The sequence below is a fragment of the Natator depressus genome, chromosome 26 (assembly GCF_965152275.1).
Source record: "Natator depressus isolate rNatDep1 chromosome 26, rNatDep2.hap1, whole genome shotgun sequence".
In the NCBI taxonomy this organism is placed as follows: Eukaryota; Metazoa; Chordata; order Testudines; family Cheloniidae; genus Natator; species Natator depressus.
This window is the reverse complement of record NC_134259.1, coordinates 5,188,064-5,330,880: the sequence shown is the minus strand read 5'-3', so window position 1 is coordinate 5,330,880 and position 142,817 is coordinate 5,188,064. Positions and strand designations below refer to the sequence as shown.

At 46.9% G+C, this 142,817-nt stretch overlaps 5 protein-coding genes and 1 pseudogene across 7 annotated transcripts in view; 3 read left to right on the top strand and 3 right to left on the bottom strand.

The window, feature by feature from the left end:
* The window catches only part of FGF17 (fibroblast growth factor 17), a 15,670-nt gene extending 8,356 nt beyond the window's left edge, over positions 1-7,314 (bottom strand). For both annotated transcript variants that reach the window (XM_074939998.1, XM_074939999.1), the window contains exons 1-2: positions 7,222-7,314; positions 7,033-7,069 (exon numbers count right to left, since the gene is read on the bottom strand). In XM_074939998.1, the coding sequence (XP_074796099.1) occupies positions 7,033-7,069; positions 7,222-7,256 (72 nt within the window). In that variant the 5' untranslated portion in view covers positions 7,257-7,314. The remainder of the gene's footprint in view (positions 1-7,032; positions 7,070-7,221) is intronic.
* Positions 7,315-25,512: 18,198 nt separating this feature from the next.
* Positions 25,513-34,122, bottom strand: NPM2 (nucleophosmin/nucleoplasmin 2). The gene is made up of 9 exons (XM_074939997.1): positions 33,788-34,122; positions 31,985-32,068; positions 30,538-30,623; positions 29,423-29,542; positions 28,528-28,621; positions 27,770-27,903; positions 26,987-27,015; positions 26,451-26,487; positions 25,513-25,840 (listed from the first exon to the last, which is right to left on the bottom strand). The coding sequence occupies exons 1-9, from the start codon at positions 33,855-33,857 to the stop codon at positions 25,796-25,798; spliced, it is 699 nt and encodes a 232-aa protein (XP_074796098.1). The 5' UTR covers positions 33,858-34,122; the 3' UTR covers positions 25,513-25,795.
* A 1,780-nt stretch (positions 34,123-35,902) lies between these two features.
* On the top strand, positions 35,903-41,923 carry PBDC1 (polysaccharide biosynthesis domain containing 1). The gene is made up of 6 exons (XM_074939949.1): positions 35,903-36,003; positions 37,570-37,635; positions 38,920-38,979; positions 40,261-40,401; positions 41,193-41,304; positions 41,627-41,923. Exons 1-6 carry the CDS (start codon positions 35,938-35,940, stop codon positions 41,746-41,748), a joined length of 567 nt encoding a protein of 188 aa, XP_074796050.1. The 5' UTR covers positions 35,903-35,937; the 3' UTR covers positions 41,749-41,923.
* An 811-nt stretch (positions 41,924-42,734) lies between these two features.
* On the bottom strand, positions 42,735-121,625 carry XPO7 (exportin 7). 2 transcript variants are annotated; one of them, XM_074939924.1, is made up of 28 exons: positions 121,577-121,625; positions 89,772-89,918; positions 87,567-87,660; positions 84,429-84,595; positions 81,038-81,130; positions 75,073-75,177; positions 72,504-72,669; positions 71,389-71,462; positions 69,153-69,272; positions 67,833-67,979; positions 66,403-66,575; positions 65,578-65,771; positions 64,347-64,452; positions 62,895-63,030; positions 61,376-61,449; positions 60,208-60,288; positions 59,177-59,240; positions 57,753-57,861; positions 57,164-57,270; positions 56,585-56,673; positions 55,544-55,651; positions 52,596-52,678; positions 51,694-51,908; positions 49,744-49,882; positions 48,060-48,220; positions 45,792-45,890; positions 45,291-45,418; positions 42,735-44,309 (listed from the first exon to the last, which is right to left on the bottom strand). In XM_074939924.1, exons 1-28 carry the CDS (start codon positions 121,592-121,594, stop codon positions 44,216-44,218), a joined length of 3,291 nt encoding a protein of 1,096 aa, XP_074796025.1. In that variant the 5' UTR covers positions 121,595-121,625; the 3' UTR covers positions 42,735-44,215. The 2 variants fall into 2 exon arrangements, with proteins under 2 accessions (XP_074796025.1, XP_074796026.1); XM_074939925.1 differs by having other exon boundaries at positions 81,065-81,130.
* A 3,240-nt stretch (positions 121,626-124,865) lies between these two features.
* LOC141978055 (kazal-type serine protease inhibitor domain-containing protein 1-like) lies at positions 124,866-130,825 on the top strand (annotated as a pseudogene).
* Positions 130,826-140,925: 10,100 nt separating this feature from the next.
* DOK2 (docking protein 2) overlaps positions 140,926-142,817 on the top strand; it is a 13,560-nt gene continuing 11,668 nt past the window's right edge. Inside the window, exon 1 of the mRNA XM_074940028.1 lies at positions 140,926-141,020. Within this exon, the coding sequence (XP_074796129.1) occupies positions 140,958-141,020 (63 nt within the window). The 5' untranslated portion in view covers positions 140,926-140,957. The remainder of the gene's footprint in view (positions 141,021-142,817) is intronic.

Genomic DNA, 142,817 nt, shown 5'->3' with positions numbered 1-142,817 from the left:
GTTAGTGCAGCTTGGGAGAAAGTAGAACAGATGAAGTAGTAAAGGTGTCTCCCTCCCTCCCCCGCCTCTCATTGTCGTTAGTAACAACAGAACAAGAGCAAAATACAGACCATAGGAAAGAAGCCAAATTCTTCCCAAAGAATGAGTCCCCTGCGCCCCCATGACTGTGATCATAAAATAAAGGATTGGGTTGTCCTGTCCCTGTTGTGTTGCCAGGGGCCCTGACAGCAAAGACCCGGGAGTAATGTGTATTTGAGGGTCTTCCTGGAAGATTATGCCCACGCAAACTGCAGGTGTATGTCACAGAGAACGCCAGCTATTTCCGCAACCTCACTGTGCTATCAGCACACACAGCCTGCTGCTGCATGTCTCACACATTTCTCTGGGTGCCTCAGGACCCTTGCTGGGAGCCAGGCTCATCCTCAGCATTGACAAATCCTAGAAAACGGGGCTGCAAATCAGCGAATGGCAAGTCAGCGGTAGCACTCAAAGTCTATGGCCAGCACTTCTGATCCACGTTGGCCAAACCTGAATTAGAGGGGCCTGCTGATGCGCTGGCACCACCACTGTTGCTGACAGGTGCCAACACTCATGCCAGATGCGAAGGGCAAACCAGAACTTCACTGCTGGCCCTAGGCTCTGGATCCCCAGCGCCTCTCGGCCGCCCTCTGGATCCCCAGCGCCTCTCGGCCGCCCTCTGGATCCCCAGCGTCTCTCGGCCGCCCCCAGATCCCGAAGCAGATGTTATATCAGAGTCTCGGAGAGGGAAGCACCAGTAGTCTTACTGCCCATTGTTTGAGCCACTGATGACCTAGGGTCTTAGAGTTTAAGGCCAGAAGAGACCACAAGATTATCTAGTTTGACTTCCTGTATATCACAGGCCACCAGCACCTGCACACTAAACCCAACAACTGAAACACAGCCAAAGTATGACAGCCTACAGGAGACTAGACTGTGATGTGCCACAGGCAGAGAACAGGAGGGACTGAGATGCACCAGTGTCCGAGGCAAGGAAATGGTTAAGTGAGAGAGACCAGATAACCCTGACAAGGGACCCGCATCCACAAGCTGCGGAGGAAGGCAGACGCCCCTGCCCGAGGTCACTGCCAATCTTCCTTCCGGACCCCACATCTGGCCATCAGTGAGCACGTGAGTAAGAACCAGGCAGCCAAGCACCTGGGAGAGAGAATGCTCGGTGCCACCTCAGGGCCCTGGTCCTCCCTGTCCAGTGTCCCACCTCCAGCTGTGGCCATCCCTGATGCTACAGAGGAAGGAGATTAACAAAAAAAAAAAAAAACCCAAAAAGCATGGGGGGGGGAATCCCTTCCTGACCCCTGAGGCAGCTGGCTGAAACCCTGAAGCATGAGCTTTTAGGACATAAGACATAAACCGTAAGTGAGCCCCAGGTCGCTGAGTCCTGCCCCCACCATGGTAAGCAATCGTGTCATACAATCGTGCACAAGAACCACCGGCTGGGAGGGACAGAAATACTAAAGAACATCAAGGCTTCAAAACCCAGGCTAACAACAAAACATACACCACCTCGAGCAAACCAGGCTCTCCCTCATGTGTAGGGGGAGGGGGCTCTTTCTTAGCCAGCCCCTTCAAATCACAGTGTGGTAAAATAGCTAAACAGTAACCCCCTCCTCCCCCCCCCCCCCTTCAGCTTCCACCCTTTGCTGCCAGCCATGAAACAGGCTGAGCGGAACTGAGAACTGAATGTGGTTCCTAATACACAGTGGCTCACCAGTAGCAAATGGGAGGCTACTCTTGGGAAGGTCGTTCTGCTCTTTGACTCAGCTAACGATGGGCTGAATCCTGCTCTGGTCCGTGTAAATGAACTCAAGTGTTGAACCCGCAGTGGGGGCTCAGAGCTGGAAGCTCCATGTATGTGTGAGGAGCAACTAGACATTGTGTTACCGAATCAACAACACAATGCATCTTCTATAACCATAACACAGAGGGCATGACTACAACCACGTAGGGCTCTGAGACTTCATTTCACTGGGGTTTGGGAGAACATTTCCCTTTGCTTTCAATCTGGGTGAAGTTCCCTGCCCCAAATTTTGCTTTCAGCGTCAGGACCACAAAGCTCAACATGAAACTTGGGTCCAAACCATTGGTCTCCTGTTAAAATAACAGGAGGCTGGCTGCTTGTTTCAAACAGGATCAACTCAATGCCATACACCGGCCCAAGTTTGCTCCAAACCAGGCCTGAATTGCCTTGAAAGTTTCCTAAACTTTAGCAAACATGACAATAAACTAAATTTTTCTATCAATGCAGGAAACCAGAGAAGACTGATGTGTTTGTGGATCTACGTACAAACATTATGTGCTGCTCTGGCTACAATTCTCCTAACATGCATGTGTGTCAAAGCATATTGACCAAATTTCCCCCTCTCCTCCTCAAAGATACACTAAAAGGAGAGGGCCACATTCTGCTCCCCACTGGCCAGGAGCTACTATAGATTCTGATGTGAGAGCAGAATCTAGAGCTCAGCTTTTCAGACTGACACTGGCATAACTCCATTAACTTCAGTGGCATTACTCCTGATTTACACCAGTGTAACTGACAGCAGAATCAGCCTGGAGTGGTTCAGCGTACTGCGAAAGGCTGCTAAATAAAGTGTGTATTGTACCCAAGCAGGCTTTGTGACTTATGTTAATGCCCTAGCAGAAACACACGCTCCCCAACAGAAGAGTTATTGTATGGTAAATACCAGCTAATTACTACAGACATGCTGGTTGACTACAATGCTGATAATCCTCAATCCCTATGACGATACAGAGCTATCACGGAGCAGTTAAACTTCAATCAATGTCTTTAACTATGCATTTTATTGGTATGAGAGGGCTTCATTTAATCTCTATGCAAGTGGAGTAGGAAGCCCTGTTTTTAAGAGCTAAGACTGAGATTTTCAAAGCTCCTTAAGAGATTTGGACATGCAATTCGGGTGGTCAAATTTTTTAAATTTAAACTTTTATGGCCGGGGGGACAGATGGGGTGGGGGAGACAAGGAATAGCTTTTTGACCAAAATACAAATGTTTGTTAGTTTGGTCAAAATGACTGAGTTTTTCATTTTAAAACATGGAAACTGGAAAATATTCTTTTGTAAAAATATTCAGTTTTTGGTAAAAAATGTTTAGAATATCTTTTTTTTTTCTTTTGTTTTTGGTTGCAGCGTAAATAGAGTTTTCAAAACCTGAACTTCTTACCAACAGCAGAAAAAATTTACCAACGCTGGTCATCGAAAGCTGGAAAAAATTCTTTTGTTGTTGTTGGAAAACCCAAAATATTTCTGTGAGAAAATTAGGAAAAAAATGTTGAAAGACTTGGATTTTTGAAACAGCTGTCGTCCAAATCTCTTAGCCATCTTTAAAAATCTCAGCTAGAATGTAGATCTTTAGCTTGTGCATGACACATAGGTAAATCCATCCTCAGCTGTGTAAAGTTTCTCCATTGCCTTCAGGGGAACACCAGTGATTTACCCCAGTTGACTTCAGTGGGGCCAGGATTTCACCCAGCTATTACCATAGTAGAACTGAGATATTAAATGCCCATTGCTACCCTGTTCCCACTGAGCATTTTGCCATTGACTTCAGGTGAAGCAGGATCAGGCCCTGTCTATGGACCACTTTGATCTGCCCCATATTTCTCTGGGAATCTGAGTGCTGGTCAGAGATTATCTACAGCACCAACTTCAGCTCATCTGAACCTTCACGGAGCAGTAACATGGGCCACTGGATTGGCTCAGAACTTCTTGCTGTAAAAGGAAAGGCAGCAGTGGGGTTCTGGGTTGTGACCAGGTCTCCCACAGTACTACACATAATAAATAATAATAAAAACTGGTAACTTAAACACAGATTGGATCTCCCTGTATTAATAGCTTCTGCACAGTAGGGTGTTTCATATACCTACTGGTGACATTATTACCAGATTTTTCAGACAGGCTCAGAACGCACCATCAGGCCCAGGTTTTCCAAAAAGCTCAGCATCCCTTAAGGCACCTAAATAGGTGGTTAGATTTTCCAGAGGACTCAGCATGTCTCGTGCTTAGCAGTTTTGCAAATCTGGCCATAAGTGGGAGCTATCCTCTATTATTTTATATTATGGTCACACTTTCTAGCAAGGTTCTAGTTATAAATAGTTAATAAAGGGTTAATAGATGCTTTAATAAATGGTTTTTTCAGAGTCCAACAGGATGACGGCTTGCTTGTAAGCCATGGTTATAACCATCTACAACACCTTCTACTGGTGTGCTTATAAACCTGAGCAGCCTACAGCACTGATACCTGGCACCATGCTCGTAACAGCTATTAATCACGTATTAATCTTTTAAGGGTCAATTCAGAAATTGTTTATAAAGTGTGACACTTATATTTATGGTGAGGCGCTAAAGGCAGGACATTCACAATAGACTTGATTGTACAACGCTAACTCATACTTGTGCACCCTTAGACACGCAGCCCCCCGATGATCAAGAGTGCTTGTGCAAGTGCTCACCAGCATGAACGAGGGTGGCCCGACGAGCCCTATGTAGGATGAGACCAAGAGAGTCTAAGAAGTAACTAGTGATTTTGGATGCCTCCATTTTTCGGTGCGCAACGTGAGACACTTTAAAGGGCCCTGATTTTCAGACGCTGGGTGCTCAGCACTGTCTGGAAATCAGGAGCCTTTAAGGTTTCCCAAGCAGGGCACCTCGAGTCACTTCTGAAGAGTTTGGTGTTGCACGTCCGTGATCAGGTGAATGGTCTAGTCCTGCCCAGGCTCTGAGCACTCACAGATACTGTACACTTCTATGGGGGTCCCAGGCACTCAGCACCTCGCAGGACCAGACACTTTGGCAAAGAGGGCAATTTGACTCAGACTGGCTTCTGGAGCAGGGTTCTCTCCCCCCACCCCCTGCTCCCTGCCTCAATTCAGCTGGGTCTCAACTCAACTGAGCTCAATGGGAACCCTTCCTAGCCCTGCAGCTGTCTGTCCCCATCCATCAGGACTCATAGCATCATGCTGGACCTGTGAACCCTGACAATGGGGGACTTGTGCGTTCCTCTGGGGGAGGCATGAATGCAGGAGGAGCTGATAAGCCAGGTAGAAATCCCCTTTCCATGAGTTCCTGGAGCTGCTCCTTTTAGTTCATCCAAAAGCCTCTTGCCTTTTTTTTTTTTTTTGGCTCTGCTTCATTCTCCCCTTGAGTGATCTTTCCCACCTTTTACTTCAGCATTCAGCAGCCTCCGCTCATTTCAGATCACAGGGCAAAACCTCTCTCTCTCTCTTCTTCCCCCCCCCCCCCACCTCCCTCACAAAGGAGGACAGAGAGGGTCTAGCAAAGATCACAGCAAACATTATCTATGTGGAATCTTCACAGGTCTTTAGTGTGGCCGCTGGGGGGGATCGACCCCTTGCTGCTGCCAAAGGAACTGTTGATCAGCCGTCCCAGAGACAGCTGCTCATCACACAGGAGCTCAAGCATGGCTCTGGCCTTTGCCAGCTTGCCCCCCCGCCTGCCGTACACCCTCAGTGGGAGCAAGGCAAGCAGTTCAAGGGAAAGCTCCGCACCACCTTTCACAGCACCATCAAATGAGCCCCCCGCCTCCAAGGGGGCAATAAAACCAGGCCCAACACCAGTGTGCTAATTTCTGTTCCGTAACAGGCTGCATCTCTGAGCCTTTCTGTGTGTGCATGTGTTGGGGGGGTGGGGAAGGGTCTAGGGTCTCGCTTCTGGCAAGGCTTTGGGGTTGTTTCTGTCCCCATCAAAGGCACCTCCGTTCCTCTCTTGTTTTCAAAGGCATTTACCTTAAAAAGGTCCGGAGTGCATGTTATAAGGAATCCAAGGCTGGCCTGTTAAAATGGTTTTGAGTCTAGCTGAGAGGGTGCTGGTATGGAACAGTGCATTTTAATAGCCCTGGCTTTTATTGAGATCACAAAAAGGGACGCTGCATCTTTAAAAGGAATGGGGGTGGGGGGGTGTTAAACCCCAAGCCACAGCAAGCTGCTCTGACTTTGGATTTCAAACCAACGGGCCTGATTCTGCTCTCACTCATGCTGGTGTAAATCAGGAGTAACTCCACTGACGTGATTGGGACAGATCCCCAGCTGGTGTAAATTGGGATAGCTCCACTGAAGTCAGTGCTGATTTACACCAGCTTCAGATTTGGCCTGATGGAGTCACACTGGTATAAAACTGGTGTGAGAGGAGACTCAGGTCCCAAAATCTCAACTTGGTATATTTCTGGAATCGAGCATTTCCCCTCAATGAGCAGTAGTCTAACAAAATATACTGGGCTGCTATACAGCACAATGTTCCCGTTCTCTAGGGGCGAAGGCCCAATCCTGTGAGCAGTTACACACAGGAGCAATCCCGCTGACCTTAATTGTCTATTACACCTACTCCTAGAGAGAGACAATTTCATTTCTGAAACAATTAAAATAATTAGTGTTACCTCCATGATTATCCAGTCCTACAATTGGTCCTGAACCTTCAAACATGCACATAAGTAATTTTACTCACATGAGTAGTGCCATTGAGTAAGATACTGAGTTACTCCTGAGCGATGCTGGTCTGAGATTAAAATCTACCCCTAGGTTTACTCATATGAGTAAAGTTACCCATGTGCATAGGTATTTGCAGGAGAGAGCTCCTTAACTTTTAAAACTGTGCTATGTTTAATAACTTTAATAATAATAATCAGTATTGTCAGCATTAGCAAAACAGAACGCACAGGTAACATTTTGATTTCGGTTAAGAGTACAACATTAGCCAACTTATTTTCAAGCACCAAACGCAAACCAATACATGCCACCTTTAGGATTAAAGCAACGCACCACAGGGAAATAAAAGCAATTACTCTCGTTTCCAAAAGAGCTTTGGGCACTTTGGGTTTGAATGCTATTGCAGCCCTGTGTCTTTAAACACTTTGGTTTTGTTGCAAAGAAAGAACTCCACAAGTAAATCTAAAAACCGTACCCTGACTTTTTGCATTTTGAGGGGGGGTTGGTTAGTAAAACAGACAGTGTGTTGCATACATACCTGGGTTTGACAGGAGAGCATTAAGAGCTGGAAACATCTGTATTTGGAAACAAAAAAGAGAGAGAGAGAAAAAAATACACAGGGTTTTGTTTGGGGGTTATTCTGTCCACTACTAATACGCTATTGATTAAACCTTGTTGCAAATAATTGGAACAAAACTAGCTGGGAGGAAAGAAAAAAAGCGCTTACATGGAAAGGTTTTGGAGGCTGACGTACTGCTGCATGTCGCTTGCCAAAAGGGAAAAAAAGAGATAAATACATAAAATGAACTAAATCAGCTCTGAGCTGAGCGCTCTCAAAATCTCCCAAAGCTGCAAAGATCTCTTAAAGCTGGCACATTCCTGGGGGTGAAGCTAAGGAGCGGTGTCCCCTCCTTTTTAGTCTAAACCCCCCAGTAACAGCAGGAAAGGAGGTGTCAGAAAAAAACACCCCCACTTCTTGCACCTTTAAGACCACATGCGATCATAAAGTGCCCGGAACAAAAATTGATACAGTGCATGGAGATGGCTGGAGCAAAGCATCCGTCGTCTTCTTTCCTTTCTTTTTTAATCTTTACCAGGGTCCTGGCTGTGCTTGAAGAACCTTCACAGCATCCAAGTTTGTTTCATCCATTTCCCCTTTCCTCCCCACCCCACCCTTCCCCAAAATAGAAACTTGCTGCTTTCCTCAGTTTATTCAGTGGGTTGCATCCCTCCTGCAGCCTGGTAGCTGCTTCCTCCTACATGGGAAGGTGGCTCAGGGCAAGGCGCTCCCATCTGGGGAGGAGAAGACACTTGAGAGGCTCAGGCTCCAGTAAATTCCAAGCTTGGATCCAACAGAGAGATTACATGAGGGAGCAGGGACTTGCTTGCAGGCTATTGCTAGCCCCTTCACAAGTGTCAGCCCTGAAAGCTTGGAAGAGTCTCTGCAGACAGGGGCAGAACCTTCCCTTCTGGCTTCCCTGCAAGTCATTCAGCAGCTGGAGAAGGAAGGAGGAACCTTACCTAGCAGGAGCCTGTGAGGGAGGAGAAAGGGGGTGGGGGAGGCAGCTTGGCAGAGTGGCTTGTTGTGTCCCCCAGTTGGAGAAACCAACCTGAATTAACGGAAGTGGCGAGAGGGTGATTGACTCATCCAATCCCCCACTCCCAGCTGCACACACCTGGCAGAGGAGGGGTATGCACCTGTGGCAGGGGCTACCTGTGCTTTTAACTTACAGCGTGGGGGCATCTGCGCAGGAAAGCCACAAGCGCTGGAGTTCAGCACCTCAGCTGGGGCGCGGCACGTGAGAGCTGGGGGCAAGGGGGGCTTTTTGGCCAGCATCATACAATAGCATCAGGTGGCTGGTGACTTATGTCTTGGGGGGGAAGAACGCAGTTACTCCCCTCCCAGCCTGCATGTAATGATGCCCCAGGAGGTTTGTGCCTCCCCTTGCTCAGATGAATGGCTAGAAACCCACTGCAGAGGGGGTCGCAGCTTCCCTGGTTCCTTGCAGTGGGAGGTGATGGGCTACCTTGCAGCTCTAGCTAGTGGCCCAACATGCTCCCAACTACCGGTGACCTTGGGAACTCGCCCAAAGAAGAGCCCTGGTACCTCTCAGTAGAAGTCAGGCAAAAAACCTACACGGGGCGGAGGCTGACAGCAGACGGATGTGGGCCAATAGCCAATACTTTGTTTATCTGTGTCCGGAGCAGCGTTCTCCAGAGGCAATGGGGTTTGATACAGTGTGTCCATTTGGTATCACTGCCCCAGTCCAACTTGGTGGCCGCCTGCCATTTATTTTGAGAATCAAGCAACTGTGTTCGCCTGGCAAGGGAAAGGTGTACTCCCTTCTCTCCATACTCCCTCCCTGGGAGTCCTTGCTGCCCCCGCTCAGCCCCCGGCCACAGACACTCTCCGCTCCCCTGGAAAGTGGAAGTGGGGGGTGGAGGCACTGAGCTGTTATTGCATGGCTGGTGTAAGTGGCGCATTCTGGAAGCAGAGATCATAGCGGAAGGGGGGACAATCTGGGAAACCAAGCCAGCGCCTGCCCAGGCCCTCTGCCACTGGAATTCGGTTGTCTCCCTCTAAATGCTCTCTGCCCTCGCTACTGAGCCCAGGTGCTGGTCTGGGGTTTTGCACACTTGGGCAGTGCTGAAAGGGGCCCAGGAGGGAGCTCAGAGCTACAAAAGCTCCCATAAAAGGAGCTCAAATCCAGGACTGAGACTGGAACTGAAACACCCCTTTAGACTAGGCCACCTCCAGCTCTGAAAGTCTCAGGGAGGAGCACCTGCACCCCATTCAACTCAGAACTCGGTCTCTACAGTGAACCCCCAATCACACTCAGTGCCCCCAGTTCAGCTACACATCAACCACATGCACTGGCCTGCAAGGTTATTTCCAGTGGTTGGCACTCAGTTCTGGGAGTCATGGCTCCTTGGTTCTATGGCCATCTCCAGAAGGGAGTGTCTCTAACAGCAGATCACGAGACTGGGATCCAGGGCTCCTGGGTTCATAGCTAGCTCCAGGATGGAGTGTGTGTAGTGGTAAGAGCAGGGGGTTGCAAGTCAGAACTCTTCTGAGTGCCATGCCTAGCTGCTCTGCAATTGACTCACTGCAAGACCTCAGGCAAGGCCCTTCATCTCCCTGTGCTTTGGTACTCTTAAATGGGGATACGATACGGACCTACCACACAGGAGGACTATGAGACTTCATTGGGTAATATTTGGTGACTGCTTTTGTATCCTTGGTCAGAAGCCGCTGTATTCATTGTAGCCACTGTGTGAGAAATGTATCTCTAAAGCAAACCTGGGCCTTTCTAACCATGGGTTGCTTTAGAGCCAGATATCTCAGTCACCCTTTCTAATATTATTACAATTACAGGAGGGTTACACTGCAACTTAACCTTCCAGTTATGTGACTTCATGATAACTGCACACTGAAAGGCAATCTTCATGGCTGAGTTACTTATTATTACTCCTCTAATTCATATATACTATCAGAATCCATGTACATTAATTATGCACTGTTGTCATTCCCAGTCATGTAATGAACTTTCTAGCTACATGAATTAAGTACCAAAAAGCATAACCACCCTGTGACTGCACTATAATTATATTGCCGTTGGAGTGTCCTGATTATAAAGTGTGATTGGCTTCCCTAGCACCCTAACTTTTGTCCTTTATGACCAAATATACCCCTTCTGGAGCACTGGTAGCGATAGGCCACCCCGAACCGGAGCAATGGTCCACCTAGGCTTGGTAAGCACTCCACACAGAGTCAGCCTTGTCAGGAAAGAAACCGCAACACTTTTTAATCAATTGCATGAGCACTCAGCTCATTTGGAGTCTGCTTGGGCCTCTGGAAACATCAGATGCTTAACGCAATGCGTTAGCATAGTCACTTCCATGCTGGCATGACACCCGCTCATGGGCACAGTCAGTCCCATACTAACAGCTCCACACCTTCCCTTTCAGTTTCCCGCAGTGACCAATAACAGATACTTCAGAGGAAGGCATAAAATACCCCCCAGGATGCTGTGTGACCATGTGGCCTAATGGATCTGGTATCTGACTTCACATCAGAAGACTAAGGGCTTGCATCTCTTCATGGTCCATTTGCTTCAGCGCTTGGCTACGAAGGTGATAAGTGCCTTATAAATACCTTTGACGGTTATCTAGATAATGCCCCTTATTACGTCTCAAAGTGCTGCATAGTGTTACTGTGCACCGTTAAACGGCTGCTGCCTTTCGCCCCAGAGGTGGCTCCGTTTCACTGGTGGACCTGCCCTCAGTTTACTAAGCGCTTTGGCACGAAAGGTGCTACAGAAACGACTGTATTATTGTGTACTTCAAAGGTGACCTACCCTATCCCAGAAATAGGTGCTCATGCAAAGCAGTCAGCCGGTGATGCGGGGGGCTGGTGGCCAAAGAAGGAGATTGGGTTCTGTGCGACTTGGGTGACTCTCACTGTTCCCCATGCCCCCTTTCTGGCCTCCCGCAACTTGTCCGTTCTGCTGAATCAGATCACGTCTGAACAGGACTGGGAAGAGCTTGCTGAGCGCAGTCCAGGGCAAATCACGTTGTCTCATGTCACCTAACTCCATTCTTCCCAAGCACCAGGACATTTTGTATGCAGACAAGCCTCTATTGCTCATCACCTGTATTGCTTCTAATGGGGTCTCAGGTCTTTGGGCCAGGGACCTTTCCTTCCTGTATGCTGCTACAGCCCTGAGCACAATGGGCCCTGATCAGGGCTTTTTGGCATTGCTGTAATATAGGTAAAAAGAAAAGGAGTACTTGTGGCACCTTGGAGACTAACCAATTTATTTGTGCATGAGCTTTCGTGAGCTACAGCTCACGGCTTATGCTCAAATAAATTGGTTAGTCTTTAAGGTGCCACAAGTACTCCTTTTCTTTTTGCGAATACAGACTAACACGGCTGTTACTCTGAAACCTGTAATATAGGTAATAATTAGTCACTTTCACACTCTGTACCTTAGTTTCCCCATGTGCAAAATGGAGGTGATGATACTTCGCTCCTTATAGGAACCCCTAAAGAAGATACTAATGTAGGCCTTGTCGACAGTGGGGCTGTGCCGCACTTCCTAACCCCTAGTGTAGACAGGCAACGCTACCCTAAGCCCCGATCTGAACCCACGCAGCTTTTCCTGGTTTCAAGCAGGGATAAACAGTGCAGTTGCAAATAATAATTCCTAGCTCTTTTCATCAGTAGATCTCAAGCACTTTACAAAGAAGGTCAGTATCATTAGCCTCATTTTACAGGTGGGGAAACTGAGGCACGAAGAGGGGGAAAGTGACCTGCTCAAGGTCATTCACTAGTGACTGAGCTGGGTATAGAACCCAGGTCTCCCGAGTGCTAATGCAGTGTGCTATCCACTAGGTAACACTGCCTCCCCAGGTTTCCCTTACTCCCCTAGGGGTTTATATTAGGGCAGTCATGTGGGTACCTGAACATCAGTGTCTGAAACCTGCAGTGCAGAACAGGCCATATAATGGTTCCCTGGGTGGAAAGGGCTAGTGAGGGGCACAGGATTTTCTTGGGTTCTTTTTGCCCCCCTCCCCGCCCCCCATGATGGAGGAGCCCAGCGGAGCAGGGCTGGGAGCATGGAGACCCCCTCCCCCTTTTGAAGTTTTAGTATTGGGGGGAAGATGTGATTTGGTGCTAACGATGCAAATTAAGCTTTCTCACCTCCCCCATTCAGGAAGTTCCCCCAAACCACAAAATGCAGCTTCAAATAAACAAAAGTGTTGATCTTCCCTCTGGCTTGTGTGTGTAATGGGGGAGCGCCAGCTCCCATGGCTTCCTCTTTCCCTAGGCTTCTCCTATGGAAATGCTTTGTCTCATGCGATGATTACACTGGGAAGAGGTGCTAATATCACCTAGGGAACTGGCTGGCAGCAGCTTATCGGGGATCAACTTCTCCACGCCCCCGCCCCAACCCTCCCTGATGTGCACATCAGCTGCATGGGATGGACTAGGACAAGGAAGGGGAAAAAGTGGCCCATATAGGGACCCTGGGGAAAGGGCAAAGTGGTAGACATAGCTGTGTCTCTCCCTCGCTCCCAGGGGGAAAACGTCATCTGGAAATCCAGGGAAGGAGGAATGGATGCTGAGGTAAGAGCAGGGGACTGGGAGACAGAACGCCTGGACTCTGTTCATGTCTTTAGGAGGGAGTATTGTCTAGTGGTCACAGCAGGGGGACTGGTAGTCAGGCTTTCTGGCTCTGCCACTGACTCTCTGTGGACCCTTGGGCAAGTCCCTTCCATGCTCTGTGCCTCAGTTTCCCCATCTGTAAAATGGGGGTGCTGATCCTGACCTACCACTCGAGGGGTCATTTCAATAGTATTTGCAAAGTGCGTTGAGATGCTCAGATGGAGGGAGCCATAAAAGCACAAAGGATTTTATCATCACTTTTGTCACTGGAATGCGCTTCAGAGTTTCAGAACCTTTAACCTCCAGCTGGACAGTGCTGGGGCACAAGTAACAGCCACAAAGCAGTTGCCTCCCACCTACTGTTACCCAGAACCATGGCTTTCAGGATTCACATGAGCGGGTCAGGAACATCTCCCCCAGGACCTCCCACAACTGACACTTTGGATCCTGGTTTGAATGGCGGATGAGATCCATGATCTCCTGTTGAACGTACGTTTGCACACGTGACGGGATGTACGCAGTACAGTTGTACACACACCGGCGCCTTTCCCTGCAAGAGGATGGAATGCACTTGATTTCCTGCTGCCTCTTCCTTCAGAAGTCTGACCCTTTTTGGACAGTTTCCCTTCTAGTAACCCCAGAGCCAGTGTCCCTTCTGGGCGGAAGGGGCCAGTAACTCTAGACATCCCCACTGGCTGAGTCACACATGTGGGAGCATGGCAGAGCCTGGAGGCAAACTGAGGGGCCCATTTGACCCCCAACGTATTCCTCATGCAGCATTGATTTAAAGGGGCTGCTGGCAGGGTCCAGGGCTAAATGTCCCCACAGCTTCCCCCATCTCTGAGCTCCTGGCTTGAGCAGTTGCACTGCAGAGAGGGCAGTGGGTCTCTCTGGAGGAAAAGAAGCAGTGAGAGGCTGTAGTGGGATGATTGGAAGCCCAGGGAACCTGGCTCGGGTGCATTCGGGTGCCGAAGAGCCTTTAAGGTCAGGAGCTCCGGAGACTCTGAAGGTTAAGTTGGAAATGGCTCTTAGCCTGCCTCTGCCTCCATGCAGACACCCGCCACATGCCAAGCTCAGCACATAACCATAATTATATTGCTGAATACTGTCATGACAATACTAGTGGGCTCTTCCACCTGAGAATCGCAGCATCAATCAAGGAGGAAAGGGTGATACCCCTCCCCATTCTATGAACCCAAGACATCAAAAGCCCATGTAGATTCTTACACGAAGCCCATCCCCATGGTATCTGGGCACTTAAGGTCATTCAGCAGATAGCTGGCACCAGCTGAGGTCAGTAAGAAATGCCTGCCCAGGATGCCATGCATGGAGCACAGTTTGGCGTAGGATGGGGGTGTTACGCTCTCCTTTGTAGTATCCAGCGTTGGCCGCTGTCAGAGAAGGGATGGTGGAGTAGATGGACCCTTGGTCAGTGGAGATTCTGGGCTCGATGGGCCAGGAATCTGATTAGGCATGACAGGAAGGGGGCTACACTGGCCTAGATGGGCCCACTGCTCTGATCCCACATACACGTGTCCCTTGCATGCCCCTGCAGCGTTACCGTTCAGTCAGCAAGCCCATCTGGGTACTTGGGTCTTTCCAACACAGCACAAATAGCTGTCTGTAGGAGCTGGAGCCCCCTGCAAGGGCCAGGATGAAGCTGAGGCCCCTCGGACCATTATTGATGGCTGTGCCGAGACGACACCGGAGCCCCCGAGGGTTGGAAACCTGTCCTCACTCGCCTCCAGGGCTCTGTTTGCCTTCAATCAAGAACAGCCGGCATCAAAGCATCCCCAATGAAAACAGATGTCAACAGCTCCTGGCTGATGAGCAGGGAGGGGGAAGGGGCTCTCCCCAGTCCACTATCCCAAGCCCCCCCACACCTTAGCCTGGTAGCTTCTTGCACAGAAACAATGTGTTTGTATAGCTGATGATTGTAAACAAAGTCCCTGGCACCATCAAGTGGTCCTGTCATCATCACTACTGGCTTCCAGGGGTCCTCCAGGGAAGGCATGGGGCAGAGAGGGGAAAGCAGCCAGCTGGGGAACCAGCCCTCCAGCCAGGAGGGGAGCAGAGGTGACGGCAGGATTGTGGATGCTGATGAGAAGGGCCCTTGGCATGCCTGTGGATGGAGCTTTCAAGCCAAGGAGCAAGGATGGATCGCAGGAGGTCTCAGCCAGGGAGGGGTGTGGCAGGAGTCCCTGTTTATCCTCTCTCCCCCTCTCAGACAACAATTGCTGATGCATGAGATCCGGAGAGAGAGAGAGAGAGAGAGAAACCAAGGAAAAATAGGAAATGAGTGAGAAAGAGAGAAAGAGTCCCAGGGCAGGAGGGACAGATGGACACAGCAAAGGGATGGAGGAAGGGCCAACGTACGAGTACTATCAGCTTCTGTCCTCACCATTTGTCTCCACGTCCAGTGTTTGCTGATGTGTCCTTGAGGCTTGTGTGTCCATCTGTCTGGACGATACAGGATGCTCAGATGATGCTCAGGCATGCCGGCCTCCACAGGGACATTGTCCCCCAGCCATGTTGCTGCTGCCCTGAGCTCACGGCTTGCCCTGTCCCCACTCTCAGTGGGACTCCCCACCGTGCCAGGAAGAGATGCTGGGGATGGCCAAGCCCTTTAGCATGACAGCCAGACTCCTCACAGGCAGTGAAATGTACTCCCCTTTGCACTCCCTTCCAGTTCCCCTCCCCTGCCTGGCCCCTCATTCCTCCCCTTGTCTGTCTGCATCCATGGCGAATGGGCAGTGAATGGGACTTACCCATAGGAGGGGTAGAGGGCCTGCTCTGAGGTTGAGGTGGGCTGGGATGCTGGAATGCCAAGGTCAATAAGATAAGGAGGCAGCTCTGTTTACTGTGTCGGACATGGGAGGCAGTGGACCCCTGCTCTTCACTTGGGAGGCCCCTTTCCCAGAAGCAGTTGGCATTCTCTGCAGGGGCTGAGTGTGTCTCAACAGAGGCGGGGATGAATTTATCTGCACCCAGTCAGGAGCAGCCATCAAAGGGGCTGCTGTGTCCCTGCCCATTATAACCAGCGGCCACGTAACCCAGCACGACTGATGTGAACATGCTTGTGGGGGCCTCAGGTTGCCATGTAGCCACGGCTGGCAGGGGAGCACCAGCGCGGTCTGGAGGAGGGAACCCCCAGCTGGGGAAACTACCTGGAACGACTTCCTAAAGGAGAGGGGGTTTCAGAGAGGTCACATGTCCTCTTGGTGGGCAGAGTACACAGTGATCACATGATCTCCTATGTGTAATCACATGTCACGGGTCCGGTGTGTGACAGAGTGAGTGGTACGGTGCTGCATGATCACAAGGGCCCATATGCAGTCCCATGTCCAGTTGGTTGCACAGGTGAATGGTTCAGCGTGGCATGGTCCCATGATGTCCCGTGCTCGGTCCTTGGCTGAGAGGACACGTGGTCCTCTGGATTGGTAGCATGTGTGACACATCCCCAAGTGGTCACTCAGAGCCTGTGCAATCATATCTCATGTGGCTCAGTGGCTGACAGGGCATGCTGATCACGGTGGTATGTCTTCCGACACATCCTGCTACTTGATGCTCCATGGTCCCACGATGGTCTAGTGGTCCAGTCACGTGCTTGTTATGTGATCACACGATGCTCTATATGGGCGTGTGATGCCCTCTCGGTTCATAGGACACCTGACCCGGTATTCGATGACCACCTCATGGTCTGTGCCATCACCTCTGCTGTTAGGCCAGAAGTGACATGAAGCCCTGTGCTCCGTGGCATGTATGTAGAGGCATGTATGTTTCTGCCTCTGCTGTTTGTCTTCTAGCCTGCTCGCTGCACAGGGTCTCCATCTGGGCTGATGGTAGCTCAGAGAGGTCTCTCTGGGGTCCCCACAGCAGAGCCCCTCCAGAGTAGCTGGGGGCTCCTTGCCATGAAGCAGGGCTCAGGGGGCTGGATCTGGTGCTGCACATGCAGGCAGCATTATCCCTGTCAGTCTCTGGAGACACTGGCTCAGAGCCATCCTCCAGAGCTGTACAGCCAAGAAGCAAACTGGAGGTGGGCAATAAAGAGCTGGGTGAGATTGTGCCTGCAGGCTGACGCTCATCTTGCTGATGAAACCTCAGAGAGATAGGCAGGGCTGGGGGAGTTGCTGCTCAAGGCTGCCGTTCGTGTGGATCCTCTGGGCACGTGGGGGCTCTTATCGGCGGCTGACTTGCTTGCCGGGCAGCGCAGGGGGAGGCCAGCATGCACGAGTCAGCTGGGCTGATAACAACGGCCAGAGGGAGTTAAAGGGCAGAGCATGGACCCTCTCAACGCAACCAGAGGAGCGAGCCAAGGGCTGTTTAATGCAACCAATCAAAGGGGAGAGCCCAGGGCCAAAATTCTCAATGCGACCAATCAAAGGAGCGAACCAAGGACTGAATTGCTCAATATGACCCAAAGTGGAATCATAGACTTCAAGGCCAGAAGGGACCATCATGGTCATCTAGACTGACCTCCTGCACATCACAGGCCACAGAACCTCGCCCACCCATAATCTCTGGCTGCATTACTGAAGTCCTCAAATTTTGATTTAAAGATGTCAAGTTACAGAGAATCCACCATTTACACTAGTTTAAACCTGCAAGTGACTCATGCCCCATGCTGCAGAGGAAGGCAAAAAAACCCAGGGTCTCTGCCAACCTGATCTGGGGAAAAATTCCTTCCTCGCCATAAACAACAGTTAGACCCTGAGCTTGTGGGTGAGACCTACCAGCCAGACACCTGGGCAAGAATTCCCTGTAGTAACTCAGAGCCCTCCCCATCTAGTGTCCCATCTCCAGCTGTTGGAGATAGCTGTCATGGATGGGCCATGTGCCATTGTAGGACACCTCATTATAAACCCCGCCCCCCCAGAAACTTATCAAGTTCAATCTTGAAACAAGTTAGACTGTTTCCCCCCATTATTCCCCTGGGAAGGGTGCTCCAGAACTTCACTCTTATCTAATTTCAAGCCTAAACTTACTGATGGCCAGTTATGTCCATTTGTTCTTGTGCCAACATTGGCCTTTACCTCTCCCATCCTGGTGTTTATCCCTGTGCTGTATTTATAGAGAGCAGTCATATCTCCATTCAGCCTTCATTTTGTTAGGTTAAAGAAGCCAAGCTCCTTAAGTCTCCTCTCCTAAGGTAGGTTCTCCATCCCTCTGATCATCCTAGTATCCCTTCTCTGCACCTGTTCCAGTCTAAATTTATCTTTCTTAAACACAGAAGACCAGACTTGCACACAGTATTCCACAGGAGGGCTCTCACTAGTGCCTGTATAATGGTAATAACACTTCCCTGTCTCTACTGGAACTACTTCGCCTCATGCATCCCAGGACTGCATTAGGATTTTCCTCAGCCACATCCCCAAGTGGTCACTCCGAGCCTGTGCAATCATGTCTCATGTGGCTCAGTGGCTGACAGGGCATGCTGATCACGGTGGTATGTCTTCCGACACATCCTGCTACTTGATGCTCCATGGTCCCACGATGGTCTAGTGGTCCAGTCAGTGCTTGTTATGTGATCACACGATGCTCTATGTGGGCGTGTGATGCCCTCTCGGTTCATAGGACACCTGACCCGGTATTCGATGACCACCTCATGGTCTGTGCCATCACCTCTGCTGTTAGGCCAGAAGTGACATGAAGCCCTGTGCTCCGTGGCATGTATGTTTCTGCCTCTGCTGTTTGTCTTCTAGCCTGCTCGCTGGCATCTCATAGTCATCCTGTGATCGACCAATACACCCAGGTCTTTTTCCTCCTCTGTTGTTTCTAACTGTTAAGTTCTCATTTCATAGCAAAATTCTTGTTGTGAGTCCTGAAGTGCATGAGCTTGTACTTTGCACTATTAAATTTCATCCCATTTCTATTACTACAGTTTTCAAGGTCGTCCAAATCTTCCTGTATGATCTCCCGGTCCTCCTCCATATTGGCAATACCTCCTAATTTTGTGTCATCCACAAATTTTATTAGCACACTCCCACTTTTCGTGCCAAGGTCATTAATGAAAATGTTAAATAAGACTGATTTCAAGTCCAGTCCCTGAGGAACTCCACTAGTAACCTTCCTCCAGCCTGACAGTTCAACTTTCAGTATGACTTCTTATAGTCTCCCCTTTAACTAATTCCTTATCCACCTTTCAATTCTCATCTTAATCCCTATCTTCTCCAATGTAACTAATAATTTCCCATGTGGAACTCTATTACATACCTTACTGAAATCAAGGTAGATTGGATCTACTTCATTTCCTTTGGCTGTCTTCTCAAAGAAAGAGATCATGTTGGTCTGGCATGATCTACCTTTTGTAAAATCATGTTGTATTTTATCCCAATTACCATTTACCTCTATGTCCTTAACGGCGCTTTCTTTCAAAATTTTGTTCTCAGGCCTTGTGTACAATTGAGGTCAAACAGATCAAACAAGAGATCCCTCACCATCTCCTCCTGTGGTCTCCAGGCCAGCACTAAGCTCAATAGAGTGGGGCAGCCTTTCTAATAAAGGCTTTGTTCCCTACAGGCCAGTCTCTGGGATTACTCTTCAGCTCCAGCACCCCCAGTGCTGAGCCTTTGGGGAGCCCCGGGGCTCTCTGCACAGACCTTTGGCACTGGGCACAGCCTGCAGGGCTCCCTACACCCTGATGGACAGGTCCTGTGTCTCCCTTCTTCATCCTGTGGGCTTCTCTGTTCTCATCGCGCAGGGAGGGAGGGGCAGTCCCTCCCTGTGGTGGGGGCATGTCCAAGGTGCTGTGGGCTCAACACATGGCCAGCAGCCATCGACCTGCTGGAGAGCACAGCGAGGAGGGGCCTGTTTGTGGAAGCGGGCTGTGCGGGGAGATGAGAGCCTATGGGGGGCCGTGCCTCCTATCAAAACCTTCTGCAGTGATGGCCTGCGGAGAGCCAGCGTGCCCGGCTGCGAGAGGGAGGGGATCTCTCGGCACATCACAGCCCCACGTGGGCCTGTAGCTGCCACAAGGAACTGGATCACAGGCAGCCCTGCAGCAATGAGGGGCTCAGCTTCCTTCAGCTTCTCAGCCTGCCCGGAGAGGCTGCCTGCTACAGGAAGGGACCTGGAGGTTGTCAGGCAGAGTAAACTTCCCTACAGCCCTGCCCTGCCCAAGCCAACCATCCAGCAGCATCCCACAGTGACGCCTGGAGCAGGAACATTCCAGCCTGGTTACCGCTCCTGGGCTCCTCTTGTGACCTATTGGAGACGGAGCTGCTGCTGTAGCCCTCATTTCTCCAGCCGCCTCTCCTCTTGCAAAGTCTCCAGGCTCTGTGCTCTGAGGAGCGGTTTCAGGGAATAGCTCAGTCTCTGTGGGGTCCCCCATGAGGATTTTGCCTTCCTGAGTAACCAGGAGGCCCTCGCTGCAGTGAAGCCGGGCACTGGACCTGTGTGGGCAGCTGCTGTGATTCACCCTGCAACGCGGTCTGGCCGGCAGCTACCCGATGGTGGCTTCATGCTTCCAGTGTTTATGGCGTCCCCATTTGTCGGCTGCTGGATGTGTGACTCCAGCCCCCGACAGGTGGGCTCCATCTTCACAGGGGCCGAGCCCTTCACACAGCCCCTCCACTTCCAGACTTTGATTTCCCCTTGCATGCTGGGGCCAAAGTAGATCATTAACAGCAGGGCAATGCCAGCAGGGAACAGGGTCCCTAGAACATGCCACCCAGGGCTCATACCTGGATGGGCCATGCTGGGACATCTCCTGGTTTAACAGGGGCCTGCTGACACATCAGCTCCCCTGCTGAAAGGAGGTCGCAGTGCAGGGGAGGAGGTACCCATACTGGGTGCTGCCACTGTGTAGGCTTTATCCCCCAGGACCATGTGGTAACAGCCCTGCTGTGGCATCCCTATGCTGCACCAGTCCCCCAGATACTTTGGGGCTGCTGCCAGGGGCCAGCGGGGAGCAGGAGGGCCACATCAAGTTCATGATTGTCCCTGCAGTCCAGGGTGGAGGGCCATCCCAAGAGATGACCACCCTGCCCTGCCACTCTGTCTGGCTCCCCATCTTCTGGCTCATGGACCGTTGCCCAGAGCCTTCGCACTTCAGCAGAGGTGGGAAGAATATGCTTTAGTTCAAACTGTCCCCTCTCCCCGGTCCATGCTGGGACCTGGCTTCTATTGCCCAGTCTAAACAACACTGCCTCGGTTTCTCCCGTAAGGAACATCCTGAATAGGGGATGCAGGTGCCCTCTGTCTTAGTGATTTAAGTAGCCACCCACTTCAGGCCAGGGAGAGCGATGAGACCAGGGATGAGTATTAAACAGCAAGATCTGCCGGGATCAGACTATGGAGGGGGAAGAGCCCCATCTCGCCCCATCTCATCTCTTTCTCTCCCAGAAGCCAGGGCAGGCGCATCCTCTCCAGTGCATTCTCCACGCAGTATAGCTTTGTGGGTTCCCAGGGATGGGGATCCCAGCCTTTCCCAGGAGGCTGGCTCTGCAGCCTGGGAGATCTTGTTGCTGGCATGCTTTTCTCTGCTACTCCATCTTTCCTCAGTTTCATCTCCCCAGGGAGAATGATGGTCTGAGTCTCAGTGTTTTCCCTCATGGCAATGCCTGGGGCTAAAGGGGGGTACATTTTGTGTGTGTGTGTAGTACACAGCTGATCAGATGTTCCCTTCTGCACCCCTATCCCTCTCATTCATTTTCTCTCTTTCCCCCTCCCTCCACCACTCACCCCCCTCCACTCCCCAGGGATAGCAGCAATCCCTTTTGGCTCACCCCCCTCCCCCAGGTCCAGGCTCCCTGCCACACACCTGGAGGAGAATTAAAGCTGGCCTTTGTAGAAGGTTTTGCTCCCCTCTTGGAGCCAATCTCGCAGCACAGCAGTCTCCCACTATGCTCCGAGGGGTGGCAGACCTGCCACAAATACCTGCTAACTCCAGACCAAGGCCAGGCCAATGGGTTATAATTGTCTCTCCTGCTGCTTGGTAATCCTCTATTGTCTCCTATTCACAGCCACACTTGTTACTCTGTGGACAGACTGTGTGTGTTTTGGGGGGAGGAGAGGGTGATGGGGGTTCTCCTATAGGGATTTTTGAGCTGTCTGCTAGGGTATGAGCATTTAAGAGAGGGGCATCTACTGCTTCAGTGAGAAACTCCAGAGCATTATGGGGGTGATCTGTGTTGGCCCCACTGCTAATGGCAATGAAGATGAATGTTTTACAGTGTAAGGGGTGCCAGCTATTCCAAAGCACTTCACAAACTGCACCAATAAAAGGCTCCTTCACTGAAATGCAACTGCAGCTGGGGTGCAGCATCACAGCCAAGCCACACACAGGAAAGGGGCAGCAAGGGACATTTTGGCCAAGGACGGTAGGGTAAAAGTTTGGAAAAGCTTAGGAGGGGAGCTTAATATCTGGGTTGGATGGTCTTGTACCCAAAGCAGAAGGCAGGACTCCTGGGTTCTGGTTACCCTGCAGGAGACCCTCACTGTGTTACGCATCAGTTTCTGCCTCTGTAGCATACAAGTTTGTCCTGGCATGGCTTTGGAGTTGGTAGGAAGGGGCTGTCAGGTCTGTTTAGAATAGAAGGCAGATACTGCGGCCATTCTGGGTGACCAGCCCTGCATTCCTAGAGCCAGGAACCCATTTTACTGCATCCCTTAAATGGACCAGATGGATTTGCTTCTGTGGGTGACCTGGTAATTAGGGGAGCACATGATGCCCCAGCTGGCACAGGGGGCCTGGTGCTGCTGGAGGTACTAGCTGGGGTTATCAAAACAAGACCCTGGCCAATCTTGCTTATTAAAGATCCCATGGCACCTTGGCCAAGAGTTGGAGCGTTACCTAGCTGTTCCAGCCAAAGTCACAGGTGATTCTAGGCCGGGGCAGTGGATTCTTCACTGCCTATTTTCAATGGTCAGATAGCTCCACTCCCCTGCTGGGAGGGGCAGAGATGGAGCGGAGAGTGGGGGTCAGGCTTGGGGCAGCAGCAGCCAAAGAGCAGTGGTGGCTGTAAGTCAGGCCTGCGGGGACACTACGGGTCCGTCCGCACTATGCTAAGAGACAGCCCGCCTCAGTCTTGGGATGTGGTACTAGAACACGGGCGTGCAGACGTTTGGGCTTGGGTTGGAGGCCCTGTGAGGCGGTTGGGTGTCAGAGCCCAGACTCCAGGCCGTGCCCCACTCAGCTGACCCCGCCTCTGGAAGTGGGTGCCATGGGGTCTTAGTGGAGAGTAGCCATCCCCAACAAAGGCCACTGAAGGGAAGTGGAGAGCTCAGTGAGCCCTTGCCCCTTACTCTCACCCTGTGACACAGCAGCACCCCCAGGCCCCGGCTCCAAGCAGAGATGGGGTGGCCCAGCACTGCAAGCTGAAGACCACCCAGCATCCGTGGCCATCCGTCTCTGGGACTGCAGAGTTTTTATAGCCCTGGACAAATTGGGAGCCTGGCCAGCAGAGCAGCAGTTGGCTTCAGTATCCGAAGCCTCTGTTCCTGCTCCCCACCCCCCAGCACTAAACCTGTCACCACCTCCATCAGGCTCTCGGCAGTCAGACCCCAGCTCACATGTTAAGGGGCCCCTATTTAGCTCCCCTCCTGCAGATGCAGTGCAGGGGGGGAGGGGGGAGACCAACTACTGCGGGAGCAGCTAGGCAGAGACCACCTTTTAGACAGCCCCTTCCCCACAGCGCTTCTGCTGCACATTCCATGCAGGACAGCAAGGGGGCTCAGTCAGGCTGAGCGGCAAGGTTTGTGCACAGCCCCGTGGGATCAGAAGTAGGCCAGGGATGGCTGAGGGGCAGGCTGCCCTCTCGTGGGGGGTCCCCATCCCTGGTAGGAGAAGCCCTTGCATTAGGCAGATGGCACCCAGCCAGCATAGCCCCATGTGCACATTGCTCACTCTGCAGTCCCTTCCCTTTGTACCGCTCCCAGGTAGGTCATGTCTGCTGGCTGCCAGTGCAGCCCCACGGCCCTGGGCACAGACTGGCCTCTGGTGCCTGCCAAGCAGCAGAGGCTGCCCTGTCTCCTCACTGCCATGTTCCCTGTTCTAGGTGTCGTATTTCCTAGCTGCACAGACTGGCAGCCCATGTGAAAGGCTGGCATACCCCACACTGACCTCAGTCTATGGCTGTAGCAGATGCTGCCCCAGGTCTTGACAAAGATACAGGCGAGAAAAATCTAGGTTATTAATAGTCTGAGCTGGCTCCCGGGGGTAGAAGGAAGCTGGCAGACTAGGAGAGAGAGGGGAGTCTGCCCTAGCAGCCTCTAGTCACCACCTGAGCAGAGACCAGTGCCATCTCTGGGGCTCTAGCCTGGCAGGGTAGGGTGACATTTCTGAACAAGCATAGGTGCTGGAACGAGGGGTGCTGGGGGGTACTGCTGCCCCCCTGACTTGAAGTGGTTTCCATCATATGCAGGATTTGCAGTTTGATTCAAGGGCTCTCAGCACCCCTGTGAAAAAGGCTGGCTCCCTGCCATGAGCTGGTTCAGGATCAGAACTGGAGTGAGTTTGAGGCTATGCATTGTTACCAAAGCAGATGGGATCTCTCCACGGAAAATGAGAGAGATATACAGCCGCTCACTTAGCCAGCATCCCTGCACAGCCAGAGATGCCGTCCCAGTCTCACTGGGCTCGGAAAGAGCTGGCAGATGTTCATTCGCCCATGAAACTGCATTCCATGCTCCACAGAGAGCTGGGAGACCGCCCCCCCCCCCCCCAAACCTCTTTGCTGCTGAGCTCTTTCCTTTTGTGGTGCTGTCCTCTGCAGCACCAGAGCAGTACTACGCTGCGGGAGAGAGCGGCCTCTTGGGCTACTTGCCTTTTGCCACAGCTGATCAAGCTGCTTTGCAGGTCAGGACTCCAGCCCAGGAGGCTGGAAGCTATTTCTCATCCTGAAGAGGACGGGTCTAGAAGATTTAGCTTGGGCTTTTGGAGCATGCAGCAGGAGAGCTGTCAATGGCTAATCAGCAGTTTCTACGGGGTGTTCAAGGTGTCTTACACTGACCTGCTGTTGTTCACGCAGGTCATGCCCCTCCACTTGATTTGAAGGGGGAAGTCTTAGGTAGTCTCATCACGTGACCCAATACAAGCTGGGCAATTGTCCCGACAGCAGAACACCCACTGCTGTTGCTGGTTTGGTAGATGACCTGCAGCTGAAGCATTAAGGCCTCACCTTGCTGTCATTGTGTCTGAAAACCTCTTACCAACTATGCCTGCAAATCCCAGGCTATGGGGAGATAGTGGGACATGGACGGATCCAAGGTGTGCAGCCAAGACTAGACTATGGCTAGAATTTGAAGCTGCTGAAGGAGGAAAATCTGACACTAGTTGTGGGGCCTGAGTCCATCCTGAAATTCTGGCTTTGGCTCCTTGGAGGCTCTTGCTGTGTCCAGAGGTGCCCCACCTTCTTCCAGGCTTAAGAAAGTGAAACCCAGGGTGCAAAATAAAAGGCCCTTTATTTTTTTTCTAAAGACATTTACAGAAAACAGCAGCAAAAAAATCTCTCTGGTCTCTTCTGTACTAGGTCCTAGAAGGCAAGGGGAAACAGAAGTCAGATCATAGCATGGTATAAGGGCAAAGTCCTGGAGCACTTCTGTGCCAGATGAGTTCTCTGGAGACAAGTCACTAGTCTGTGCCTCCCACAAAGTTACCTTGGCCCACAGATCGATTCCAGTTGGTTCAGAGCCAGTGCACAGTAGGGACATTTGGGTAGCTTCAGAGCAGCGAACGACACAGTAAGTCAGAGCCTGGGAGTCCTACCTCTAAGCTCCATGCATAGGCTGCTAGACCATTTTGCTGGCAGCTAGATACTATGCCAGTAGCTTCCTGCCTGAAGGATTCTACCTTGTGTATTATCCCGGTGTGTTGTAATCCTTAGTCCTCTCCCTAAATACCCTTCCCCAATTAGGTGGCGTTTGATTCGCCCGTTTCCCACACAGCACCACGAGCTGTAGCATGGGGCCTCCAGCATTTGCTCCAAGAGGACAACGGCGTATCCAGACGCTTATGGTTCCTCTAGCCTCTGCATGCCTGGGGAACTTGGGACACGCTATTGGTCTCTCCGTGGCAGTACAGCCATCAGCTCTCACCTCCGTAGCAAAGCCTCATCTTGGTGGCTTGCTCGACTCAGCCAGCCTGGGGTTTGCAGAACAGCCTTACCTCGTAGACCCCTCGCTGCAGATCAGTCTATTTCTTCACTGCCGGCTTTCTCCCTCTGCCAGCTCCTCTTCCCTGCAAAGGGAACGAAGCGAGGCTATGGCTTTAGAGTAGCATGGGCCAGTGGCTAGGCACCCCCAGATTCCATGGCACCTACTCACTAGGCCAAGGTGTTAATGCAGAGCTACTCTGCATTGCTCCCACAACAGCACATGGCAAGTGATTAGACATTAGAACTAGACCACAAGAGCTAATTCGCGAGCGTGCAGATCTAAGCCCAGGTTTAGTTATCCATATGCCTGTCAGTTATTTTTCCTGCCAGGGTCATGTTTTCATGTTTGACTGTCTGCCCTATTTCAGGGTAGTGGCATGTGACAGGCACCCACCAGCTCCTACAATATTTGGTACTCATTTTTTAAGCACGTGATTTAGATAGACTGAGTCATTTGCGGAGTGACTTTTTAACCTTTGACTAATACTAGTCAACCAGCGAAGCAGAGATAAAGCAGCCACAGATGAAATGGAAACACGAGCCCCATGCAGAGCAGAGGGACAGCTTTAAAAGCCACCTTTGCTTCAGAAGAGACTTCCACAGAGAAACGTTTCTCAAGCCAGTATTAATGCTATTCATGTTTCTCCCTCCGTTTGTCCCAAGGGGCACAGAGATCACTGCTTGGCTTCTTACCTTGCTGGGAAGGACATCATCATCAGAAGGAACACTGCTGTTCAGAAGAGAAGGGAAGAGAAGCGTTGAGATTAGATTCACTCCTGGAAACTCATGCCAGAAGTTCACAGATCTACCTACAGGTACTGAGCTTCTGCCTCTCCCTGGGACAATCCAGCTGTTAGTGTTTAGGTTTTAGCATGAAGCTACTTAACCCTAACAGATGGCTTTGGGCACGTGTGACGGGGACAAGGGCATGCCAGCGTTCCTCTGGGATTTCCCATAGCAGTTCACAGGACAGTTATCCCTTTGCTATTTACCAGATTTCAGTACCAGTGCAGCACTGCCGGGACTAGCCAAAAGGCTGTTATCTCCCATAGACCTGGAGGTTAGTCAATGTCACTGTGTTTCCTGGCCTATGGAATTCTAGTCCCCTCTTGCCATGAGATCCTTAGCTTCTACCTGTGCCAGAGATCGGTCAGGCGGTATCCCCACCATCTCGTCTAGAGGGTGCTATCCAGAATCTGACTGTCTCCCGCACCATTGATTATACTCACTTCTCTTCCTCTTTCTCCATCTTCTTCTTCTGGGAAGAAGAAAGATTGAGTTAAATTTGACGAGGCTAGCACAAGGTCTAAATGACAGGTGGAGAGAGGATGTTCTTTTGAACTGCCAGAGCATAATTCTCTAGAGTAGGAAGAATTGTGTAGCTTGTCCCTACCACAGGAAAATGGGTTATTGCACAGGCATAGATTAGCTGTAGCAGCAAGAAAACTGTCCATCTATGTGGGACTTTCCCAGGTGAAGGGAGGGGTCCAAGCACCATATAATACATTCCAGAGATAGCAGGGACTTGGAAGCTATATGCCCACCACTGAAATGCAGCCACCTCTGGGCTACAGCAGAGCTATTAAACCCTCAGCAATACTATGCAACAGGTTAGGGCAGCAGCATCGAAGGATGGGGTATTCATTTGACAGTGGGGGTGCAGGAAGGAGAGGTTAGGGAGCAGAACATTACATATAGTTAGCTACACTAATACCCCCAGGACTCTTGGGGACAGGAATACAGTCTTCAGTGGCCACAAGCACTCAGGAGTCTCATGCTGGAGAGATCACCTCCAGCAGAACATCAGCCACTTCTCAGGGTTCACTGGGTGAGCCAGCAAGATTCCGCTAGGCCCAGGAGACGAGTTCACTCTACTCTCTCCCTGGTCACCTCCACACCCAGGGACAGATTCAGAACCAACAGGTTCACCAGGGAATTAGTGGTGCCGCCAGGGAGGAATTGGGCTATGTGACCGACAGTGGTTGCTCCTAGCTTGACGGTTTCTGCAGTACCTTGGCAATGCTACCCTGCTTGTTGGAAGCTGGATGCTTGATGGCTTTGGGGGGAGAATCCTCCCGAGATTCTTCTTCCTCTGCCACTTCCTCCTCTTCCTCCTCCTCCTCATCCCAGGAGAGATCTGGTACCACTGCAAAGCAGAGCAGCCTTGGCTCAGAGCTGTTCACACACCCTTAGAGCAGCTATACATGCTGCTGCCTGTATTGGGGGACTCACACACTTGGTTTTATTCGGGGCCCTGTTAGAGCGAGCCCGAGAAGCTGCAGTCAGTTGTGGCAGAAGTGCTCCCCATTCCAAGGGGAGGGAGTCCTGACGCTAACTTGAACCAATTTTGGCCCCGTTGCGAACTTAGGTTGCCACACAACTCAAGTGACCTAGATGTGTCGCTGAGGGTTAGTGGCTTCTTGGTAGGAGTGGGAGTCTTTAGAAGTAGCCACTATCCCCAGAGCACACCTGCCAGCCATCCTGCCTAAAGGAAAGGGTAGGGCAGAGGGAAGAGAACCTGTGGTTAAGAGGCATGCAGTGCCCCTGCTCCGACAGTGGGACGTTGTGCCCTTCCCGTGTCTGGAGATGGGGGAAAGTCACTGAATTCCCAAGGGGGCCAAAATAGGCACTGGCCCTGGGGTAGGCCTTGGACATCCTCTAGGGGGCAGAGTAGATCCCTCAAGTGCAGCTCCCATTGGAGCCAATGGGCATTGCATTACGTTTACACCAGGCTCAGATCCCCTCTTCCCACCTCGCACCGTTCGCTTACATGTAACATGTTGTCCGGTGATGTAGACGGGGCCAGAGCCAGCTCTCAGCCTGAAGGTGACAGGAGGAGTCAGCTCAACCCCCACCATGGTGGCCTGGAAGAGATTAAGGTCACAGGTTATATGGGCCTTCAGCTTTCCCCCTCATCCTCCTGCACTGCCCACAGACACAAGTGCCCTAGCCTGCCGGTAGGTTCCCCTATGCTTTTCCCCTCCTAGGAGAGACTAGGGCTAGTTAATTTAGAGACAACACAGGACTTGGTTTATGCACGGCTGAGCATTATCAGTGCTGGATTTTCAGTGTCCTGGCCTGTTGGGAAAGCTACCATCTCCCCAGTGGTGGTCTTTGTAAGCTCTTCAGGGCAAGGATTGAACTGCCTAGAAGGGCTGTTAGCTGGGAAAGTCATCATGTATTGCTGACTCACTGGCCAGCAGGGAAGCAGCAGTGTCTGGCTGATAACAGGTTATGCTGCACTCAATTAGAAGCTATACCTGGAAAGCAGGTGTGCTTTGAGGCCCGACAGGATCTGAGAGCAGGTCTTCAGGAGGAAGGGGACGTGAAGGCACGCTTATTTTGCCAGGGGCCGAAGGCTGAGAGGGTGCACTCAGCCTTCAGCTCATGCATTTTTCCCCTCTCGAAATGGCTGTTGCCACATCAAGCTTCCCTTTGCTATTTCAACCTGTCCACTGCCCAGGGCAACATCTGGGTTTGCTCCAAGTCTGGCCTTTTCTAGTGAGCTGAGCCAAGCTGCAGGGTTCTGTCCACAAGCCATTCAGATCTTGTGTTTTTGTTCAGGCCCATCTCTGGTTGGGCTTTATGCTTGATCAGAGCTAACCCCAGTTCAGTGTCGTCCCCCCCACCAGAGTCCTTGAAGAGACTGATGAGTGGGCACTCACCATTGGCAGTACTGAAGGTTTCAGAGTAGCTAGGGGCACAGGCGTGGTGTCCTGGCTGTCCTCGGCAGGTACAATCTCCACAACATTGAACTCATCTTTAGCTTTTTCTCCTAGGCAGATCTTTGGGTGAAAGCATGAGTCATCAGCACCCCTTTAGTGGCAGAACTCCAGCAACATCCCTGAAAGCACCAACTCTAGACTTCTCCCCCCGCCAAACTCCAGACCTGGGAAGGAGGGTTCCAGACAAGCCTATAGGGCTCTAGCCTAGGGTTGGCCCCATCCAGGTTCTCAGGACCATCCCTCTGGGGTTGCTGTCCCAGGAAATCTGGGAGGGTGCTCCTTACACCCTGCCAGCTGTCCAGTTTTATGAGCTCAGGTGGTGTCTTGGTATTTTGGGTCTCAGAGGTGGCAACCTTACTAAAGCCTATAAGCCAACAAGGAAGACGCTGCTGCTGCTCATTAGAGCTCCAGCACACTTTCTGCCAGGCCCAAGGGCGAGTGGGCTTCCTCGACTGATCAGGGCGGCCATTTACCCTGGCAGAGATCAGGGGTGGGAGAATTAGGGCCTATCTTCAACCCAGGGAGGAGTCACCCAGCACAGGCTGCTCTTCCACGGCAGCCCTTGTGGACATGAACACAGGAGCAGACAGTGGGACACAGAGCATAGATACGCCTCTGCAAAACATGCCCCTCCTTTCTATGGCTGGAGCAGGCCAGCCTTGTAGGAACTGGTTGCACTGAATGGACTTGGGCAGGCTGGCCTGGTGGCAGTGCCCTTTGAATTGCCAGGCAGAGACCCATGGTACAGGTGCTATCGGACTAGTAGCGTCCACAAGCATGAATGAGTGCACTGCCCCAGGCAAGGGAATAATGAGGCCGTTCTCTTCTGTCCCTGCAAGGTTTGCATGCCAGATGGCTCCAGGAGTGGGACTGGTCATATCTGAACATCATGGTACCTAGATTAGGGGTCTTCTGTTCTGCTCCATGTCCTTATATTAGCTTCCAAGGCCAGCTTCTTGCTCTTGCTGAGCCTGTGCTCAGCTACCCACTTCAAACACCAGCACCCACACCCTGCCCGATAACCCTCTACGGGCAAGGGCAGGCCAGGTACTCACGGTCCGCAGGGCCAGCTGCTGCTCATACTTCCATTCGTCTGGGATCTTGAACGTATAGGTTTGCGTCTCATGGTTTAGTTCACATCCTGTGAAGGCAGAGGCCCCATCAGGTCCGCTCTGCCCACTGCCCGCCCTGTTCTCAGCGGAGATAGGGCTGAGTCACGTCTAGGTGGAAGTGTCAAAGACGGTGCTTCCACCACACCTCCTTTTTGGTAAGGGGTAGGAGAAGAGACAGGAGAGAAGCCGCTAATACATAAGTGCCCCAAACTAGAGGCAGGAGTTTGGCTCCCCAAAGCATCCCTCTGCTTCTTGCTCCTGTCAGGCAGGTTGATATTAGAGCCAGAACACTGTCCCATGGAGCGGCCACAGGTATTGACCAACTGGAGCCAAGAGATGCGTAAGACGCAGGGGAAGAGTTCACTTCCTAAGAGATTATGGTGGGAGAAGGAGAATCGGATGGCCGTTTAAGGCGGTACGAAGTAATTTGACTGCTCAACTCAGAGACTAAAGAGGAGACGGTACGGAGATGATTTTCAGGCAGATGGCTGTCCTGATGCTAAGCACAACAAGCTAAGCACATCCTCATCTCCAGAGGAGCACACTCTCCAGATAACTACCACTGGAGCGTGCCTCCAGAGGGGCAGGTTCTCAAGGGTTCCAGTTACTTGGTTGGTCACCGAGAGGCAGACACTCACCGCCCCTTGGAAGTGTGGTTTCATTTCAGCCAAGGGCTGTGGTTGTCAGGGGAGCCATGCAAGACACTCCCCGAAATAGCCCAAAGCCACCTAGTTATTACAGCTTATATTGCAGTAGCACAGAGGCTGTAGTCAGGCCCTGTTGTGCTAGGCACTGTACAGGAAGACAGAGGGTCCTCCCTGCCCTCCTGCATTTGTAGTCTAGACCAGTGGTTCTCAACCTTTCCAGACTACTGTACCCCTTTCAGGCCTTTGCTTTGTTTTGCCTACCCTAAGTTTCACCTCACTTAAAAACTACTTGCTTACAAAATCAAATGTAACAATACAAAAGTGTCCCAGCACACTAGTACTGAGAAATTGCTGACTTTCTCATTTTTACCATATAATTAAACATAAATTGATTGGAATTAAATATTGTACTTACATTGCAGTGTATAGTATACAGAACAGTATAAAGTCATTGTCTGTATGATATTTTAGTTTGTATGGACTTTGCTAGTGCTTTCTACGAAGCCTGTTGTAAAACCAGCCAAATATCTAGATGAGTTGATGTACCACCTGGAAGACCTCCGCCTATACCCCTGGTTGAGAACCACTGGTCTAGGCAACAAGATGCAACAGGTGGACACAAACAAGCAGATGGGAGGCAGGACAAGTCAATGGAAACGTATTTCAGCTGCATTCATGGCTCTTAGTCACAGTATACACAGCAATTATATCCTCAGAAACAGTCATGAGAGACAGGTTCTTACCCCAGATTAGAGACACTGGCTTCTCAGATTTACTGTTGCTGTTGGCACTACTGTTAAGAGCCATGGTTCCTAGGATTTGCTTTGCTGGGAAGGAAGAAGACATTACTCAGAGTGTAGTCTTTACTAAGCTAGAAAACTTTGCAACAGCCCCACTGATATAGGATTTAAGTTTTCCACAGAGTTTAGGCCAGAAAGAAACATTAGATCTTTTAGTCTGACCCCCTGTATCATACAGGCCATTCAGTTTTTACCCAGTTACCCCAGTATTGAACTCAATAATTTAGGTTTGACTAAATTCTGTCTGGATCTGAAGAATATACCATTCCCATCACAGTTTTTCCCAATGGTTAATACCCTCACTGTTCATTTGTGCCTTGTTTCCAACTGGAATTTTTCTGGCTTCAGCTTCCAGTCATTGGGTCTTGTTATGCCTTTCTCCACAGGATTATAGGCTCTGAGGACCTCGTATTTTCTCCCCATGACATTACTTAAACACTAATCAAGTTACCGCTCAATCTTCATTTTGATAAACTAAAAGAGATTGAGAGACTCAAAGAGCACAAGAGACATTTTCCAGCCCTCAAATCAGTATGGCTCTTTTCTGCACCATTTCTAGTTTTTTCCAACAACCCCTCCCCCCATTTATTTTGGAAGTTTTAAAAAGTTTACAAATCCTTGCCAGGTAACTATCAGAAACAAAAACAATCATTGTAAAAGTGAACTTTTGTTTAGAGAGACATAATCCAAGGATAGAATCACCAGATCTCTGTTTAACAGGGTGTTACCATATTACAGAGTGAGCATCATTACACCCATGTCATTTCTAGTGATTTTATTAAATTGAGCAAAATCTCTGTATGCACCTTTTTAACACTAGAACTGGACACTTAAACACATTGGCGTTTAGCCAGGGCACCAGCAATTCTTTGCGGCAGGATCATGACAAACTGTAGTAGCCATTGTTTATTAACAGAGTAAAACAAGAGCAACAAAGGGTCCAATCCCAAACACACAGGGTCCGATTGTAAGTGGTGCCAAGCAACTATAGAGCAGATGGCTTTCAAGCAGAGTTGAGGGTGCTCCTCAGCAGCCCAAGAAGTCAGATCCTTAACCTCAAGAGCATTGCTATTGACTTCAACAAGACTGCTCACCCTGGCCCGCATTTATCACAGCCACTGAGATACAGCAAGAGACTCATCTCTTTCATTGCTTGCTAAGAGGGAGTTACTCTGCTGGTCTAATGAAATCAGAGCCCTGCTTTCCCCCAGCACTGGCAAGATACAGTTTCATAGCATCACTGTTGTGTCCCCAGTTATTGCTAGGGGATACCCTCTCCAAACATCACAGTGTTGTGAGCCTAATCCCTTTGAGTTCCTACAGCAATCCTACCACAACATCCTGAGCACTAGCCACACATAAGAGGACAGCAAATCTCTGCTTCCAGGAGACATTTAGGACACACAATACAGTACCCTCGGGTTACATCTCTCCCAAGGACATAGACCTTGCTAACTGCCAGAGGAAGCTTTACAGGAAAAATAAGTGTTTGCTAACATTTGTATTTGATAACTCACTTACCGAGCACCACCTCACTCACACAACATAAAACAGTCTGCTAAAGGACTGGCACTAGCACCCCCTGCAAACAGAGACCTAGCCCCTCAAGCCGCTTATAAAGTCAGATCAGGTGAGTGGGGTCAATACTTCACCCAATCAGCCTCAGTCTTGTTGCTAGAAGCTGAAATGTGGCCTTAAGGAGGAACAGCCCTTTCCCTCCAAGGAGAGAAAGTTCCACAAGCTCACCCTGGCCGAATGCAACCGTGGAAATCAAATCTTGGTCCTTAGCATCTAGCACGTCCACAGCACTTTTCATGTTGCAAATGCGTCACAGATACTAATGAGCGAAAGAAACCCACTGATCAAAATCCCAGGTCTCCCACAAGAAGGGAATGTATAGAAATCAGTCAAGGCCTCAGTCCTGTCAGCTGATCTTCATGTGAGCGAGAGTCTGTTTGTGTGGAGAAGGTTGCAAGATCCAGGCCAGTAAGTCACTTCTTTCCTCATTTAGAAAATGAGCCCAGAATCAGCTATGCCGAAGTCAGAGGGACTCTAGGCTGTTTGCAGCGGTGTAACTTTTGTAGTCCACTAGTTATGATGTTGGACTAGAAGACTTGAGTTCTAATCCTGACTGTGGTGCTGTGTGAGTTTAGGTAAGTCACTTTTTGTCTCTCCTACCAGTTGTCTGTCGTGTTTATTTGGACTTTGAGCTCTTCGGGGCAGGAGCTGGTTCATACAATGTATGTATACAGCTGCAAGCATAATGGTCTGGGTTTGGAGCCCCTAAGCCCCCCTGTAAAACCACTAACAGGTGACAGTAATACTGAGATTGTAAACTCACTGAGTCAGGGGCTGTTTTTATTTTTATTGAATGGCACCAAACAACACATAGTAATAATAATAATTGTGTCCAAGAGTTTGGTCAAAACAGCACCTTATGGGAGCTACACTGTTGAACTGAGCAAAGCCCTAGGAATAGGGTGACTATATTTCCCCAAGTGAAATGTGACTGGCTGGCCTGAGGGACTCCCTATCCCCTTCTCCCTCCACCCCCACACGGGGCTGGCCCCAGGGGACCCCACCATGGTGCCGCTCTCCCAGACCCCCGTGAATGTTCTTCCACGCCCCCCTATGGGGGATGCCTAGAACAGGGCTTAAAAAGGGGACTGTCCCAGCCAAAACAGGACATATGGTCACCCTGCCTAGGAATAGGGCTTGGTATGGAAATTGCTTGTACAGAACCAGCATAGCTTTGTATAGTGTGGTTACAGAGATTGCATGGGAATTATGACATACTTGATTTTTGTAGGTCTCACAAAAACAATGGATGTTGGGCAGTGCTTAATTTCTAATGAAAGAGATGCTGGAGCTTAAGCAATTTTTTTTTTCCTTTCATAACTGATGCGGCAAGCTGAGGTGCCGGGGCTACGAACTACCAAGGTTTAGAGGTGCCGGGGCTTAGCCTTGGCATGGACTGGCACAAATTAAGCCCTGCTGTGGGGATCCTTTGCTATGCTTCCTTTTGGTTAGTTCTCAGCAGCAGAGTGGGTGGGTTAGACATTTCAACACAAGGGAATATTCTTCTCCCATAAAAATGGAGAAGACTGTGGAATTTGGGCCTGAATTTCGACAGCAAACGGCTCTGTACTTTGCAAAAGGTCCAGCCACATTAGGGAAGAAATACCGGCTTTGTAATTTACCGGTATGTGTGTCTGAGAGAACCCTGCTCGCGGGTGCGTGATTGCCTTCTGCAAGTCAAAGGAAGCAATTGCAATTAATACAACTGCAGGTACTGAGAGTCAGGCGTAGCCCACCTGGTACAGGCCAGTGTTTGGGGATCAGAAGTACGGGGATAGAAAGCAAGGTAGGTTTGAAGAGGTGCCGTGGCTAGTGCACTGGCTTAGGATTTAAGAGAGACAAGTTCTAGACCAGCCTCTGCTGCTGGGTAACTTTGGGCCAGTCCATTTCGCAGCTCTTTGCCTCAGTTTCCCTATCTGTAAAATGGGGATAATGGGACCGCCCTCCTTTGTAAAGTGCTCTGAGCCTGACTGCTGGAAAATGCTCCCCACCAGCTGGGTGCTATTATTCTTATTAAGGTGGGAGAGGGACCCTGGTGTCCTGGGGGGAGGTTCCTGGGATGTGGGCAGGACTGGGACCTTGGGGTCCTCGGGACAGGGCTGGGGGCCCCAGGCTGTGATGCGCCGGAGCTGCCGCCAGAGGGAGCCAGGGGGCGCCGCAATACCACGCAGGCATCTGCCCAGCAAGAAGCGCGTTAGGCACTCCCCCTCCTGCGCATGCGCCCTTCCCGGCATGCTTCCACGCCTCCGAGCGCGGCTGTGCGCATGCTCAGTGACCACCCTGGCCGGGCAGCTTCCGCTGGGGGCGGAAGGGGGACGATGGAGGGTCAGAGGTCACAGGTCACAGGCAGCATGGCCGCTGCAGGGGCCCGCCTGGGAGCCCGGGTGAGGAGAAGCGGGTCCGAGAGCGCCGGGGGGGAGGGGGAAGGTTTGCTGATGGCGGGGGGGGGAGTTGAGCTCCGGGGGGGGAGGGGGAAGGTTTGCTGATGGCGGGGGGGGGAGTTGAGCTCCGGGGGGGGAGGGGGAAGGTTTGCTGATGGCGGGGGGGGGGAGTTGAGCTCCGGGGGGGGGGAGGGGGAAGGTTTGCTGATGGCGGGGGGGGGGAGTTGAGCTCCGGGGGGGGGGAGGGGGAAGGTTTGCTGATGGCGGGGGGGGGAGTTGAGCTCCGGGGGGGGGAGGGGGAAGGTTTGCTGATGGCGGGGGGGGGGAGTTGAGCTCCGGGGGGGGGGAGGGGGAAGGTTTGCTGATGGCGGGGGGGGGAGTTGAGCTCCGGGGGGGGGAGGGGGAAGGTTTGCTGATGGTGGGGGGGGGGGGAAGGTTTGCTGATGGCGGGGGGGGGAGTTGAGCTCCGGGGGGGGGAGGGGGAAGGTTTGCTGATGGCGGGGGGGGAGTTGAGCTCCAGGGGGGGTAGGGGGAAGGTTTGCTGATGGCGGGGGGGGGGAAGGCTTGGTGATGGGGGGGCAGGTTTGATGGGGGGGTCGAGCTCCGGGGGGGGGAGGGGAGTCTAGCTCTGGGGGGTTAGGGGGAAGGTTTGCTGATGGCGGGGGGGGGGAGTCGAGCTCTGGGGGGGGAGGGGGAAGGCTTGGTGGTGGGGGGGCAGGTTTGATGGGGGGGTCGAGCTCCGGGGGGGGGAGGATCTGGTTCGATGATGCGGGGGGGTCGAGCTCCGGGCGGGGTTGGGGGAAGTTTAAAGTGTGTGTGTGAGGAGGGGGCGGGTTGCAGATGCTAAGTAGGGGAGAAGCCCTGGGGATGGATTTAGAGTCCTGGTGATTATGAAGCCCTTGAAAGGAGGGGGACACAGTCCTGGTTGTGGGGGCGCATGGGGCTGCAGAGCCCTTGTAAGTAGGGTTCATGGTGAAACAAAGGCTTTATGGGGGGATAGAACCTTTGAAGGGCAGAACGGGGAGTTTGTTGCCTCACAGGAGCACCGAGGGGGGAGTTGTCTCCTCGGGCGCTGTCCTTATGTCACATCCCTGTTTTTGCTCTGTAGGTGAATTTTCATTGTGTCTAACTGGGGCTGAGCCCCACAGTGCCCTGTAACCCCTTAGGCACTAGAAGGGAGAGCATAATGTGTACCTCCATCTGCCCCCCCTCCCTCTGGACATCATCCAGGCATAGACTAGCTTTGCATGTATGTGTGGGTCTCGGGGGACGGGGACTGCTCTTTGCAGTGAGGAGTAAAAGGAGTGCATGCCCTGTACAACTGCCGTTTGCTTTTATGTTACGCCCTTTCCCCCTCCTTTGTGAATTATAAACTCTTCAGAGCAAGGATTTTGTACAGTCTTCTGCACCCTGATGATGCTTGTTTGACTCCTTCAGGATACAGATTCGCCATTTGGTTGTGCTTATTTGTTTCAATACAACTTAAACCCACCCCACGTTCTCTTTATTTCTTTGTGTGTTTCCAGTTGTGGCTGTAACAGCAGCCATCTCTCTTTGTTTCACGTGCAGGGAGCCGGTGAAGCTGTGGCAGCAGCCCATGCATTGTCCCCGCCAGCTGAAGCCTATGGCAATGATGTGAGTATCCCCAGAGAGGGCATTGGTGAGGGGCCAATAGGGCCGTCTTTCTGCAGGGCCAAGAAAGGTGTTGAATAGGAGCAGCACTTAGTTCTACGTTCATTGATGTGTAGTTGTTACCTCATGAAACTGAGACCTCAGGGGTATTTGACCTCCGAGTTGTTCCAAGCTGTTGCCTGAAAGCGTGTACTCCAGGTTTTTTAAACTTCCCAGTCCTTGTGTTTGATGCTATCTCAAATGAATACAAAGAATCACTTGTGATTGCTAAAGATCCCATAGCTTGGCAGTGTGTTTGGTGGGTAGACAGGGGGACGCTTGCCCTGTCAGTGCCCATTTGGATATGCACAGTATTTCAGTCTCCAAAGCTGTCAAATGGGCACTTCTCACCAGTGCTGTATTCACACCAGATCCCATCCCCCTGTTTTATTTGTCCCATCTAAACTCTAACATGAATAACTACAGTCTGCCTCCACTACAAATTTAAGCATGTTGAAATATGGTTGTGAAACATGGAGATGGCTAAAACCTGGTATAAAGTAGCTTATTCTTGCCTGGGTGGACAAGAAAAAACTGCTACCCATGTTAGGGAAATATGTTCTAGCCTAGGTGTGTCTGCTTATAACATTGTTCTCTAACCCAGTTATAACGTTGTCCCTGTAGGCAAGGGGGGAAAAACATGTTCAGACATGATTTGCGCTGAAACATGTAAACATTTGATTTTTGTCATGTAGATAGGGCTTAGCTTTTCCCTATGGTTTCATTTATCTGTGTTCTTTTCCACTTCCTGTCTGTTTGGCAATCCTGTACAACTACCGTACTTCCATGTAGGGTGACCAGATGTCCCGATTTTATAGGGACAATCCTGATTTTGGGGTCTTTTTCTTATATAGGCTCCTATTACCCCTCATCCCCTGTCCCGATTTTTAACATTTGCTCTCTGGTCACCCTAGTTCCATGGCTGCATTTCAGTGGTGAGAAAGTGTAATTGATGTATAGTTTGAATTGCATCTTAAATTGATAAGGCACTTTAGCATAAAAGCAGCCCTTGAATTGTATCTCCTCAGACTGATGCTACTCTTGCAGCTTTCTTCATATGCTCAACAAGCCTTCCCCTGTTTGAGACAGGAAGTGGAAAAGAACATAGACAGGAAATCATAGGGGAAACCTAAGCCCTATCTATGTTACAAAAACTGTCTGCAAATGCTTAGGTAAGGGAAGGTGCTGGACACAGAGCCAGGTCAGCATGTAAGGTGATGTCACAGCTTTTTCTCTCTTTCTCTGCAGCCCAACGTAGAAATGATCTGGGCCATGAAAGCGTATCAGCACGCTGAAGTCTATTTTAATGTAAGTCCACGGGAAATTGCTGGCCTTCTAGCATAAATAGACATGACAGTGGGGCTGAGATGGGACTAGCATGCTTCTTGGGCTTTTTCTTTTCTTTTAATAAAAATAACCCACGGGTATTATCCTTGTAATAAGCCACTACCCGACTGGCGTATTTCACAGTCTCTCCAGAGAGAGGCCTTGGACTAAAATAGCAGAAGGGGGCTCAAGGTCAGGATTGAGGGGCTTTGGCACAGCTTGTGTGGGGAGCCCAGGGCTGGAATAGCAAGGAGTGCTGTAGACACCAGAAGCCACTTTGCTTCTAGCCAATGAGTTCTCTTTTCTGTGGGCACTGGAAATGAAGACTGAGGTGTGGTAATTTTGTGAATGTGACTTGGTCAGTGAGGGGGAAGTGATTATGTATTGGCTTGTAAGATTTTTCCCTTATGAATGTATTGATCTAATAAGGGGGCTGTGAGGAAAGCAACCTAACAAATACTGGGTTGGGGAAATTACAGGACAGATTCCAAACCGAAGTTGGGTAGTGCTGAGCACTGCGGAGGGAAGGGTTAAAGTGATGGGTTCTTTAAAAAAGGGAGTGATCAAAGGACTGGGTAAGATCACAGTGCCAGTGCCTAAAGCAGGGGAAAGTGGACAGGTCCAGGTCAGATGAAGCTTGCGCCTTCTCCAGCTCCGGGGGACGGTAAGTCTCAGCATCAGGTTGAACATACATATAGACTGCTGATTGTTTTAAAGTCACTTGTACCATTTGCAGCGCTTCCAGCTTTAGCTCCCAGCAGTTTGCTCTGAAATGCTTCTGTGCTAAATAAATACTTTGCTTGAAGAAAGCTGCTTGGTTGCTGGACATCACTGTTACTGTTCCTGGAGGGAACAGAATTGCAGGGTCTGGCCCTAAGTCAGGCCTGCTGAGGTAATCACATGGGGGACTGCAGCCCAGGGCCCAGTCTGAGAAAGTGAACCACTGAGAGATGTGATTACCTGGGGCAGAGACCTGAGGGGTAGTCAGCTGTAAGTGATAGACACTCTGGGCCAGACTTTGGAAGAGCGCCCTGTACCCAGGCCAGATTGTCAGAGGAGCTCAGGTTGTTGGGTGAAGGGCTTTTGTTAAAATCTGGCTCTATAAGAGCAGGTAGCACCTGCTTTGAGATAGGGAGGGAGTGGTAACTCGGTTACCACTGTGTTTGAAAGCCCTATATATTTTTCCTCCCATTCAGCATAAATGCTCTAGTGACCCACCCCCCTGCTGCTTGTTTTGTCTCATTTAATCTGTTTCCCTTATAGCTTATTTCCTCTGTTGACCCTAAGTTCCTGAAACTTACAAAAGTTGATGACCAGATCTATGCTGGGTTTAGGAAAAGCTTTGGTGACCTCAAGATCGATGTGCTTGACCCAGAGGAGCTCAAATCCGAAGCAGCCAAAGCGGTCAGTGCTTTATATGTATGTGTAACGTCACCCTTTGGGAACTCAAACTGTCCATGATACTGGTGAGCTTCTGGCTCTGAGTGGTTGTGAGGGGGAAGTCCCTCTCTCTGTGGAGGAGACCATTTGTCTAGCCCGAGGGGAACTGGATGGTGGTATTCAACTCAAGAGTAAAACAAAAGCTAAGGTGCTTTCCGGCTGCTGTGAAAGGGGAATGGAGATTAGAGGAAAAACTCTGGCTGCCATGTAGTGCAAGCAACATGCTTGCTATTCTCTTGCACAAGTGCTCCCTGCTACCCTGAGGCTCCTCTGTTAGTACCCTGTTGTGTACTAGATTTGTACCTATAGATCTCTCGCTCCAACCTGGGGTTGCTGGCATTGCACTGTTCAGAGAGACTTTCCCAAACTGAAGCCCCCCACAATCCAGCCCTAGCCAGTGCTATTCATTGTTTCATGTTCTCTTGTGTATATAAATCTCCCCACTGTATTTTCCACTGAATGCATCCGATGAAGTGAGCTGTAGCTCACGAAAGCTTATGCTCAAATAAATGTTAGTCTCTAAGGTGCCACAAGTCCTCCTTTTCTTATTGAGGAAGCGTGGAAGTTATTCCTGAGCACCAGCTCCTTGGAGAAACCTTGGGCAGGATGTCTAGGAAACCCTGCAGTGATTCTGGCCTCTGCTCACTCTAGCTGAATCCAGTGGTCTTGCCCCAACAGTAGAGCTCCCTAGGCCATTGTAGGGAGATGAGGACAGTTCTAGAAAGAAGGCTGAAAGTTATCTTTGCTCTCTCCAGAAATGGCGCCCCTTCTGTATGCAGTTTGATGGGGTAGTTGAAGACTTCAACTATGGCACCCTGCTCCGTCTGGACTGTACTAAGGACTACACGGAAGAGAACACAATATTTGGTAAGTAAGTACCTGTGTACACCCTCCTCCTCTTCTCAGACCTGGGCAGTGTAGACATTGAGGCTTGCCAGCCCCCAGAGCATTTGGCTGGATCAGGATCTCTGGGTGCTTCCACAGTCCCTGCTGTAGAGCTGGGAAATCCTAGCTCCCAGGGCTTCCAGACCCCTTGTGTCTCTTGCCCAGGGCAGCCTACATGGCAATGCTGTGCAGGGTGGTGTGAATAAAGCTTATGTTCAAGTAAGTCTCTGCTTTGTGGATGCTGGGGTCTGTTAGGTAAATAGGTCTTAACCTGCTGTAAACAGATTTTTTTTCTTCGTTTCAGTCACCAGGATCCAGTTCTTTGCTATTGAAACAGCTCGTAACAGAGAGGGCTATAACAATGTTGTTTACAGCCATGCCACAGAAATAAAGTCTGTTGCTGTAGAGAGAGGACTATCTGCATGAGGACAGGGATGGAAATACTTTACTAGCCACGCATGGAGATGGATAGGAAAGGTGAGGAGGAAGATTCCCTGGTGCCAGGAGCATTCATATAAAGTGGACTCTTACCCAGAGGAGGGAGAAAGGCACGTGAATTCATGCTGGAGGGGATAAAGAACAAACAAGACTTGGGCTTCAATGTGAGAATTTGTCTGCGGTGCTCTTATGGCAGCATTTCTGTTATGTTAACTGCTAAGCACCCTGTAAATAAATGTTACTGTACTGTAATGGCTTAATTCCTGCTACAGGAGGTGGTTGGAATCTAGCAGAGCAAATGATCCGGGACTCTCTCCCTCTGGGGAGAGACTATGTAAATGCAAACTATTTTACAGGATAAAATACTGACATTTTTGACAGGTTTCAGAGTAACAGCTGTGTTAGTCTGTATTCGCAAAAAGAAAAGGAGGACTTGTGGCACCTTAGAGACTAACCAATTTATTTGAGCATAAGCTTTCGTGAGCTACAGCTCATCTGATGAAGTGAGCTGTAGCTCACGAAAGCTTATGCTCAAATAAATTGGTTAGTCTCTAAGGTGCCACAAGTCCTCCTTTTCTTTTTGACAAATTTTTATTGAGCTCTTACCTTCATCTCTAGTAGATGTTGTTAAAGCTAATGACAGCCAAGTGCCTGAATGAGTTTCAGGCACAAAGGGTAGGTTTCACAGATTGAAGACCAGGTACTAGGCCCACTGTTGACTTGATGTGGAACACTCCCCTCCTGGGATTGGCAACAGAAGGTTGTGTATTGTATAATGGCTACCGGTCTCACCTTGGCTGTGGCAGCCTGGGGTTTAAGTCCCTGCTCCATCTGACAGATTGCCATTTATTGGTTTAGTTTCGCTGTTAAAATACCTCCATCCCTAGGAGGGAGACAGTCATTCTCTCCCTTCTAGGAGAGTGGAGGTGGTGATCTAAGACGACACAGCTCAGTAGAAACCATTGAAGTTTATTTGCAGTCACAATGCTTACACTGTATGCAGCAAACACCCTTACAAGTCAACCAGCAATCTGCTCACACAGAAAAGGACCCAACACACAATCGCCAGAGGAAAGAACAAAAAAAGTGGGTGGTGTCAGGGAAGAGAAATTGAAATAAAACCTAAGGACAGTGTCCGGGGGTTAGAGCTGAGCTAGAGATGCACACAACTAGCAGCAACAATAGTGGAAAAGTACAAGGCAAACAGGTTTTCCCATCCCCCCCCTTAACTTTCTTCTGTAAGTAAATTTTATATCCAAAACATTTAATAGAGGGATTTAGAAAAATGGATTTGTTTTAAGGGGGATGTTAGGTACTTCATGCTATGCAGACCTTGTTATTAAGAACCCAGCACCACGGTGGTAGATTCAACACAAATCCTATGTTCTTGGCTGTGTCATACATTCAGGAGTGCACTATATATAAATATACACATGCACTACCTCAAGGGAAGACAATGCAGTTCTTTTGCTCAGGGGGAGCGCCACTTGTGTCTTAACAAAAAGGCAGCTCTGTGGGGCCTGTGATTTTTTTTTACAAATACTATGGACAAGCTCAACCTTTAGAGGGTTCTTATTCCACCTGCACTTCCAGCTTTACAGAATGGGAAACAAAAGGACAATTTACAATTAAAAGGAAAAAGTGTAGTGGGGCTTCTGGGAATAGGCAGGGGGAGAAGCATCCCAATCCAAAAAAGGAGAACTTGCTGCACTCACCCATTGAGTGGCAAGGGCCCGAAGCTGAATGACAACTGGACAGTATCTGTTACACAAGGTAGAGGGGAGACACCCATGGGCTAGCACAGCTGGATGATCATACAGCATGGCTTAGAGTTCCTAATAACAAGGGGGAAACAGTAACAGGAAGTTGTGATTTAAAGGGGCTTATAAGAAAAAATATACATTTGGAATTTTACTTTTTTTTGCTTCTCTCTACACTTGTCACTAAATATATCTCTGCACTTTCACACCCCCTTGCCCAAGAAAGCTTCAGGCCAGCATGAGACACACCTTCCTCACTCACATACACAATCCTCACTTCAGCATTGGTGCACTAGACTCTGTAAAAATTTCAATCATACTTTTTTTTTTAAACTGAGTCAATATAAACCTTGTTCAAAATGTTATGAAAAAATGTACATGTTTATACAAGGCAGGCTGCAGCAGAGTGCTCGGGTTCCACCCAGACATTCTGGTAGGGAGATGCTGGATTCTCACCCCTGGGCTATGCCCCCCACCCCCTCCCAAGGAAACAGAAGCACCCTGCCCTGGTGAGCTTTAACACTGCTCCTGTTCCCTCCTCCCTTGGACATGGAGTACAGCCAAACAGCACTGCAGTCCAACCCTAGGGAAGAGTAGGGATCAGAAAGCCCTCTTATCTTTCCATCGGAAACGTTAACCCCTCTGGTCCAGGCCAAAGAGATGCTGCTCTGTACAGGTGGAGTCAGGGGAAGGTGTCAGCTCATCATGTCGTTGCTGTTCACGCCATAGGTGGAGTTCTTCATAGAGTCATTTACCTCTCGTCGGAACGCAGACAGGTTCTGAGTGAACCTACGGAGAACACAGACCAGCATGTTAGAGCAGGGGGCCAGCACTTACAACGGCTAGATGACACTTGCTCTCCCCTTTAAAACATAGCTGGAGCCAGGAGGCTCCAACTCCCAGCCTATAATGCTAATTTTGGGACAAAGATGGAGCAGTGCATGCTGGGATCTGTAGTGTCTGCTCATGCATGAAGCAGGAGAGTAGCTACAGGCTACTGCAGAAGGCCTTGGGCTATATGACTGCATTTTTGCCACTGAGGGGTATCTCGTCAGGGTGTGTTGGCCCTGCAAGTTTCAGTGAATAGTGGGAAGGCAGCAGAGGAGTAATGAATACATCAGCCAGTGTGATAATGTAACCTGCAACCAGGGCACGATGCACGGGTATCTAATCAGCAGCGCTCACAAAGAGGGGCCTGCTTTTCTGCCTGCCAGTTGGAACCAGGGACAAGAGAAGGGCCAGCAGCCCTTAGCCCCTACTCCCATCCCACTGAGCAGATGCACAGGTTAAGATCCTGCACCCCTGCTTTCTGCATGTGAGATGCAGGGGGAACACTGCAGCTTGTAGGAGGGGAGCCAGTGACAGCTCCATTATTCCTTCACCTCAACACTGGGAAGCCAGTTTGCCTTTGAGCTACGCAATGTGTCTGACCCACCGTAGCTCCATACAGCTCCTGGGCAGGTGCTCAGGTTTTTAGAACCTGGGAGCTGGTTTTACACCAAGGAATTTAAGAGTTTACTCCCACAAGATGAGCCATGTAGCACTTGGCCCCCAGGAGGCAAGAACTGCCCAAGGCATGATCACCCCCTTGTCTGTGCACAAAAGCCTGATGTGTCCATGGAGCCTAGCCATTTCCCATGGTGTTCTGGGCGCCCTGCCACATGGAGCAGGTTCACTAACTGTGTAGTGCCACCCTTTGTGGGGAGCTGTCAGCCGCACTGCTTGGTCATGAACCAGGTTCTTTGGCCAAGGGATTTTTCCCATACTGACCTGTCTCTATTCTTGGTTAGCAGGTTGCGTTCAATGCCTTCCATGAGGTTCTCAAAACAGAGGTGCATCGCCTGTTGCTTCTCAGGGGGCTGGCTGTTCACTATACTGTTCCGTAAATCAGAGAAATACTGGGAGGAGACAAAAGAAGGAAGATCAGCCTTCAGAGGAGAGTGCTGAACGGCAGCATCAGTGCTGGCTTCAGCTCATCTCATTTGGGCAAGGGCGGGCAGAGAGCGCATTGTGTATTTTGGATGGATTCTAGGACTTGAAAAAATGAGCAGCCCATAGGACTTAGAATTAAGCATGGTGCATGCAAGCTTCCCTGTCAATCCACAGTCCTGCCAGAGCATTGTACTCCTGCTCTGCAGTGCACACAGCCACACCAGTCCTGGCTCCCCACACCCGAGCTCTGCCTGAGTACCCTGTGTTCATTTGTAGGATACCAGGATGGGCTCAAGTCCTTGGATCGCTCCTGATTAAAGTCAGCTTAATCCTGCCTACCTTTTCATTGAGCAATATCAAGCCCAGCAGAGGCCGAGACATGGACCACTGATTCCTGCAATCCTCGAAGATGATGATATTCAACACCGTTGACAACATCTGGAAAGATAGAGGGAGGTCCACAGAGTTAGGCTGTTCCCTCAAACCCACCTCTTGCCCTGGGAGCATGTGTCAGTATTTACCATCCCATCGCAAACTCGCTACCCAGGTTTGCCTCTGTCCCCCACCAGTGCTGGGTCGTCTCTCTTTCATTACTGTAAATGGAGGTCAGAAGCTGACCCCAGATGTTGAGGCTATAGAGATTAACCCCACTCTGCACAGAGCTTCCTGGACTACTGACATGTCCCCTATTTGAGCCTCAGCGGGTTGCCTCTTAAGCCTGCAATGCTATCATGCTGTGGTAGGCAGTAGCATCATGAGAGCCCATGGATGCTCCCAATAGATTACAATGAACTCCTGTGTAGGAATGTGTGCAGCAGCTGAAAGCCATTTTGGGGCTCCATGGCAGAAACTCCCTGTATTGTCCCAAAGCAGAAGAGATCCCTGTCTGGGAACCACCTCAAACTAGATGCATACAGGAACTGAAATGGAGTCCATGCAGGTGAGCATGCTCTTCAATCCATTGGAAAGCCACTTCACACTGTCTTCCCCTCCATGGTCTGCCAGGCCAAGTCAGAACTAGTTCAAAGGTAAGCACAAGATCTTAACATTGTTGGTTCACATAAGCAGTTTCCAGTCTCTTCCTGTAGCAGACTGAGGCTCCAGTTCAGGTTGTAGCAACTTCCTCGAACCTTGAGGGTCAGGACCCCTCAGGGGGGGGTCACAAGATTATTACATGGGGGGCTGCGAACTGTCAGCTTCCATCCTAAACCCTGCTTTGCCTTCAGCATTTATAATGGTGTTAATATATAAAAAAGTGTTTTTAATTTATAAGGGGGGGGGTCACACTCAGAGGCTCACTGTGTGAAAGGGGTCCCCAGTACAAAAGTCTGAGAACCACTGCTCTAATCAAACACAAAGCCCGCTGCTTTTTTCAACCAGATCTGCCAGGAGGGGGCAGCATGAGAGCAGCACAATGATTTCTGATCCTCCTTGAAGTCGAGCTCTTGTCTAACTTGAGAGGTGCTGGATGCTCACATGGGAATGCAGTGTGCCATCACTGGGTGTGGCAGCATGGAAGTAAGCATGTGTTGGGGGGGGGAAGGGGCACACGAGGGACAAGTGTTTCACCAACCAGGGGTGAATGAAGAGATTCCAGTAATGGAATCACTGGTGGAAAAGGGGCAGACCCACCATCCCAACAGATATGCAGCAATTCACCTGGCAGATTAACTGAATGACAGAGGAAGGGAAAAAGTGTTTGAGAGCAAGTGCTGAAGTCAGCCTACAAGTGAGCTGGGACTGATTCAGGCAAGGAAAACTACTATTGGACTGGTTTTACAACTCATATTACAGATCTTACAATCTATAATCACGACCAGCAAAGAGGGAAGGAAACTGGCCAGTTCTGTGTTCACCATGGGTTCTGGGAAGAGCGGTAAGAGGAAGATGACAGACTGCAGGAATAAAACCAGATTATTAAATGTATCCCGCAGAGGTGATTATGAACTCCAGGCATAATGGCACCAAGGTAGTGTTTGCTGTACAAGGTAATAAACAGCTTGACTAGAGAGAGCGAAAGGCTCAAGGCAGAGTGTTGATCCTTACGGGGAGAACCTGGTCATTCCCTCATTAAGCAGCAGGATTGTGCTGTTTCTGTTCTGTTGTGAACACTTATATAGCCTCCTGAAGCTTTCTAGCCTCTTTTGAATTGGCTCTTGTGTTAAAATATAGTGTAAGGAGATTACATGCTCACTGCTGGCAGATATTTTTCTGGTTTCAGCTTTACTAGCTATCAGTAAGTTCCACAACACAGGCTATGCCTATTGGGGTATTTTTAAAATTATATTTAAAAAGTTTAGAAGGTTTTGGCTATTTCTTTCAAATTTAAGTTTAAAAACAGTGCATCCAACGCATGGTGGGAAGGCACAACCTGCTGATTCTTAAGATTACACCAACCCCGGCTGGCTTCAGGCAAGTCGCTTAGCCCCTCTGGACTTCAGCTATAGAGTTGGGGGGGAGCAGTGCTGGGGACTGAGGATTAGCAACTGTGAGAGAAGATGAAAAGCACAGATGAGAGTTCAGCATCACCACTTATGTGGCCACCAGATGGCGACAGCACACTGCAAGAAGCAGCATCTCCCCTTTACTGGTCCCTTTCCTCTTTACCTGTTGAATCATTTCTGGGTGCTGCTGCATGATGTGCAGGAACCGATCACTCTCCTGGGTCAGGGGAGTGGTCCTCTTCTTGGTGCTGCGGGACAGCTGCTTGAAGAGATACGTGACAATGTGGTCCAAACAGGAACAGCAGCCCGTGCAAACCATGGTGTCTATGAGGATAAGAAAAAGGGAAGAGAGTGGGACAAGACGAGCATTTCCCTCCATGAGGGACAGCTGGGAAAGACCCCAGGCCCATCACTAACAAGCCCATCACCACCTGGCCAGTCCTTCTCCCCTCTGAGGCCTACCCAAGTAGCACAAATTTATCCTAAGCCAGCCAGCAGCAGCCAAGTTGACACACTAATGATTCTCCAGTGTCCAAGCCCACAGTAACTGGAGGTGAAGCAATATGGTACCCTGCATTAGCTCACTGTGCCCTGTTCACATGTGCAGGACACGGGAAGGCGTAAGCGTCCACCCGTGTGTGCACCTAGCTAGGGTAACTCAGCACAGCTCCCCAGTTTGTCATGTAACCAGCAGATGTCTAGCAGGTGATGCTCTCAGCTGCCTGCTGTCACAGTTTGGGTTGGGGGAACTGCCGTGCCTTTTTAGGCAAACTAAGGAGCACATTAAAACTACCGCTGTTGTACACAAGCAGCTCTTTCCCTTTAACAGACTCATTTGGAGGGAACAGACACCATTGGTGCAGGGGTCATTTTTGTTGGGCCCACAACAAAGTACTTCGAAAGGATGTAACGAAGATTAACTGTTGGTACAGTCACCATTAGCAATATAAAACCAGACACCAAGACATGCATCTGACTTCCCAAAGTAACCACATGATCTTACTGATGTCCTCCCTACCCCTGCCCGTCCGTCATCACCACGTGTCATGTTAGGTCTGACCACAGGGCCGGTAAGGGGAAACTCGCTGCAGGAAGCGCTATTCCTGCCCAGGTGTGTTGGCTGGGTAGGGTCCTGAGGTCACAAGTTATTGGGGACTATATTGGGTGTAGAGCACCAGGAATACCCACTGAGCTAAACTAACACTCAGCCTGTTCATCTGCAGATCTCCATTTTTCACAGCTAGATTTTTCTATTACGTTACCCACTGCTCTATTTAAGAGATTAAACAGAATTCCCCTTCCATAAGGGGCATTAATTTAGGGAGGATTGCCATGCACAGTAGAGTTCAAAGTTGTCCTCCTTGTTTGCTCCTCCATGGACTCATTTCAGCCATCTTTATAGACCACGTGTCTCTCTCTTCTTCCCTGGTTATGGCATTGGTCTAGGACACTGGGTTCAATTCCTGGCTCTACGAGGTAAATCACAACCTCTGTGCCTCAGTTCCCCCGCTCTAAAATGGGGACAAAACAAACTCTCTAATCTCTTGTCTATTTAAATTGTTAGTTCCTTAGGGCAGTGACTGTCGTGTGTGTGTCACACACACATATACGTACATACAGTGCAAGGCTGGAGCAGCCATCTCTGGTGGCCTCTAGGTACTATCATATACAAAGGTGGCGTGCCATGAAAATTGAACAAACTCCCTCCCAATCTGCATCATAAATAGTTCTTCACTCTAGTTTGTTAATGGTTTAAATTTATGCTAATTTAAACCAAAATCCTTAATCTTCTCCTCATTCCCAAAAGAGCCCGTTGTATGTACCCCCAAAAGAATATAGATGGTTACCTAGTGCAGTCAGACCTTCTGAAATGGAAGAAAGAATATACATGATTACATGGGGCTCTAGACTGGCTATAAAGTTCATGTGGTCCTGGGTAAGAACTTCCAGTAAGGAATAGTATGACTGGCTGAGTTTGGGGTAATCCTGCAGAGAGAGAAAGAGAGAGAGAGAAAGAGGGAAGAGACTTTAGGGTCTAATGGTTAATTTAGAATCAAGCACAGGACTTCCTGCAGAGCAAGTCTAATCACATCCCTTTCAACCCACTTTTCAACCAATTGGAAGTTGCTCATTGAGAGAGTCTACTTGACTAAGCGCTTATGAAAACATTCCCCACAGACAACTTGTGTGTGCTACATTTACATTTTTTAGCTCATCCCATTTATATGCTTAGTGTCACACAACAGTATCCAGCCACGTTTCCTTCATTGGTGTAATACTGGAATATCTTTTCCATCCAGTTTTTGGCTTGGTGGCTTAGTCAGCTAACTCCAGTGCTGGACATGCAGCCTTCTACTTTGATGTGTCAGTGGCAACCTATCAGACAAAGAACCCGTGTGAGCCCTTGGGGCACTAGGGTCAGGTTCTGCTGTGGTAGGAAGTCTAGTGAGCACACAGGCCTGGATAATCATGCAAACTCTCACCAACCCTGCAGAGATTCTGGCCAAGCATGTCAGCACAGGCAGGCAGTGGGCAGAGAATACTGTACTCCAAGCTTGTATAGAAGACAGATGTCGGGCTGGCCTCTAACAAGACTGTGTTCTGATTGCTGATGTGCCGAGAGCTCTGCCAACAGCCTCAGAAGGTAAGGAAAAGTCTCCATTTGCATGAAGTGTTTTTCAGAGAAGGGAGGGATTATTTAGGTCACTGCTCTACAGAGACTCGCCAATGCCCCCGGTGAGAGGAGGGAAGAGATAAGCTGCAGCGTAACGCACAAGCCCTAGGGAAATGGGGTGGGTTAGGAGGAATGGGGCTGTTTTCAGACAGGACTCTGGGCATGCAGCAGACTGTGCTGAATATGCAGTCGTTCCATCTCGCCCAGAATCCCAGATAGGCAGGGCCCCGTGAGAAAGGCACAAGCTCACTCATCTGTACAGTTCCAATATTCCTTCAAAAGCCACGGTTTAATTGCCCATCCTGCACTCTTCGCCCTTTTAATAGGGCTTCAAGGCAGATCTTACTGCAACTTCGAGTCTGAGCGGCTCTGCTGTAGAACACACAGAGGATATGCAATGGATACCAGCCCCTCAGAATCCCCTGCACTTGTCTCAGCTCATACAAGGCTGCACTGCCTGCTTTTCAGGAGCAGAGGGAGATCGTGGTGTGTACTGGGACCTGGCAGGATTGGCTGGAGCTGGGGAAGATGTGAGGGAAACTAGACACATTTGGAAAAGGGGAAGACTGCCTAGAAGGATGTAGCTGCCCTCTTTCAAGCTCAGCAACTCTGGGGCTCAGTATTAGTGCTAATTGGCATTAGGAAATCCCTTTGGTGAACACCAAAGGTCCAACGTCTCCCTTACTACAGTCTAGCTAGGTATGTAACTCTGGTCTCCAAATACATTACTGCAAGCAGCAGCATATGGGAAGGGGACAGGACAAGTACAACTCCTGTTTGTCAGAGTGAGGCATAGCTTTCTAAGCAGCAAGACACTGACGAATTACTTCACAGGAACACACACACACTGGTGCTATATTGAAGTCACGGAGTATTCATTGCTCAGTTTGGTATATTTAATTGTGTGGGCCTTTGGGCATGAAGCACCGAACATGACCTACAATTGCCCTTTGGAGAGAGAAAAGCAGATGTTCCAGCAGAAGTAGCATCAACATCCTAGCTAAGTCGGCGACACAGGTATGGGTGTCAGCTGGAATCAGCACACAGGGAATGGGCTCTGCAGTTGGCACATAGCTTGTGATTAGATGAGATCTAGTGGTTAATCACAGGTGTGTTGGCTTACCAGAAGATCACTGTGCGGGATGGAGAGCAAGAGCTTAATAAAGGTTTGCAAGGCATTGTCGAGTGCGTCGTCCCCATACAGACGGAAGACACCAAAGTTGACGTAGCTGCCACTTAGTGCAGCCTTCAGCATAGAGAAGCAGATGGAAATCCCCTTGAGCTTCAAGGCATAGACTTGATCCTTTGGGACCTCCCCTAGTGTTAGGATACGATTTCCTGCACAAGCACAGAAGGAGACTCAGTATCCCAGCACCGCTTCCAGCCCTCATCTCAGTGTGTTGCTCCCCCCGAGAAGACTGGGGAAAAAGCAGCAAAGCTGTCTGAGTGACCATGGAGAACATGGACACTTGGTGCTGAAACTCTGGGCCAGTTTCATGAGCAAGGCTTATAGCAACCACTTGTCCTGTCCTATGAGGTGACATGTCCCAACAGGAACTGGTTAGTAGCATGGCTCTTTACCTACACATCACGCTGTTGGAGACCGTGAGAGAATTGGTCCGCCTGGCTGAACGCAAGCGTATGGCTTTGCTGATGGGAACAGGGTGGTGTTAATGGCTTCCCTTAGTAGTAGGATCCAGTCCCCAAGTAACTACCAACTCCATACAGAAAGGCATTTGCTCATGTGGAGCTCAGCACAGCTGCTGCTTGGCCTCCACCAGAAGAGCCATGAGCTACCCTCTCCTTTTCTCAATCCCATGCAAAAATCCCTAAGCTCTCACCCCTGCCTGTCTGCATCAGGCCCTGGAGAGAATCCTCCCCCTTTATACAAGCAAGGCCAGTAAGAACTTGGCAAGTTACTTCACCCTGCATCTCACCCCAGTCAGCACTGACAAGGGCACTAGTCCCTGCTCACCAAGTGACCAGCAATCAGGAGCTAAGTCAGGGCAGAAGCTGGGGACTCACCGTATGTAGTTATCATTTTACTAGTCTCCCGGAAAAGCAGGATGCCATTTGGTGAGGACACATCGAACTGCAACCTTTGGGACCTAGAAGGCAGAACAGAACAGAAGTAAATACACAGCTGCTCACACAGGTGTGTGAAGGAGAAAGGAGTGACCATCTGCTCTGCTGATCTATATTGTGGCATCCTTGTGCTTAGAGCAGAGCATGGGCGGCGAGTTCTATGGGCCCATGGTGCCCAGGCACCAGGAATATTCCTGTCCCGGGGCCCGGCTCCAGCAAAGTTTCCCACCTCTTCCCCCGGCCCCACCTGGTGCCTCTGGGCGATTCAAAACAGCATGGGCTCAGCCGCAGCATGGCTGAGCGGCTTCCTGCATGCTCATTCCAGGCAGCTGCTGGCAGGTCTTTGCAGCCCGTGTGAGGGGGTTGTGCCGCTGCACGCTGCCCCCGCCCCAAACGCCCTTGCAGCCAATGGGAAGCTGCAGGGGCAGTGCCTGGAGACAGCAGCATGAGGAGACCCCCCCAGGCCTGCCCCGCCTAGGAGTCTCTGCCATAGGGGGTGCCCCAGCTAAGCATCGAAACCCCCCCATCCACTTCCAGAGCCTGCACCCCTCACCCCCTCCGCAAACACACCCTTCGGCCCCCAAATTTCCTCCTGCACCCTCACCCCCAAACTCCCTCCCAGAACCTGCACCCCTGACCTCCTCCTGCACCCCACACCTCCTCCCCAACTCCCTCTTGCACTCCCACCCCTCCCCTGCACCTACTTTTGTCCCCAAACTCCCTCCCAGAGCCTGCACAGCCACCCCCTCCTGCACCCCCGCCCCCTGCCCAGAGCCTGCACCCAGCACCCAAACGCGTTCCCAGAGCCTGCACTCCAGACCCCCTCCCCCACCCGAACTCCCTCCAAGAGCCAGGCCTCTCACCCCTTCTGCACCCAAACTCCCTCCCAGAGCTTGCACCCCTCCTGCACCCCACTCCCCTGGGTGCAGGCTCTGGGCTGGGGCAAACTCCACCCCAGAGCCTGCACCCCAGACTCCGTCCCCCACCCAACTCCCTCCCAGAGCCTGACCTCTCACCCCTTCTGCACTCAAACTCCCTTTCAGAGCCTGCATCCCCACCCCCTCGTGCAACCGAATCGCCTGAACCCCAGACTCCCCTCCCCCACCCAAAGGCAGGTGTGTGCATGTGGAGTTTGCTGGGGGCGGGGGGGTTCTGGGCACCACCAGAGGTGGGCAAACTACGGCTGCTGAGCTCCCGACCCAGGAGGCTAGCCCCCGGCCCCTCCCCTGGAGCCACACCGCCACGCAGGCAATGCGGCTTGCGCCCACCCACCTCCCAGGCTTTCCAATGAGCTTGTCCTGCTGATCTGAGCGGCACGGTAAAGGGTTGGGGGGATTGTATAAAGGGCAGGAGGTCCCGGGGGGAAGTCAGGAGACAGGGGGAGCTGGATGGGGGTGGGGTCCCCGGAGGGGGGACGGACAGGGAGCAAGGGGGTTGGATAGGGGGTGGGGTCCTGGGGGGACAGAAGGTCCCAGGAGGGGGCAGTCAGGGGACAAGGAGCAGGGGGGGTTGGATGGGTCAGGGATTCTAAGGGGGGCAGTCAGGGGGTGGATAGGGGGCAGGGGCCAGGCTGTTTGTGGAGGCACAGCCTTCCCTACCCAGCCCTCCATACTGTTTCGCAACCCCGATGTGGCCCTCGGTCCAAAAAGTTTGCCCACCCCTAGCTTAGAGCCATTTGTGGGAGGTCAGAAGCAGTTGCCCCAGTCTGGTAATAATAATGGCACTATCTAAGCCAGACAGCTCAGAGATGGAGACAAGAGAGCTGCTGTCTCCAAAAAAAAAAAAAAAAAAAAAAAAAGGCCAGTGCGTCACATGGTTTAAGAATATTAACATCAGACGTGCCAGAAATCCCACCTCAGCAATAACTGCTACGTTACTGTACACCGCAACCCAAGGAACAGCGTGGTAGCAAGGTCTGGCAGTGCTGGGACTATCGCCTATCCATACTGTGACGTACGCGCTTGGCAATTAGATAGTTTGCTTCCCTACAGGTGAATACATTTTCAACTTGACGTGTAGCACGGGAATCTTTTTCCTAGCTTACACCTCAACAAATAAGGGGGAGATTCAATAGGTTTGAGGACTTCAGTAACTCAGCCAGAGGTTATGGGCCTACTATACGAGTCAGTGGGCAGGGTTCTGTAGCCTGCAATGTGCAGGAGGTCACTAGATGATCGTGATGGTCCCTTCTGGTCTTAAAGTCTATGAGGGTTTGTCCTTTCACAAATATATCTTTTGCCTTTGGTCAACAGCACGACAATATGGATCCTCAAGAGCAATAAAGCCCCTTTCTCTGTTCAAGTCTAGTTTCCTTCTTGCATGGCTATCACAACGCTTAGCATTGCTCTCGCGTACAGAGTTCTGTTCACCTGGCAGTACTCCAGAGATAAAAGTTTGGCAGTCTTTCACTCACATGTTAGGTAGCTTCTAAATTGTCTGAACGGTGGCAGAGATATATCTATCTGCTAGCAAAAAGAACCACTGGTCATCTGACCACCAGATGGAGCACCACTCATTTTAACTGCATGTTTTTAAATTAATGTAAATTTCTCAGATGTTATGGCGATGGGCCCCAGAAACAGGTACTCCAACGAACAAACACTGGTTTCTGATCTAGTCTCTCCACACATTCTCTTCCCTTACGAGCTTACAGAAAGACAGCTCTTTGGTTTAACTGGGTCATGAGGCAGGATTAATAGGTCAACTATTATATTTGCTTCCCTACTGAGAGGGCGGCTGCTTTTTCTGCTGGCAACTTGCAAAGCACAAACAGAGGGAAATGGAAGAGACATGGCTGGGCAGCAGAGAACATGGTCAAGCCTCAAACTAATGGGTGACAGTGAAGAGACAGGAATTCCCATTTGCTTTCAGATGTTGGAGTCTCGTACCTGTTATGCACCAATTCTGCCATCAGTTTGAGCACAGGTGTAGTGCAGGCTGGGTCGTGGTACCACAATTCAATCGCCCGCTGTAGAATTGGCATGTAGGACGGATAGCTGCAACTCAGAAGCTAAGGAACTTTGTTGTTTCAATTATGAAAAGGTCAGCAGTTTAAACTCAGGTCAAAGGTCTTTCCCTGCTCCAGCCTTTGGAGAGAGGCTCTCTTGCTCCTGGCCTCTCTCTGGGCACTCAACATAGCCAATGGTGCTGGCCGGGGCTTACTCTCCTGGAGAACAGAGTCACTTGTTTCCATTTAAACCACCGTTTGGCTGGTAATATTTATCTATACAGTACAATAACTGAAATATCTCGGGGCGAAGGGAGATAATGGGGTATCTCTGTGCCTGCATCCACTGCTGCCAAAGCCAACCATGATCAGTTTATGTTCCCCTTTTCCAAGCAGCCTGCCCCATGTTACGGGCATGTGGCCTCCACCAGGCAGAAGACTCCAGACAACACCTGGAGTCCACAGGTGTTGCTTCTTGATCAGCTTTATTTGGGGCTCACCAAGGTGAACAGGCTACTTCTCAACTACTGCCAGCCCTAAGGAGCAAGAGATGTAGGATGGCATTTTCAGAGGAGCCTAAAGGAGCTGAGTGTCTAACGCCCATTAAAAGCCAGGGGAATTTGGGTGCCTAAAGCCTTTAGGCCCATTTGGAATTCAACCCTAAGCCTTAGAACTGATTTCTAGTCTCCTTTGTGGCAGAATGTAATATGAAACCACAGGCAGGGCTCCCAAAAGGAGTTTTTTCTTAAAGCTTGAGAGAGATGCACCAGGAGCTGCAAATTCTCTTGACTGTAAAGAGGAGAACTACAAACAAAGAGTTAACTGAATATACAATTAACTGTCTTGGCAGGGACTAGACTAGATGACCCTTATGGTCCCGTCTAGCCCTATGGTTTTGGGAGCAACAGCCCTGAACCACGGATCCCTCGATTCTAATGTCTTTAGTGCTGTTGTGGCCAGTGGGATTTTAGGGTGAGGATACATCCACTCAAAGAGCATCATAAAGCTGGTCTTGGCATTGAAGGCAAAAGCTATTCCCCTCAGGTCTCTCACAAGGCCGACCAAGGTCCTCTGAATTGGGAAGGGAGAGACATTACATGTTGAGTGACATACTTCCTGACATTTCCCTCTCCCGGCCTCCACTAGCCCACCGCCCTTCCAACCAAGAGCAATGGGGTGTTTCTTGGGTGGCCTCCAGTCTCAGAAATTGGACACTCCTCCTTCTTAAGCAACAGGAATGCACTCAAGTTAAGCCGAGGCAGAGAGAGTACTAAGGGGTGTCACTGGTTAAAGCCACGCACGGTGTCTGAGCTACCCTGGGTGAATGAGACACCTCCCTTTCCCAAATGCCTGGATCCCTTCTTGCAATCATTTACCCTGTCTCTAAGAGATCTGGGTCTCCCCGACCTTGTCTACCACCTCCCAAAGTTTGGGAGTAAAGCACTAAAAAGGAAGTTTTGATTAAGTCATGGATGACAAGGCCCCCATTGGAAAAAGAATGGATGCAAAGTCCCAAGGCACTGAGTAACTAAAAAGTTGGTCTTGCTCAATTTGGACTTACTTTTGCTTCTTGTTCATTGAAAGTGTTTGTGCTGAACATCTGTGCCACAGCCTCGAATGCAGCGGTGAGGGGCAGCATGAACTGTTCATACTGATCCTCATCTTCCCCTGAAAGAGAAGCAAAGAGGAAACTGACACCTTCCACCCAGACTCCACTTCTCACAGCAGTGTGTGTGCAGGTGAGAGACAGGCATTGAGCGCGCTAATTTTAGGGAGCCTGTGTTCCTCTTGATAAAGATGGTGCCTTTATCAATCCTTAACAGGGAGAAAAGACGAGGGGTGCAGAGAGAACTTTGCGGAATTAAGACTGCATGTGGGTTTGCCTGTAAGAGTCAGCTTGTGAAGGAAACTTGGCCCTAAATATTAGTGGCCTGCATCTCTCTCCTGCTAGTACAGACTATCACAGCAATCCCTCCCCCTCTCAAGACTTCTCTCCCTTCCTGGTGGGGCTTCTGCTGTTTCCAGTAGCTTTTACTGGCTAAGCCATCACCTTCCACAGTCAAGGGGATTAGAACATTTAAGAGCTCTGTGTACAAGATAGCAACTCAATTTCCCCGTTCCTCTCAGGTCTATGAAATGGGTTGCAGTACCTAAGTCCACCATGAGGAGGCGCCCAAGTGCAGTGTAGAAAGTAGTCCGACATCTCATGTCGGTCAGGTTGGACTGATTGTTAATACCCAGGAAAGAAAAGTGCTCACTCTGTCAATGAAAAAGCAAAGTTAACAGTGAGTGGCAGGTTTACAACAAGGCTTATATATTACAGGTTCATGGGCATTTAGGGGCCCCTGATTGTTTTGACTCATACTCTGTTCTTTCAAGGGCCTTGGCAGGACTGAACCACTCTGTTTACTTTGCTAACCACTTTACTTCTGCGGCTAACCTCAAAGAATAAGCCACTAGAGGGCCACTCTCCCTAGTGCTGCTTGTATTACAGAGATAACATTAACACATGTTCTTTGGCAAGGATACTTGGCCCTTTACCTTTAGTCTGAGGATTCTGAAGTGCTATATAAACAATTAAATCTTGCTACACCTCCAATGAGGGAAATGAATTTCCCCCTGTGTAAGACAGGGATGGTAAGAGGTTAGGAGAGTTGCCCAAGGTCACATAGGCTGTAGGTGACAGACCCAGGAGTCCCGATTTCTGGGCCATTGATCCAATCATTAGATCGGTCTATCGTACAGGTACTTCTAGGAGTCATCACCATATCCAAGCACCTGTTGTTGATATTTCCTCCCAACAAAAGCCAGGAAAACAATTTAATGCAATATTATTTATTAATTTCCAGTAGAGGACCAGATCCAGGGCCTGCACAAGTACAGGAAACCTCCAAGGAAAACCCTTGAGTGCTGTTATAACTGGTGTTGATTCTGAAAGTGATCTTTGAGTCACACCCCAGAACAGTATGAGAACATACTGCACTGCTGGAGGACCACCTATTGGCAGACCTGTAAGTCTGAGGTCCTGGCGTCTGTGGCAGCTAAACATCCCTTGGCCCTTTTCCCCCAAAAGTAGGAGTGTCTATTAGATAGGAATGTGACCAGAATACTAGAATGCTATTACATTTCATTTCCCTGAATTCCCAAAGTAGTTCCAACTGGATACTGCGTTCTTCACTTTCTGCCTTTAGGTTGTAGCAGTGCATCACAATGCCATACATTCCTCCCCAGAGTTGGCTGCATTTCAGTGAGGGGAGTGACTGAGTGAGAGAGAGAGTGTCCTGTATTACATTTGCAAAGAAGCAGGAATCATTTGGATGAGAGGGACTATATAAATCCAGGACATCAGAATTCAAGTGCAGGCTTTGGAAAGAGGCAAAGAAAAGAGAGATCATAAATCATAAAAATAGCCTTCTCCTATGAAGCAAGTATTTGGGAGACTTACAGTTACGCTTCAGAAGCATGTCTGCGTGCGAACACACACAGGACTGGTTCTCGCTTTAGCCCGCATGCACGCACCTTGCATGTGAGGGTTTGTTACCGGAGGGAGGCTGGAAGGGAATGAAAGACTTACCGTGTGATTGTTCAGCATGAACTGTACTGCGCTCAGTTTCACCAATTTCCTAACACTACTGTATGTGGAAAGGGTGTTAAGGAAACAGCAAGCAGAACCAGCCAGCCACTGGACGGTTCCAAGTGCCTGCATAGCACATGCAAGGGAACACTTTCCAGAGGACGTACAAGTTCTACGTCGGGCTTTCTGGCTTGTGAATGGTTTCTCTTCTCAACCACAAATTTTTCCTGACCAAACCCTGTTACCAAGGACTCGTCTGTACAAACGGCTGGCGCGCAGCAAGCTGGGGTGTAAATCTACAGCACACGAGCCTTCCACGCAGTAAGCGTCTGTGCGGAGCCTGCGATCGTGCACTACAAGTTCTGGAATGCTCCGGGATCGACTCTGCTTTGAAAGGGGAAGCTGCACATTTCACCCTCCTGCAGACTCCATTTTTATCTTATTTTGGAAGGAAGACGTGACCCCCCAACCTGTACTATGCTCTTCGACATGGCAGCAGCACACAAATGCAGGCTGTGGGCAATAAGCTATGAAGTAGCCCTGATCCATGGTTACAAAGCCTACAATACTTTAGCCATCTATTGGGATTCGTTGCAACCAGGGTGAAAAGGGTACCAAGTGTCTATGCTCTCTTGGCTACTCAGATGTTTGGGGGATATGGGAGACTGCAAATTGGGGAGCGGGGGGGGAGGGTTTTTTTGTTTGTTTGTTTTTAAAAAGATAAGCCAAATTCACATGGAGACACAGCCAACAACTGGGAGAGTGGATGATGATAAAGTCATGCCCAATATTATGTGGCTGGAATTTGTGTTTGGAGATGTCTCTCTCCAGCTCTAGGAAATTCCTAGTGAATTGACAGACCTACCGGAGCATCCATTAAAGATGCACTGAGATTAGCTCAGTGGATGGCAATAGCTAATGGACTTATGCAAAATGCTCCCATTTCATCATAACACACTGGTGTAGTGCTCCCCAAATTCCACCATATAAGTGTGTTCTACACACCCAGGGCTCTCTACAGAAAAGGATATCCAATGGAGAGGTCATTGAGAAGCTGCAGCGTCTTGGAGGTGATAGGTTCGCATCGACCCCAATACTTCAAGTTGGTGATGCTACAGGAGAGGAGAATAAGAACAGGTCAGAGGGACGGCTTGGATTTCTTTTGTTGCAAGGTGAAATGTTCCAAATGTCACCCAATACCATCTCCACCCTCCAAAAAGTCACAGACATCACAAGCCACAAAATATTGGTATAAAATTACTGTACTTACATTTGGTTGACTAGAAAATTATCCTTCAGATAATCTTCACTACTTGGGTCCCAAGCTACACTGGCCCATACCCAGGCCCTTGGAATTCTGTGGCACTCCAGGGCTGATTTCTGCAGCAAGGGTAAGAGAATTCTGCGGCAGTGACAACATGCAGACGTATGCAATTCTGCACCTGCACCATCCACTGTCAGCTGCAGAATTCTAGTAGCCCTTGCTTCTTCCAGGAGAGCCATTTAACCCCTTGTGGATGTGCAGCTCAGGTGCGCAAGAGTGGACAGGCACCATGCACACCAAGGCCAAAAGGATGTGTTGAAAGCCGGTGGCCATGTGCATCCAGGCGCACGGCACTGGGCTTCAGCCTTGGAGCTACTGAAGTGGTGAAAATTCTAATGGTGATTGCCAAAAAGACACGACAAAACCCAATTGACATGTTCAATCTGGAGGCAGCTTCCAAGCAACTAGCCAAGTAGGGAGCAGTCTACTAAATTGGAAGAGTTTTTAGAATGGTACTGGCACTACTTTTGTACTGAGTTCTGCTATTTGAAAAGAACACCTTTGAGAGAGCAGTCCCCTTCCCCACAGTGCTTTCTTGGCTTGTGATTGGCAATAATGGTGTGGCAGCGCACGAAAGCTGAGACTGCTCCGTGGAACAATGATGTCAGACAGCGGATTAAGTGGGCACTGGAATGAGAATCCATCATCCTGGTGTAGCTGGCAGGGTATTACATTTGTGTGTCTCCATGGCCCAGGCTAGATTCCATGACGGATAAATAATCCTGGATGCTGCACAGGACCTAAGCCCCTGGCCACAGCCTATAATTCTCTCGAATAGCCAGAGGTTACTTTCTCAGTCTGAACAACACTGATGTTGTTGTTACACTTTCAAGTGAACCCTGGGATCCCTGATGACGGCAAGCAGAAATACTTACATTTTCCCTATGAAGACACTCAGGACCATGGTCTCGTCATTCAATCCCAGGACCTCAGAGAGACGGCGGTATAGCTGGAAGGAAAAGAGCAACGCAAGTTAAAAAGAAGCCAATGGAATTAGTGATACTTTTGCTGTAAGAGGCTGGGACTCTACTGGGGATGCAGCCTGAGTTTAAAAATAGCTATTTCATTTCCTTGAGAACTAGGGCCTCCAAGCAGTTAAGCATGGAGAGCATTTGATCCACGACCCACATTTATGAAGAGACACGATAGCTCTTATTCATTTTCTTCCCCGCTCCATGCAGCACTGACCCAGGGATCTGTCTAGTTCATGCTTTTCAAGACCACCAAGAGAAGGTTCCTGCCCTGAGGCACTCACATTCTTACTCAGACTGATATGCTACGTGGGGTAACAGGTCAAACAAGAGAAGAAAATGTTGTTGACCTGTAAGATTTTTCAATCCTCCTTTTCATTCTAGCAAAGTTTATCCCCAGCCAGGCTCACAGCAGCTACAGATGCTGTATACAAAATCTGGGCATTCACTTTCTTTCTGAGAAGGGGGATTCCAATAGCTGCAATTCTAACGCGGTTTCTCTACTGACAGCAATGAGTACAAAGAAGCAATGAACTCTGCACTCATATCCCTGTGATCTAGCCCCACTCTCAAACACTCCTAAGCCCTCTGCACCTTCAGAAGCAAGAGTGTCACCCTGGTGCTTTAATCCGTGTCCCTGAGCTCATAATTCAGTATCGCCATCAGAATGGCTGAGAGTCAATTTTTGGAATAAAAATGGCATAGTTTCTCTCAACTCCCTTTTCCTGGGCTACTTTAAGCTCCAAGTTACACCAACATTAACTTCCAGTGTATCTTGTGAGAGAACACATAGCAGAAAAAGTGAGAAAGGCCCACTTCCATAAACCCTTCCTTGTCTGCAAAAACTGCCCTTTTAGGCAGCCAACGTACCATGTTTCAAATCAGTGCAAAGGCTAGGGGTTTTTCAGAATGTCTGGAAAAAATTCCAGTAGGTTTTAACCAAGTATCTGAACCCTACCCCAGCCCTAACACCTCTCAGATACTTATATGGCCCCCCATTACCCTAAACACTTTGAGGCACTCAGATCCTAATGCATTTTCCCCTCATGTCACCCCTGTGAAGTAGGGCAGGGCTATTAACTCCCATTGTACAGATGGGGAACTGAGGTACAGAGAAGCTAAGTGACTTGCCTAAGGTCACACAGGAAGCCCGTGGTGGAGCAGGGATATGAACCCAGGTCTCCTAAGTCCTAGGTTAGTGCCCTAATCAGACATTATCTTACTGACAAGCAGCGCCAAAGCTGCACTGCTGAAGCTATCATTGTAAGACTGGGTATGTAGAAGGCAGGAAGGACAGGGGCTTCTAATAAGCTTTTTCTTACAAGACAAGAGCAGATTAAGGTCTAGCAGCTCATATGCCAAAAGATATGAAGACATTATGGTAGCCAGCAATGCCTCAAGGCTGCATGGTAGAGGGAATTACCTTGGAGGATTTCTGCACCTGGTCTCCAATGTAGATCTTTCGGAACTGCTCAAAGAAGCTCAGCATGGCAAGCTCCAGTTTCTCGTTCCCAGCCTGTGCCAGGCGAGAGTCTGTCAGGTTCATCAACTGCAATACCCTGAAGGGAGGGAAAGAAGAAGCAGATCTACCAACCACTCTAGGAGGACAAGAAATACCAGCCTGCCTGAAGACTGACAAGGGTGAGCAGAAAAGTGATTTCAGGCAGCTGGTATCATTTCGAATCTGCGTATGGCTGAGAACCCCTTTTTGCTCTCTAGGAGGTGGCATGGTGGGCCAAGAGTGATCGAAACACAGGAATGACATTACCTTAAACTAAAGTAGACGACCAAGAGTCAAGCCCCCGGCTCCCTTATGCGGAGGAGCCAGCAGAAGGCCTATGCACCACTTAAGATACGGGCAGGGGGTGGGGAGGGGAAAAGGAGAGGAGACACAGGCCTTGGTGCCTGCCCTCCACACAGAGGGGAATTTTCACCCCCTACAGAGCTTATCAAATGCCAAGGTTAGGTATGTTCTCCAAGATACCCCCTGAGCAGAAGCCTCCAGCTCTCATTACAAGACTGAAGAGGCATTTAAGTGGGCACCTCCATCCCCCACTGATTTTTGTTGTAGCCACGTAGGGCTTGTGGATAATGCCCATGAATGATCTATTGGGGTAAGAAAGGTTTTCACTGACTGAGGTTATAAACCCATGGTGGGGGGGAAAGCAAAGGACAACTCTTTTTTGGAAGGTGGCCCAAAACTAATAGGGAGAGAAAAGATCAAAGTAAACAGACTAATATGAGAAAGTCTCTTGTGTAGAATATAAACAGAGGGCAGCTCAAAATGGTTGAGGTCTCATATCTTCCCTCCAGTAATGCACCAACCGCAGGAGAAGCTAGTGCTCGATTTACAGTTCCTCATTAACAACAGTTATCACACAGCCAACTTCCATAAATTCTCAGATTCAGTACTCTTGATCCAAGATAAGCAGAATTAGCTTATGTTCCACACGGAATTTTGCTCAGCTTAGGGTTGTTTAAGAGCCATAAACTGCATATTAATTACCTATACCAAAATCAATCAGCAACTGTGCTAACAGAAGGCTTACAGTTCTGAAATGCACTGGGTTCTACTCTGCAGTGGGCATTTAAAAAATAGGAAAAATTCCACCCTTACATACTGTCCCCCATGTTTATTTGGCTCCCTTGCCAAACACCTCTGCAGACATCCAGGCTTAGACAAATCCCAACAGAAGTTTGCTCAGTGGGTCTAGCCAGTGCTATCAGTGTCTTTGTTCGAGGGCCAATTCCATCCAGTTATTTTTAGCAAGAAGAGAAGAGGGAAGGGAGAACACTTAAAGCCCCAAGGAGAATTACTACCATGCAGCCACAAGAATGGAACATAGCGCAGCTAGAAAGCATTCAACATTCCTACCGACAAACCAATTCGCCGTCCATCGCATCCTGCTCATCTGTGCTGGCGAATGAAACCCTGCCACCAATCACTGCCCCGATGATATAAACGAGCCATGTCAGGCGCCCTGAAGCCAACAGATGACATCAGAAAGAAACACTTCACAGGCCACATGGTAGAGAGAGAAAAAGGGATTCTTTGGGTTTTTCTCTGGCAAAGCCAGGGTTCATGAAGAAAGATTTCTTAAAAGAGCATATTTTAGTCCTCTGATCAGTGGCGTAGCCAGGTGGAGAAAACAGGGGGAGCGGAGATAAAAAGGTGCCACCCACTTATGCTCACCCGCCAGCGCTCCGGGTCTTCAGCAGCACTTCTGCATCGGGTCCTTCACTCGCTCCGGTCTTCGGCAACACTGAAGGACCCCTCCCCCGCCACTGAAAACCGGAGCGAGTGAAGGACCTGACGCAGAAGTGCCGCCGAAGACCCGGAGCGCCGCCAGGTGAGTAAAATTTAAAAAGGCGCCAAACATTTAAAAAGGCACCACTTGTGCTCGGCGGGGGAGTGGTCGCTGCCCCGCTCCCCCCGCAGCTAAGCTACTGCCTCTGATCAAGAAGCTAAACTTACGCCAGTATTACTTGTTTTTCCACGTAGTGGAAATTATGTACAATTTGCAGGATCAGAACTGTAGTCTGATTGCTTCAGAGCATCATTTCTAGCGGCAGTGTGCTCACAACATAAGATCACCCTCACCCCAGGAAATTCCTTTAATACAAGACCAGAGTCTGTAGACTTTTGGAAACATTATTGTATGCTCAAAGAGGAGCACTTATTCTCTGAAAGCTCACAAGGCTGATATGACAGATACTCAAGTCCTAATCATCTGAAGTGGTAATGATTTAATTACACCAGTATAGTAAAGCAGCATAGTAAAGCAGCCCAAGGCCCGCCCAGTGTGGATACATTTTTACTGGAGTAACTTTTTCCCAAATGGGACGTGGGGTTATATCTGTGTAACTATAATAGGTAAAAAACCCACCCCTCTAACTGAAATCATTATACCTGTACAAAATCTCTGCATAGACCAGGCTGAATGCCCAATGCCCATATCCTCAAGGGACTGCTTGTAGGACTGGATCTCTCCTGATATGATTCTATTAGGAAAATGGGCTTTTGGAGTTGTAGGGGTTTGTTTTTTTTTTTGGAAGGGGCAAACTGATCAGGGCTCCCTGGCCACTGTTCTTGGGAGTGCACTCACCTTCCTGCACTGCGATGTCCATGGGGCTGGCAGTGGCGCTCTGTAGCAGCTCCTGGAAAGTCTGGGCCGACTGGTCAAAGAGCTGTACAAGGAGAGCACAGGTCTTTTCATACTCACACCGACCAATGGTGGACAGCTGATCTAACTGCTGTTGCACAAGGCCAGTGTCGTCTAGTGGATCTTCCAACCCATCTCTGCATGGGGAGAAAACAGCATTATAAAGGAACTTTAATACCAGTGCTAGCCTAACCCACAACACAAGCTTATTTCCATCATGGAAGACCCCTCTCCTAGGCATATGGCTATTTTTAAAAGCTGATCATCATCATCTGAACCTTTGCCTCTGGTAGCTGTCATGGTGGAGCATTGCACAGACCGACGTAATACAACCAAGTGATCATCAATAGTGTCCTCTTGTTTTATGGGCACAGAACTAACTAATAGAATTGGAAGGGCCATTACAACCTGCAATGAGTAAGTTCTTACTGCAGGCTTAAGACAATATTTGTCCAGGGCTTTAGAACACAGCACTTTACCTGTTTAAGAAATGCCAAGTATTGAGGCATCTGGTTGTCCTTGTGCTTTAGTTTCTTCCATCTAATAAATTAACTTTAATTAAAATATACTACAATATACAAGGATGGCACATCTGATTCTGACATCTCTCCTGAGACACTCCATTGACAACCAAAGCAAAACATCCTGGGGCCAGAGTCAATACTCTATTTGCCTGTACATCTAAAGCCAAAGACCCCTGCAAGATTTTCCCTTATGTGCTTCAGGCACTGTGGTAGAACTGTTCATGTATCTCTAGGCTTCCCTTACCTCAGTATGATGTGCACAGACTCCAGCCTGGACGTGATGTAAGCTTTCGTGACCTCTGGAGTGTATGTTTCTAGCATATGAGGCTCTGTGGCTTTAACATATGGCACTGATGCTGCCAGCCGCTGCCAAAGGCTTAGCAGATAATGTACGCTGTTCGGTGCAAACTCCCAGTGCTACAAGTACCAAGATAGAGAAAGGAAGAAAGCCAGTGAATTTAGGATCGTGCAGAATGTCACATTTGTCTTGAGCGGCTTGCCAGTGGGAGAGCAGCTATTCAGAGGCTTTACAGGATGCTTTAATGCTTCATTTTCCTATATAGCACTGAATTTAAGTCAGCATCCAAATTCCAGGAGTGCCTAAGGAAGAGAACTGTTCAGCAAAAAAGCCAGAGATACTCCAAAATAACTTTCATGTGATTTAGCCGAGCTGAAGCCTTCAGCTCCCAGTGCAGGTCTGTAAATACAAGCTTGCAGGGTTAGATAGGGAACCTTGGTGCCCTCCCTCAATCCTAGCACCCGTCTTGTTGCTTTCTCGCCTCATTCATCTTAGCATTGGAGTGTAGTGAGGAAAACATGCACTGGTACTGCTAGGATACTGGCAGTGCAAGAGTCATCATCTGCTGAGCTCCATCTCTATCGTGGCTCCCTATGCTCAGTCCCTTCAGTGGTACACACCTTCCACAGCTCAGGGAAAGCCCCAAGAGGAGGACTGTCAAACTGCTGCACTAGACTTTCAATTCTGGAGACCTGGGTTAAAACAGGTTTTTCTTGAAATCATTTTGGTGGCCTGGTCCAGCCACTGCTGCTGGACTCCTACATAAGAAAACCAATTCTGTCCTAAAGGGAAGTTACACAGCTGCACAGTAATACGCATAGTTATTGACATTTACATTACATAAAGGCAATACTGAAATTCCCCTGAATTCACAAATCTTAACAACATTTGATATTTCTAAAAGCTACACACCCCCCAATTGTCTGCAGATCAAGCCTACCAGTTTGCAGTAGTTACCATGGAAGAATTTTTAAAATACCATTTTATTTTGTACAGAGATGTAGTTGTATGCTGCTGTGGGAACCTCTGCGTGATATTGATGGTGTTAGCAGTAGACCCACCCTCTACACTACATTTTAATAATGGGTTGATACATTACACTAAAATAACCCTGACTCAGCAGTTGCTACTGATTGGACATGGGAAAAACTCCAGAGCTGTAACTACAACCCTCCCCTCACGGGTTTTGCAGCCAGAGTTCATGGTATGATCAATATTGCACGGCCAGACTCTCCTGTTACAAAGCCTGTGCGGATGCTGCAGTCTTGTTGCCATTGGGCCTGACAAATTGGCATAGCCACTGCAAAGTAAATGCAAGGAGGGGAACTCCTCCACTTTGAGAAGTGCCAGCAAGGCCAAATGCAATGAGTTCCCACCTGTAGGCTGGTCACGGTGAAGTTGGCAATAAGTCGGATGACCTCAGGGTAGTTTTCCACCTTCACCAGCTCTCCCAGTTGATAGTTACTTTTTAATCGAGCCAGCAACCTGCAGAACTCATGGTAATTGTTTGGGTCTGACAAACTCTTGGGGAGGAAGAGAACAAACAATATGTCAAATCATGAGACAGGTAGCACTGTCTAGCATTTTTGAGCATAGGAATGGGAGTTTGGAGACCTGGTTTTTATTCCCAACTCTGCCACTGACTCACTGCGTGATTTGGCAAGTTATTTTATCACTCCGTGCCTCAGCTCCCCCATTTCTAAAAAAGGGGTAGGGCTTGCCCACCTCTAAATTGCTTGGAAATCCTTACATGCAAGTGCAAAGTATGATCTCTCAAAGCCACATAGTACAGATCACCAGCTAAAATGAAACCCTACCGTTTATGGCAGGCCTTGGAACATGTCTAATGTCTGGCACCCAAAACACCAGCCTGTAACACACTTAATTCACATTGGCAAACTACACAAGGTTTAAACCACAAGACTCAAGTATCATTCTTGATAAAAGGAAAGGTTAGCTTCTTCCAACACAGGTAAGTGATATTTAAGTGATTGGGAGCAGGAGACTAGAGGAAAGAAGTTAAAGACGACAGACGTTAAAATCATCTAGTCTTTCTTCCTTGGCCAGTGTAAGATTGTTCCCATAAGCATATTTTCAGCAGTTTTGTCCAGTGAAAGTCTCACTTCTCTGTTCTGCAGTGGAGTAAACCCCACCATTAGTCTCCCAAGCCTTATTGATATCAGTGCTGTGACGTTTACCATATATTTAGCCTAAATTTCATCCCGCTTTGTCTGGTTCTAGCCCTACATACTACACTAAACAATTCTCTTCCATCCCTGGGGTTTACACTTTTTAAACCTTCACCTCTGACCATTATTCTCTCCTTTACCTTTAGTCTCCCACTTAAATGAACTATACATATTTAGTTCAACAAACATTTTAGTTGCTCTTCTCTGATCTCCCATCATCTTCCTTTACATTTTTTTTGTAATGGGCATGTGACAGGTTCCCCCCAGGGTGGAACTGGGGTACATGCAATCCAATGAGATATTAATGTCTATCAGATCAAGACTTTTAGAATGATACCTCACAAGGCATACTTTGTACAAAACATATCCTAATTACATGACAGTGGTGAATATTGGAGTGCCAGGTTGAAAGAGGGTCCCCTGACAGAAGAGTAGTTTTTGGAAACAAATGTGGCAAATGCAGTAGAGAAAGAGCACTAAGACATACCTGGCTTCTGATATGCTCACCTGGGGGTTTTCCAGTATTCGTTTAACGCCATCAACGAGATGAGACAGGAACTTTGCTCTCTCTGCATTGTTAAAAAGGGATCTGCGGACAGAAGCTATCTGGACTAAGCAGGACAAGACCTAAAGGAAGCAAAAGGAATAAAGTGGAAAGATTTTATTCAGACTGAAGGGAATAGTTTGAGGAGTTGCTTCCCTTTCCAGAGAGAGTAGTTCATTCAAGTGTTCACGATACTCCTTAGCAATCAAACTCAGCTGCTATAGTTCAAAGGGTGGTTTTAAAACGAAACCACCTCCAAACATTCTCTCTATGAAAAGAGAAAAATAGGAGAAATCCAGTGGAAACAAGCAGGAGGGATTAAGAGACTACATTATACAGGGATCATCTCTCCAGCTTCATGGCTCAATGAACACCCAGCTTCAGGAAGGCCCTTCAAGCCTTAAACTCCATTACTATGTTACAGTCTCCACTGTGTTGTCATGTGGTGACAGAGAAAAAGGATTTCCCCAAATGGTGAAAGCAAAAATGCAGGTTGTGCCCTCTTATCTGACTCGTGTCATCTGCTATTGTGTGTAAACAAAGGCTGACTTGAAAAATACTGGCAGTGGGAGGAAAGCCTGCCAGCCTCTCCATACAAGAGTTTAACATGGTCTAGGGAAAATATGAGAGAAGGAAGAATGGCAAGATGCACATTTAAGTTAAAGCACTCCCATCTCAGCCTCTATTACATTTAAGCTGAAGGCAGATTTCAAGGATGCAGTTATGCAAATGAATCCATTACCACACTACTGAATGGTATTATGAACTTCAGGAACATTAGAAGCAAATTAATTATAGACTCTTTGCACTGAGGCAAGCCCCGATTCCCCCAACCAGCCGAATAGCTACCTGCTCTGCTGTTAAAGCCCCTCTGGTTCTTGCTTGCTCACACTTTTAATGATCAAAGCTCAGAGCAATTACTGGCTTAATTGTTTTAGATTTCTGCTTAACAGTGACACTTGTTCTTTAACTCTCTCCAATATTTGAGGCTTAAATCTCAGGCTTGGCTAGCACTATATAATGAAGTGACCAGCTCTGTCCTACCTCTCCTAGAAACATCCTTTTGAAGAAAGATCCTCCCTTTTCCAGCCAGTTAAGAAGTGTTTCCATTGCAGCATGCGTCTACGTTAACTAGGAAAAATATTTAGCCCACAGTATTTAAGTGCCTATATAAGCAACTGGTCCAGTTTTACCCCATGCTGAAATATTTAGTGCTTTTAAGGGAAACAATCTACCAATAGGGAAACTATGCAAGTTTCTCCCCTTCCTTCCTTCGCCTGTAATGACCAGCACTGGTGATAGCCAATTTTTAAGATTTCTGGAGCAAAGATGTTTAATGCTTTGTTGGGCTTCTCCCTGAACAGCACCTGAAGGGCATTTGCAGATTCTGCTTCCTACCATACCACAGACGCACACAGATCAGAGCAACTTCCAACTGAGAAACATCTTTGGGTGTGACTCTTGCTGACTGGCCAGCATAAGAGAGGTTTCCTAGATTTGAAAGCTTTATGCACATTGAGTCCAGCCACAGAGTGAGCAACTCCATGCACTGGCTCACTCTGTTATTGGATCACCTGGTTGCTGGTTGGCAGACAGTATTTTAAAAAGAAAACATCCAATCACGTGACTCCGTTACTTGGGCTGATGCTATTGACCCTTTCACCATGTGGTGAAACAGTCTTGTCCAGCGGAGAGAGAATGGGACTAGGGGTCAGGCTCTTGGCTTCTACCTCCAGCTTTGCCGCAGACTTGCTGTGTGATTTTGGGCAAGTCATTTCAACTCTCCGAGTAGCTTTCTCCACCTACAAAATGGTCATACCATCACCTAGCTCCCTCACGGGCAGTTGGGAGGCTTCATTCACTTACAGCACTTTGAGATTCTCAAATGGAAGGGGCAAAAGAAGGGCAGAGTAGCAGTATTTCATACAAATGAGGACTGCTTCTTAATCCACTCCAAAAACCCCTGGAGGTACCAAAACTATCAACACTAAAGAGCTTGGCACAGCTGCCCTTTGGTCTTTATGGGATAATACTATATTATCAAAATAAGCAACTGTTCTGAACATATTTTACATCATTTTAATCAAAAGGCCAATATCTCAGGCTCATATACGAATGAAGTCCTTAGATATGGCTCTCCCTGTGCTGTAAATGCTTTCTGATATTAGGGGTCATAAGAACCATGAACTCTGAACTCACCAGAGGTGAAAACGATGGAGGAATGGAATGATACAGGTCAAAAAACAACTGTAGGGTCGAGGAATCCAAGAATGCTGAAACAGACAGAAAGGAGCACCTTACTGTGGACATCTGCATTATTGCATTCTGTGGAGTACTTTGCTTACAAAGACACTTTTATGCTTGTCTGCCCAAAACTACAAAAGCATACACATTCTTTATGCTCGAAGAGATTACATTACGGAAATGTTTTCAAAGACTTATAGTGCTATACTCCAGAGCCTCCTCTTCCACAATACACATATTACGCTAGAGAAATAGAGCAGGGCATTTAAAGGAAGCAATCTGTGACTGCAGAATGACTGCTAAGGACCAGGAGGAGGTCAAAGATGGACACTGCTCCAGGTGTCCCTAAGCCCTGCCCCTGCCAGAAGCTGGGACTGGATGACAGGGCACGTATCACTCAAAGTGGCCCTGTTGTTTTAATTCCTTCTGAAGCATCTGGCACTAGCCACTCTCAGAGACAGGATGCTAGGCTAGATAGACCATTGGTGTGACGCAGTACAACCGTTATATCCTTAAGTGACAAGTGCAGAAGTACTGCCAAGTAGTGCAACATTGTCTTGACAATTGTCTAGTCAGGGAATCCCATTTTTAAAATGAGTGGCATGAGAGAAGCTCTGGATTTCAGAACTGACAGGGCTCCTTTCTGGCTTCTTTTCTTCCCTTCTACGAGAAGTGTACTGAAAAAAAAATGGAGCGGTCCACACAAGCCAAATTTGTGATTTCTGACGTTCACATAGCATAGGATTGAAGGGCCAGGAGGAAGGGTGCTTGTGTGCTTTCGGACCAGCCTTTACTAGCAAAAAGAATCACATCTGTAATCAGGTTAGTGGACAACAGGGCTGTACACCTGGTTTCCAGACACATAGGTCTATTTATATACTGTAGACCAGTGCTTCTCAAGCTATCTCATGTGGGGGACTGGCATTTTTCCCCCCAGTGTGCGCGCAGACTGGCAGCCAATGGCTCGCGGACCACCACTTTGAGTAGCACTGCTGTAGACAGAGCCTTGGCCAGCCATTTGGCACACTGAAGAAGGTACGCCTGCTTCCCCTTCCCCCCTGGAGCATTACCTGATCTCCAACTGGTTGGAATCTGCACTGTGCAGAGATCATCTGAGGACTCGTCTGTTGATGTGCCAATGAAATCGAAGTTCAGGCAATTGTGTGTGAGCTTGAGTAGCTGCATGAGCAGGCCGTGCTGGCTTTCATCATTCAAGTTCAGGTTCTTCCCTGAAGCCTACAGAACACAGTGGATAAAAAGAACAATGCGGTGGCTGAGCCAGGAGCACAACTGCACTTCAACAGGCGGGGACATTCGTAGGTATCACATGCCACCTTCATGTCAAGGCTGAGACACCACCTCAGACAACACCCTAAATATCCCTGGTGCCCCATACTTTTACAACAAAGAATCTGTATTTGGCTTTTTAGTCCTTACATAAAGAGGGTGGACAGTGCTTCCTTTTCACTCAGCAACAATGCTTGCCAGCCAGTAATTATTCTGGAAGATCCATCAGATTAGGAAATTCTCAGTTGGGTAGAACACAGGAAACACACTATCTGGTTGACATGCATTTATCAGCAGAGGCTCCTGTTACTCCATCACACTCTCCGGTAGGGAAACAAGCGCATTCACTATGTTGCACAAACAATCTGGATAAACCCTACTCCAGATTCAAAGCTCTGGGACTAGATACAAGGATTCTGAAGCAACACAAGGTGATTAGTGGGTTCATGATGCTAGATCAGCTCATAGCTGTTTTATAGCAGCACATAGGTCTGGAGTCTGGGGACAAACTAGAAGGCCTGTGCTTTGCACATTTGCTCTATGCTTTTCATAGAGAAACTAAACTTCTTCTACCCTAAATCTGCCACAAACTGATCTGGTCAGTTGCAATGGGACCCACTATACTGTTTCACTGATAGTTGGAATTGTCTGCCACAGTCACTCCAGAATGTCTACTAGATGGCATTGTTCTTCAATGACTGCCTAATTGCACTGCTTTATGACAGTGATATAGACATAATCATTAGCTCCTAGCAGCCCAATCCCTTGCTCCCTCCAAGGGAAAACAACTAGAGTCATTGGAGGATCACCCTGGAAACATCTGGTTTTATACACAGAAGCTTGTGCAAGCTGCCAAACAGATAAAGGAATAACTGGGGTAATGGGTATTAGTCACAGGAAAATAAGGACATTAAATAGGATAAAAGAAAACATCATGATTTGTCCTTAAAACTGGGGCATGGGGGCATCCAGGGAAACAAAAGCGGGATGACTGAGAGGTAAAGACACATAAAACTGGAGGCTGTATCCCCAATGAGTCATGTCATTCAAGCCTCCAAGTTTCATTTCATCTTGAGGGACAAATCACAAATAAATCATGCAGGCATATGTCACATACAAGAGTTTTCTAGGTAATATTTTAGTTTTAGTTATGAATCCATGGTAACATTAAAAAGGATAAAGGCAAGATAAACAAATCTTGTTAAACCCAAACTCTTTACCTGTATGACTAGCAGAACTAGAGATTATTCAGTCTGAAAGGTTTTTCCAAGTGAAACTTGTTCTTCACCCTTTATGCAGTTTGTTTACTTTAATACTTCACTCAGTTTAAAGGGTAAAACTAAACTGGTGAATTTCACGCTATTTCTATTCAGTGTTATTTCCCAGTTTTCACACACTGGCACAACACTAGTTGTGATCACGGTCCAACGGGATGTTGCCACTTTGAATGGATCTTGGGACCCTGTAGATCCATTTCTTATTTGGAACAGAAGCCAGGTGTGGAGTCAGGATTTTATCAGTGTAATTTCTTTTCTTACAAAAACATACACAATTGCTATGTTCTTGAATAGAGGTGGTAACAAACTGCCTCAGGCAACTGTCTCTTGCAGAAAAGCCTTTGGTAAACCACTGATGCCCTATTCCAAAAAGCACTTGCCTTGGACCTCTGCCTCTAGAATTCACACCAAACTACACATACCTTTTCCTTCTTCACTTTATACCTGGGAAACCACTAATTCAAGGCTCCCTTCAGACTGCATAGTCTGGGAAAGGTGGAAGGGCCATTAACCTTCCTTTTGTACAGCTGCTCAGCAGCACAAAGGAATTTTTGCAAGACCTAACAGTCCAGACAAGGGCCATGTCTATATTAGAATGTTGTTCCTGCTTTAATTATACCGGTATAGTAAAAGTGGTACGATTCCTCTTGTGGGAACGCAATTATATCACTATAACAGTGCTTCATACAGGAATAGCTATCCTGGTATGGAATGGGGGAAAATAAGCCATCCGAGGGGTTTTCATTTGAAAATTTTAAAAAGGTCATGACATTTCTATCTTCGGTTTGTATTGAACGAAGTGAATACACAAAACCTTAATCAGAGCCTGACTTACCTAGTAGGAAAATCAGGCTGTTCTATGACCTTGCCTGTAAACGAACACCTAAGCACTTCTGCAGTACAGAGATGTTATGAAGTGAAAGGTAGGAATCTAATCTGAAAATCTCCCTAAAGGCAGATGTGTGGAAAACTGCCACATCTAGAAAGAAAGGACTAGTTTCAATGAAGTTACAGCAGAAAGGCGTTTACTCCTAAGTTTGATACAGGCATTTGACCAGAACTGCAGTCTCCCTACCTGTTTCAGTAAGTTACACGAAAGCGTGAAGATATCAAATAAAGACGAGTCTCGGAACGAAGAGGCTATTTTCCTATGCTTGGTCAGGGGATGGGTGGTGTCCGCCTGGGTAGAGACACAAGCAACTTTTAGGACTAGTTTATAGGAAGGCAAGTAGAATTCACAGGAATGTTATTAATAAAACATTAGTGGCACACCAGGGCATTCCTCCCCCATAATTGCATTGCATCAGTTGATTAAACTGAAGGGACGTTCTCCAATTGTATTACAGTCTATTAACATAAAATAATGGTTCCTGTACTGCCATTAACTTTTTATTGAACTGCTAATAAAACGATATTACCTGTCTAGGGTACTAAGTGAGAACAATGTTCTGAAAATGCTTAAACACAGTGTTTCATGTCAAGCAAAAATTTTAAAGCAGGATTAAGGGTAAAATTTTCAACAGCACCTAAGTGATTTAGGAGGCTAAAGTCCATTTTCAAAAACAATTTAATTGTTAATGTCTAAATCATTTTTGAAAATGGAATGTCGGTAAAATTTTCCAGAAGTCCCCAATATCTAGTTTGGGGAACAGTTCTTGACCTACTTAAACTAGATCCACTAAATTATTCCTGATTGCCCCTTACTCTTTCCACTCCCATCTATGAAAATGCTGGCCAGATGCAGAGTCCTCTATCACCAGCCAATCACAGTCACAGTGAGAGCCAAATGACAAGATACATGGATGAACAGAAAGTTACAAGTTTCAGAGTAACAGCCGTGTTAGTCTGTATTCGTAAAAAGAAAAAAGAAAAGGAGTACTTGTGGCACCTTAGAGACTAACCAGTTTATTTGAGCATGAGCTTTCGTGAGCTACAGCTCACTTCATCGGATGCATAGCATATCGTGGAAACTGCAGAAGACATTATATACACACAGAAACCATGAAACAAAACTTCCTCCCACCCCACTGTCCTGCTGGTAACAGCTTATCTAAAGTGATCATCAAGGAGGGCCATTTCCAGCACAAATCCAGGTTTTCTCACCCTTCCCCCCCCCACAGACACACATACAAACTCACTCTCCTGCTGGTAATAGCCCATCCCTCTTTGAAACCTCTCTTTATAATGCGCATGATAATCAAGGTGGGTCATTTCCAGCACTAATCCAGGTTTTCTCACCCCCCCCCACACACCCCCCTCCAAAAACCACACACACAAACTCACTCTCCTGCTGGCAATAGCTCATCTTACAATGTGCACAGCAATAATCCAAGTTTAACCAGAACGTCTTGGGGGGGGGGGGGGGGGGTTTGTAGGAAAAAAACAAGGGGAGATAGGCTACCTTGCAATAATGACTTAGCCACTCCCAGTCTCTATTCAAGCCCAAATTAATAGTATCCAATTTGCAAATGAATTCCAATTCAGCAGTTTCTCGCTGGAGTCTGGATTTGAAGTTTTTTTGCTTTAAGATAGCGACCCTCATGTCTGTGATTGCGTGACCAGAGAGATTGAAGTGTTCTCCGACTGGTTTATGAATGTTATAATTCTTAACATCTGATTTGTGTCCATTTATTCTTTTACGTAGAGACTGTCCAGTTTGACCAATGTACATGGCAGAGGGGCATTGCTGGCACATGATGGCATATATCACATTGGTGGATGTGCAGGTGAACGAGCCTCTGATAGTGTGGCTGATGTTGTTAGGCCCTGTGATGGTGTTCCCTGAATAGATATGTGGGCACAGTTGGCAACGGGCTTTGTTGCAAGGATAGGTTCCTGGGTTAGTGGTTCTGTTGTGTGGTATGTGGTTGTTGGTGAGTATTCGCTTCAGGTTGGGGGGCTGTCTGTAGGCAAGGACTGGCCTTTCTCCCAAGATTTGTGAGAGTGTTGGGTCATCCTTCAGGATAGGTTGTAGATCCTTAATAATGCGTTGGAGGGGTTTTAGTTGGGGGCTGAAGGTGACGGCTAGTGGCGTTCTGTTATTTTCTTTGTTAGGCCTGTCCTGTAGTAGGTGACTTCTGGGAACTCTTCTGGTTAAACTTGGATTATTGCTGTGCACATTGTAAGATGAGCTATTGCCAGCAGGAGAGTGAGTTTGTGTGTGTGGTTTTTGGAGGGGGGTGTGTGTGTGTGGGGGGGGGGGGGTGAGAAAACCTGGATTAGTGCTGGAAATGACCCACCTTGATCATCATGCGCATTATAAAGAGAGGTTTCAAAGAGGGATGGGCTATTACCAGCAGGAGAGTGAGTTTGTATGTGTGTCTGTGTGTGTGTGTGTGTGTGGGGGGGGGGGGGGGGGGAAGGGTGAGAAAACCTGGATTTGTGCTGGAAATGGCCCTCCTTGATGATCACTTTAGATAAGCTGTTACCAGCAGGACAGTGGGGTGGGAGGAAGTTTTGTTTCATGGTCTCTGTGTGTATATAATGTCTTCTGCAGTTTCCACAATATGCTATGCATCCGATGAAGTGAGCTGTAGCTCACGAAAGCTCATGCTCAAATAAACTGGTTAGTCTCTAAGGTGCCACAAGTACTCCTTTTCTTTTTTCTTTTTAGAAAGTTACAAGAAGCCCTTTGCATTGGTGCCACTTTGGATCTGGCCATGTTTGTTTTTAAACTCACGTACAGGACCTGTAGCTGTACGACAATTAAGTATGCCATGTGTGTTAGGAAAAGTAGTAAGTGGATGTTGCTCGATATAGGATACCACAAGCACATATTAATTTGAGAAATGTGCTCTAAACACTGAATACAGTAAACTACAGTATTAGCACCAGAGATTTTTTTAAATTCTGAATATTGCAAAGCTGCATTAAAATAAATGATCTATTCCCCCAGAGGCCCATGGTGAATTACTTTTTGGTGTGCAAGTAAAATGTTCTTCCCCCACCCTTACAATCACTCATGGTACATGGGGAAAGAAGGCTTAAATGCCTACATAGACACATACTTAGCCTGAAACCTCCTCTCCATTCAGAGTTTCATTAACAAATTGGATACAATTAACTTAAGCTTGAATAGAGACTGGGAGTGGCTTAGTCATTATGCAAGGTAGCCTATTTCCCCTTGTTTTTTCCTACCCCCCCCCCCCCGATGTTCTTGTTAAACCCTGGATTTGTGCTGGAAATGGCCCACCTTGATTATCATACACAATGTAAGGAGAGTGGTCACTTTAGATAAGCTATTACCAGCAGGAGAGTGAGTTTGTGTGTGGGGGGGGGTGAGAAAACCTGGATTTGTGCTGGAAAATGGCCCAACTTGATTATCAGACACATTGTAAGGCGAGTGATCACTTTAGATAAGCTATTACCAGCAGGAGAGTGGGGTGGGAGGAGGTATTTTTTCATGCTTTTTGTGTGTATATAATAAGATCTTCTATACTTTCCACAGTATGCATCCGATGAAGTGAGCTGTAGCTCACAAAAGCTTATGCTCAAATAAATTGGTTAGTCTCTAAGGTGCCACAAGTACTCCTTTTCTTTTTGCGAATACAGACTAACACGGCTGTTACTCTAAAACCAGACTACTGCTTGTTACCCTCATTCATATACACTACTGATCACCTTCCATCTTATACAGCCCCCGTTAGTGTAGGATACAAGCACTTCACAACCTTTATTGTATTTATCCTCACAACACCCTCATGAGACAGGGCAGTGCCATTATCCCCATTGTGCAGATGGGGCATGGAGGCACAGAGAGACAGTCACCCGCCCAAGGGCGCGCACAGTTTGTGGAAGAGGAGAGAATTGAATCTACCTCTCCCCTGTCCCAGGGTAGCACCCTAACCACTGAACGGATATTCCTCTCATCTCTCTCCTATCAGTTATCTATTAGAGGAGGTCTGGAAAACAGGCATCCTGTATTCTCTGCATGCCCATTGCTGATCTCATGCACTTTTTGTAAGAGTCAGGATTTGCTTCACTGTTGCTGGTAAGTTTCCCAGCTCTCCAGTGTTGTGCCACATGCTGCAAGCCAGTTGGCTAATCCTCTCCCTATACTAGAGAAGGCAATATTTCAGTATGTGTATTGTTTGTACAGATCTTTGGGACAAAAAAAATGCTAGACTAGTGTAGATATTTTTATATACAAAAAAGTTACCACAAATTCACTTTAAGAAAAAAGACCCATACAAGTTACATGGTAATGAATCTGAAATTTATATAGTTATGAAACCCCAAATAAATCACCATCCACTGTATTTGCCACATACCAACACAGTGACTGCTTGCAAGTGAGCGTGCTTTTAGCAATGCAAGTGGTGGCAATTTCAGGAAGGTGTCTTTAACCCAAAGTGTATTTAGATAATATTTTGTGGCAGAATTATTCTCTTACATATTTAAACAAGAGATTCATGAATTATGGCCAAAATTTTCTAGCTTTGTTGCCTACAGCTAGGGATTTAAATATGGATTTAGGAAACAACTGGTGACAGAACTTTTTTGTTGATCCCCTCTCCTGTTAGGTGTTAGAACCCTGCAGGGAGATGCTGATCAATATATACTGATCCACTGTGTCTTGCTGGCTTGTTATTTTTGCCCTTGTTATTAGGGAGGTGGGAGTGGTTCTCTGGGCACAGGGAACAAAGGTCTGAGGCAGAGAGGTCTCCTGCAGGGAAACTGTAGAAGTATCCAAGGCGGAGGAGAAAGTCCCGCCACAAGTTTACAGTTACTTTGTTGTCTGAGTAACCAATGAAGCCAAATCCCAAGAAGTGAGGTAAATCTGGACTAAACACAATGGGTGGGAATAGATTCTGTTCAGAGCAGGGTGGGAGCTTCCAGGCTCCTAAACAAAAAAAGTGTCCCGATTTTTAGAGAAGCTGAACTTCACTGATTTCAGTGAGAGCGGTGGGTGCTTTGCACAGCTTTAGACACCAAAATGGGAAATTTCTGGCCTATATTGCCTGTACCTATCATTTTTAATTAAGTTATTCAACGCCATGGTAGAATTTCTCAGTTTCAAAGCCTGGGTTGTTTTCAAGTGTTTGCACATGTATTAGCAAAAGCAAAGTTAGTGTCCATATTAATGAGAATTTAAAAGGCTAAAACAAAACTAATTAGTATTAGTCCTCTCAGCAAAAGTCTAGATAATCTCTCTCATCTAAACTAGAAGGGTCCCCACGGAAAACTGCTCCTTGGGGTGACTGGTGGCAGTCTGACATGCACTAGTAATATCTGTCTGAAGGAGTCACAGCTAGAAAATAAATTGGGCTTTAGGAGTGTATGATTATTTCCGACCAATTAATGTCTCTAGTCCCCAGCTTTTCAAATAAATACCAGAGAGGAAACAAGATCTAGCAGAAATCGGACCATGGGACTGAAAGACAAGAACTCCAGAATCCTAGTCCTGCTTATGCCACTGATTCAAATGTAGACTTGGTCAAGTTACTTATCCTGTGTCCCTTTTTGCCCTGTCAGTCCCTCCCTCCTCCCCGCCCAAAAAACAACCCCAAAACAAAACCAAAAGTGTGTGAAATAGGGTCACTTGGTATTTGTAAGGCACACTGAACATGCAACATGCTAGGTATTTGGAAAGGAACTCAAAATATTTACCAGATTTGTTATGTTTATACTCTATTTATATCCCCATGAAGAAGTTATTGGAATGATTGACAATGCAAAAAGGGTTGTGAATTTTTTTAAAATGAGAATGCACAAAGTTAAAAAAAATGCATAGGAATGGAGGACAAAAGATGCTAATGATGCTTTGCTAATTCATGCTATGGGGCTTTATCCTTACAGGCAAGATTGTACTGGGCAGGAACCCATTTGCTATTTTAGTGTTGCTTCATTTTTATCATAGAGCATTACATCCAGGTACTGGAGAAGATGAGATGCTAAGAGCAGGAGATGGCAAAGAAATCCTTAGATCAGAAGAAATATCAATATCTTACCGCAAAAGCGCATGATAGCAAAAAATAAAAATCAGCACACAAACACACACACACAGCAGAACAATACAAATGAGAAAATTGGACACTTACTTCACTGAAGAAGGCTGTAGCACTTACTTGATTAATTTCATTCGTTAGCTGAGACAGAATTGTCACTCCTATGATGCAGTGTTCTACGCTATCCTGATGAGAGAGATTGGAGGGAAGAAGAGGAGGAATTAGCAGTGTCAGGTTGTTCTCGCCAGTTTTCACTGTAATTCTGAAGTCCTTCTGCCATGCAGAAGGAAGTACTTGCACACTGTAAATAAGATATATTTGGCTAGGTATGCAATGTCCTCGTAGAACAGTGATTGGAAAATGTTCAAGCACAATGTGTTTAAAAACCCAGGAGTTCTATATTTAGATGCATTTAAAAAAAAAATTCATATTATTTACAATTTGATATGTTTGCCAGACTTCTCAGCAGCTAACAATTTCTATGGAGTGCTCAAACAAAAATACACATGTTATTTAATGGCTCATCTATCTATCTATTCTAAATCACATTTTTGGTGCCTACTTACCCCTGATTCTTCAAAGATTTACATATGTGCTTACTTTCAAGTATTTAGTTCCACTGAAATCAGTGGTAAAGTTAAGTAAGTGCATAAATCTTTGCAGGACTGAGACCTTAGCTATCATGAAAGCTGCCAACTAACAGCTCTGAAAACTGAAGTCTTAGAGCCACAGAACTCCTGCAGCATGAGAAGTGGCAATTAAAATTTCCCCAACCACCACCCAATCAATATCTCACTCCTGACAATGAGGCCCCACCTCTAGCAGTCAAGGGAGTTCATTCTCCACAGCCCTTACAGTCTTTGGCTTCTCTTTTATAGACTTGACACATTGGCAGTCTTGATACAAAACACCTGCTCACTGGGAAGGAGACTTTACATACCAACTAACTTCACGTACAAGAGCTACCCTGGTCTCTTCTTTTGCCACAAGGAGTTCCCTTCCTGTAACTGGATGGCGTTCCCCAGCTCCACTTTTGGGGTTCCCCAGCTCCCGCCTGCACTAACTGTCCCAGTTTCTTCTCTCATCCGAGACTAAGTTCATCCCCTTTGCAGGAGTCCAAACACACTGCAGACTTGGTGGGGAAGAGGCTACAATCATAGGCCTCTGTTTTGAACAATGGCCTCAAGCATTAACATGATACTATGCGGCTGTATAGCCAGGAATCTTTGCTGAACTCATGACCGATAACCAAATACAGTCTTCAACATGCCTTAGGAGATGGAGTTGAGAGAAAAGCAACAGGATTGTCTCAAAAAGCTAGAAATCGTTTGAGCCGTTTATGGAAAGGTGTAACACTTCGGCATTGTAATATTTTCTAGATATCACTTCTTAAATTTTACGATCCTCACACTCATCATACTATTCTACTGTCTATCCAAATAAATAAATCCCACCATCACAATATAAAAGAGTCCCACTCTAGTTCCTTTCCTCTTCTCCCACTGCAGCCATGGACTCTGGGATTATTTACTACTACTTCCTTGTGGAAGTTGGATTGTTCAAAATGTTCAATTGGAGAAAAAAGTCAGCATTGAGAGCGTTGTGAGAACAGTGCGATTTTATGCCATGCTAGCCTCGTCTGGAAGAGAGTCCCACAGTTTGGGACTGCTGAAAAAATTCCATCTTCTGCCTGTAAAGCTAAGCTCTTGTGGGCAGGGACTGTCTTTTGACCATGTTTATACAGCTTCTAGCCCAATGGCTCTCTGATTACGATTGCAATAGCACCCTGAGACCCCAGTGTAAATATTTGCTAATAATCATGGGATGGGATGTTTCTACAGATATGTCAAGCCACGATGTTCCACATAATATCTGTGAAGATCTTCTATAACCAACCGCCCCACATCACACATACTTTTAAAACCTTCCTTTGTCACACACCAACTCATATCTTGCACTCTGCAGCCGATGAGTTGTAGCCAGTCTTTTTCCACTTCTTCACTGAAGCTATGTCGGCCAGCCAGAGCAATGAGAGGTTCCCCCACGCTTAGTCTCTTTTCTTAGAAGTACTACTCTGATGGTTGCCAGGAAATCCCAGGCAGAACATGAAAAATAACCCCCTCTCCTCCCTGTTGAATTTTAAAGGATCTCAAGGTTGGTACAGCCAAAATTAATTACCTAAAAAAACCCAGATACACCCAAACTGATTAAATGATAGTTTTCCCATACTAAAGGGTCCAAACTCAAAATTGAAGGCCCCGATGGTCCTGGCTTAATATAAAAGATTGGTATTTAAACAAACCAGGCAATTTGTCACACTCGCAGTAACGCAGCTGCAAGTGAGGTGAGGTGCACATATCCCCAGTTTAATGGGTAGTCATCCTGCTTTTCATTTTGGATGAATCATTTGGATTCGGGGCTTTGACAGAGGAATTACATACTTGGAATCCTAAAGTTCTGCCACATTATTTAATACTTATAGTTGTGACAAAGTTCCTCCTCTACCTTTGGTGGGTCTTGCGCTTATTGGCGGATTTGCTCGCCTTGGAGCTTCACAACAGCCCTCAGTTTGGTCGTTTTCATGACCCCACAGTCCAGGTCGACCCCTCCTGTGTCTGACCAGGAGTTGGGATTTTGGGGGGGGGGGGGGGGGGGGGGGGGACGGACCTGGACCCGCTCTCTACTCCGGGTTCCAGCCCAGGGCCCTGTGGAATGCAGCTGTTTAGAGTGCCTCCTGGAACAGCTGTGCGACAGCTACAACTCCCTGGGCTACTTCCCCATGGCCTCCTCCCAACACCTTCTTTATCCTCACCATAGGACCTTCCTCCTGGTGTCTGATGATGCTTCTACACCTCAGTCCTCCAACAGTCCACGTTCTCACTCTCAGCTCCTAGTGCCTCTTGCTCCCAGCTCCTTACCTGCGCACCACAAACTGAAGTGACCTCCTTTTTAAACCCAGGGTGCCCTGATTAGCCTGCCTTAATTGATTCTAGCAGCTTCTTGATTGGCTGCAGGTGTTCTAATCAGCCTGTCTGTCTTAATTGTCTCCAGAAGGTTCCTGATTGTTCTGGGACCTTCCCTGTTACCTTACCCAGGGAAAAGGGACCTACTTAACCTGGGGCTAATATATCTGCCTTCTCTTACTCTCCTGTAGCCATCTGGCCCGACCCTGTCACATAGCACACCATGAGTGCCAGGCACTTTACAGAAATCAAAATGACAGTCCCTATCCTGAAGGGCTTACAATCTCATATGGGACAGTTATCAAGACAGGTTGATTTTTAGATTTATCAACTTTGACAGGCCATACATACTAGAGCTCTTGAGGAGCAACAGCTAATGCAGTGGAAGTGGAAAAATAGCTACACACTTGCCCTGGTTCTCAGAGCATTATATGGCAACTCATGCACAACAAGAACACTCCGATCACACCAGGTTTTTGGTTCCCTCCCCGCCCCACTTTATTTTTAAAGGTGTCGCTGACCTGTAAAAACCTTGTGACATCTGTGATCACATTTCTGAAGACATATTCATCCTTCTGACAGTCAAACCAGCCCAACTTTGTGATCCTCGCATATAACTGAATTAGCGCTTGCGTTACAAAAGTTGCCAACTTTGGCCTGGTGGCAAGGTAGTTGAGCACATAGTTCCCTGCAAGACAAAAAAAGAAGAATAAAAATAAGGAAATTCCTAGACAAAGAGACTGTTAAGCTGAACATAAGGTTGTGAATCTGCATTAGGAAAAATACCTTTATAAAGCTTACACCGAAACACAGGAAACAAATCACCATGTTGAAAGCATGTAAATGCAGTTATGGTATCCAGACAACCATAACTGACCTTTTATTTCAGGTCTTTTTTGACAGACTAGTCACAATACAATACACCAAGGGTCTGGAGGTTCTAGAGATATGAAATTGTGGGTGGGTATTCATGTAGAACAGTTTCTTCCCACCCAAAAGTGTGTTGTTTTGTATCAGAAGAGGAATTTAGTCCTTTGTAAGAACACGTCTGGCAAGAACTGCTGAAAGGTTGAAGGACCTTTCCCTCAGGACAGGCTCCCCCAACACCAGGGCATTCCGTTGTCCAGTGAGAAAGGAGAAGCTGACTAACTCTGGCTTGGTAAAGCACCGATGACATGCTTTCTCAGGCACCCCAGACGGCAAGTCACCTTGCTATCCCACTCCTGCATCCAGCGTGACAGAGTCTTGTGTGTGGTAGCTGGGTGTCAGTCCTTCAGCCACTCTCACACACTTCTCAGGGCTCTGCAAGCCCTTACTCAGCCTTGCAGGTTAATAATAGGTGCACCCCAGGCCACGAACCACCCTGAAAACATCCCTCTCACCGGACACTCACAGTAATTAAAAGGTTCACTACTCCCAAGTGAGCAGTACATACACACTAGCTTGTTTGATTCAGCTGAGTATCAGCTCTAACATAACACAGCACTGTAATCTATGTATAGTAAAAACAAATGTAAGTTTATTAACAAAGGGAAAGATTTAAGGCACAGTTTGCACAGATAACAAAAACAACGGGTTACAAGTAAAAGAAAAGTATGAAATGCTTGCACTAGGCTAAGACTAAACTTTAACAGGCTGAACTTGTCTAGAGCAATTTCTCACCTATGGCCTTTCTTGCAGCATTTCAACCAAGGTTGGTTGAGATCCTGTTTTCTTTGATACAACTGCACTGCAGGGTCACTCGCTCAATTGCAAGATAAAAGAGGGATCCTTGTGCCTCTCTCTTATACCCCAGAGTCAGAAAGACTGCATGTGGTTTCCTTCCTGGTGTGCTGGCGCCAAAGTGTCTTCCCCCCACCCCCCCAAGTTTATTTCGCATTCCCCCTTGATCTGTTTTTCCTGTTGATTCTCATGTGTAAATGGGGCGTCTTTTGTGCTGGACTTTACAACGTTTGAATTACATATAAACAAACGAGGTAGGTGATTCCACTTCCCTTGTCTGGCAAAACCCGCTTGCCAACCGTTCCTGGGAGACAGATCTAAAACATTTTCACTATGTACATACAAACAACTTTTTAAATATCACCCGGGCATACATCACATAACTATTATGAGGATCCATATGACATAAGCTTCCATTTTACACCTCACACATACTATGAAAGCAGTGTGTTAGGAGTAGAAAGTTTGTAAGGCCTGATAAGAGATGCTGTTACAGAACAGTAAACCCTTTGCCAGTTGGGCAAAGAAGAGTCCCTACGGTCACAACCACACAAAGAAAAGGAGATACCATAGTTACTCTCCCAACAAGACACTAGTCAGAGATAGGCTTCTACCCCATCCCATCAGAATGACTCTCTCACAGGAACTACTGCAAGTGACAGGTGGAGTCCCACAAAGCATTCTCAATTCTGAAACCATATCTGCCATTCTCTGTCCGGTGGGGCTTGCACACGTGTTCAGGGTCCGATTGCTGTATTTGGCATTGGGAGGGAATTTTCCCCCTAAACAGATTGGCAGACACCCTTTGTTTTTTGCCTTCCTCTCCTGCATGGGGCATGCATCACTTGCAGGTTTAAACTAGTGTAAATGGTGAATTCTCTCCAATTGGAAGTCTTTAAATCATGATCTGAGGACTTCGGTAACTCAGCCAGAGGTTATGGTCTATTATAGGAGTAGGTGGGTGATGTTCTGTGGCCTGCAACGTGCAAGAGGTCAGACTACTTGATCACGATAGTCCCTTCTGACGTTAATGTTTATGAGTCTATATCCTTGGAAGAGACTGCCCAAGTGTCCTATTCATTCTGCCTTCCTTCCCTAAAAGAAGTGCATCAGTGCAATCAGACCTGCTCTATCACTCCTTAGCACAGATCACTGTCTGGAAAGACAGAACATACAGTAATCTGCGGTCACAATCGGGGTTTACTTTCAGCCTTGGATTACTAGAATTCTAGGTTTTCCAAGTTGCTTTCCACCTTGGCCCACTCTTTAGCGCTGACTAGGATCAGAGCTGTGGCTGAGCTCCTTTGATAGCAGCAGAGCTACGAAGCTCACCAGTCTCAGTTCAATGCAATTTCGTACAGACAAGAAAACAGGAAAGTTATCCCTGTACTGGGTCACAGGCAAAAAGCAGACTTTAGCCAGTATCTGTCTCCAATGTCTTGGGAGACAATGAACAGAAAGAAATCCCTCCCTTCTTCCCCCCCCCTCCCCCCCCACCCGGGCGAAGTAGAAGAACAAAAAAGGGCAAATACAAAATAATCACCTTTCCTAATAACTGGATTCATTAAGCTACCCCTTGCTAAAAGGAACAAGTAGGGAAGAGAAGGAATTAGGAGATGAATAGCTTAAATTTATAGAGAATTGAGTTACTATCTTAAAATTTGTTCATTCATAAGGCCACACATTTGTGATTACTTTGGACCTGGATAACTCCTATCTATCTGGCATTCAAACCCAGTAGTCTCTGGGCTAGGAAAAGATTATCTGACAGCAAAGTTGCCTTTTCGCTATACGTTTGAGGCTACCAATGTCCATAAATCTTAGTAGCTCGCAGAAAGACTTCCTGTCACAATGTGGTACTGTTAATTATTCATTATCCATAGTATTTGCTTGCTATGCCAATGGCTTGGCTAGAGAAAAGGAAGACTTCTACTTACGAATGTCTATTCGCTGTTCCAATGGCAGAGGGTTGTTTGTTCGTGACACAAGTTTTGTAAGGCATGTAGCTGCCAATAATTGGGAGTAGGAGGACTGTAAAGAAACGACACAACAAGCAGCGGTTTAATGTAAGTTTCAGTACAAAAGAGGACACAGCGGAAGACAAGGTGGTCGTGCACTACGTTAACCCAATAACTTTCAGGTCTCTGAAAACTTGGGCTTCAATATTAGCTCAGTTCACAAGTCTAAATGCTCTTGACTGCCTTAGTTCCTTGTTTCTGTATACACCAAGTTTATCCAAAATATTTTAAAAAGAACATCTAGGAGGCAAAAGATAACTGGGTGACAGCAGCAGCAGCATAACATGCCCCCCACCTGTGTGCCCCCACATAAGGGTGGAGAGAATTATGGCAAGCAGGAAGGAACAAGTGCCGATAGCAATATGCTGCAGGCGAGTGTTACCGCCCGCTCAGTCCTAGATTTTACACGAACACTTCAAACTCTTCCACTTGACTACAAAACAGGTTAGTTTTCCCTCCCCCTTCATATTTTATTTATGTATCATACAGAATAGCACTCGGACCAATGGACATTACTAATTTAATCTAGGGAATAGGATACAGATAATGTGAGTGAACCATCAGAAATCCTAGGCTGTATGAGATTCTGTGAATTGCGGGCAGTGTAACTGCAAGTGTTTCTTGTGTTAAATAATACCCAGTACTATAAAAAGGATTTGCCTCTATAACCTATTCCAAGAATCCAAGAGACCAGAAACCCATTTATAATAATATGCCCAAAGAGAGTTTAATGTAAGTGAGTCAGATCATCCAATTTGTGCATCAGCTTTACAAAATGGCAATCTGACACACACTACAGATACAAAACGGGTTATGTTCAAAGTAATATAGAGACTTCCCATTAGAATTGACCCCTCCTTTTTTCCCTGTGCTTGTTGCTGGTTCCTCCATGGTCAACACAAATGCAATTTGAAACCCAGAGATTAATTTACTTTTTATTCCAAAGAAATTAAGGAGTCCACACACAAAAAACTTACAATACAAAGAGATAAATAATTCAGCTCTTGTGTTCAGCTGGGACTACACTGCACAGTGCCCCATCTCATTCTGGTTCCTTGATCCTTTGAGACAGGATGGCTAATGTTTCCTGATTTTTTGTGAGCAAGGCACTGATCTAATAGACTCGAAGGGCTGAATGCACATTGGGCCATAAGTCAAGCCTCAAAAGGTCCTGTGACCAAGCAATTTTAAGCATAATTTATCCTGCCACAAAATGAATCAAGTGACCACTTAGAAGGGGGAAAAAAAAATACTGTAAAGATAAAAATGGTTATTTCCTCTGGTTGAAATTGTTGCTAGATTGCTTTGAGGACATTATTGGAGAGGCTAACCTTTGCTTTAAGAGATTCTTAGTAGTAAGATAAAATGGCCCAAAGCAAACGGCTGTTTTAATCCCATCTGAGTCTCAGATCTCATGCTGGGATTTTAATCTTTGATCACATCTTCCAAGCTATTTTAGAACTCCTAAAGCAGTGGAAATATGAAAATTTGCCTTTCAGAGTTAATGTTGTATTCTTAGATCAGGCTGCATAATAGGTTGGCCCATAAGATTAATCAAGAACCCATCTATCAAAAGACAGGTTCTTTTCCATGTGATTCACACTATAAACAGACGCACGGACAAAACTGGAATGATCGTGCAACAGTACCTCTCTTGCTAGAAGTGTTAGTGACACTTTAGCCCAAATTCACACACTGTTTCCTAGCATGGTTATAGAGTCCTACTTTGTGTTCCCACTCACAATAACCCCTTCCACACTTCATCTCCCCACAACCCACCCAACAACTAACAACTACGCTATATCAAGTCTGGACCACATTTCATAACTGTGTTTAAGCATACTTATCTTTGTGGATTAGATGTGCTTTAGGATCTAAGCAGGATTCCTCAAAAGGGAAACCTCTTAGTGGGTACACTCCAATTTTTTCTAAACCAATAGAAAATGCAGGACCAACGGAAGGTTTAAGTCTGGTATGCAGAAGACGTTCGTGAATATTACACGTTCCAGCTTACTGGGTATGCAGAACCTAATGTGCTCCCTGTTTCATTCAGAGCATTCACCCAAAATGCCAAAATTTGAATGCCAGTTCGTTTGAATCTGATTATTATTATTTTCTACGTACACTTCCTCTCTCAAGGAGGAGCTGGCACTTGCTCAGGCAGTCCGGGCTGTTGGTGAACTCGACCAAGGCTTTCTCTGCCTGGAGCCGCGTTGCAGTGTCTGTAGTTTCGTACAGCTGCTTGCACAGGTTCTCGAGCTGGGCTAGGCTCTGTAATGGAATGACCACGGGGGGGAGAAGAAAAAAAAAATCAGTTAAAACAATAATATTTCTTGTTACAGGTTTGTTCGGGAGCGACTCGGCCGTGCAACCTCTCTCATCCGTTTTAAGGAATGAGTATGTTGAAATCATACCTGGCTTTTCAGTGTATGCTACTTTTTTAGACGTTTCATGGCCATCTTCACCTGAATTAGGCACAAAACAATTGCTGCTTGATGGGCACATGAGAAATCCCCCCCGCAAGAGTCACAGATATCCTGCTAGACACCCTGCCTAAGAACGTGTCTTGCACCATCTCCCTACCCTTCCCTAGCATTTTGCAAGAGAGCAAATTCCAATGCTCTGCCACTCACTCCCATGAGTTCAACTTTTATCCAGAGCATGGCCTTTTTCTTAATGTACTGAGTATGGTCAGGAGCCTGGGTTCTATTCCCAACTCTACCACATGCCTCTTGAGTGAGCTTTAATAAGTCACATCTTTGTATCTCTGGTCCCAATCCCACAGTAAGCTCCGTGCATATGGAGTCATATGCCTGCATGGAACCCCACTGACTTCAACAGGGTCTGCCCACCAAGCAAGGACAGGATCAGAGTCCTAGTTTCCTCACCTGTAAAATGGGGCTAACACACTTACCTACGATGCAGGGTTACCAAGAGGCTAAAGCCATTAGCTTGTAAGTCAGATCTTTTTATAGAGGGAGTTATGCAATCACCATGCACATCTATGTTTCTCTATTATAATAATAAAAGTAGGATACGGATTTTTTGAGGGGCGAAGAAAGAGGGGCAATCTGAACCAATTCTGCAATATTCCTTGAAAAGTAAAGAAGCCTGTATCACCATGGGACACCATAAAAGGCTCGTTCACCTGCACATCTACCAAAGTGATATATGCCATCATGTGCCAGCAATACCCCTCTGCCATGTACATTGGCCAAACCGGACAATCTCTATGCAAAAGAATAAAATGGACACAAAATCAGATGTCAAGAATTATAACATTCAAAAACCAGTCTGAGAACACTTCAACCTCCCTGGTTACTGAATTTCAGACCTAAAAGTCGCAATTCTCTAACCAAAAAAACCTGCAAAAACAGACTCCGAGAAACTGCAGAATTGGAACTAATTTGCAAACTGGACACTAGTTATTAGGCTTGAATAAAGACTGAGAGTGGACGGGTCATTACACAAAGTAAAAACTACTTCCCCATGCTAATTTTTCCCCTATTATTACTCACAACTTCTTGTCAACTGTTTGAAATGGGCCCTCCAGATTATCACTAAAAAAGTTTTTTTTCCTCCTGCAGATAACAACTCACCTTAATTGATTAGTTTCATTACAGTTGGTATGGCAATACCCATTTTTTTTTTTTTTATGTTCTCTGTGTTCTACATCTTCCTACTGTATTTTCCACTGCATGCATCTGGTGAAGTGGGTTTTAGCCCACAAAAGCTTTATAGCCAAATAAATTTGTTAGTCTCTAATGTGCCACAAGTACTCCTCGTGGTTTTTTGTTTTTTTTTTTGGTGGACACAGACTAACACGGTTACCACTCTGAAACCTGTCACCAATTCCTTCAGTTACCGATGCTCCCATCGCATCAGCCTTTCAAGATATAACAAGTTACAGAGCTTCCTCCAGGAGAATCACTAACGTAGTTCCAAATAATAGCTATACCAGGAGCACATTCATAATCATTTTTGCTGCTTCCTCTGCTTTCAGACTACACACAACAAGCTTTCCATTATACCCAATTCACTACTGGCCAGGGAGCAGGAGTAATTAGGTGTCTTGTTGAACAGGTGGCTACCGTGTAATAGCATCATGTATTGCTGCCACGACAGCCTGCCAGACTGAACATACTCCTGAAGGTACCCTCCTATCCCCCTAATCTTTACTGTCATTCTTGCCTCTAAGCTTTGGTCTTTGCTCTCAGAATAAACTACTCTCTGCACACACTAAAACCTCTCTACTAAGAAGGTCCTTAGAATTACGCTGAAGTTATTTAAAAGTACAGATTATTAGCACAGCTTCCCCTCTACCATACATGTCCTCCTCCTCCAGAGTAAAACTGGAAGCATTCTGTGCTTCATAAACATTAATTTACTTGCTACCAAAGAATTTCTAATATTAAATTTTCAACTTGTTTTCCTCCCTTAAGTTCAAGCATTTGTGCCTGGGGCTGAAAGATCAGGAACACAGAACACTGCATTACAGAGATGTTTTATCAGGGGAGGAACTGAATAGGCTAGGGGAAGAGAGAAAGAACTTCTTGAGGGGTAAGAGATGAGATGGGATCAGTAAAAAAGGCTGAATGCTTGAGAAGGAAAACCTAGTGTGTTATTCCAAGTATATTTATATAGCCTTTGGCAGCGTAACTCCCAACTCCTCCCCCTCCCAACCCATATGGCTACTGGTAAGCAATGAATCTCTGAGCTGCATGGTTCGTTTAAGGTCTTGGTTTTGATCTATGACAGCCCTATCTGGCTTGAGACCTGCTTGCTGGAGAGACCCTCCCTTCCCATTCAATACTGACACAGACTGAGGTCAGCAGAAAGAAAAGGAGTACTTGTGGCACCTTAGAGACTAACAAATGTATTTGAGCATAAGCTTTCGTGAGCTACAGCTCACTTCAACTGGAGTACCCCCTCCTCTATTTAAGAAACAGTTGCCAGTAAGATAGTCTCTATGAAAGGCCCTCAATTACTCAAATTTCAGAATTTATTCCTCCTCCCTCCATCCCATAATCCAAAATGGATTACATCTGTGCAAGTCCCGTCCATTTACTCAGGTTTCTGTGGAACGAAAGACATGACAACAGCTGACATTTGTGGGTGAAATGGGGTGTTATGAGTTTGATTTTATCTCTGGTTCCAGAGGAGATTATTTTGATCAATTCTTAGACTATTTTAATTGAAGTAAAAGCTATCTAGAGCTCATATGGGATATATATTTCAATACAGTTTCCCTGTGAAGGTGGTCCCTGACTATTTATATTATTATTTCAAATTTCTGGAGAATCTAATTTCTCTTCCACCCCTACGTTTATTGCGGTTACCCTGCAATGTAATGCAAAGGTGGGGACACACTTGTTTGTTGGAGGATTTTGTCTCAGATCAGCTTCATTCTTGAGAATTTAAGTCTATGAGCTGGTCTACTTTAGAAAAGTTGCACTGGTGTGACTAAATGAATTAAAAAAAAAAAAAATCAATGCATACCCCTAACATTCAAGTACTTAAACTGGTTTAAGCCTCACTTAAATTGATTTAGCTTAATTCACTACATTTACCAATTTATAATGATTTATCTTAAGGAAGGTTTAAACTGATTTAAGTGCATCTATAGAGGTTTGCATTGGAGGAGTTAAAATTAATTTTAAATCCATTTAATTCTATTGGTGTAACTTGTCTAATATACATTAGCCCTATCGACACTGACTTCAGTTTGTATTTGTAAGTGATGACCTTTTGTTTAAAAAACAAAAACACAAAACAAGAACACTGTTCATTACCTGTTGTTGAGCAAAAGGTTGTAGTTTCATTTAACGGTCTAAGTTTAGTTTCCTTGAAACAAAAGCTGCCACTGTGCTCTCAAACACATGGGCATGTGCAATGCTATGTCTGCTGTAAAAATTGCTTACCTCACTCCCATGTCTCAGATCAAGATTAAGATTTGAGGCTGCTCTGATCTGGTAGGAGAACGCTGGCTCCCTTCACAGGCACACTCTCACTAGGCCTCAGAGATCAGTTTCACATTGTCTCAAATAATCAAGAGGAAAATTTCCACTAATCAAATCCCAGAAAGTATTTTGAAATCTACTTTGTTTTCAAGTTTTAAGTAGCTCTTTTTAACCTCATACCCAAACCTATCAGTTCAAGAGGTTTAACTCCAGACACAGTTCTTTCTGCCCAAGGGTCTACTGAACAAGAGAATCACAAATCCCAGCATCTCACCAAATGAGAAGCCAAGGATATATTGGCACAGAGTTTAAAATGAGGACTGCTGAGATCAGTGGGAACATATTGCAATAAAAGATAAGGTAAGTGGCAATGAAGTCAGCTTTATTACAGTACAATCCAACTGGTATATCCCAATGGAAAAAATAATGTACCAATTAAGCAATCGAAGGCTCATTGGGAATGTGTCATTCTGGAAGATGTTCACTTATTTCCATGAATTGCTTTATAAATAATTAATGTCCACAGCACTGAAGTATAACAGCAAAACTAGCTTATTGCGGTGCAGGACTTTAGGCAGGACACTCATACCACTGATGTTCAAACCAAAGTAGGCCAGTAATAACCTCTCCTTTCTGGGGGCAAACATTAAAGGATATTACACTGGGGATTAACACACACATCCTTCTTTCCACTTTGGAAGCCTGGGTTCAGGTAGTGGTGAAAGTTACAAGTGTAATGAGTTAGATCATTTTACTCTCATATCGCTAAATCCACAGTGCACTTTGGAACAATGCAGAAGAATCAGAAATCTTGGCTCACGAGAAATCTAGCAATGAAGTAGCCGCAGGTGCTGCAGGGTAACATTACAGTGCCTCACTAGAGCTGTACGGGGAGAGCTTGCAAAGCTCCTGTTCATACTATGCCTTGCCTTTGAGAGCACTCTCAATAGGCCTCTTTCACAAGCACCAAGTTAGTCAGGGTTCGTGTACACTATACCTAGTCTGACCTCCTTTGGAGGACAGGCCACCCTCACCTCCCCATCCCACGAAACCCAACCACTGAAATTAGACCAAAGTATTGCAGCCCTTAGAAGACTAAACTGTCATGTGCCATAGGCAGAGAACAGAAGAGATGGAGCTGCACCAATTCTTGAGGTCCCTGCAATGGCAAATTCCAAATGTGGTTTTATTTACTTATAAGTCATAGTAACATTGTTTAGGGGTCCATCACCACAGAAAGCATACATTAGAAAACATTACTGTTAAGTGAAAGGTCTCATTTAAATGGAATGAAAGTCATTAGGCTGCCACTTATCCTTAAATGGGACTCTTGCCAAGGATGTAAAAATCTGGGGTGAAATTCTAGCCCCATTAAAATCAGTAAGAGTTTTGCCAGCGACTTCCATGGAGACAGAATTACACTCTTGGTGAGTGCTTTTGTTTTTGTTTTTTTATGATGAATGAGGCAGATCTGAAAGTTACATGTTCTTTCAAATTTAGAAGCATCAGGAATAGAGAGTCTGGTCTTCCCTAGTTTTGTTGGAGGCCCAGTGGGAGTAAGAAAAGAGGTTTATTTTTTGAATTAATATCTTAATTTTAGGGGAACAGATGTTCAGTCTTTAAACACAGGCTTCCTTTATTCAGTGTGTTACTAAGTCAATGAAGTTAAAATAGGTGTTACCATATACAATCCAGCAAAGAGTTTTAACCTCATTAAAAATCATTTCCCCCTTAACAGTTCAATTTTCAGTCTTGCCTTTTGTGCTATCATTTGCATCGGCTCTGCAAACATCATAGTCTTCCAGCCAAGACAGGATAAGAGTTTCTAAAACACTAAACAAAAACACCCTGTGGAGAATGAGGGAGATGGCTCAGTTATTTATTAAGAATCCCCTATGTACTTCAGTTTACCGCTGACATTTGCCTGTCTCTCTGCACTCATCTAAGTCAAAGGAGGCAGTTAGGCAGAACAAAGCAGGAACCTAAATAATGAAATAAGACACCAATGGTAAACAACTACAAGGGAGTTAAGACAACAATGGCTGGGCCAGTAAGTGGGAAGATGCTATTTTCCAGACAACAGGCAGAGTTACGGGTTACCAATGCTGAAAATGTAAGATGGAAAAAGAGACTACAGTTAAAAAGACAACCTGAAACAAGGATGCGGATACGGATTGTCAGTAGCTGCCTGGGGGTGGGGTGCTGACAGAGAAACTGCAGCAAGCAAACTGACTATCCTCAGCTAGAGATGGAAGTAACGGGTGAGTAGAGCTTACCAAAGCTTGCAAGGAAAGATTAAGGTTTAGGTAAGAGGAAATACATGCACAAGTCTTTGCTTTAACCCATCTCTCTGCTGTGTATCCTTGGGTAAATAAATACTTGTCTTTGAAGAAGCCGTGAGAGTCACTTTAATCGGTTGCTAGTCCCAGGCTCCCAGAGGGAAAGGGCTTACAGGCGCCAAACAGGTGCTGGATGGACCTGATGTAAAGTTGGTAAACACGGGACTGCAGCTCAGAGACCCAGTCTAGGAATGGGAGGACTTCAGGGTTCCACCCAGAGAGAGAGGTGAAGATAGTGAAATCTGTCAAAGGGGTGCACTGGAGAGGATTTAAAGCGCAGCTTGCCTCGTGTCTAGGCAGCCCCAAAACCTTGCTTCCCCCCAGATTTTGAAGAGATAGCCTATTGTATATACACATCATAAAGCAACCAATTTTTTTCTGCTTTGTAGATCCCCTGTAACTTACTTCAACATATCCAGGTATTGGATTAGATATTATACGTTAACGTGCACCAAAATAACCACTGCAGAACAGGGAAAGTGAAGGATGAAGGGGATGCTTTTATTTGGCATTTCCTTGCATTTGTCAGTTAGAAGCAATGCCTGAATAGTAGTTTTATTGTTAATCCGCTCAAACACCAAGAAAACATCCACAGAAGGCAGTACGCCAATGAGATCATTCTCTTCGATGAAAATCTTATTGACTAATTTAAGACGAGTTTCACTGATGGATATTTATGCCCTCACACTGGTAAAGTAATTACATGAATAAATGGACTCTCTCAACAGCCCTTGTGCTGCATTCTAGGTTTGCAGTGGTGAATGGTAAGTGAACCTCAATCTTTGTGCCTTAGTTTACTCATTTGGAAAATGAGCACCGTATTACTCACCTAACATGTTTTGGAGAGAATAGATTGCAATGCAAAATTAAATGTTAGCAGAGACACCATTAGCTATCACAGTATAGCCATCACAATAGAGTACAGGTAGACATGTTCTCTTGCACAAATAGAGCACTGCCATACAACTGTCACAAGAGAAATTTTTGATGCTCTGTTGTTGAAATGGTCGACTAATAAGCCATTAGGATATCACTACCAGTAACAACCCTCTATAATTCAGGCAAACTGCCCGGAGAGCAGGAAAAGCAGCACACAATGTTGGGGTTGGTTGTGAAGTTCTGGCCAGAGACCTCTTACACTAGGGCCTGTAGCATATTAGCCACTAGTGAGTTTTAGACAGACAACTACCTGTAAACTTTTTACCAACTAATAGTTTATACAGAAAACTGCTTTATCAGTCTGGGATACATTGATAAAAATAAAACAAAATCTGAAAACCCCAAGGCTTGAGCTCCTCAAACAAGGCTCAAGTTACAATTTAAAGTTAGCATTTACACTTCAGCTCCATAAACAAATAATTTTAATCCCTCAGATTTGAGACATTTCTGTGCTGATATCACATTTTCCTCCCTTATTGACGAAGTCTGAAAGCAGAACAGATTAAAGATGTAACTAAATTAAAAACAGGGAAGTCAGAGGACATTTAACCATGGATTCCTCTTTGGCCTAAAATGCAAGACATCCTTCTCTGAATCCACAGTGTTAGAAAGTGGCATCAACAAGACATTCTAAAGGGACTATCCCTGACAGGTGTTTGTCCAACCTGTGTTCGAAAAACCTCAACTGATGGGCATTCTACAACCTCCCTTGAAAGCCTATTCCAGAGCTTAAGCTATCCTTATAGTTAAGGAAGTTTTTCCTAATATCTAACCTCAAATCTCCCCCTTGCTGCAGATTAAGCCCATTACTTCTTGTCCTACCTTCAGAAGACAGAGAACAATTGATCTCAGTCCTCTTTATAACAGTCCTTAACATATTTGAAGACTGCTACTAGGTCCCTTGTCAGTCTTAGTTTCTCAAGATTAAACATGCCCCCTCCTTCCCCCAAATCTTTCCTCCTAGGTCAGGTTTTCTAAACCTTCATCATTTTTCTTATTCTCCTCTAGACTCTCCAATTTGTCCACATCTTTCCTGAAATGCAGTGCCCAGAATTAGATACATTAGTCCAGCTGAGGCCTCTCCAGTGCCAAGCAGAGAGGGACAATTGCTGTGTCTTACATACAACTCTCTTGTTAATACATCCCAGAATGATATTTGCTTTTTTCGCAGCTGCATCATATTGCCTACTCATTCAATTTGTGATCCACTATAAACCTTAGATCTTTTTCAGCAGTACTACCACGTAAGCCAATTATTCCCCATTCTGTAGTTGTGCATTTGATTTTTCCTTCCTAAATGAAGTACTTTGCACTTGTCTATTGAATTTCATCTTTGTGATTTCAGACCAATTCTCCAGTTTCTCAAGGTTGTTTTGAATTTGAATCCTGTCCTCCGAAGTGCTTGCAACCCCACCCATCTTGGCGTCATCTGCAAATTTTATAAGCTCTATAAACTTTATATGCTCTACTCCATTACCCAAGTCATTAATGAAAATATCAACTAGTACTGGATCCAGGATTGACCCCTGAAGGTCCCTCTAGATACATCCTCCCTGTTTGACAGCGAGCCATTGATAACTACTCTGAGTAGGGTCTTTCAACTAGTTCTGATCCCATCTTATAATAATTTCATCTAGACTACATTTCCCTACTTTGCTTATATCATCATCTTGTGGGACTATCCCAAAAGCCTTACTAAAAATCAAGATGTGATAGATCTACTACTTCCCTGTCAAAGAAGAAAATTAGGTTGGTTTGGCACGATTTGTTCTTGACAAAGCCATGCTAACTATTCCTTTTAACCCTAGTATCCACCAGGTGCTTACAAATTGATTGTTTAATAATTTGTTCCAGTATTTTTCCAGGTATCCAAGTTAGGCTGACTGGTCTATAATTCCCAGGTCCTCTTTGTTCCCCTTTTTAAAGTTAGGTAGTATGTTTGCCCTTCTTCAGTCTCTGGGACCTCAACCAACCTCCAAGAGTTCTCAAAGATAATTGCTAATGGTTCTGAATTAGATTCAGCTTGCTCTCAAATACCTGAGGATGAATTTCATCAGGCCCTGCTGATTTGAATACATCTAACTTATGTAAGTATTCTTTAAGTGGTTCTTTCCCTATTTTGGCTTGCATTCCTTCCTGAGTTGTTAATATTAACTGTGTTGAGCATCTAATCACCATTAACCTTTTCAGCGAAGGCTGAAGCAAAATAGGCATTAAACACCTCAACGTTCTTGATGTCACCAGTTATTAGCTCCTCTTTGCCGCTAAGTAGAGGACGTACACTTTCCAAGCAGGACAGTGGGGTGGGAGGAAGTTTTGTTTCATGGTCTCTGTGTGTATATAATGTCTTCTGCAGTTTCCACAATATGCTATGCATCCGATGAAGTGAGCTGTAGCTCACGAAAGCTCATGCTCAAATAAACTGGTTAGTCTCTAAGGTGCCACAAGTACTCCTTTTCTTTTTTCTTTTTACTTCATCTTTCTCTGGCTCCTAATATATTTAAAGAACATCACCTTATTGCCTTTTATGTCCCTAGCGAGGTTTAACTCATTTTCGTGTCTTAGGTTTTCTGCAAGATCTTAATACACAACGACAATGGACCCGATTCTCAGCTACTGAAGTCAGCATAGCTCCATTGGCTTCAACAGAGCTATGACAATGTACACAATCTGAATATAAACCTGTATATGAACTATTAAACATTGACCTAATATTCTATTTCCAAAATTAAAAACAAAAAGGATACACTTAAAAAAAAAAAAAAAGGATTGACAACCAACTGTATATAGTTTCACACTACTGTCCATTCTTTAATATTTTGTTAGAGGCCTGGATATAACATTTCCCTCCTAATAAATGGCCTCTCTGCCTTCTGGCAAATATTGATTCTTCTCCTCCAGCGTTCTGAACTTTGTTGAAATAAACTTGGCTCCTTTTGTTTAACACCATTTTCCACTTGTCATGACAAATCACCCTTGTTTGTACCCAAAACTCGGTCAGTGTTAGCCTAGCACTCAGAATAAGGTTTGTTAGTTAACTGCTTCAGAGCCGAAACAAACGTACATGAGTGGTTGAGAAAAATCATGATTATTCCATCTGTTTTCATTCTTTAAAAAGTTTCTCAGCAACAAAAAAGAAGAAAAGAAGATAAGGAATCAGGACCTCCATGATCTTGAACTTTTGAGGAAAGTTTCATGTTGGGCTGCTGATGTCCCTTTAATTAAAGAATAAGCTGTTGTTTTGTTTAGCCTGACTAGCTATTACTAGCACCAACGTTGCAGGCAGCAGTACTGAAATTCCTGTTTTTAGTGATTGTTCACTGCTTAGCAGGTAGAAATGTAGGCCAGCTGGAGCCGAGAGGAAAAAGATTTTGGGTAGGTCTACAATGGAGATGGAAGGTCTGAGTTCCAGCTCAAGCAGACACACCTGCCTTTGCTCTGATCCAGGTAGTGCACTAAAAACAGAACGGTTGCTGTATGGTGTAAGGGGCTAGCTGCCTGAGTATGATCCCGTCTGAGACCCTAGGACTATATTCAGGGTAGCTACACTTCAGAGCTAGCACACTAACCATAGATCGAGCTTGTGTGATTATGTCTAAGTGAACTGGGAATTGCACCTTCCAGTTTTAGTGGAGACACACCCATAATCACTCTACAATTCCTGAGTATGTGTTGTGATGTATAACAAATGTAAAGCAGAGGTGAACATAGCAAAGAAAGATGAAGATTTGATTAATTTAAAACTCAATCAACAGGCAGAATTATTACCACTATCCAACCCCAAAAGAGTCCGCAAAAAACTGTCCTCTTTGGGGATGAAAGTTAACACACTGTCATGCCATTTAAACACACAAGCCTTCCTTTCCACTTTGGAAGCCTAGGTTCGAACTGTAGCATAAGCCACAATGTGAAGTTGTTTTAGCCTCGGAAGGGCAATAGGTGCATTATCTATAAATTCAGAGTGCAATCTGGAACAATGCAGAGGAATTAGCAATCTACTCAGGAGAAACAGGAGGTGCATGAGAAAGCTGTGTGGGGGATGGGAAGCTTGCACAGCCTCTATTCCCAGTGGCCCCCATTCAGAAAAGCATGTAAGCATGTGCTTGACTTTCCTATGCCTATGATCTTAGGAGCATCATCAATTCACTACTTTCACAAGCACCAGATTCAAACAACACTGAAAGAAATCCTGCCCATTCCTCTGGAGAGCTTTATTTTAATTTTGAGTCACAATGTTACTGTCAAGGTTTATCATCATATACAGTATACAACATTAGAAGACACTGCCATTAAGTCTCAGGGCTTGTCTAACTTTCCTGAGTGTGTCCGTGCAAAGTGATTTAACTGTCAATTTAATGCACATTGGTTAAATTGTATTAAACTAAACCAGACTAAGGTCACTTTACTTCCAAACGACGACCTCCACATGGGGGTTTAGTGCACATTAGCTTCACATCTTTAGTTAATTCATCTTAACTTTGAGTGTCCCCATGTAGACATGCCTCATGTTAAAATTAGCCCGACACTCCCTTAGCTTGCCCAAAGTATCCAGGTGCAGAAGGGACATCTTGTAAGGGAATCTTTTAAGGCACATATATAGAAACACCAGAGCACAACAGGGCAACTGAAGGATGGAGTGGATGGCTGAACTTGGGATTTCCTTGTATGTGTCAGATTCAGTCCATGAATGGCAATATTTTTTAATTGAATGTGCTCAGCAGCCAGAAAACATTTACAGTACAAACTGCGTAATCCAATCAGATGACTTTCTCTGATAAAAATCTTTTAGGTGCTATTTTAGAGAGATCCTCACTGATGGATATTTCTCTCCTTGCATGCCTTAACTAGATCACCAATTCCATTCATATGCAGAACACTTCAACTGTACTGATGCTATATTCCAAGTTTGCAAAGCTAAGCCTTCAGCATACTCTACTAAAATTGCAGTGACAGAATACAGGAGTTTCTTCTCCCCTCCTCCAGCAGAGACTAAGAGAAAAATTAGACTAGCTTTCCTCTAGCAGTGACTACTTTTCTGGATATCACATGATCTGCTGTTAGGAGTAAAAAAATAGGTGGGAATTATTTAAACTTCAGAGACTAGGCAAGATCTACTGTTTTTACCAAGATAAAAATACCATGTAGTATAGCGATTATGTAGAGCAGGAACCCTGTATATATTAGATAAGGGCTAAAGCGTGAGACAGCAAAGTATTCAAATGCTAGTTGAGTTCTAAAAGTTAAACACAAAGAGAACTAAAATGAGTGGAAGGCACCTAAGTGAAGGGGACCCAAAAGAGAGGATGCCAAAAAGTTACAAACCACACTTATGTCCATCACACCTTTCATTCAAGAAATGCTCTTTATAAACACTAAACACACTTGAGATCGGAAACTATCCATTTAACATGTATGGTAACAGAAGCAGAACAGTTAACTGACAGTGTCAAATGGAAGAGCATCCAGCAATCCTGGCTGCTCATGTTCTGTTCTTGCCACTAGATGACACTTCTACTCAGCAACACACCACTGTGCCACAGTGTCACAGCAACTTAGGTTGCCAATTTGGACACAAAGAAGAGAGAAACTGAGTCACTCAAAGTAGTGAGGAGGTCATCAACTCTCTCCCCTGCCAATGCAGGATTGTTCCCAAAGTTATTTAGCACTCCCAGCATGTTAATATTAAAATCCTAATACATTAGTGTAAAATACTCTGTTGTAAACACTCTACTTAGAGGCCTAAAGTATCCTATGTAAAAGTGGTAAAATGTCAAATTTCTCTTGTATTTCACACTGTGTTAAGTAAGGCTATAAGACAGCCTGAAACGTCAGTAATTTCTTAGATGGAGTATTTGTTATAACCTCATGTTTAAACGTCTCTGATCTAGGAGTAAATTTTTCATATAACCACACCTCATGACAACATAGGACACTAGATGAAAAAGCAAACCACTATCACATACACACTTGCTAACAATTCTGCACGCTCAGTTTCTCTGATTAAATTCTTAAGCATTTCCATTTTCTAGAAAATGATCTTTTAAATTTTTCTCCCCTAGTCTTCCTGTTATCTTTGCCGCATACAAATGGTCAGGATTACAATTCATTTGTAAACAAACATTTTATTGAACACACTGGATGCATGCTGAAGAATTTCCATGTTGCATGGATGGTATTTTCTAAATGTGGGGTGAAACTGATTATTCTAAGACTCATAAGTGAAATTTAACAATACTGTGTTGAGTCAGTAGCTATTCACACTCCTCAGTCCTGACCTACATCTAAAGAAAAATAGACTCAGAGCAGAAACAGCTGTAAAGAAAGTTGACTATAGCCCCATCCCCCATTTGACGGTATCTATTCCTTATTAGCTCATCACCCTGATATAAACAGAAGCCATGTGGGATTCTGTACAAGTCATACAATTTTAACAAGTCTGTTTGTACACCTAAAACCTTAAAAATATGCAAAGATAAAAGAACATTTTTTCCTCTACCCTCCTGTGCTCCCATTAAGCTAAATAAAATTTAAGTGTTGAATTTTAACTGCCAGGGTCCCCCATCAGGGCCGCAAAATGCTTTGAGATCCTCTGATGAAAGGTATTACACAAGTGCAACACACCATGGCACGGTCTGAAATAGCAAATTTCTTGATTCAAAGACATCATTCCATCTGTCGTATAACTCTTCTCACTGAGGAAGAAAAACACATGAAACCAACAAACTTGAGAAACAGATGAGCAGATACATTTCCCTCCCTGAAAATGGATATGGAAGTTCTCTCTTGGGCCAAGATCACTGTTACATGCTCATAGGGCATGGCTACACTGGAAACTTCAAAGCACTGTCACGGGAGTGCTCCCACGGCAGTGCTTTGAAGTGCGAGTGTGGTCGCAAGAGAACTCTCCCAGCACTCCTGGTAATCCACCTCCATGAGGGGATTAGCTCCGAGCATGGCTCCCAGCGCTCAGAGCCTGTTTACACGAGTGCTTTAAAGCGCTCTGACTTGCTGTGCTCAGGGGGGTGATTTTTCACCCCCGAGCCAGCAAGTTAGAATGCTATAAAATGTAAGTGTAGTCAGGCCCTTTTTTGAAACACCCCATCCTGTTAGCAGGTGGTGATCTTGTTGGGAAATAGCTAAGGGGATACTGTTGACTGACTGAGGCAGGGGGCTCATTATCTTAACAAGATTAAGGGAGGAGTTCTACAGGAGATCTAGAGTGTGGGCTGAACATTCCTGTGGTAGGAAACACCAAACCTTTGAAGGCCTAGGATGAACTTTGTGTACATCTGAACAAGTGGGTTTTTTAGCCATGAAAGCTTATGCCCAAATAAATATGTTAGTCTTTAAAGTGCCACCAGACTCCTTGTTATTGGTTTCTCTTTCTTTCTTTGTTAATACGCCAAACTCCAAGGAAGGGAATGAGCTTTTGATCCTATAGTGTGTGAACTTTGCTTGAGAACAGTTAGGGAAAGGCATCTGCTTACAACTGCACAGTTTTAGCCCTAAGCAAATTTTACGTCGATACAGTTTCCAGGTTTTTTTTCCTCCTAGGTCATCCATTTCTGTACAGTATGTGGGGGGGGGGGGGGGAGGGAGGAGAGAATTCGTCTTTTTTTTTTTTTTTAAATGAAGTTGCTGACATAGGCTCAGTGAGAATTACCTCAGTACTGATGAAAAGCCAAAAGTTTTAGGCCAAGATTAATACCCCCCCACCCACCCCCAAAAAACCCCACCACACTATTCAGGGGTCTAAAGTTAGGCACCAAAGTCTGATCTTCAAATATTCTGAGTATCCAGCAGCCTCTGTTGACTTCAGTGGGAGCTGCTGGTTCTCAGAACTTTTGAAATACCAGCCACTGACTTGGAGGCCTAACTCTGGTGCCCACAGTTTAAAGTCTTGGCCTCAGTGCTTTCCCAGGGAGAATGAATATCTGTGGAGCTCACAGAGTGATGAAGCATAAACAGGAGACTGAAAAAAGTTAAGACAGAAAGCACAAAGCAAAATTGTCACCAGTGTTTTCCACACATCAAATATAAACAAAGAGTGTGTGATCTTCAAATGATAAATAACCCCAACAAAACAGCTACTGAAAAAGGAGGCTTCAGGAAATGGCTGTGGAATTGATCCTATATTACATGGTTGCTTAAGAAACACTCTTTGCATACAAGGGCTGCAATAAGCTTTAAGCAAGTTTAGTTCAATGGAGTCTGACGTAGCCATGCTGATAGTTCCTGTTTCAGATAATTGAGGAAATGTATGCTGCATTTGGCACCTCTGGAATGCTGGCTGAAGCATGAAGGGACATATGAATCTTCAGTGCATCTGGCACGTAAATATCTTGTGAGGCAGGATACAACAGTGCCATGCGAACTCCTGTTCTCACTATCAGGTGACATTGTCAACAAGAAGCGGGAAACATTATCTCCTGCAAATTGTAACAAAACTTGTTTGTCTGAGGAACTGGCTGAAGGATTGAATGGACTTGTAGAATTATGTACCAAAAAAACTGCATTCAAAAACAAAACAATGTAAAACTTTAGAGCCTACATTTGTAAGCTCAACTTTCATGATAAAGAGACTGCACTACAGTACTTGAATTAGATGAGTTGAAAAATACTATTTCTTTTGTTTACTGTGAAAATATTTGTAATAAAAAATATAAAGTGAGCACTATATACTTTGTATTGTGTTGTAATTGAAATCAATATATTTGAAAATGTAGAAAACATCCAAAAATATTTAAATAAATGATATTCTATTATTAAGAGCGCAATTAATCGTGATTTTTTAAAATCGCTTGACAGCCCTACTATTTATGCACTTCTAGCACATCACAATTATTTACTGCAATAGTATCCATAGCGATCTCCTTGCATCTTTCAGGGAATCAATAAAAATGCTTCATTTTCTCCCCTACAGCAAACATTCTTCTAACCAAGGTAGGCTGGATGGGATTTCTTTTAGAGTCTAGCAATGCCACTGTCATAAATATAAAGGGAAGGGTAAATACCTTTAAAATCCCTCCTGGCCAGAGGAAAAACCCTTTCACCTGTAAAGGGTTAAGAAGCTAAGATAACCTCGCTGGCACCTGACCAAAATGACCAATGAGGAGACAAGACACTTTCAAAGCTGGGGTCTGGGGGGGGAGAAGAAGAGAGAAACAAGGGTTCTCTCTGTCTGTGTGATGCTTTTGCCGGGACCAGAGCAGGAATGCAGGTCAGATCTCCTGTAACAAGTTAGTAAGCAATCTAGTTAGATATGCGTTAAATTCTGTTTTGTTTAAATGGCTGATAAAATAAGTTGTGCTGAATGGAATGTATATTCCTGTTTTTGTGTCTTTTTGTAACTTAAGGTTTTGCCTAGAGGGATTCTCTCTGTTTTGAATCCGATTACCCTGTAAGTTATTTACCATCCTGATTTTACAGAGGTGATTCTTTTACTTTTCTTTAATTAAAATTATCTTTTAAGAACCTGATTGCTTTTTCATTGTTCTTAAGATCCAAGGGTTTGGGTCTGTTCACCTACGCAAATTGGTGAGGATTTTTATGGAGCCTTCCCCAGGAAAGAAGGTGTAGTGCTTGGGGGCATATTTTGGAGTGGGGGGAGACATTTCCAAGTGGGCACCTCCCCTGTTATTATTGTTAGACACTTCGGTGGTGGCAGCGTTTAACCTAAGCTGGTAAGAATAAGCTTAGGGGGTCTTTCATACAAAGTGCCCACATCTGTGCCCTAGAGTTCAGAGTCGGGAAGGAACCTTGACAGCCACTCCTACTCTGGTACTGTAGAACAACTCGAGGCACCTGTTACAAAACTCCCACCACTTGCTGACCCAGAGCGGCAAATTCCGACTTGGGAATCCAACAATGCTTTGTGGCATCATTTCCGATTTAGCACGGGATTGTGCTGTGCACACAAGTGGTAAAATGTGTAGTGTTTCCAGGGCAGATCACTCATAAAAACCTACAAAAGGTACATATCTAGTTTTAGACATGCTGCAAGAACTGTCCTTCCTCACCCACACCTATCATAAATGAGCTACCAAAGTTTATTACTTCTTTAGGACCAAAAAGGTATTCAACACTCTATATTGTTCATAAACAGAGGCAATCCCTGCCCCAGGGAGTTTATAATTTAAAGAACAAGAATGAGAGAGTTTAAGTAGGAGGTGAAACTGCTGACATGCAACAGTAGAAACTAGTCAATAACCTACTCAGATGCAAACAAATATCGCAGCATAATTTCACTGAGGCTCAGCCCCCCCCCCCCCCCACAAAATAAGGACGACAGTTTGTTACAGGGTATTAAAAGGAGGAATGATAATAATGTGCCTAGTTTAGTAGTATAAAAGCATGCCTTCGGTGAGTATGTGATGGTTATGCTAGTGGCACTTACATATGTAGCAAACTGCAAGTGCAAACAATGAATTAGAAAAAAAGAAAAAAAGGCAGGGCAGAGGCCCATTTAGTCCCACAGAATGAAATGGATAAAGATAAACCCTCCTGTGAAGGAGCAGATCAGCCGACTTCCAGTTCTGTCTGACCAGCTGGAAACAACATGTATTTCAGCCTGTTGTGTTCTGGGTTTGCAGTTTTGTGAAACACTTAGAAATAGCAAGATCCAAACACACACAGAAGAGACTCTGCAAGCTTGACTCAAATCATAGTGCTTTAATGGAGCAGTAACCTGACCCATTGCATAAGTAGAGCCCTGCAAATCTGCGGATAGCCGCTTTATATCCACATCCGCAGACCATGTTGGCAGGTTGCAGACCCTATATGGGTACAAGTTTTATAACCATGCAAGGCTCTATGCATAAGAGGAAAAGAAGCCCTTGCAACTTATCCTCTGTTTCAGAAACTTATGAAGCAAGAGAACAATGTATAATGTGCACAATTCTTAGTTGCTCTTATATAGACTAGGAGCTTAATCTGGCTAAAAGTTTTACATAAAGCAAGTCCTGGCTCTTGCAGATAGTTAACTAAGATTTAGATTATCAATCCAAATAATTGATATTAAAAATATACCTCATTGCAAGGCACTTAGATGTTCAGACAGTAGTAAGCTCCTTCACAAGAATGATGTTTGTCCAGGGTCTCTTGTTATTTTCTCCACTTTAAAAAATCTTTTACATGAAAGTGAGACACTACCTTATTCGATAAAATTGATTTTAACCAATTAATTCCTGTAGAAGTTAGCACTTCCTCCGTATTTTTGCCCACTACATTTGATGAAGGTCAGCCACCATTTCCAACTGAACTGTCACAAGGCAAGCAGTGCGGCCATTGTGAGCATCACTTGTTCATGCAGGAGTGAAACAGCTTTGCTGGATATAACAGTATAGGGTGATCAGATGAAAGATGCCATCATCTGGACAAGTCAAACTCCTTTTTGCAAGGCTCTGATGTCTGTTTAACCACAAGTTAATAACCCCATAGTGTTTTATGAAAACGGGGAATATAATCCTATGTAATCCAAGTAAATGTTCCCTATTTCAGTAAATCAGGTGCTAAGATCCAGGCTACTCATGATTAGGGCCCTATCAAATTCACTGTCCATTTTGGTCAATTTCACGGTCATAGGATTTTAAAATTAGTAAATTTCATGATTTCAGCTATTTAAATCTGAAATGTCAAGGTGTTGTAATTTTAGGGGTCCTGACCCAAAAGGGAGTTGTGCTGCTGGTGGGGGCGCTGCCTTCAGAGCTGGGCGGCTGGAGAGTGGCAGCTGCTGGCCGGGAGCCCAGCTCTGAAGACAGAGCCACCACCAGCAGCAGCACAGAAGGAAGGATGGCCTGGTATGGTATTGCCACTCTTACTTCTGCGCTGCTGCTGGTGGGGGTGCTGCCTTCAGAGCTGGGTGCCTGGCCAACAGCAGCCGCTCTCAGCTGCCCAGCTCTGAGGGCAGCGCAGAAGTAAGGGTAGCAATATCGTGACCCCCCTAAAATAACCTGGTGACCCCCCTCTGCAACTCCCTTTTGGGTCAGGACCCCCAATTTGAGAAATGCTGGTCTCCCCTGTGAAATCTGTATAGCATAGGGTAAAAGCACACAAAAGACCAGATTTCATGGTCCGTGACGTGTTTTTCATGGCTGTGAATTTGGTAGGGCCCTACTCACAAGACATTCCTAAGCACAGAGGCTACTTCTACACAGGTACTACCAATATTTAGTACACAAATTTGTAAAGGGGTTGGAAACGCTTTAGATTTTCCTATCAAAAAGAAATCTATTCCTGAGACATCTAGCTGTGAAAAGCACTATAGAAAATAAGTTTGGTTTTTAGACACCTTGAGTGGCAGGGCTGGAAGATGATGTGTAACCTTTGTTTTCAGAACTCAAAATTGGGCAAATATGGCAAACGCTCATTGTAGTTCTTCACTTCTTGAGGTCTCTTAACCATAGATTCGTTAACACATCAGAGGCTTGGACAGAATCATCACCATACATTTGCAAGCACAAGGAGCAGCTGTGAAATAAGGGGTTATCTTGGTTGACATGGGTTGAAACTACACACTTACACAGTGCCCCAAACAAATCAAGAGTTAGGGAAGATAATATTCTGATTGGTAAACTGGCAAAATAATCCCTGGAGTGCTTCATTTGAGAATACCACAGTTCCAAAATCCTACTCTTCAGTTAGTTTTTAACTAAATAAGATGTATTTTGTAAACCTCACCAGAAGTCTTATAATAGTGAACTGCTTCTAAAGTCACAGATCCATTTTCCCATACAGACTTGCATTTTGTTATAAAGAGGGGGAAACAGTTTTGTAAACTCTCCCACTGTGTTTGGGACACAGATAGGAGTGGAAGACAAGGAATTTCATTGGGCTTTGGTATTTGCAACGGGAAAATAAGATGAGTCAACTACCAGTACTAGTAACGCTTGCTGCCATGAAGAAACAAGCTGGCTTTCAAATTCCTGGATATTTCCCCCTCAACTAACAAGAGCTATGGATTCAACATTTGGGGCTTTAGCCGTGCAAACAAAAGCCAGCCTGCAGGTGCAACAATCAAAAGTGCACAGGGTCTTCCCCTGCTATACATTTCACAGCCATTGATATTGGTGATTGACAGTATGTTCCAGACATTCAACACACTACAGATGTAATATTTTACCTAAATGGGAACACATTACAAAGAAACCAAAATTTAAATCAAGCACTCTGCATTGACAAGCCCGAGCCATGCACTATGCAGATTCCTTAGGGATGCAGAGCTGCTCTCATCCCGATTTTAAAAAAAACCCAAAACAAAAAAATCCACCCCCGAGATGTGTGCTGAGTTCCATAACTAGTGAACACCCTGGAGGTACCTCAGTGTAAAGCCTCTATAAGACTGCTGTATCTCTTCATCCATAAAACTGCAGAAGCTCAGCAAAGCTTGCAAACTGATCTTTAACTTACTGATTTAACTAGAGGCACTTTAGAACATTATCCTCTACTGATATTTCTCTAGCAGTGTACTCAAGTACAACATCCTTGGACTGTAACTCCTGCAGTCACCAAGCTCATAAACACACTCAGCTACTGATACAAAACCACAGAGCCTTCAAATAAGAAATTAAGCCAAACACTTGGAGGATACAGAAATAACACTTCACTTCCACCTAATGTGAACATAGAAAACAAAACTATTAATTCAAAGTGACAGGTTACTGGATAGACCAGTAAAGAGGTCTATTTGAGAACCATGCATTAAGTGCAGAAAATTCTACTGCAGGAGAAAAATAAATCCTTCACAGGTCTGAAAGCACAGTGTAGAAGGTATACGGATGAAGAGCTCATTTTACTGGCAAGAGATGAAAAGGATGGAGGTATTAAGAGATGGCTCTGAAGTGGCAGCATTTCACTAATAGGAAAATGGTGTCTGCTGTTTTTATAGCGATCTTACTAACAAGTGAAAGCGTGTGGTCCACTGATAACTACAGTAAATTATTAAAAGGATACATTTATGTTCCTGAATAAGATATTTTTATGAATTTATCCACTCATACGATGGATTTGTTGGGCACCGGTGTAGTTACAGCCCCATACGTGGGTGACTTTGGTAGGTTTAGCAATTTCGCAGGAAAGACTAGTTTAGGGCAGGGCACTGGTAAGTACCTGTTTAAACAGGAAAACTGGGAAAAATAATCACATCAGTGTCTAGCAAGTTCAGCAAGCACAGAATGAATCTTTTCAAACTTCACATACTTCCATTCAAAACTGAGGAATAGGCTTGGTCCATCTGCTACATCAAAGTTGGTCTTCTGCGGCAGAATGCTGCGTGGCCAAATGGACCTGGACTGCAAGTCTGCAACTCTGCATGATCCCGATTGCTTAGTGCTTCAAAGCCTACAACTCCGTATTATGTTGTTTGACGTTTATATCAGAGGTTCTCAAACTGGGGGTTGGGAACCCTCGGGGGGGGGGGGGGTCACAAGGTTATTACTCGGTGGAGTGGGGGAGGAGGTCACGAGCTGTCAGCCTACACCCCAAACCCCACTTTGCATCCAGCATTTATAATGGTGTTAGATATATAAAACAATTGTTTTTAATTTATGGGGGAGGGGGGTGTCATACTCAGAGGCTTGCTAAGTGAAAGGGTTACCAGTACAAAAGTTTAAGAACCACTGGTTTATATAATATTGAAAAATGAAATGAGTCATGACATGTATAATTTACTTGAGAAAATATTGAACCAAAACAGACATTCCGATGCTCAGTATTATAGTTACATATATTAGTATAACATCCACAATTTGAATATGGTAACTAAAGTTAAATGTAATGTGGAGTGCATTAACGAAGTTTTTAAAACACAGGACTAACTAGATTATCCTGGGGCAGTAAAAAAAAAAAACATTTTACTTGGCAAAAATCACCTCTGGTAAATACCATCCCATCCCTGGGCTTTGGAAAAGACGGGTTTATGGCTTGTATCACTACAAGGTGGCTGTGGGTTTAGATGTATGCCACACCCAGGGTAAGTTTTCTTTTCTCTGGAACTCTGCACCCAGAGTATTATGCGGGCACACAACAGAACACTCATTAAAATGGAACAGTGTCAACAGAAAGCTGTGATGTAAAACAAGTGTTGCATTCCTGATACAAAAAGTGATGTGAAGCAGTGCACTTCATTCCATGCCCAGCTGTAGTTAGCCAGGTTTGCAGCTGATGTGATGCAACCCAGACCAGTGACAGGTAACAAGATACCCACTGTGTCTAACAGGGTATGCCTACACTGCAATGAAAAACCCACAGCTGGCCCAGACCAGCTGACCCAGGCTCAAAGGGCTTAGGCTACATGGCATAAAACTGCAGTGTAGATGCTCTGGCTCTCGAGGATTAGAGCTCTGGGGCCCTCCCTCCTTGTGGATGTCTCAGCGCCTGGGCTCCAGCCCGAGCATCTGCGCTGCCACTTTATAGCCCCCAAGTCCAAGTCAGCTGACCTGGGCCAGCCATGGGTGTTGTATTGCAGTGCAGACAACCCCCAATCTTATCACTGGCAAGTGCACTCCAAAATTCTGAAACTTTCAATTAGCCCTAAAGCATGTTTTCTGTTTTGCGGTGCTTGGCTAATGGATTGGAATCTGTGAGCTCTGTTATGTGAATGGTCCTCAAGCCCACTTTTTACATTGTGACATCAACTCATTTTTCTAGAACGTGGTAACGGATTAGAAAAAAAGATAAGTAACTGAACAGGTACATTCACTATACCCATTCTATATACGCTATCACAGCACAGTGAAGGGTCTGAGTGCCTTAAAGAGCAGATTCAGAACCCTACCTTTACTTCCCAAAATGCTTTTGGCTTTCAAAATCTACCATAGGAAAAAAAGATTGTGTTGGGCCCAATCCTGAAAGGTACTGAATGCCTCCAACAAGGTGCTGGGCACCTTCAGTTCCCACTGGGGACAATGGGACTTGAGGATGTTCAACTTCACCCAAAATCAAGTTCACTGTCAATTCATGTGAAAGATTCATGTTTTGAAACAGATTATTTAAATGTGAGGCTGATGCCCTGGTTCTGATAACGAAGGGACAAACACTGCCCCACAATATTTCACAAAATTACCATATTAGTTAAAGGGAGGACAGAACAGACTTCAGATATTATGTTTGCTTCCATATCAAGATGCAGTCTTGACCTTAGCAGAGATGCTTTCTAAGTGGGTGGTTACTAACTACCTTTCACCAAAAGTTCTAGGAACTAGTGTACACTTAAGTGGGGTGGGAAGAAACAACAAGCAGAATTCTTATCTATCACCTACCTTCATGCAAATCTGAGGATCTCTCACCATATTACTCCTGGGAGAATTTTGCGCCAAAAATTAAAAATTCTGTGTACAGTATTTTAAAATTATGCATATTTTATTTGTCAAAATAAAGCAATATAATCACACTGGTTTCAATTACAATGGATTGAGAATGGGATTGGGGAGCATTGGAGGAAATCCCCAACTCCCCTCTGTCTAATAGTAATGTAGCTAGTATTGATCCTTTACTTCTAGTTATTAGTCAACAAATATATGCAGCCATGCGCTCCTTGTTACATGATACACGACCAAAAAGCAAGTGAGGCTGGGGACTCAAACTCACAATTTATATTGAGTACTGACCATCTCCAGAAAGGTGAGTTGCAAACAGTTCATAGAACACATTTTGATAGGAATTTTTTTCAGTTAAAAAATGTAGACCAGTTCTAATCACTGAAGCACCATAAGGCCACACTGCCCTTTACAATAAAGCTCCTTTACACCACTCTGGCAATGTAAAGGAGCCTTAATATTTTTACACCCGATTTATACTCCTGGGGGAATTCACTAAGAGCAATGGGAACAATTCACTAAGTAGGCAGACTGCTACATTCCGCTCTGCCTGAGGGGACAGAGCCTGCCCCATGCCTACCTCCTCAGAAACACCCCAAAGTCCTGCCCCTCCACGCCAAACATGCCACAATAGCGAGCAAGAGGGACAATCTCTCTCTCACACGCACTCACGACTGCCCAGCCCAGCGCCCCCCCGCCAGAGATTTATGTCTGGCTGCTCTGGGCACCCAAACTGACCTGCCTGCACTGCTGGGGAATTGTGGCTTCCTTTTGCTTCCCTGCCAGAAGTCATTTTTCTGTGAGGAAGCAAAGAAGTCTGCGGGGGGCCATGAATTCTGCACATGCACAGTGATGCAGAATTCCTCCATGAGTACCACATGCACTCAGAATAATGCAAGCCAACAGACACAGCAGGTGGAGTTGTTATCCTTGTACTATACTCCAACTCCTAATGTCAAAATATTATAAGTAATATTTTCTCCATAACAAGCTCGCTTAACCCCAGTAGGCAATCAAGAACATGGTGAGCATTAGCGAACAAAAACGTAGCCAGCAAGCACCTGTAATTGCACACTAAATGTCCATTCAACACAACCAAACCTCAGAATGCAGTAGGTACTACCATAACCATTTATGTGGCACCATTATAGTATATGGGTTCACTTTGTATGTTTCAGTGAATGCTAGTTTAGGGAGCACATATTTATGGTTGCACTGTACAGCCACATTTGCTGGATTCACTTAGTACTTTATGCAATGGCCCTGCTAGGCTGCAGCTCCTCTAAAGATTTTATTTAAGTCTGATCTGGGTCACAATTATGCAATTCTTCAGGAATCATTTCCCTCATAGCACAAAACCATGATGTAATTTAGACAAATAGATGGCACGGGGAAAACGCAGAGAGCCTGTTGGAGGTCAAGCTTGAGGTACAGTGAGAACTGTATAGATGCTATAGACTTGTACTGGCTAAGCTGTGTTTGGAGGATTGAACAGCCCCTGCCCACAACTTACACGGCCAAATTCAAAGCTCTAAGGTTAAGTATTCCCTTCTATAGAGCTGAAAAAGGAAATGCAGGCAACTAAGTCACACAAACGATTCCGTCTCAAAGAGCATCACAGATGATTTATAAGTGTCTCCTTGAATCACACAGCTGAATCAAAACAAGCTACATTTTACCTCTTAAATCTGCCAGTAAAAACAGGACTTTTTTGTACTTTGCTATAATTGGTCTGAGCATTAGACCAACTGCAGTTCATAGTGACACATTGCCCAAAACCAAGGGCAACAGGACAACATGAACAGTAAAGGAAGTGATTTGCTGTATTACAGAGGGTTCAGTGTTCTTTTAATACTTCCCTAATTGTGTTAGTGTTAGATATTGGAGGCAACACAGTCTGTTAGAACAGGGGGCTAGGAGTTCAGACTCTTGAGTTCTAGGATATGTCTACACTGCTCACATTACAGCGTGGCTGCAGCAGTGCTGTGACATGGGCAGCGTAGACACACTTCATTGCCGGGGAAGAGCTCTCTTTTTTCACACCCCTGGACAACTAAAGTTTTAGTGCTGAAAGTGGCAGTGTAGACACAGCCCTAGTCTCAGCTCTGACACTCACTCATTGCATGACCTTTACATTTCACTCCACTATGCCTTTTTTCCTCTGTAATATGGGTCTCAATGTCACAGGGAGGAGGCAAGACTTAATTCTATACAGTGCTTTGAAATCTTTAGATGAATTATAGACTGTATTCCTACCTAGGAACTGAGGGCAAGATTCTGAACCCATTGAAATCAATGGTATAATCTCCCACAGATTTTGGTGGGGAGAGGATTTCACCAAATTCCTCTCTTCTCAACACGTTACTAATGAGTGTGAAAAACTTGAAGAGCCAATACATTTTCCTCCACTCTCCTTTCAGAGATAACTGTTTCATGACATAATCATCTGAACAGAGGATAGAGTGAGTACATGCCTTTATATGTAGTGCCTCTGAGATCAGCTGTCTCTTACAAAAGGTGTTTTACCTGCTTCCTAGGAGAATAGCACATTCTATAAAACAAGCCACCCGAGCAGGCTAAGAGGTAGAATGGAAACGGCTAACCAATTGCTAGTGATTTGGTCCCCCAAGCTCAAAAGGAGCTGGAGCTTAAGCTTCCCCTTGTTTTACTTTCAGAATTTTGACATTGAAATAATGATAATCACAGCACCAACAAGTTATGTACCTAAATCCATGAATTCTTGGGTTCCATTTAAAATGCCACTCTGATCCACTTGCCACAAAGTTATCCAGTAATTCTGTTGCTCAGTGGCTGGACAGTAAAATAAAAATCTAATTTCCAACAGAAAAGGTGGTAACACTATTTTAAGTTGCTTGTGTATTTTTCCCCAGGTTCTTGAGCAGATCTCAGACTATTCTGGGATAAGTCCTTCACAAGAGCGGTCAGACAGCCCAATGACACGCTGAAGGTAAAAGCATGGACTATAAACACACACAGAAAAAACCCCACCAGTATTTAAGCAAAATTATAGTTGGGCAGTGGGCTAAATTGCGATTCTTTTACCAAGCAAACATGAAGTTATACAGATAGCAAATAGGAAATACACATCTAGTCTCCTAGTTTCTTTTGGGGCAAAATGTGTCCCAGAGCCAAATGATTTTGTGTTTGATCCAAGACAACGTCCTTTTGGAATACAGAAATACACCAACAAAATTCAGGAGCTATTAGGGTTTGAGAGTGCCAGGGGATTGGCCCTGCAAGACATTCATTAAAAAATACAATAGGCAGTACTTTAAGAATCACACATAAGAGGCTATTAGCATGCATGGACACAGGTGTTTTTTTTAAATACTCACTCCAATTTCATGCTTCAGGTTGTGCGCACTACATGCCATATTTTTTATGGGAAACAGTCATTTTTCTTGATTTCAGTCTCACGTTTTCCCTTCTTAACTCTGCACCTCCATTCATCCAAACGACAGATGTTATCAGAAGGTCTCCACCACATTTTCCCAATACAACAGCTCTGAGGTGAGAGGGCATTAATTTACGATGAAAGTATTTCATCCTGCCTCTTCATTTGCTTCCCACCAATGCACTTCAAGGACCTAGCTCCACATCTGAATCCATCTTACAGCACAAATATAGGCTTCTTCCAAGTCTGGAAGTTTGCTGATTTGAATTAACTGCTGCCAGTTTAATTAGAAGTTACAATCAGATGGCTAACATCCCTTTACTTTTGCCCATATCACTTGACCCCAGGTTTTTCATATGCAAGCGGTCAGTTAAGTTCTCTGTTCTATCTATCACAGTAAGAGACAGACCACTTACTGTGCCTATGAAGCTACCCCTATAGAACCTGACCTGTTACATTTCAAGAGCAAAAGATCTTGCACTATAAACCTACAAGTCGGGTTACCCAGAGCACGTAAAGATAACATGATCACTGATAAAGTGAGGCAACGATTTTTCACTGATGTAATTCGGTCTTATCTTCAGGTCCAGAGGACTCTTCAGGTACAACTCAGTACACAAAGCCAGAGAAGCAGTTGCTACCCTTGCCTACATCAACATTTCCCCAAAAAGGCATATTCTAACTCATCAGGTATCTCCCAATAAGTTTACCCATTTTAGATTACAATAGGACATCAGATCCCAGATCTAAAAAAGAGAAATACAGCAAATCTGTTTCTAAGGAAAAAGAAAAAAGACTCATCACTACCTTCCCCACAAAGTTATTTCTAATGATCTCTCTTCTTCTCCTGTTTCCATCGCATATATTGGAGTTGGAATGACACTTGCAGACTGAAAAGAGTGGGTAGAAACATTAACTCAATCGAAGGCAGGAAGGGAAGAGCATCTATACCAGTCCTCTAAGACTGCACAGCTTTCCACAGCCACACACGATACAGAATTCTCTGCTACTCTACCATTATTACAGTCCTTTTCATTCCTAGACCCTGCACAGTAATCCTGAAGAGCTGTCCAGCAGAAAACTATCCCAACTGGCTTTGACTATGTGGATTGCAGACAGAAAAGAAGTGGCATTTTCTACATTCACAGAGTTCCATTTTTAAAAAAACCTACAGAACATGATGCTACAGTCCTTCAGCTGTGGTCTCAAAGAACTCAACTCTGCTTCCACTTTCATCAACTTGCATCATATTGTAAACTCAATAACTCATAATTATAAATAAATCTACACTTTTGCACTTTGTTAAGTATTAACATGCAAGTTCTAATGACAGTAACTCTGGGGAGTCAATATTTAACAACTGGACTGGAAGTTTGACAAAATATGGCCTCTCTGCTGCTAGTCTTCTATACTATATCATCCATATATCAGTTATCTGAAACACTCTATTATCCAAAACAGAATCAAGTCTCAAGTTATACGCTACAAAGAAAATGGTCTCACTAATCCAAACTTATATTCAATGTCTTCCTGTATCAAGGGTGTTCCAGTCTTTTAAACAAGCATAGTTTATAACAGAGCTCACACAGCCTACTCACATAATATCCAAACAACTGGATCAGCATTAGAAATAGTGTGTTGGGTTTTTTTTTAAAAAGCACTATAACAAACAGGAATTGAATCCACTCATCTAATCAGTGATTTTCCCCCAGCCAGAAAAATCTAGAAATCCTGAGGCAGCTTTGAAGGAAGAGCCTCTTCAGAGGTAGCTATACTTTTTTGCCCCAAAGCAAAATAAAGACACACACAAAACATGAAAAAAAAAAAATCATCCAGTTACAGATATGTAACTTGTCCATTAGCACTAGTTGTAAAGAGTTGCACTTATGCCTTCTGATAAGTCTCCTGTAGTTTGGTGACAGGTTAACAGTACTTGCAAATAAATCTCCATTGGAGTGGAACATCTTCAAGCTTCCTGTGTTAAAGTTTAACTAGTGCATTTGAAGCTAGCAATATTAATTAGGTTCTTACGGCCCCAAGTCCATTTGCTTGACCCAATATTTAAAAAAGAAAAAGCCTGTTTTAAAATGACAAGAACAGCAAGAGATACTGTGTCACCAGATTCTGTGGTCTATCCGTAAAGTCACAGGTTAAACTGCGAAGCTGATATGTCACTAATGACAAACCAAAGAATACAGCCGTTCTCCAGTATCGTTATGGCATGTAAATTGTTTAGTAACAGCAATCCCCAACAGATTACCTAGGCTGGATTTGATAAGATTATTTCAACCCCACTAGTCAACCTGAGAATTACACGGGTTACATTCTGAGTTAATAAACTACTCACCCTTGTGGTTCACTGAGGTACCAGATGCAGAATATATTTATTTAAAAGTTACACGAATAAGTAACTATCAAAACTTTTTTTTTTAACTCTAATATGCATATAATCACAAATTCAATCACTATTATGGGAAAACATTATTTCCTCCATTCTACCATTTGTGCTACAATATTTCTAATTCTAGGGCAAGTCCTTTACAATGTTCTTCATGAAAGTAAAGGAGTACTTGTGGCACCTGAGAGACTAACAAATTTATTTGAGCATAAGCTTTCGTGAGCTACAGCTCACTTCATCGGAGCTCACGAAAGCTTATGCTCAAATAAATGTGTTAGTCTCTCAGGTGCCACAAGTACTCCTTTTCTTTTTGCAAATACAGACCAACATGGCTGCTACTCTGAAACCTTCATGAAAGTGTGGCTGTGTAAATTGATAACAGGGGCACTATCAGCTTAGACTTGGCTCAGAGTTTAAATTTTGTAAGATCTCTAAATCTATCTTCACAAACTTATTTTGAATCCAACAAACAGTTGTTTTTAAATAAACAGTTCCCATTCACTGTTTGAAATATAAACAAAGCAAAAGAAAGACCCTGAAAAAGAAACTGACAAGTCTTGTCTGACTTGTCAGTTTCTTTTTCAGGGTCTTTCTTTTGCTTTGTTTATATTTCAAACAGTGAATGGGAACTGTTTATTTAAAAACAACTGCTTGTTGGATTCAAAATAAGTTTGTGAAGATTAAATTTTGTAAGATCTCTAAACGTCTCTCTACAAACTTTTATTTTGAATCCAACAAACAGTTGTTTTTAAATAAAAACCAGTTCCCATTCACTGTTTGAAATATAAACAAAGCAAAAGAAAGACCCTGAAAAAGCAACTGACTCTTACATAAACGTGAAACTGACCAAACATTGATTTGAAGATGTCCAAGCAAAGAGAAATTACAAAACTGAAGCACACATCTTGTGAAATGGAATTTTGAAGCTTTCATTTTTAATACCTTATGGTGTAATTAGTCATAGGCAATAGTTGTTTACATATTATTTTTAATTTGACAATCTCTCTTAATAAAATGTTTAACAGCCACTTTAAAGCTTGCTTTGAAAGCCTTCAGAAAAAGATCACCAATACCATCTAGTTAAAAAAACCTTGATCTGTTAGTTAACACTACCACCACCAATCACTGCTATGCTCTTCAATAAAGTATCACTGAAGTTCAAGATGGAAAGTTAACTATTAGGTCAGCTCCTCCAACCCCTGGCCATTGTTCTCCACTGCTGACACATCTCAGAGACTCATCCAATCTGTACAACATACAAATGAAGGTACTTCCACTGCTTCCCTTGTGAGACTATGCCACCATATGGCGTATACCAAAGGCAGAAAGTTTCTTTCTGATATTCAAGCTACATTTTCCCTTTCTTAATTTCACCCCATGGTTCCTGGCAATAAGGCCCAAAATCCAACTAACATGTATTTATCGCCTCATTTTCAAACCATATGAACTTCATATCAGCAGACATTTTATGGGAGACCAATAATCCAGGCCATGGTGTCAGACCCAAAGCCAAGACTTCTGCCATGTCCATTTTGAAGCTCCCTCAGCTCTTCTCACTTTGGGGTTGGCAGACCCTTCACCCCCTTTCTGGTTAAAAGTAGTAACACCAGAAGGGCTTAGCAGAGTACAGGAAAAAGTTTCCAGTCTTCTCTGCCTATAAAATAACCCAAGAAGACTTCAAAGCCCTCTGACACTAAGAGTGACCAGCTACTCTAGCTAACGCTGACAGTAGAGTGCTTTCAGGCATTATTTCCTGGAGCAAAGTGCCCAGTTGCGGCAGCTGATGGCAGATTGAGGGCTCCAATCCTGGGCAACCGTGCCCCAAATTCCCCTTCTCGCCCACCAGCGTTGCTGGTGACAGGCTCCCTCCGAGGCTGCTGCCCACCGCGGCCTGTTGCCCACCGCCCTTGGGCTGCCGCTAATGGCTGGCACCTGGGAAACCAAACAGCGAGCGGAGGCTGCATGCAGGGAACATAATGCAGCCCGGGCCCCTCACCAGCTGCTGCCGGGGGGTGCAGTCTGTGCACTTATGCTCCCGCAGGGCCCAGCACCCTTGGTCTGCAAGGCCTCTCTCCTGGCTCCCACCAGCCTGCACAGGGCACGTGTGTGGGGGTGGGTGTGTGCGCGAGGGGGGGGGCGGGGCAATCAATGCTCGAGCAACGCTCAGTGTCGGGGGGGGTCCATGCCCCCCTTGACTTCCAGGTGCCCCAGCCCGGAGGAAGGGGGCAAAGCGGCCCCCTCCCCTTTACCAGAGGAGAGCTGCCCTAGCAGGAGGCGGCCCGGGCCGGGGGGGGGGGCGGTGATCAGTCTCCTGGGCAGCCCGTAAGCCAGGCTGGGGGCGCTGGCACCGCCACCTCAGGCTGGGGGGCGCCGCGCCTCGGGGTGGGGGGGGCCCTCCGCCCGCAGCGGGGCCCCGCGCCCCCAGATCCGAGCCACCCCCCGGGAGGTGCCCGCTGCCGTGCAGCCCCCCCCCTCCCCGGGCCCCTCAGCCCCAGCAGCTCGCCAGGGCCGCCCCGCCGGCCGCCCCCTCGCGCGCCCCCCGCCCCGCGCGCGCTCTCCCCTCACCTGCACATGATCCGCCATTTTGCTCCATTCATGCTCCTCTCTCCTCCCCCCCCGCGGCCGGGCCGCCGCGCCTGCGCGCTGCACCTTCCCGCTCCCGCACTTTGCGTACAGGGCCCCGCCGCCAGCCCTGGGGCGGCGGGGTTTAGAGAATGGCGCAGCCCGCTGCGGCGGCGTAAGCGACGCAGGAACGTCGGCGGCTCGGAGAGGAGCGGAGCCGGCGCGGGGGGGGGGACTAGGCTTTGTTTACATGGCTCTTAAAGGGGCCGCGCACTGCAAAGGCAGCGCCGGAGCAACAGGCCGGGACCGGGCTGTGAGCCAAAGGGGCAGCCTGCCCTGCATCCTCCGCTTGCCCCGGGCCGGGGGCACTGTCCTACCCCTGCATCTGGCCGTGCACTGCACCCCCAGCTAGCCCTGTGCTGGGGGCAATGTCCTTCCATTGCACCTGGCCCTGTCCTGCCCTTTCCCCTGCCTGCCTTGTGCCGAGACACTGCCCTTCCACTGCATCTGACCATGCACTGCATCCCCCAGTAGCCCCGTGCTGGGGGCACTGCCCTTCCACTGCATCTGACCATGCACTGCACCCCCAGCTAGCCCCGTGCTGGGGGCACTGCCCTTCCACTGCATCTGACCATGCACTGCATCCCCAACTAGCCCTGTGCTGGGGGCACTGCCCTTCCACTGCATCTGACTGTGCACTGCACCCCCAGCTAGCCCTGTGCTGGGGGCACTGCCCTGCCCCTTCCCCTGCCTGCCTTGTGCCCAGGCACTGGCCTACCACTGCATCTGACTGTGCACTGCATCCCCAAGTAGCCCCGTGCTGGGGGCACTGTCCTATCATTGCATCTGACCATGCACTGCACCCCCAGCTAGCCCTGTGCTGGGGGCACTGCCCTTCCTCTGCATCTGACCGTGCACTGCACCCCCAGCTAGCCCTGTGCTGGGGGCACTGCCCTGCTATTGCACCTGGCCCTGTCATGCCCCTTCCCCTGCCTGCATTGTGGCCGGGCACTGCCCTTCTACTGCATCTGACCGTGCACTGCATCCCCAACTAGCCCCGTGCTGGGGGCACTGCCCTGGTACTGCATCTGGCTGTGTCCTGCACTCCCCATCAGGTGTGTGTTTCTGGGGCACTGCCATACCACAGTATCTGACCATGCACTGCACTGCCCCCCCAGCCCAGTGCTGAGACACCCTCCTCACATACACAGCTCTTGTAACGTACCTTAGTCCTCACCTATGTACTATCCTCTTCCCTTGGCCCTTCACTCAGCAACACTGAGGTATTTGTGCCCTGATCTGTACCTCCCCTCCCACCATTCCAGCCCTTCCTACCCCAGTTTGTTTAATGCACTTTACCAAGCCCTACAGTACAACTCCTCTCCCCCTTGCTATCCAGCACGACATTGCTCCTCTACCCTGACTTGCAGGACCCAGCTGTTTTTTCTGCCCTAGGGCTATACACAGCTCTCATGAGACATCTTAATTGTGACTGGCAATTTCCAATCCAAACTGCATATTGGTTTATATGGAAAAATTTCTATTATTATTGTCGTTTTGTTGGTTGCTGTTTATTTATATAGTACCATACATCTACACCCCTTTGCACCGTTCCTCTACCTAAAATCAGCTGTGATCAGCTGGCTGTTTTGTTTATGAAGTCATTATAAATCCAAGAGACTCTGTCATGCTGGTTGTGAGCCGAGCCTGGCTGACACCATCTCTATGTCTATTCAATTAAGCACATGGCATTACCATGCCAAGCGTTTCAGGATCCTTGTCAGCACCAGAGACTGCATGCATGGAAAAAAAGGGGATTTTTACTTTTTAATTTGCCCTATTCTCCTCCCCATTTCCCCCTTCCCCAACATACACACATTCGCTAGTTTCAACCAAATCATGACTCCACAGACAGGGATGATGCAAACTTTGGTGCCCCCTCATGGTTCCCAATTGAATATCGGCTATGATGCAAGATGTTTGTATTAGTCAGTCAACATTCTCACCTGGGGAAGGAACAGATGACAGTGGTGGATGGAAATAATTCCTGGATGGATTGTATTTTCTAACGGACAACCTATCCTAATTTCTCAATTACTGCCGGACAATCTTCACTCATTCATATAGTTGCTTTCCACAACTAACTCACTGTATAACTTTTCATGAGTGATCAATGCTTGGCTGCTAATATCTAAATTGTATTGTTAAATTTATTAATCGTATTTGGGTTATTGCTATATATATATATATAGTATTACTTTTAAACCAACCTTTGTACTTTTGAAGAGATGCATTGTCTCATGCAGTGACCAAGATGCAACAATAGATAGAGAATTATATGGCTCCTGATAAATGAATTAACATCGGGAACTTCCAGGCGACCACGTTCAAGAGTGCAGAAGCCCATGGTGTCAGCACAGGACTCACTGGGAAAAGGAGCTCAGGGAAGATGTTGGAGAGTGGCTGCTTGCAGCCAGATTTTCACACGGAGCCTCTAATTTTAGGTGATTAATTTTGGGTGCCTAATCCGAGACATCTTGGGTCTGAGCTGTAGGGGAGTTGGGCATTTACACCCCACAATCATTTGAGTCAGAGCTGTTGGCACTCATCAGAACTGGAGTCCAGGACTGGAAGTCCAGGAGGTATCTCAGGTTGGGCATTCCGGATCAGAGGCCACTACTGGAAATGTTGGCTTTACCCTATACTATGGCCCTGTAGCCCGCAACTCAGCCGCATGCAGCTTTAGCTAAGTCTCAGATTTTTAAAGCAAAAGGCAAACAAAACAAATCCTAGCCTCTTATCCTGGGAACAGATTATTCAGCTATCTATCTACCTAACTATTTATCTATCTATCGATCTATCTATCTTCCTAGCCCATCAACACAGTATCCAGATGCCATATACACAACTCAGAGGTACAGCAAAGGATCAGTCTTTCACCCCTTCTTTGTTTTATGCCACTTTCATAAGTGCATCTCCTCCCTTTTCCGTTTCGCCCTCCCTCTAATGAGTTGAGCGTCAGTCCTTTTGTTGCTGGGCTGTGGCATGATTTTGCTATGTGGCCATGTGCTTTATGTGCCTGGCTGTTTTTTTTTTTAGGTTTGAAATGCTTTGTATTTGTTCTTCATTGCATGGCATTTATAGACCCATTGCGGCAGGCACTCTGCAGATAGACAGCAGTAGTTGCGTCTCTATTTTAATTTCCTTCTTGGTATCTCTTTTCTGTCTCATGTCAGGTTTACAGGGGCATGCGTGGGCAGAATGGGAGCTTGGAAGCAGTGAGCATAGGTATATGGTGTACGTGGGCGAAGGTGAAATGAAGACTTTGATCATCAGAGTTTGTAGATCTGACATGCGGTCTGTGGTACCCCCAACAAGAAACTCTGACCATTTGCATTCTTGCCAGCCCCAGAAGTCTTCCTAGCTCTGAACATAGCCCGCCAGTGATGAAAGATCTCAGCACTTTTAAATTCTGTACCTCCCAGCCTGCCTGTGCCTACAATCCTTCCTCAACTGACACAGAGAGTAGTTTCCTTCCACCAATTTTTTATCTCCTTTCCCTACACTTTCTTCCTGGAAAATTCTCCAAAGAACAGAGCATCCCCACATCCAGCTGTCTTTCCTTCTTGCAAAAGCTCTATGATCACTCATACTGCCCAAATGACCATCATCTGGGGCCAGCAGGAACTTGAAAAGGAATCTGGGAAAGTCAAAGCAAAGTGAAGGGCAAGTAAATTTCCCCTCTGACCTGAGCAGCTCAGCAGGAAGGAGTCTGGCCTCAATTATCAAGTCCCATTCCAAACAAAAGCTAGAATGGAGGCCAGGGGCTGAACACATAGTGCTGCCTCCGGGAAAGGAAGAACAGCTGCTTGTTAGACTCTGTCAGGCAAGCTGTCACAGTCACACCTGCTATCTCTGAGGGTGCCACCTGCACAACTGATCAGCAGAGATGAATACAAGCGGAGGGAGGATTTTTCTCCCTTTCCTGCAGGGATTGTGTTTGGAGGTGGAAAGCCCAGGATCGGTCTGCAGCTGCATACAATGGATCAACCTTGGGCTTAGCATCTGCGAAGACAAGATGGACTGTGAAGTCTCCTGGGGCTGGGGGAGCTCTCAGCAAAGTAGGGACAGCTGAGAAAGGAAGAATCAATGAGGAAGGGAGGTTGGAGAAAAGAAAGGAACCAGGTTGCCCTTATGCACAGAGAATAATACCTTGTGCCAGGAATAGCCCCTGTGGAGCCAGTGACACTGCTTATGGAGTAAGGTACTAATCAGTGTGGTAGTGAATCACAATCAGGCTATAGGGAGTGTGAGGGAGAGGGAAGGGATCCGAAGGAAAGAGAAGAGGGGTGAGAGGAGGAAAGATAAAGGGAGGAGACAGAAAAAGAAAACCCCACTGCTCCTTTAAAATACCCCAATATTTCACCAACCACACTCCTCTGTCACTAATGCAAGAGCTGAGGCCTAGTCTGATCTCCCTTACAACAGTGTAACTCCCTTGCTCCCAATGGCACCGTTCCTGATTTATACCAGAATGAGACAGGTAGCAGACTTGTCAGGTTTGGGAGCTTACAGGAGAATGCAGCAATCCTTTTAGGGTCTGGCTACACTTGGTGCTGGGGGTGCGATTCGCTTGTGTGAGCTCTCATCCAGCTAGAATGCTAAAAACACAGTGTAGCCATGGCAGCATGGGCGGCAGGATGACTTAGCTGCCCCAAGTACATCCCCAGCCCAGCCCACAGGCACGTACTTGGGGCAGCTAGCCCATTCCGCCAGTCATCCCCCGTTGGCTACACTCTCTTTTTAGTGTGCTAGCTGAATCAGAGCTAGCATGCGCATGTCTCCTTAGGCTGGGAATTTCGCCCCCAGCTCCAAGAGTAGGCGTACCCTTACAGACAACCCTTAGGGAAAAGCCCTATAGAACTGAATAGATCACCTTTCTATAGGTGAATCCCTCCGCTAGGGCTGAATAGCGAATTCTGTCCCTGCTATAGAAATCTATAGGATGGCTAAAAAACCCAGACAAACTCTACAAGGAGCTTTATCTATCTATAGCTTTTATTGCCATATATCGATAAAGAGGATGACAGGATAAAAGTGAGGATGAAAGAGCAAAAAGATAAATGCAAAGTACGGGAGAGGAGGAGAGACCGAGGAGAAAGCAGGCCTCTCCACGTGCTTCCTCCTCACAAACCCATCCAGCCAGCTACAAAGACAAGGCAAGCTTCTTTTGCATTTATCTCCCTTTGCAATATAACTCTTAATAGGAAGCATCTGTGGGACACAGATGGTCTCCGGAGGAGCCTAGCCAGGGCTGGATTGGATCCTTCCAAAGACATCCTCTTTCCTCTTGCTCTGTCCTGGCTGTTGATTGAAATCAGAGCCTGCCTGCCACAGGGGTGTGAGAAGAGGGCGGGGAGAGGAGGGCAGCTCATGCTGCTGGAGTTATTAGTGTTTGGTTCTGAGTGGAAAGCAGAGGATCTGGACATGGGGCTCTATCTGCACCTACCTCACGCTTCCAAGTGGGTCAGAGGAGATGTGATGCCCTGTTCCTTGCAGGGAAGAAGAGGCTCCCAGAGACAGTCTGGAGGATGTTGCTGCTGCTGGTGATGGGTCTGGCTTGGTCCTTCCACGGAGCCTCCTGCTTGCCACATCCCATCGGATTCACGTGAGCAGAAGAGGAGGCGGAAGGGCAGTGCCAGTGTGTGCCACAGCTGTGCCCCAGAGCCACAGCCTGCCCAGCCGGCTTGGTGTGTGACCACTGCGGCGGCTGCCTGGAGTGTGGGAATGCCAAGGGGCAGCCCTGCGACCTGGATGGTACTGACACCTTCTGTGGTCGGTGCGGGGAGAACCTGGAGTGCCAGCTGGACATCCAGGGGCTAGGCTATGGGGGGATCCCCGAGCCGCAATGCATGTGCAGGTCCCAGAGGGCCATGTGTAGCTCCAATCACATCACCTACCAGAACATCTGCAAGTTCCAGGAGGCCGTGCATGAGAGAGACGGGTGGAACCTCAGCATCACAAGTGATGGGCCCTGCCAAGCAGGTAACGGTCCATCTCCTTGTTTGCCCTCTGCTGCTTGGGGAGAGACCGGGAGGGGAAGGTGGCCCAGGGATAGACGAGGGATGCAGCCACTTTTCCAGCATACCCGGGGTGAGGTGAACAATGGCACAGGAGGTATCTAATCCTCCAAGCCATGGCCAGATTCCATCGGCCCGGCGTCTATCATTGGACAGCTTGGATGGCTGGAAGGGCCTTTCAGGGATGTCTTTAGCATTCTGGGCCACTCAGCAAGGCTGTTATTGAGCAGGTGGAGCCTCTCAATCTCTCCTTCTGCCAGCAAACCCTTGCACCTCCTTCCTTGATCAATCTGCACAAGAGGTCAGGGGACTTGAGTGTCCTAAAGGGCTTTCAGAGCTGTCCTGCAAACTGGGTTTCCTTGTGCACTGGGCTCCCCTGTGAGCTAGCCCCCCAATCCCCTCCCAGGTGTGCCTTAAAAGCCAGAGCCGGATTCCTTCCGGTGCTGATTTATAATGAAAGGAGTTTGGGCAGAGAGAATATTCAGGTGCCTGTGTACATGTACATTCACCACCCCATCCACAGATAGCTGCACTGCAGTTATGATTTATGTATGTACCACGTCTGTGTACCCTATATATGTCCCATATGTATTGTTTGTGTATATATATTGTATGCAAGTACCATATGGATATATGTACACAGCGTCTTATGTACCATGTTATTGTATATGTGCATGTACCCTAGGTGTATTGTATTAGTACTATATGTGTGTACCATATGTGAATGTATGTACTGTGTATGTCTGGATGTACCGTAAGTAGAGAACACATGAGTACATGGGGTCAAATCCTCAGCTGAGATAAGTCAATGGAGCGGTAATGATTTACCCCAGGTGGGGATATGGCACGTTAAAATGTGGTTATGTATGTGCCACATGTGTATTTGCTCCATACATATTGTGTGGTTTCAGAGTAGCAGCCGTGTTAGTCTGTATTCGCAAAAAGAAAAGGGTGCCACAAGTACTCCTTTTCTTTATATGTATTGTATGTATCATATGTGGAGGTTAGGGACAGAAGGCCCAATCGCTCAACCCTTACTCACACGAACTGTAGCCCTTACTCATGCAAATTTTCCCACTGACTTCCCTGAGGCTATTTCTGTGGGTAAGAGTTGTGTGTAGCACAGGGATCCTTTGGGACGAAAGGCTCTAGAGAAATGCAAGCTAATGGTAGTGATTATTATTAATGGCTAGAGATGGGCCAAAAGCCAAATTGAAGATTTGATCGCTCCCAGATTTCCGGAAAACTCCAACGTGGATCCGAATCTGAACTCTGTGGCTCAGACCCATCAATGACACCTAAAATCAACAATGAATTCAGTGTATTTCTCACATTGTCTGTTTCCTCTGGTAAGGTGGGCTGGCATCAGGCAGCAGACGTGGTTCATTGCTGCACTCATTACAATATAAGGTGACTTGTGTTATCTCCTACCCATGTAGACTGACCTGGCAGAGGGAGTGGCTAGATAGGATAGGAATAACTGCTCCTTAATAAGATGCTTTCATTGTTTAAATCTCTGCCATGCTCCCTGCAGCAGCCTTTATGATTCTGGTTAGGGGAGGTTCATTTCTGTCTGGTGATAGAAGAGGGTTAGGTTCTGACCTCCTGAGCTTCTAAAATCCTCGGCCTTTTGTCTGGATTCTGTGCAGTTCCCCAGATCAAGCACCATCCCCAAGACCAGGTGAATGTGTCTGGCCATGATGTGATCTTCATGTGTGAGGTCTTTGCCTACCCCATGGCCCTCGTGGAACGGAGGAAGGATGAAGAAGAATTCGCTCTACCTGGAGATGATCCTCACATCTCCATCCAAGTGAGTGACACCATCACAGCTCCGCCTAGGCAAGGGGTCCCCCAGCTTCGCTCCACCCAGGTGGAGGCAGCTCCATACAGGTGCATGATCCCAAATCAGCACGGCCATGGTGAGTGACCCTGACATGCACCTCTGCCCAGGTGCATCACACACTTATCTCCATCTCAGTGAGTCTCCTCCATGCTCAGTGAGATCTGGAGGTCCTTAGGGTGTGTGCATTTTCCTGAATGGCCCAGCTTGGTGATCGACCGTGGGACTCATTTGCCCTAATTCTCTTCCTGCTCTCAGTCCAGCGGTGGCCCTTTGAAATACGAGCTGTCCAGCTGGCTGCAGATTGAAGGGGTGAGGAAGGCGGATGGAGGCACCTACTTCTGCACTGCACACAACAAGCTGGGCAATGCCACTGCCAAAGCTACTCTTCTTGTCGCCAGTGCAAGTGCCCTGTATCCCTGCCCTCTCTGTGTGTGTGCAAGGAAACAAGAGACGAAAGAAACAGTCTCGTGCTCTCAGTATGAGGCCTCCTGAACGGCCCAAACTCCATCCTTGACCCAAAGAATCAAAGGCAGCCCTGGCTGCAATGAAATGTTGGTTGTCACGGCTTCATATGCCAGGGCAGGTTTAGGCTGCCCTCAGTTACACCCGTGCAGCCCTGCTGACTTCAACTGAGTTGCATCCATGTAACCATCAGGCAGGATTCAGTCTGGAGATTTGATATATTCACTGGAAAACACTGAGTTACACTGGCAGAGTTGCTGGAGAGGGGAGGGGTAGACACCGGGAGAAAGGAGGAGGGGGAAGGGAGATGAAGGCAATTGGGGATGAAGGGAAGGGGGACAGAAAGAGGGAGAAAGGGAGGTTGGGAGGGAGGAAAGGAGGCCTTTTGCAATGAAATCCTTGGGTCTGTCCCCATTTTTAGGGGAAACTGAGGTGAAATGATAAGATCTGAGGCTGGGTCCCTGTCCCACCCATTCCAGAGAAAGAGAGGTGGAGGGAGAGAGAGATTCAGGGTGTGCCAGCCCACGTGCAGACAGTCTGCAGAGTTCCCCTGTGAGCCAGAGGCAGAGGCCAGTCTCATGTCTGCTGCGTGGCATTCAGTGGGGAAAGGCCTGGGTCAGAAACACCCTCCCAAGATGCTAAACTATGGGCAGGGACAGAAACTGGAACAATTGCTACAGAGCCCAGCTGCGCTTCTCTTATCCCTCTCACTGATCCTGCCTCTCCCTTTCCTTTATCCCGCCCTCCCGCCCTCTGTGTCCTGCTGCAGAAGCTGCTCCCCCTGCCCTGTTTAGCTCCCCAGTGAACCCAGGAGAAGAGGCTCCCACAGCCAGCAAGGAAGAGGAGGATTACTATGAATATTACTAACGTGGTGCCATCCCTCCCCACGGCTGACCGACCCTGCTGCAGAAATCAGAATGGGCAACGACAGGAGAGGGGAAGTAGATGAGCCTGAAGGGCAGGGCTTTTCCGGCTTCCTCTGGCTGGTGCTAAGATGCCCTGGATCCTGTGATCCTAACAGCCATGGGCCAGGTCTCTCATGAAGGACATTAGGATATGGGCAAGAAGCTCTGAAGCTGACTCTCCTGCCACTGGCTTGCCTGGGGAATGGGTGAATGGACTCTTGAGGGTTAGGAAGTGCCCCTACCTAGCATGCTCTAACCCCATACCCTTCATTCAGGCAGTGGTGTTCCAAGGGGTCAAAGGGGCCGTTCTACTGAAGGAGCCAAATGGACATTGACTAGATGGCCTTACTGCTACTGAATGCTGCAGTAACAAAGCTGTCCTCTGGAGAGCTCTGGCTCGCTACTGCGCAATGTGGTGCTCTCGCAGGAAGGGAGGATCGGGCGTTCACACTCATAACCCTTCCACAGAGGAGTGAAATTCCACCATGTGTAATGGGGCCAGCACAAAGCCTGGGCATCACTTCAGTCCCACTTAGTCCCTGCTGTGCAAAGGGCCAGCACGAGGGCTATGCTAAAGAGAAGCACAGGCTTTCTCTCATCTTCGGTACCCAGGTAAATGTCACTCAGGGCCTGCATTTTAACGCCCCACATTCCGCTGGGGAACAGGGGGGTGCTGCTGAGGTTACAGTTGTAAAGATCCTACAGTGCTCCAGGGGTGGTAAGGGCTGAGTTGTAGGGGAAAGAAAAATGATGTGTGTGCAGTGCTGGGGAGCACAGTTGGCATGATTTCCCTCTAACCTAGCCAGGAGGAGAAGATTGGAGCTGGATGCATTTCGGGGGAACCTTAGGCAGGTGCACAGGTTCTCTGCACCCCTCTGCAGTGCATCAGAAGCAGGACTGTACCCAAGCCTGTCCCAGCAGATGCAGGATCCCAATGCAGCCTGGGCGCTCCTCTTGCCAGAGGATGCAGAGGGTGGAAGGGATGGGGGTGGGAGCGAGGGAGAGTGTAGAGTGGAGACTGGAGAGTGGAGCACCTAGTTGAAAGGAGGCTGTATCTGGTTTACAAGCACTCAAAGAAAGAAAATGATTAGCTGTGAAAGATGCTTCCTATGAGACCTGTAACAGTTTATATCCTATCTGCAGCGAGGGTATAAATAACAGCCTGTTTCCGGGTAGAGAAGAGCCTGGGTCTCATGTATATTTTAAATGATTCCAAATAATTCCATTCCTAGTTATGTCCAGCTGGTGGTGGAATGTGATCTCCTGTGGTTTCTTGCAACGATAACACTTTGCCTTCTATCTTTGCAAACATCAGCTGATTCAGCCTCACAGGAGCACATCATTATCTTCATTTTACAGATGGGGAAACTGAGTTATAGGGAGGGCAAAAAAGTGACTTGCCCAAGGTCATGCAGTCATGAGCAGAGAGGCAATAGTCCCTCTCTGTGGGCCAGGTTTCATTGTCAGAGAAGCTTGCCCTTTAATTAGATGCTTAAGCAGGTGCTGAAGGTCTTCTGAAAACCTGGACCCAGCTGTGGATGCTGAGACTTACTGAAAGTTCTGGCGTCTGATGTCTCCAGGGTAACCACATCTGGAATATTGTGTTCAGTTCTGGGCACCACGTTCCCAGACGCACATCGACAGACTGGAAGGAGTTCAGAGAAGAATGACAAGGATGATCAAGGAGGTGAGGAAAGATTAAAAGAGCTAAATCCATCTGGTTTAGCTAAGCAATCACTGAAAGGGGACATGGTAACAGCCTGACAATATTGGAAGGCTGTGAACTCCCAGAAAGGAGGAGGGTTATTTACGGGGATGCAGGGGATTAACTAGGAGGAACGGGATCACAGTTATTATTTGTATTGCAGTAGCCTGAGAGCCCACAGCCCCTTTGTGCTAGGCGCTGTACAAATATATAGCAAAGAGACAGCCCCTGCCACAAAGAGCTTGAAATGCAAGTAATGGTACTAGGAAAGGGAATATCAGGACAGCCTTCCCGATGGTGAGATCCGTCAGGTGGTCTGGGAGCTCCATCACTTGGGACATTTAGGACTAAACTCTAGAAAACAGGCAGTAGGGAAGAATCCCGCGTAGGTCTCTTCTATGAACCCAGGAGTCCTGGGTTCCAGTTCTCTGCTCTTACTGCGAGAGCATGTGAATGCTCGCTTGCCAAAGGTCTTTGCAGTAAATCCCCTGTATAATATTAGGACTGGCACAAGGTGCTCCCACACGGGTACTTCTTGGGCAATCATGGCCCCTTCCACGTTCTTGGGGAAGAGGGTGTGTTAGTGTGAGTTACAGCTTGGTACCCCCCGAAGAGCCCCAGATCTGAAATGTCCATTGCAAAGACCCTTGCACTGGTCTGAACTCATTGGAATCTCTGGCTAACACTTCCCCATCCCAGGTGCCATCTCCTCTTTCCCCAGCCCTTCATCCCAACTCAGGACCTCTCAGGCAGGACAGGAGTAGTTGTGTGTGACCCACAGCTGGGCTTAAAGGGACAGTGGTCTGGGATGGCTACTTACTTTCCCCCTCCCACCCTTTTCCTCTCACCCAGTGGCTACTTCTGTTATTCCAAACACCTGGAACAGAGTAACTGGCCTTTCACATGACCTTCAAGTGCCAGTGCCCCATTTCAGCAGGGATTATATTTTTCTGTAGGTGTGGACAGCACCGAGGACATTGTGGTCTCTACCATCATGCAAAAATTATTATAATTATTATTAGCAATAAAGTGATTGAAATAATAAAATACAATCTGTTTAATTTCATTTATCTTAACTAGAAATGGGCCCAAACAGCTACCCTCGAGCCAAACCTGCCCAAACGTTAGAGACGTTTGTGTATGGATCTGGATCTGAAGGCTGCAATGGACCCCATGGGGACACTGGATTCACATGTCCCCAGATTTGGGGAAAGCTCAGATTCATATCTGGTTCTGGAACCGAGCTTGGGGATTCAGGCCTGATGCTGGTGGTCTCTCATCCCACAGCCCGATCTGTGATTTCAAGTTAAAATGAAATACGCCAAAGAAGCATGAGGTCCGCAGTGCAAATCCTTCCCTCCACCCCAGCAGATAGCAAATTGGAATGTTCAGTATTCAGGCTGCCCGCTTGGCTGAAAGTGGCTACATGCCTTATACTGTAACAATAAGGGTGATGCAAAGGAGCTGCCCAGATGGTGATAACATTCCTCGTCCAGCACCCCTTCCCTTGGCTCGCACTGGGACAGGCTGCTGGAGTTAAAGAGATATTCATCCAGGCAGGAACCCCAGCAGCCTGGCATCCACTTGCAAATAGGGACTAATCCCATCAGAATGCCCTGTGTCCCACTGAAGGGAGTATAGATCAGATATTCTTGGGATTTATCAATACACTGATGAGGTGGTTCCGGTCTGATAGTCCCTGGGTATCCATCCAGATGCTGAGGGAATGTGGACCACTTCCCAGCTTCCAATGCTCCCAGAGACTCAATGTGGCTCAGAAATATTACAGATGCCCCCAGTGTGGTTGAAGCAACACGGAACCAGATACATTCACCAGATGCCTAATGTGCCAATGCAATGACAAGGGATGAGTATACCTTGGCTGCCCACTCTGCCAGCAAAAGCACACAGCTCAGATAGCATCTGGCTGTGTAATCTGCTAATCTTCAAATCTTCAGTCCCCCAGATGCCCAACATGGGGAGATTCTGCTTGGATATTCCTAGGATTCTCAATATGCCAGGGAAGGGATGCAGGTCGGATAGTCCACAGACACCTGGAATGTCATGGCTCTGATATGTCTGGACGAGCCATCTGGTGAAGTATGGATCCTATTCATAGGCTGCTCGACATACCAATGAAACAATGGAAAGAGAAAAAGCATCTCTGAGCATCTCTCTAAAGGTTTCAGAGTAACAGCCGTGTTAGTCTGTATTCGTAAAAAGAAAAAAGAAAAGGAGTACTTGTGGCACCTTAGAGACTAACCAGTTTATTTGAGCATGAGCTTTCGTGAGCTACAGCTCACTTCATTGGATGCATAGCATATCGTGGAAACTGCAGAAGACATTATATACACACAGAGACCATGAAACAAAACTTCCTCCCACCCCACTGTCCTGCTGGTAACAGCTTATCTAAAGTGATCATCAAGGAGGGCCATTTCCAGCACAAATCCAGGTTTTCTCACCCTTCCCCCCCCCCCCCCCCCCACAGACACACATACAAACTCACTCTCCTGCTGGTAATAGCCCATCCCTCTTTGAAACCTCTCTTTATAATGCGCATGATAATCAAGGTGGGTCATTTCCAGCACTAATCCAGATTTTCTCACCACCCCCCCCACACACACACACACCCCCCTCCAAAAACCACACACACAAACTCACTCTCCTGCTGGCAATAGCTCATCTTACAATGTGCACAGCAATAATCCAAGTTTAACCAGAACGTCTTGGGGGGGGGGGGGGTTTGTAGGAAAAAAACAAGGGGAGATAGGCTACCTTGCATAATGACTTAGCCACTCCCAGTCTCTATTCAAGCCCAAATTAATAGTATCCAATTTGCAAATGAATTCCAATTCAGCAGTTTCTCGCTGGAGTCTGGATTTGAAGTTTTTTTGCTTTAAGATAGCGACCCTCATGTCTGTGATTGCGTGACCAGAGAGATTGAAGTGTTCTCCGACTGGTTTATGAATGTTATAATTCTTAACATCTGATTTGTGTCCATTTATTCTTTTACGTAGAGACTGTCCAGTTTGACCAATGTACATGGCAGAGGGGCATTGCTGGCACATGATGGCATATATCACATTGGTGGATGTGCAGGTGAACGAGCCTCTGATAGTGTGGCTGATGTTGTTAGGCCCTGTGATGGTGTTCCCTGAATAGATATGTGGGCACAGTTGGCAACGGGCTTTGTTGCAAGGATAGGTTCCTGGGTTAGTGGTTCTGTTGTGTGGTATGTGGTTGTTGGTGAGTATTCGCTTCAGGTTGGGGGGCTGTCTGTAGGCAAGGACTGGCCTTTCTCCCAAGATTTGTGAGAGTGTTGGGTCATCCTTCAGGATAGGTTGTAGATCCTTAATAATGCGTTGGAGGGGTTTTAGTTGGGGGCTGAAGGTGACGGCTAGTGGCGTTCTGTTATTTTCTTTGTTAGGCCTGTCCTGTAGTAGGTGACTTCTGGGAACTCTTCTGGCTCTATCAATCTGTTTCTTCACTTCCGCAGGTGGGTATTGTAGTTGTAAGAATGCTTGATAGAGATCTTGTAGGTGTTTGTCTCTGTCTGAGGGGTTGGAGCAAATGCGGTTGTATCGCAGAGCTTGGCTGTAGATGATGGATCGTGTGGTGTGGTCAGGGTGAAAGCTGGAGGCATGTAGGTAGGAATAGCGGTCAGTAGGTTTCCGGTATAGGGTGGTGTTGATGTGACCATCGTTTATTAGCACTGTAGTGTCCAGGAAGTGGATCTCATGTGTGGACTGGACCAGGCTGAGGTTGATGGTGGGATGGAAATTGTTGAAATCATGGTGGAATTCCTCAAGGGCTTCTTTTCCATGGGTCCAGATGATGAAGATGTCATCAATATAGCGCAAGTAAAGTAGGGGCGTTAGGGGACGAGAGCTGAGGAAGCGTTGTTCTAAATCAGCCATAAAAATGTTGGCATACTGTGGGGCCATGCGGGTACCCATAGCAGTGCCGCTGATCTGAAGGTATACATTGTCCCCAAATGTAAAATAGTTATGGGTAAGGACAAAGTCACAAAGTTCAGCCACCAGGTTAGCCGTGACATTATCGGGGATAGTGTTCTTGATGGCTTGTAGTCCATCTTTGTGTGGAATGTTGGTGTAGAGGGCTTCTACATCCATAGTGGCCAGGATGGTGTTATCAGGAAGATCACCAATGGATTGTAGTTTCCTCAGGAAGTCAGTGGTGTCTCGAAGGTAGCTGGGAGTGCTGGTAGCGTAGGGCCTGAGGAGTGAGTCTACATAGCTGGACAATCCTGCTGTCAGGGTGCCAATGCCTGAGATGATGGGGCGCCCAGGATTTCCAGGTTTATGGATCTTGGGTAGTAGATAGAATATCCCAGGTCGGGGTTCCAGGGGTGTGTCTGTGCGGATTTGATCTTGTGCTTTTTCAGGAAGTTTCTTGAGCAAATGCTGTAGATGCTTTTGGTAACTCTCAGTGGGATCAGAGGGTAATGGCTTGTAGAAAGTGGCGTTGGAGAGCTGCCGAGCAGCCTCTTGTTCATATTCCGACCTATTCATGATGACAACAGCACCTCCTTTGTCAGCCTTTTTGATTATGATGTCAGAGTTGTTTCTGAGGCTGTGGATGGCATTGTGTTCTGCACGGCTGAGGTTATGGGGCAAGTGATGCTGCTTTTCCACAATTTCAGCCCGTGCACGTCGGCGGAAGCACTCTATGTAGAAGTCCAGTCTGCTGTTTCGACCTTCAGGAGGAGTCCACCTAGAATCCTTCTTTTTGTAATGTTGGTAGGCAGGCCTCTGTGGATCATTATGTTGTTCAGAGGTATTTTGGAAATATTCCTTGAGTCGGAGACGTCGAAAATAGGATTCTAGGTCACCACAGAACTGTATCATGTTCGAGGGGGTGGAGGGGCAGAAGGAGAGACCCCGAGATAGGACAGCTGCTTCTGCTGGGCTGAGAGTATAGTTGGATAGGTTAACAATATTGCTGGGTGGGTTGAGGGGACCATTGCTGTGGCCCCTTGTAGCCTGTAGTAGTTTAGAAAGTTTAGTGTCCTTTTTCTTTTGTAGAGAAGTAAAGTGTGTGTTGTAAATGGCTTGTCTAGTTTTAGTAAAATCCAGCCACGAGGAAGTTTGTGTGGAATAAACCAAAGTGCCCTCAGCATGCTGTCTCCAAGCGGAGCTATTTCAGTGTCAGTTTTCTTGTCCCTGTAAAATATAGCGCCTCTGGAATTTGTTTGCAGAAACAAAGCTGTGTGCATGGGGGCTGCATGGAATAATCATTGGGGCATCTTCAGATGGAAGTCCTGAGCAGTCATGGCTGTTAAAGATCCGATGGCACTTTCCCTAAGAGTCACGGAGCCAGACTTTGATCCCAGTTACACCAGGGCAAATACAGAATAGCTCCACCGAAGTTGATGGAGCCATTCCAGATTTACACTGGTGTAACTGAAATCACAATCTGGCCTTTTGCATTAACCCTGGTGTCCCGGCCAAATCCGTTATTCTATTCTGCCTCCTTAAATCCCCCTGGCGGTTCAACGGGGTTTGGGATTCTTCTTCACTTGCTGTCCTAAATTGCTGTGTAATGATGCCATGTTGCTGCTACACAGCTGCTGCCTCCTGCCCCAGGGGTGGCTGTGTTTCAGTGGGAGGGGGGTGGGCCAAGTGATTCTTGGACATCTTGTTTGCAATGTGTTACTTACGGGTGAAAGATGCTATATAACATAATGCAGCATTATTGTCAGTCTCATTAGAGACCTGTCCCCTTTATTGTCGCCGTATCCAAAACCGTAACTGCCTGCCACAACACCACCTCTGCATCATAATGGGAATCAAATGGCCTGACAAAATCCCCAGCAATGAAGTACTATGGCTGGCAGCCATGCTAACACGGAGGAAAATGACTTGGGTTGGAACAATCGACTGCCTAAGAAAGTTCCATGCAGTGCATTTGAAAAAGGCAGTAAGAAGACTGGCTACCCAAAACACTGCTACAAGGAGCATCATACAGTCTGCCGGGCTGGACTTTATGACCTAGGAGGATACGGGCCATGGCAGGCGAGCTTGGTACTCTGCTACGAGGCAAGCAGAACGTGCAACAGACTGTCATCGCTCCATCGTGCCCGACAGCAGGAGGGAATGTAGACACTGACTTGCCTTGACGCGTTTCCTGAACCCTACAGGTGGAAACTGATTTCCAGGCGCAGGCATACTCAAATATAAGAGACTGCCATTATTATTATTATTATTATTGCCAGTCACATAGAGAACAAGGGGGGATGAATTGGCCACTGGAGGGTGCTCCAACAGATGTAGACTTACACTTGCAGGTAGAAAGGGTGCCTAGTTCATGCAAAGCACATGCCACCTGCTTCCGCTCAGACCCTCCCTTACTTCTCCAGAGGGGCCAAGCCAGCCCCGTTTGTCAGCAGGGGGCAGGGAAGCCCATGCAGTGAGCTAATGTGTTAACTTTCTCCCCTAGGTTCTCTCTTGTAACTAGTGTGTCCCAGCCCCATTGTCTGAGGGTGTGGGATCCCCTCACCCACACTGTGTGAGCCCGGGATGCCCAAAGCCGTAGCACACAGCGCCAAGTTAAATCACGTTCCATTGCATCAAATGTAAGCGGCCTGTTTCCACTGTCCCTCAATATCAAAGACAGGTAACGCTGCCAGCAGGCGCAGGAGCTGAGCCTGCCACTGCTCGACTGGCCCTGCTCTGTGGTTAAAGACAGGCGTCCAGCCCCCAGGAAGTGAAGCCAGTGTCTCCCGGCGCCAGGACATTTGCTTTCTCCTGCTTTGCATGACTGCCTGTTGCCCCATTTCCCTGGAACCACCTCATTTACCTGCTCTGAGGTGCTGGCATCAGGGACAAGGTGGGTGTTTCTTTAAAGCTTATAAGTAAAGCATGAAGCAGGTGCAGAGAGTCAATGCAAGCAACAGAGAGAGCGAGAAAGAGAGAGAGAGCACAAATCCCCAGAAAACCCATCCCCCAAGAGCCTGACACCTCTGTGATTTGGGGCTCCTCACAAACTGAATGTACCTGGGGCATCTGGACCCTGACTGCATAATGGATTAAACAAACCTTCTGGCTTCAAATGAGCCCCTCTCTAATCCAGATGGGCCTGCAGATCCCAGGGCACGTTGGGATATAGTGTGGTACGACAAGAGCCCAGAGTCTGTCCAAGAATAGTGGAGTTGGGTGGGAGGAGCGGGTTCTGACCCGTTGCCTGTGCCTTTTCTGAATAGAAGGAGGGTGATAACAAAGTCAAAACAAAAGTGTATAATTGGTGTCCTTGTGGAGTGTGTAGGAATTGGGTAGTATTCCTTTAAATAGTTTGTGAGCCCTCTAGCAATGCTCACTGAGCTCTGTATTTCAGAAGCTGCCAGAAATCAACCAGTGTAGTGGTGCTGTTGTAACCCATGCTGTGTTGCTAGGCCTGGTGTGTTTGTGTATAGTTAGTAAACACAGCTATCTGGGATCCAGCTAAGCCCCCTGGGGTGCCTTCAGATTGTTGTGGTGGTGTAAAGAGCGAAAGACTCAAGAGTGTCTGTGTGTACAATTTGTGCATGTGTGTGCATGTACAGCCTGTGGATGAGGGAGTACAATCGGTGTGTGTGTAAGCATCTCTGTGTGTCAGTGCGTACAGCCTCAGTGTGACAATGTGTGTGTCCCTGTGTGTCAGTGTTTTCAGTCTCTGGGTGTCCGTGTGTGTATCTCTGGGTGTCAGTGCATACAGCCTTGGTGTGTCAGTGTGTGTGAGCCCCTGTGTGTCAACGCATACAGCCTCGGTGTGTGAGTGTGTGTGTCTCTGTGTGCAGTGTGTGGGCGTGTCAGTGTGCGTATCTCTGTGTGTCAATATGTACAGCCACGATGTATCAGTGTGTGCTTCTGTGTGTCAGTGTATACAGCCTCAGTGTGTGTGTGGCTTCTGGTGTCAGTGTGTACAGTCTCCCTTGTCAGTGTGTGTATCTCTGTGTTTGCGTGTGCAGTCTGAATGTATGTCAGTGTGTTAGCATGCAGTCTGTCTGTGGACATAGCAGCACTCAACAACAGCGTCTGTAGCTGCCCTTTCTGGTAAGATCGCAAATACAGGAAGCTGAAGTGTGAAACGTATATGTTTAGGAAAAAAAACAAACAAACCCCGACCACACGTCACATGCTCATGAAGTGAGATAGGGAGCAAACCCAACCCTGAAGGCAGAAGCAGGCGGGCGTCTGCGGCGGGAAAGAGTTAAACTGAAGGGCCGGGAGCCGGACCTAGAAGTGGGGAGTGGGCCCGTTGAGGGAGAGGTGTTAAGCCTGGGTGAGAGGTGGGAGGTGTGAAAGATCGAGGGAGATAGAGGGGAGGGCCCGGACAGGAAAGTGCGTGTGACAGCGGGGCAGAGCGAGAGGATGCTCCTTGCTAGAAGATGGACGAGGTGGTTGTGAAACAGGGGTTACTGTACCTCCAGCAGCAGCAAACCTTCGGGAAGGTAAGGACCGACCTGGGCATCTTTGCCAGGGCTGGAGGCTGGTTACTGAAGCTTCTAGCTGCTCTTGACTGGGGACTCCCATGTGCTGCCTGGGCCCTGGGCTTCCTCCATCCTGGACTCAGACAGCGCCTGCCTCTGTGCCTCTAATTCGCCATCTTGCCTTATTGCAAAGTGGGACAGTTTGCAGGGCTGGCCCCTCATCCCTGGCGGGGCCCTGTCGCTGTGCTGTACCCGGGCTGGGAACGGCAGTAGGGTCACAGAGCCAGACTGGTTTCCTAGGGGTTTAAATGCCCCACGCATGGGACTCTCTGGGGAGACGAGGCCCCACTTCGCACTCTCCGCCCCATTAAGAACCCCCTGGATGTTCTGCCTAAACAGTCTCTTGCTCAGTGTCACCCCACTGAACCTACTGTGACGTGCCCCCTCCAGCATCCCCCCTTCTGCTACCCATCTGCTGCCCTGGTGACTCAACTGGGCACAAGCTGCAGCTCACCAGAACTTCCTCCCTCTTGTAGGAAGCCCTCATCATGCCCGGTGACTCCCAGGAATGAGTCACATCCCTCCAGACGAGAGCGTAGGCAGAAGCTGAAGTCTCTGACTTGTTGTCCCATGGCTCAAGGCAGATGGGGCCTGAGACTCACAGTACAGAGACGGGGACAATCTACTCTGGGGATGGGGAAGGGGAGGGCAGCAGGGATTTGCCTTCATGGCACTGACATAGGCAACTTGCCAGGGGCCTCACAGTGATTGGCATAAACAGGGGCTGGGCTTTAAAAAAACAACACCGCTGTTTTGCAACTGCAGCAGGAGCTCCCCCGCCCCAACACCGCGCTCCCCGCTTGCTTCTGCGTTGCAGGAGACCCCTGCTTCCTCAGCTTAGTTCTGATCTACGGTGTCACAGGACCTCCCCTGTGCTCAGCATCCCTGCTCACACCCACTTGCTCTGCTGCCGGGGCGCCCCCCTCTCAGATCTTCCCTGACCCTGGCTGTGTTCCCCTGCTTCTGTGCAGCATTTTAGGAGCTTTCGTACTTCTGGGCAGGTCTCAAGATGATCCAGTTGCAAGGATCCCGGCTGGGCTCAGGTTGCAAAGAACTCCCCTGAAAGCAGAAGTCTGCACCGCTAGCTTTCACCTGCTTGCAGTGCATATTAGTTTGTGGAAAGGTTCCTCTGGAAATCCTGCAGCCAGACCAAAATGGGAGTTCAAACCCCAGAGCACTGCCTGCCATCTCCTGCGGGAGCTGAGCTGTCAGGGGAAAATCACAATGATTTCCCTGTGTACATCCCCGGGGAGACCCCCCAAAGGTATGTCCACACTGCCGTAAACCCCGCCACCCCCACTCCCCACTGCACTGAGTCTCAGAGCTGCGGTCAGCTGACTTGGACTTGTGGGGCTAAAAGCAGTGTACACATCTGGGTTTGGGCTGGAGCTCAAGGTCTGAGACCCTACCCGCCATAGGGTCGCACAGGAAACTCAATACTGCAATTTTGTAGCTCTGAAGTCTGAGCCCTGAAGCCCGAGTCTGCTGACCTGAGCCAGCTGAGTCATGCCGTAGTCTTTTATTGCAGGGTAGACGTATCCTTAGATACCTGGGCATGAGCCCTGGGATGCAGGCGGTGCACTGTTAATAGAGATGGACCCTAACTGGACTCCTGGGTTCAACATCCCCCTAGACTCTGGGAAGTTCAGAACTGGGTGCAGGCATTGGCTCCTGGGGCCAGGTCTAGCTTTCAAAGAAAGACATAGGCCAGATCATCAGTGGATGTCAATTGGCCTAAGCTCCCTGATTAACACGAGC

Coding starts and splice junctions, on each gene's coding strand:
- NPM2 (XM_074939997.1), bottom strand. CDS start 33,857: ATGAAAAGTGCTGTGGACGTGCTAGATGCTAAGGACCAAGATTTGATT. Junction 29,543..30,537: donor AGCAGCTGGCCCTGCGGACC/GTGAGTACCTGG, acceptor TTTCACCCAAAG/ATCTGCCTAGGAGAAAAAGC. Junction 27,904..28,527: donor CACCGGACAACATGTTACAT/GTAAGCGAACGG, acceptor TCTGCTTTGCAG/TGGTACCAGATCTCTCCTGG.
- PBDC1 (XM_074939949.1), top strand. CDS start 35,938: ATGGAGGGTCAGAGGTCACAGGTCACAGGCAGCATGGCCGCTGCAGGG. Junction 38,980..40,260: donor ACGCTGAAGTCTATTTTAAT/GTAAGTCCACGG, acceptor TTTCCCTTATAG/CTTATTTCCTCTGTTGACCC. Junction 40,402..41,192: donor AATCCGAAGCAGCCAAAGCG/GTCAGTGCTTTA, acceptor TGCTCTCTCCAG/AAATGGCGCCCCTTCTGTAT.
- XPO7 (XM_074939924.1), bottom strand. Junction 64,453..65,577: donor GGACATCGCAGTGCAGGAAG/GTGAGTGCACTC, acceptor TGTTGGCTTCAG/GGCGCCTGACATGGCTCGTT. Junction 60,289..61,375: donor AGTGTCTTCATAGGGAAAAT/GTAAGTATTTCT, acceptor CCTCTCCTGTAG/CATCACCAACTTGAAGTATT.